This window comes from Ochotona curzoniae, unplaced genomic scaffold (assembly GCF_017591425.1).
Source record: "Ochotona curzoniae isolate NIBS_2020 unplaced genomic scaffold, NIBS_Ocur_1.0 patch426, whole genome shotgun sequence".
Classification (NCBI taxonomy): domain Eukaryota; kingdom Metazoa; phylum Chordata; class Mammalia; order Lagomorpha; family Ochotonidae; genus Ochotona; species Ochotona curzoniae.
The window spans coordinates 346,425-468,320 of record NW_024467002.1 but is presented as its reverse complement, the minus strand read 5'-3'; the positions used below and the strand labels follow the sequence as shown (position 1 = coordinate 468,320).

The 121,896-nt window shown below is 52.1% G+C and overlaps 5 protein-coding genes across 43 annotated transcripts; 3 read left to right on the top strand and 2 right to left on the bottom strand.

Annotated features, from left to right (window-relative positions):
- Nucleotides 1–829: 829 nt before the first annotated feature.
- LOC121167791 (tubulin beta-2B chain) lies at nucleotides 830–3,829 on the top strand. Of its 18 annotated transcripts, none has more exons than XM_040997411.1 (6): nucleotides 935–1,087; nucleotides 1,851–1,959; nucleotides 2,215–2,325; nucleotides 2,599–2,825; nucleotides 2,970–3,296; nucleotides 3,372–3,829. In XM_040997411.1, the coding sequence occupies exons 1-6, from the start codon at nucleotides 1,031–1,033 to the stop codon at nucleotides 3,657–3,659; spliced, it is 1,119 nt and encodes a 372-aa protein (XP_040853345.1). In that variant the 5' UTR covers nucleotides 935–1,030; the 3' UTR covers nucleotides 3,660–3,829. The 18 variants fall into 18 exon arrangements, with proteins under 18 accessions (XP_040853333.1, XP_040853345.1, XP_040853353.1 ...); XM_040997416.1 differs by lacking the exon at nucleotides 2,970–3,296 and having other exon boundaries at nucleotides 940–1,087; nucleotides 2,599–2,689; nucleotide 2,794; nucleotides 3,297–3,829; XM_040997419.1 differs by lacking the exon at nucleotides 2,970–3,296 and having other exon boundaries at nucleotides 2,599–2,678; nucleotides 3,537–3,829.
- Nucleotides 3,830–26,257: 22,428 nt separating this feature from the next.
- On the top strand, nucleotides 26,258–29,522 carry LOC121167786 (tubulin beta-4B chain-like). Its single transcript, XM_040997377.1, has 3 exons — nucleotides 26,258–26,462; nucleotides 28,483–28,665; nucleotides 29,449–29,522. Exons 1-3 carry the CDS (start codon nucleotides 26,258–26,260, stop codon nucleotides 29,520–29,522), a joined length of 462 nt encoding a protein of 153 aa, XP_040853311.1.
- Nucleotides 29,523–37,903: 8,381 nt separating this feature from the next.
- Nucleotides 37,904–41,521, top strand: LOC121167790 (tubulin beta-2A chain). Of its 18 annotated transcripts, none has more exons than XM_040997390.1 (6): nucleotides 37,917–38,051; nucleotides 39,157–39,265; nucleotides 39,596–39,706; nucleotides 40,275–40,501; nucleotides 40,646–40,972; nucleotides 41,048–41,521. In XM_040997390.1, exons 1-6 carry the CDS (start codon nucleotides 37,995–37,997, stop codon nucleotides 41,333–41,335), a joined length of 1,119 nt encoding a protein of 372 aa, XP_040853324.1. In that variant the 5' UTR covers nucleotides 37,917–37,994; the 3' UTR covers nucleotides 41,336–41,521. The 18 variants fall into 18 exon arrangements, with proteins under 18 accessions (XP_040853332.1, XP_040853327.1, XP_040853331.1 ...); XM_040997396.1 differs by lacking the exon at nucleotides 40,646–40,972 and having other exon boundaries at nucleotides 37,928–38,051; nucleotides 40,275–40,365; nucleotide 40,470; nucleotides 40,973–41,521; XM_040997398.1 differs by lacking the exon at nucleotides 40,646–40,972 and having other exon boundaries at nucleotides 37,904–38,051; nucleotides 40,275–40,354; nucleotides 41,213–41,521.
- Nucleotides 41,522–41,945: 424 nt separating this feature from the next.
- On the bottom strand, nucleotides 41,946–68,694 carry LOC121167793 (valacyclovir hydrolase-like). Its single transcript, XM_040997420.1, has 7 exons — nucleotides 68,589–68,694; nucleotides 64,331–64,434; nucleotides 61,837–62,003; nucleotides 60,638–60,791; nucleotides 50,903–51,034; nucleotides 48,453–48,576; nucleotides 41,946–42,202 (listed from the first exon to the last, which is right to left on the bottom strand). Exons 1-7 carry the CDS (start codon nucleotides 68,687–68,689, stop codon nucleotides 42,115–42,117), a joined length of 870 nt encoding a protein of 289 aa, XP_040853354.1. The 5' UTR covers nucleotides 68,690–68,694; the 3' UTR covers nucleotides 41,946–42,114.
- A 2,319-nt stretch (nucleotides 68,695–71,013) lies between these two features.
- On the bottom strand, nucleotides 71,014–108,596 carry LOC121167767 (receptor-interacting serine/threonine-protein kinase 1-like). 5 transcript variants are annotated; one of them, XM_040997347.1, is made up of 11 exons: nucleotides 108,512–108,596; nucleotides 97,584–97,805; nucleotides 96,751–96,907; nucleotides 93,701–93,838; nucleotides 91,101–91,329; nucleotides 89,459–89,608; nucleotides 82,515–82,591; nucleotides 78,587–78,677; nucleotides 76,261–76,836; nucleotides 74,151–74,300; nucleotides 71,014–71,863 (listed from the first exon to the last, which is right to left on the bottom strand). In XM_040997347.1, the coding sequence occupies exons 2-11, from the start codon at nucleotides 97,733–97,735 to the stop codon at nucleotides 71,577–71,579; spliced, it is 2,007 nt and encodes a 668-aa protein (XP_040853281.1). In that variant the 5' UTR covers nucleotides 97,736–97,805; nucleotides 108,512–108,596; the 3' UTR covers nucleotides 71,014–71,576. The 5 variants fall into 5 exon arrangements, with proteins under 5 accessions (XP_040853281.1, XP_040853282.1, XP_040853283.1 ...); XM_040997348.1 differs by lacking the exon at nucleotides 108,512–108,596 and adding an exon at nucleotides 107,789–108,129; XM_040997349.1 differs by lacking the exon at nucleotides 108,512–108,596 and having other exon boundaries at nucleotides 76,261–76,830; nucleotides 97,584–98,392.
- Between the last annotated feature and the right edge of the window lie 13,300 nt (nucleotides 108,597–121,896).

Genomic DNA, 121,896 nt, shown 5'->3' with positions numbered 1-121,896 from the left:
CCCCGAGAAGGGCAGTGCCTGTGATTTGGGGTACACCCACACGCATTTGGGTTCCCTTTGTTCCGCCGGCCTCCCGCCCCGCAGTCCACGCGCGCTTGCGCCCGGCCACACCCACTCCATCACTGGTGAGGAACAAAAGCCAGTGGGCAAGGGCGCGGCTCTGGGTACCCTCAGGCCAGGAATTGCGGACTCCTGGGGAGGGTCCGGCGCGCCTGGCTTTGGAGGTCGCCCTGACCCGGCGGATTGCCGCAACCTGACAAGGAGCCAGTGGCTCGCTACCTGGACACTGCGACACTGCGGAGTGGGGCGCAGGGGTGGGGAGAGAGCAAGCGAGCGGGCCAGGCTAGGGGCGGCGCGGAGGGTGCGCTGGTGCTCTGGGCCGCAGGTGTCCCGGTTCACTTTCGGGACTCCAACGTCCGCGTCATACTCCGCTTCTTCTGGCTCTGACCTGTGGCGGAGGGAGCCGTAGCCCGTAGTGGCAACCGTGGGAGCTCTACCTCAACTTTCACAACTGCCTGCTCCCGGAGCACCTGCCCAAGCCCGCCCCGCCGTGCCGGCCGTCCCATCTCGCTGCCCCGTGCCCTCTTCGCAACCCCCTCTCAGCCGAGCACCCAGCTAGTTCGCTCCCCTCCCCCACCGCCCTGGACAATGCTCACTCCTTCCACCGCCCCCCTTCACCTCCCCACTCCCGGGGGCTCCCACCCGTCTCCAGGTCCGCATGCCCGAGCTGATTGGACGCACGCCGGTAGTCCAGCCCCTAGGCGGTCCCTCGGGCTCGGAGCATTACGTCAGCCTTGCCGGCAGAGCGCCAGAGCGAAGGGGACTGGGGGGGAGCTTTGGCTGGGGGCGCGGCCTGCGCCTGCCGCCCCACCCACCTGGCATAAAAGGCTGAGCCCGCCGGGGCCGGCTCTCTCAGCCAGTCGGTTCCCGAGTGCGATCCTGCTGAACGCGTTGTGGGCGTGGGAGAGGAGGACCGACACTCACCCGCCGGAGACGCAGACCGAGCCAGGAAGGAGCTAGCCAGGAAACCATGCGTGAGATCGTGCACATTCAGGCGGGCCAGTGCGGCAACCAGATCGGCGCCAAGGTCGGGCGCGCGCCGCCCGGGAACGGAGGGGCGGGGACCCGACGGGAACCTGCGGCTTGGGGTGTGGGAGTTGGAGCAGGGAAGGCCGGGAGCTCCCCGGGCGCGCACCCTCCGGGCCTCTTTGTGCGCCCTAGTCCGAGCACAGGCCCGGAGGCGACTTTCTGAGGGCGTGGTAGTGGGGCGGGGGGCCTCGCTCTCCATAATTGTTGCTGAAAGTCTTAAGCAATCGTCGCCACCCACCCTTTTCCTTCCCCCTTGGTCTCCGCCTGCTAGGCGCGCGTGCCTGGAGAAAGCAGCAGGTGTGGCTGGACAGCCATTTGGCCCCTTGGAGGGGCCGGGACGCGGGGAGAATTGATTTGACTCGCTGGAATCGTAGTTGGGCGAGAGGGGAGGGCCGAGCGCAATTGTCTCACCACGGCGGGACGTGCTTTGCCTGTAAAACCACCTCGGGCGGCCCCGGTCCGCTCCTTCGGGCAGGGTCCTTGCTTTCAGCTCCGGTGTGGCGAGCTCCTGCAAGCCCCCATCTCCGCCAGCGTGACGCTCTGTGCCCCGGGCTGTAATCGGTTCATCCCACCCCCACCCCAGGACCGGGACCTTCAGTCACAACAGCTGCGGGTCTGGGGCCACGCCCAGCCTCAGCTTTCTACCCCTACAAAATACAAGCCCTAGCGGGTTCCTCCCGCAGTGGGTGTTCTTGAGGCTTTTTTCATTGTTCGTAGCTGTAGAGCTGCTGCTTGGCTAAACACAACCTCTTTCTGTCTAGTTCTGGGAGGTGATCAGCGATGAGCACGGGATCGACCCCACTGGCAGTTACCATGGAGACAGCGATTTGCAGCTGGAGAGGATCAACGTGTACTACAACGAAGCCACAGGTAATAGCAGGCAACCTCCCCCAAACCCTTCAAGCCCTCCCACCTGTCCTAGCCTTAACCCCGCCGCAGGGGCGTGGCCCAGCCAGTCTAGGCTCTCCAACCTTTCCCTGGCAAGATCCTGTGCCAGCCAAGCCCCTGAAGAACCCAGCAGGTGCCTGTCTTTGTTTAGGGCAATAATGACATTGCCGCAGTGACAGTTTGCACAGAGCGCTTCCCAGCCCACCCTACCTCTAATACGGCTCTGGTTCCCTGCAGGCAACAAGTACGTACCTCGGGCCATCCTGGTGGACCTGGAGCCTGGCACCATGGACTCGGTGAGGTCGGGACCCTTCGGCCAGATCTTCAGGCCCGACAACTTCGTGTTTGGTGAGTGCCTGGTGGGCGTGTCTGCTGGCAGGAAGGAGGCTAGAGGTAGTGGGGTGGGACACGGGCAGCACAGCTGAGCCCACAAAGAGAAGTGCTGACAGCCACGTATGGCCTTCTCTATCTATGACCAAGTATTAGAGCATCTGGTAATTTGGGTGATGACCTGAAATAATTCCTAATCCAAGCACCGATTCACCGATGTCTAGTCCACTAGGGAGGTTAGGAAAGGTTTGTCCATCATCAGTGACTTAGGGCGTTTCCTTTCCTCCCCAGGCCAGAGTGGTGCCGGGAACAACTGGGCCAAAGGCCACTACACAGAGGGGGCCGAGCTGGTGGACTCGGTGCTGGACGTGGTGCGGAAGGAGTCGGAGAGCTGTGACTGTCTCCAGGGCTTCCAGCTGACCCACTCGCTGGGAGGCGGCACCGGCTCAGGCATGGGCACCCTGCTCATCAGCAAGATCCGCGAAGAGTACCCCGACCGCATCATGAACACCTTCAGCGTCATGCCCTCGCCCAAGGTGTCCGACACCGTGGTGGAGCCCTACAACGCCACGCTGTCCGTGCACCAGCTGGTGGAGAACACGGATGAGACCTACTGCATCGACAACGAGGCCCTGTATGACATCTGCTTCCGCACACTCAAGCTGACCACGCCCACCTACGGCGACCTCAACCACCTGGTGTCTGCCACCATGAGCGGGGTCACCACCTGCCTGCGCTTCCCCGGCCAGCTCAACGCCGACCTGCGCAAGCTGGCCGTGAACATGGTGCCCTTCCCGCGCCTGCACTTCTTCATGCCGGGCTTCGCGCCCCTCACCAGCCGGGGCAGCCAGCAGTACCGCGCGCTGACCGTGCCCGAGCTCACCCAGCAGATGTTCGACTCCAAGAACATGATGGCCGCCTGCGACCCGCGCCACGGCCGCTACCTGACCGTGGCTGCCATCTTCCGCGGCCGCATGTCCATGAAGGAGGTGGACGAGCAGATGCTGAACGTGCAGAACAAGAACAGCAGCTACTTCGTGGAGTGGATCCCCAACAACGTCAAGACGGCCGTGTGCGACATCCCGCCGCGGGGGCTCAAGATGTCGGCCACCTTCATCGGCAACAGCACGGCCATCCAGGAGCTGTTCAAGCGCATCTCGGAGCAGTTCACGGCCATGTTCCGGCGCAAGGCCTTCCTGCACTGGTACACGGGCGAGGGCATGGACGAGATGGAGTTCACCGAGGCCGAGAGCAACATGAACGACCTGGTGTCCGAGTACCAGCAGTACCAGGACGCCACGGCGGACGAGCAGGGCGAGTTCGAGGAGGAGGAGGGTGAGGACGAGGCCTAGGTCTGGGTGGCTGCAGGCTGGGCCGCCCTATCTGGATCTCTGGTGCTGTTCACAGTTGCCTGTCACTGTCCCACCCCGCCCCACCCCCTTTTTTTTGTAATATGTAACCTTTGAGCTCTTTGAACTACTGTTCTAGTGACTAAAAATCTCATAAACGTTTTGTGTTCTCATTGTGTCTTCTCTTGTTACTCTTGCTAAACATTGGAGACATTGTGTTCAGTTCTGCTTTTTCAGGAAGTAACAGGCCCAGTGGAGACAGCCACAGCCCTGAAGGATCAGCATTGCCGTGGTACCTACTGGAAAGCTGGATAAGAATTCATAGGTGAATCATGCTATGCCCCGATTTCTTTGTAGTGTAGTGGATTCTCGTAGGGACTGCCTGCACAGAAAGCAACTCTCGCAAGAAAATGGAAAGGTGGTGTTCCTGCTTTCCTGCCGTTTTGCTTCGCAGTTATCCCCCTCTGCAACTTTTCCCAGGGCAGCAAAACTTTTGAGATGCACAGAGCGATGCTCCCACACACCTGCAGGCATGCAGCCGGGGTGCTAATGAGTCCTTGGCTGCTTCAGCCTGGCCTCTGACAATGCAATGGATAATTTCATGCACATGAAGGTGGCTCACCTGTACGTTTCTGTCCAAGGAATTGACTGTCACTTGGTCCATGAACAACTGGTTCATGAAGTCACTTGCACTGAGGTGCAGCCATAGGAGTGGGGATGGTTAACAGGCTCGTGTGGAATGGTCGTACCTGTACCACGCCACAAACTGAGCACTCATAGGAAGTTCCATCTTCTGGAGTGTTAGTGAGTTGGGTAAGCCGCGAGCATTGTCAGCTGGACTTTAACCTAAGCCACACTGGATTTGAGTGCAGCCACTAGAGTAGGTATGGGGTTTCAAGTCAACAAGAAAGTAAGACCCTAAAATCTGACATTTTCTGAGTTTTTCTCAAGTGTTAAAGATGAGTACAGATGAGTTCTGTGTTAAAGAGGTTAAAGATATATTTGAGAAGAGGTTCCAAGGAGAACAAGTTCATTCTCCCACACAGTTCCCATCAATGGAAAAGGGCAGTGTTCACTATAAAAACTGGACCAAAGGCTAGATCCAGACGGGGCCATTGACCGGCACTTGAGTTCCAGTCTGTACTCCACTGTCATCCTGCAGGTGATGTTCCTGCTGGATGGGTGGAAAGCTTCCCACAACCCAGCTGAGGGATGGCACTGGTCTCAAATGCCCTGAGCACTGGGGCAGCTAAGTGCCTGGTTGGCACAGTGGGTACCCAACCTAACAGGCATGTACCTGGGGCCTAATGCAGTCCTGAAAAGTTCGCCAAGGAGATGCACTGACATCACGAGTTTCTATGACATCATCATTACACCACGGGATTCTGCAGTGGGGGCGGTGGCTGTGGGGAGTAGCTGATGGCAGTGGTAGCAGAGGCTGTAGAGGTGAGTTTTATTCCTCTGTGTGGAGGAGAATCCTCCCTTCTGGATGCATTGCAAGACCCACTCAGGTTTCAGGAGTTGGGATTGGAGAGAGGGCTGTGGCAGAGCATCAGTGTGAGGTCATCCTTAGCATCTATAAGGCGCTCTACCCCACCTCCGGCAGGCCCCAAGATGAAACAGTTCTCACTTCATCTCTGCAAGTCTGCAAGCCAGTGATTAGAAATTCTGTCATCCTCAGAGCTGATCTCTGGCTGTGTGAGGGATGAGAGACGCAGCTCGAATCCCACCCCACTCTGCAGAGAGCAGGTGGAGAGCAGGTGGTAGAGGGTCTTTACCAGCACCTCACCCAGGCCCCACGGGACGCAAAGCCGCACGACGGTGTGATGCAGAAAGGAGAAGGGAAATTCATCTGAGCAAGTCTGAAGGTGTGTTCTGGGGGACAGCTGACTTTCCTGGATGGGCTGGTCACAGCACCAGGCCTCGGGCCAGCGGGCGGAGCTGAAGTTCCCCCCCCCCCCCAACGTCCATCAAACATACTGAACATTCCCGTTCTGGACTGCCAGCTTTTGTACACACCCATTTTAGTGATGTCACGTGTACACTGGGCAAAGCCACTGGCTGCTTCCCATGAGCAACCAATGCCCTGTTAGGATGTGTGCCATGGCATGGCACCTTAAGCTTCCACCTGCACTGGCAACATTTCACATGGGCATGTTCAAGTCCTGGCTGCTCCCATTCTAATCTAGCTCCCTGTGAATGTGCCTGGGAAGGTGGTGCAGGTACCTCGGCTAACCCACAAATCACTCCTGCTTTCCCACCAGCCCAGCTCTGGCCGCTGCAGTTACTTGGAGAGTGAGCCAGTGAATGGAAGATCTCTCTTCCCACTCTTCTCTGGCTCTGCCTTTCCAATAAAAAACAAGTCTTTTTAAAAAATGTCCTGTCATGGTGAGGTCATGCATTTATAAATGTGCCTTATAGTCGCTCATTTACTTGACAACGCATTCATTCATGCCTCGGCTCCTGAACCCAGCCCCGCTCAGCCTACTCTTGTTACACCTGCCAGCCCACACATCCCAAGGGAGCTTTCCTCCATGCAGTTTATTCTGTCAGGATGCTTCACTCTTTCTCCTTTTGAATCGGAATACAATTCACACACCACAAAACCCCTCTTACAGAGAAGGCAAGCCAGTGGGCTATAGCCATCAGCACCATAATGTCAGAAGATTTTTCTCAGAAATGTCACCTGCCCAGGGGTGGCCCTATTTCCTGTTCTTCCTGGCAACCACTTCATTGTGACTGTTTTTACTTAGCACAATGCGAATGTCGGGTTGCCTTTTTTTAGTAAGAGCTACAGAGAGGGAGATCTTCCATCTACCAGTTCACTCCCCAGATGGCCGTAGCAGCAAGGGCTGGGTCAGGCCTGCTTTTCCCAGGCCCTTAACAGGGAGCTAGATCAGAAGTGGAGCAGCTGGGACACCAACAGTATCATATGGGATACAGGCGGATTGCATGCCGTGGCACAGTGCCTGACTAACAGTGGTTTTGTTTTTATTTTTATTGGGAAGGCGGATATTCAGAGAGGAGGAGAGATGGAGAGGAAGAACTTCTGTCCAATGGCTCACTCCCCAAGTGGCAGCAATGGCTGTAGCTGAGCCAGTCCAAAGCGAGGAGCCAGGAGCTTCCTCCCTCCCAGTCTCCCATGTGGTCCCAAGGCTTTGGGCCGTCCTCCACTCATTCCAAGGCCACAAGCAGGGAGCTGGATGGGAAACGGGGTTGCTGGAATTAGAACCAATGCCCATATGGGATTCTGGAGCATTCAAGGTGAGGACTTTAGCTGCTAGGCCACGGCGCCAGGCCATCATTTATAACTTTTCAAAACAAAAAGGCATGTATTTATTGATGTGAAAGGCGGAGTGACACACACAGAGGGAGACAAGAGGGATCGTCTGTTTACTGGTTCATTCCCTCAGTGGCCGTCCCATGCCGCTCAGCACTTGGCCAGGCCAAAGTGGGGGGCCCAGAACTCCATCCAGGTCTCCCACGTGGGTGGCAGACACACAAGGTCTTCAGCCAGCACCTGCCGGCTCTCTGGTGCATTCGTAGGAAGCTGGATCATGAGCCCGCAGGATTTGATCCCAGGCCCTCCAGTATGGGATAGGAGTGCCCCTCCCGCCCAGAGCAGCAGCAGCTTAACTCCGTGTACCACCATGGAATTTGAAGTGTGTTAGTTTGTGGGCAAGGAGGTATATGAGAAAACAACGGTCAGGGGGGTTTAAAACCATGGTCCCCACACCACTCCTTCCACACAGTCCAGAATCACCTCTGAAATTGTCTCTTCTGACCAACCTGCTCCTGTTCCACTCTGCTCAAGCACCAGCCAGCACAGCGATTGCCGGGGAGCTGTCCTGTGCGTGGCGCTCATGCACGCACCCCAGCCTTAGAGGAGTTCCTAAGACAATGACAGGCATTAAGCTCCAAGGGGCTGTGGAGCCGGCTGCAAAGCACAGATGTGAGGCCAGCTTGGTCTCATTGGCTTGGGCTCAGGGAGATGTTCCTGCAGGAAACATCTTCTAGATGCCCCTTGCCTGAACTAGAAGTTCTAGTGGGATTTGCCCAGTGATGAGGACCAAGGTTCTTGGAGGCAGCTGGGCAGAACTCTCTGGCAGCCAAGAGGTTTGACTAAAGGAGAACGCAGAGTTGGGGCTGTTCTGCTCTGAAGGGTGCAGGCCACTCCCCAGCAGCATTCCCAGGCACTGGCCGTCTTTCCCTAGCAATGTCGGCCGGTGCTTGGGAGAGGTCAGTGAGGCTGTTCCTGCCTTGGCGCACAGTCTGCCTCTCCTCCCAGCAGGCATGCCAGCTGAAGGCTCTCTCTCCCTGCTGCTGAAGGAGGAGGCTGCAGGGGGCTTGGGATTCTTGCTATGTGACGTCCAACCCCATCCCTTGGCCACCCCATGTCCCTGTGTCGCTCTGTCAAAGGCTGGCTTCCTCACCCGGCAGTTCCCACAGCCAGGCCGCTTTGTCAGGATGCTGCCACCAAAGCCACGGGAGCTGAGTGCTGAAGGAGGCCAGCCACCGTGTGCCCGGCTCCCATCTGCAGCAGCGTTGGCATTGCAGGCACCGCTGCCTGTGTCTGACGTCCACCTGGGAGAGCAGTGGCTTCTCCTCTTGAATCTGTGTTCAGTCACACGAGGCTTCAACCGAAAACTTTGTAAACACGTAGGACACAAGATATGGTCCTGTTGGGCACCTGCAGTAGCATAGGTTTCCCACAGGCTGGAGGCTCAAAAATCTACTTGGGGGCCAGAGCTTTGGTTCCCTTTGCTAATCCCCCCCTCAGGCTGTGGGATCCCCTATGGGCGCCAGTTTGAGTCTTGGCTACTCCACTTCCTATCCAGCTCTCTTCCTGTGGCCTGGGAAAGCAGTCAGGATGGCCGAAAGACTTGGAACCCTGCACCTGTGTGGGAGACCTGGAAGAAGCTCCCGGCTCCTGGCTTTGGATCAGCTCAGCTCTGGCCATTATAACCATTTGAGGAGTCAACTAGCAGATGGAGGATCTTTCTCTCTGTAAATCTGCCTTTCCAATAGAAATAAATAAGCTTTTTTTTAAAAGATTTATTTATTTTTATTACAAAGTCAGATATACAGAGAGGAGGAGAGACAGAGAGGAAGATCTTCCGTCCGATGGTTCACTCCCCAAGTGAGCGCAACGGCCGATGCTATGCCGGTCCAAAGCCAGGAGCCAGAAACTTCTTCCGGGTATCCCACAAGGGTGCAGGGTCCCAAGGCTTTGGGCCGTCCTCAACTGCTTTCCCAGGCCACAAGCAGGAAGCTGGATAGGAAGTGGAGCTGCTGGGATTAGAACCGGTGCCCATATGGGATCCCGTTGCTTTCATGACAAGGACTTTAGCTGCTAGGCCACGCTGCCGGGCCCAGAAATAAATAAGCTCTTAAAAAAAGAAGAAAAAGAAACTTGAGAGGAGGGGGCGGAAGAACAGGGAGGAATTCGGCCCCAGGCTCTCTGCTGTGTCAGCCCCGCCAGGGGCACTTAGCAGGACTGTGCTAGCGGGAGTCAGAGCCTGAAGGTGGTGCGGGAAGAGGAAGAGGAGGAGTTACTGACCGAGGGTAAAGGGTTTAGCCTGCTCCACTACCTCTCGCCCCCGCCTTCTGGCTGCCTGCCCCCTCTTGTCTCCAGCCTAACCGCCTTAGTTTAAGTCCAGGTCTCGCAGATGTGTCTGTGGGAGCAACCACTTCCTTTTTCCTCCCCACCCTGTCCATGCAGAGTCCCTAGCCAGAGAGCCACAGACTGCGGGGGCGAGGGAGGGCGCTGGACCGGCACAGGCTTCCCCCCTCCTCTCGCCCCGTGGGTGTGCATGGCCTTGGACCGGCCCATGGGTTCAGTTTGGCTCCCTGGGCCACAGGTCAGGAGGGCACTTCCTCGTGTACATATTCAACATTGGGCCTTGGGGGTGTATGACTCAGTTTTTGGCTAGTGCAACTAAAATACACAACAGAAGGGACCTGCGCAGTGGAATAGCACGTTAATCCTCCACCTGAGGTAAAGGCATCCCATAGGGGCACAGGTTCTAGTCCCAGCTGCTCCACTTCCCATCCAGCTCTCTGCTTATGGCCTGTGAAAGCAGTGGAGGATAGGCCAAGTGCAGCCTCCTGCACCCACATGGGAACCTAGAAGAAGCTCCTGGCTCCTCACTTCAGACCAGCATGGCCATTTGGGGAATGAGCCAGCAGATGTCTTTGTCTCTTGGTTTCTCTCTCTTACCCACCTCCCCGTTTAGCACCTGGAAAAGCAGTGGAGGATGGCCCTTAGGTCCTTGGAACCCTGCACTCATGTGGCAGACCTGGGAGAATCTTCTGGCTTCTGGCATTAGCTTGGCTTAGCCATGACCTTTGCAGCTGTTTGGTGAGTAATCCAACAGATGGAAGACCCCTCTGTCCGTTTCCCCTTTGTCGCTGTCCTGCAGCGATGGACTTGGTGCACGGAGCCGATAATAACACGCGTGGACCCTGACTGATGGTCAAAGCCAAAGTTTATTAGTGGCATCAGACTTTATACACTGAGGGTCCTATGGGATAAGGGAGGAGGTATTGAGCTCATCAACAAACCCAGTAACAGTTTCTATGTTTTTGTTTGGAACTCCTTTTGTCTTGTATATCCCACCAAGTGTTCTCACACACATACTGTCCACTCAACTGTTCTTATACAAATGATATCCAATCAGGTATACAAAAGGTAGCCATTCGGTTGTTCTCATGCAAATATTATCCAATCAGCTGTAATCCTGTGCTCGCTGACCTTCTAGGGTCACAATGTCCTCCTACACCCCTTCTCTCTGTAAATCTGCCTTTCAAATAATAAAAGTAAAAATATTTTTTAAATGTATAGTTTTTAAAAAGTTTTGTTTAATTGAAACCGAGCGACCAAGCTAGGGATTCTCTGTATGCTGTTTCCCTCCCCACCTGGCTGCAACAACGAGGGTTGGGTCAGGCCAGAGCGCGCAGGGAGCCGAGGACTGCGCGTAGGCCACCAGCACGGGGTTTACGGACCCACGCACGGCAGTCGTCATCTGCAGCTGTACAGGCGTATCAGCAGGAGGGTGGACCAGCAGTCGGGACAGGACCTGGTCTGAAGTGCTCCTATCCGGGAAGTGGCTATCCGTCACAAGGGCTGGTTCCCCCTGCTGCACCACACTGCCTGCCATTTGTTTTTGTTTGTTTGCTTGTGACTTACTGTATGAGGAATTTATTTTATTTTATTTTTAAATACATAACATACAATATATAACATAATATATTATATAATGTGCATATATTTATTTTCAAGGCATTCGCTTTGCTTCTGGATCCTCTGAGTGGTTCCCATTCATTTTTTAGCTCAGTCCATTTTCTGTGACTATAACAAAATGCCTGAGGCTGAGTACTTTGTAAAAAAAATATAAAAGTTTATTTAGCTCAGTTTGCTTAGTTTTAGGGGCTGGAAGTCTGAGATAGGATGGGATAGCCTCACCAGTGTACTATGTGGGCATCGGGATGGTAGTATGAGAGAGACAGAGACAGAGAGACAGAGAGAGAGAGATCACATGACCAGAATCACAGGAGTGACCAGGGACCTGATTTGCTGTTTCTCCCAACGGCCTGCTCTCAAAAGAGCTTCCCCTCCCCTCCTGGCCAGCAATGACCTTGTCCAAGCGGACGCGCTCATGACCTGACTGCTCTCCCAGGTTCCACAGCCGGGGACTAAGCTTCTGAGCACACAAGCATCTCTGCTAAGCCTTTGAACCATAACCAAACCCCGGCACCCAACAACACACAAGAGGAGGAAAGAACTCTTTGGCTAAAGGTTCCGTCCAGTGCTCAGAGCTCACATGACACACCACAGACAGCTCTCCACCTTCACGCTGTGCTGCTTGGGCACGTTGCACAACCTCTCTGGGTTGTCCTTTCTCTGAATCATGGAACGCTCGCCACGTCTGCCTCCTTAGCTTGAACACAGGTGGGCAGCAGGTCTGTAGCGGTGCCTGGCACGGACATCAGCTACTGTCGCAACTGAGCACATGACAGTGCAGGTGGCATGGAAAGATTCCCAGCTCCCTGCTCACCCCTCCACCAGGACCCAGGGCCAAGGGCAGAGGGCAAACAAACAGCAATGCCTTGCACCCCGGGGAATGAGCGATGGGGCATGAGTCACAGCCTTGGGGCTCTCCCCCTGCAACCCCCTCCCCCCAGTGTTAGACTGAATCCCCGGAAACCGATGGGGGATTTGAAGACAAGCCTAGGTTCCTATCAGTGTGGATCTGATTGTAGGCTCAGTCTGCCGAGATCAGGCAGATCGGGGCTTTTCACTTCTCAAGGAAGGCTTTTCTCACTGCCCTCCTGGCCCCTCTCCCTCCTCTCTGCTTGTACACAGTCCCCTTTCTCCCCATTACTCAGCTGCCACCGCCTACTCGGCACCTGGGGATCTCATCAAAATGCAGATTCTGACTCAGAGGGGCTGGGCTGCACCAGGGCTGGACAAGTTAAGCTTCTTCGCTTCCTCGCCAGTGCCAGCTGTGGCCAGCTGCCTGCCACCCCTGACTGTGGCATGAAGCTCCGGGTGGCCCCAGGAGGCATCCTTGCCCTCGTAAACATGAACATGGAGGCGCGTGCAACAAAGCTGGCATGCAGTTTCCCAGGAGGAGAAGTTTCTGAACTGGCACCACTGCAAGCCCATGAACTTTCTATCCCTTTCTTTGCTTTTTCTCACCCATTTCATGACAGATGCCATACATGGAAAAAACAGTTCCAATCTGTGCTTTGTGCTGTAGCCAGGGTGGGGATGGCCCAGTTATCGCTACAGGGAGTGAGAGCAGGGGAGGGTGGTGGAGAGACGTTCTACCCAACTGGCTCACTCTCAGACGCCTGCAATAGCCAGGCTTGGGCAGGCTGAAGCCAGGAGTTTTAACGCATCTGAGGAGGGGCCCCTGGCCACCTCATCGAGCACCTGTCCCCTTCAAGGTGAAGGACACCTCCCTTCCGGGGAGTCTTTTTGGAACCTGGATGGATTTCCTGTGCACCCCCCAACTCTGGCAGTCTGACAATAGGAACCCTGTCTGCTTTGGTCTCCACTGACCTTTAGCTCTCCCAAGCATAGGGCGATGCCACAGCCATTTTTTCCAGCTGGGAGGGCCTTCGGCCTGCTGGTTTTCCCATCTTGCATGCCCGTGGTCTTGACCTGCGTCCAAGCCATTAGCTTTGGCTCGGCAGCAGCTGGCCAAGGGCTGGGTTACGAGATGGCTGAGGAATGATGAGAGTTCCAGGCTGACTGTGTCTCATCTGTGCCATGTGGCATTTTACAGCACAGCTGCTGGGATACAATCCATGCAAACCCCATCAGTGTGCGAGGGGAGGCGACCATGGACACAGCGCATGTGTTGCCAATGCCTGCCAAAACCCTGTCACCCTCACACATGAGGGGCGCCGGGGGACCCTAGACCTGTGTCCAGCTCGGCCAACCCACAGCTGTGGATACAACGCCCTGAAGAGGCAGCCCATGCTCTTCTCACTTCTCAAGCTAGGTTAGGTCTATCTTGCCATTTTCCGTTTTGACACAGTCACGACCCGTTCACTTGTACATCATTGAATCACTCAGAGGCCGTTCCTCGTTATGAGAGAAGGACTTTTGGAAAAAGAGCTGATTTTCTTTTCTTTTTAAGAGCTGTTTTTCTTACTGCACACTCAAGAGCACAAACACCCTTCAAAGGCCACATACACACCAACACCCAGCCACACAGAACAGCCATTGTTCTATGCTGTAAAAATAGAAGCAGCAAAAATGTAACATGAATGCAGCTTTCCAGTACAAACGGGTAGATTTCCGGAAAACTCTCTTATTAGGGTCATGGTTATGAATGTGCGGTGTGACTTCAGTGGCTATGGGTGGACCGACCAAGGCCAGGAGCCAGGAACTCCACCAAGGGCTCCTATGTGGGTGCAGGGCCCCAGGCACATGAGCCATCTTCCACTGCTTGCCCAAGTATGTTAGCAGGGAGCTGGAATAGAAGCAGAGACTCAAACAGGGCCAGCTCAATGGCTCAACTGGTTAATCCTTCACCTTCAAGTATTGGCATCTCATATGGGTGCCACTTCATGTCCAGACAGCTCTGCTTCCCATCCAGCTCCCTGCCTGTGGCCTAGGAAAGCAGTAGAGGATGGCCCAAATCCTTGGAACCCTACACCCGCATAGAAGACCCAGAAGAGGCTCCAGGCTCCTGGCTTCAGATCAGCTCTGGCCATTGTGGTCAGATCTTTTTCTCTGTCTGGCCCAAGTGCTTGGATCCTATGCAAGATCTTGTGGGAGACTCAGAAGAAACTCCTGGCTCCTGGCTTTGAATGGCCCCAGCACCAGCTATTGCAGCCACCTAGGAAATGAATTAAAGAATGGAAGATCTCTCTGTCTCTCTAATCCTGCTTTTCCAATAAATACTCCTTTGGTAAAGAAAAAGAATGACTTGAACGCTACTGGTAGCAATGGAAGGGTGTCCTTCACTGCTTCAGTACACCTGACCGGCGTCTCACCTGCTGGGCCACAGCCGTTCTGCCCCTCTGCTCTCTTTCCCTTCCCCATGCCTCTCCCCCACGCCCTCATCGCAAACACTTTGGCAGTCACGCTATGTGGACAAAAGCCAAGGAAACTGCCAGTGGCTCTGATGTGACCCATTGGGCGGTAGCATGGTTCAAGGCTGCCTTTGGACGCTCGGGGCTGCCACCCCACTGAACAGAGACCTGGGGCGTCTACACACAGGAAACCCACTTTCTGCTGTTCTGAAGGCCAGGCACGCCAGGGTTAGAATGCCCTCGGAAGGCCTGCAGGTGCTCAAGTGGCAGAAGGTCAGTGGAAGACTCCTGGGGACGTCTTTTACAAGGGCACCGATCCCATTCATGAGGGTGCCACCATTGTGACCCAACTGTCCCGCACATACTAACACCTTCACCTATGGAGTCGGATGTCAGCAGGAACAACATCCAGGCTGTAGCACAATGTGGTGGCTTGCCCAGGGTCGTCTGGTGATGAAGGACAGCAGATAAGAAGGGCTGGAGATTGGAGCAAACAGATGAGCCAGTTCAACCGATGTCCCCAGGTTAGCTGTGGATCACGCTGGCAGGCAGCACTTGGCTGGCACAGTCCAGCTGATGCTGCATCCACAGAACATGCCTACCTATGGCTCCCAGGGAGGCCAAGTTCAGCAACAAGTTGAAACCCAAGCCTGAAGCTCAAGGTGGACAGAGCAGTGATTATGCAACATGGAGGAAGAGGCCCAAGGGAGGAGATGGCCACACCACCATCACCCCACAGAGCTGGTCACTGGCAGAGCGGGGGGCCTGACCGCTCGCTCCCTCATGCCTCTGAGGACCACCGGGCCAAAGGCTGCCGCACACTTGAGTCTAAACCATGGGACTGGGCAGAAACTCCAAATGTGATTGGAATAAAAGTCAGATTCCAGGTCAAGTCGACGTGAGGCAGGCTGTGCAGAGGACAGGGCAGCTGGCTGTCTTGGCTGAAGTCTCCAGGTGCCGCAAACACCGGTGAGCTGCTGGCAAGCGGAGGCGTGCACTGTCGACTCCTTCCCCAGCAGTAGCCCTCCTGCTGGCCTGCCAGCGGCTGTGGTGGTCCTGGGGTTGCTGAGGGGTCTGTCAGCTCTTAAAATGTGTTTGAGATCCTGTTTGCAGGACACATGTGCCTCAGCTCTGAGCTTGATTTGCCTGTTCTTCCATTTTCCATGTTTAAATGCACCCTCCTACCCCGGTTCACTGTTTCCAGTGTTCTGTAGGACGTTGTGATTCTCAGGACGACAGCGAACACAGGATAACAGAACAACTGATTGGATACCATTTGTGCAACTGATGGAATGTACGAAACAAAAAGATAGTTTCAAACACTTGACAGGTTCCGTAGGAAGGTTTAGCCTACGTGAGCCTCAGTCTGTAAAAGTCTGATGCTCTTGATAAACTTCAGCTAGCTCACCAACACGGCAGTCCACGCTCCGAGCACCAAGTCCATCATGCAGGACAGTGAGCAGTGTTCATTAAGTCTTTCTGCAGAGAGCTGATTTTCACATCTCCTCAGCCTGAAGAACCTCCCCAAACGTTGTCTGTCACGCTGATGTCTTAGTGACAAACTCACTTGTCTTCATTTCTGAACCTTCATTTTTTGGAGACGACCGGGACGGGGCTTGGGAGTGTAGGTTTGCTCTCCTTCCGAAGCACCAGGCAGCATTCCACAATCTCCTGGTTCCTTCCTTCTTTCATTCCTCTTTCCCTGTGGATCTGTATTCCTGGGATTCGGTTGTGGTTGTGTTTGCGGGGCTCTCTGTGGAGGGTTTGTGTGTGTGGGGGGAGCAATTATGTATTGACATTTTTTTTACTGAAGTTAGAAAATTGTTTGATCATCATGTCTTTCCTACTGTTGTCCTTGCATTCTAATTTATATGTTTGATGTTTCACAGGGAACAGAGGAAATTTTTTAATCTCATGTGTCTGAATCTTTTTATGCTTTTTTTTAAAAAAAGATTTGTTTTTATTTGAAAGGCAGAGTCACATAGAGAGAACACACACACATGAGCGAGAGAAAACAAGAGACAGAGAGATCTACCCACTGCTTCGTTCCCCTAATGGCTGCAGCAGTCAGAGCTGGGCCAGTCTGAAGCCAGGAGCCAGGAGCTTCTTCTGCGTCTTTCCAGGCAAGGTTTTGGGCCATCCTCTGCATTCCTAGGTACGTTAGCAGGCCAAGTGGAGCAGCCAGAATTCAGACCAGAGTTGCGAATGGATACACAAACCACCATACCATGGCACTGCCCCCAACATTTTTATTTCTGAATTTTTCTATTATCATTATTTATTAGAAAGTGCTAGAGAGACATAGGATAAAGAGGAGACAGAGAATATGTTCTATCTACTAGTGTATTTCTACACTGCCTATAACATCTGGGCTGGGCCAGACCAAACCCATAACTCAGAACTCCATCTGGGTCTCCTGCAGGTCCAAGTACACGGCCCAGGTACAGGACCCTTTCCTTCTGTCTCCTTAGTATACAGTAGTAACTAGAGTTGCGTACAGAGCCAGAATAGGAGGCAGGATTGGCTGAGGGCATTCTACATCATTTCTTCTAAGATTTGTTATTTTTATCGGAAAGGCAAATATACAGATATGTGGAATCCTGGCATAGGCAAGGCAAGCACTTTGGCCGCTAGGCTACCGTGCCAGGTCCCACTGTATCTTTCTATTGAGGGTTCTGGTTACTTCCCTGCTTTTCCTGCTTCCCTGCTTGGGTGTGGGACACTTGGAAGATGTCAGTGTTGAGCCTCTGGGTTTTGCCATCCTCTTTCACCGAACGCTGGACTCCATTCTTGCAGAAAAGCTTCGTTAAGGCGAGTCCACAGTAGGAGCCCTTGTCCATGTGCTGCTCTGTGTATATACCAGAAGCCCGTCATCCGTGATTTTAGCTACTCATGGCTTAAAAATGTGAACTGGAAGGTTCCAGAAATAAGCTACTCACAAGTTTTAAAACACATTATACTGCCCTAATTTTGCTTTTCATTATCAGCTGGTACTGAGCCTAATTTAGATATTAAGCTTTCCTATAGAGTCTGTACATATAGGAAAAAACATAGCATTTGGCATTGCCCAGGGATCTTGGGATGTGTTCCTCATGGAGAAGCTACAGAGAGGGGAAGGGAGCTTCTGTGGGCTGGGACATGACCTTCCTGGGATTTCCGTGAATACCCCCGGTCCTCTGAGATATTGGCACTGGACTCAAACATCCGCAGCGGTGTGCCAGCTGTGGTTAAGTGGCGGCTGCCCTTTGCACTGGCAGCCACATGTCACGTGGCCTTGCTGACACTTGTCTACACAGCATAACCAGCCTCCAGCCCAAAGCCTCAGGGCCACCTTGTGTTTCTAAAGAGCTCTTCATTTCCTCATCTCTGAAGATGTGACCCGCATCAGCTGTGAGCCCACTGCCGTGATGTCCTTTCCAGATCGGTGTTCCACAGTAGAGCAGAAACAGCTCTTGGTTGAGAGGTTCCAAAGTGGCCCCATGGAGTCTCCCCGGGTCCCAGAACCCTGCGGGGGAGCTGAGAAAAGTCTGTGTGTACTTTTGTTTGGAAGAGTACAGCAGAAGCTGAGCAAGTACAGGAACAAATCGGGACAACATGGACATCTCACGTGTCAGCACAGACTGGTGAATGCAAACCAGTCTGTCTACACTGCTCTGGTGTCAGGTATTGTCGCTGTCCCGCAGCGATGGACTTGGTGCACGGAGCCGATAATAACACACGTGGACCCTGACTGATGGTCAAAGCCGAAGTTTATTAGTGGCATCAGACTTTATACACTGAGGGTCATATGGGATAAGGGAGGAAGTATTGAGCTCATCAACAAAACCCAGTAACAGTTTCTATTTGGAACTCCTTTTGTCTTGTATATTCCACCAAGTGTTCTCACACACATACTGTCCACTCAACTGTTCTTATACAAATGATATCCAATCAGGTATACAAAAGGTAGCCATTCGGTTGTTCTCATGCAAATATTATCCAATCAACTGTAATCCTGTGCTCACTGACCTTCTAGGGTCACAATGTCCTCCTACAAGGTATGTCTTCCTTCACTGGTGTAGACTCAACCGCAGGGAGATGATTTTAGGCCTCCTGAACTGGGCAAAGATCGACCTGTGTTGACTAAGCTGAGATGCCGTTTCTGCCTAACAGAGACAGAAGGTCAGGCCAGTGTTAGGAAAACAAACAAACAAAAAAACAAACAAAAACGAATACACCTGTGTTAAGGCCAGGGTTGTGATGTAGCTTGTTAAGCTGCCGTCTGAGATGTTGGCATCCCATATGGGCATTGGGTCAAGTCCCAGCTATTTCACTTTTGACCCCGCTTCCTGCTGATATGTCTGGGAAACCAACAGAAGATGGTTGAAGGGCTTGGGCACCTGCACCCACATGGAAGTCCCAGGTGCAGTTTTTAATCTCCTGGTTGTGGCCAGGCCCAAGTCGGTGGTTGTGGCCATTTGGGAAATCAAACAACAGATCGAAAACTTCTCTCTAATTCTGCCTTTCACATAAAACAACTCTTTCAAAAATTAACATACCTGTGTTTATGATTTGAAATTTCATATTCCACAACAAAGGCCATCATCAAATCTGAAAATGCTGTCAACCTGATTTATTTGACTTTTGTTTCTTGATTATCAGTGCCAATGAACTTTGTTGTTCATTTTACGGAGATGTGAATTTTAAGTTCACCGCGGTGTTTTCTGAATTCTGGGCATTGAATGCTTACAGGTTAGGATATGAGTGTCTGTAGACCAACTCAGGTACCAGGACCGAGTCCTGCCAGTTCTATCTGTCAAATGAGTACATTGCAGTTGGTCAAGCATTAAGTAGACCACAAAAGAGGGGGCTCCAAAAAGCCTGTGGGAAAATGGGAGTTAAAGGTGAGTTTATTTTACATCCCCGCACTAAAAATATCTATTCATTTATTCGAAAGGCAGAGTTAGAGAGTGGAAGAGAGAGGAGAGAGCTTAGGCCAAAGCCAGGAACTTGGAACTTCATCTGAGGCTCCTCTGTGGGTAACAGGTGCCCAGGCACTTGGGCTCTTTGTTGGCTTTCCCAGACACATTAGCGGGGATCTGGGTTGTAAGTCAGCTCTCATCTGGGATGCCAGTGTCACCGGTGGCTGTTGAAGCCGTGGGGCCCCGTGTGTGTTAACCAAGCATTCCCCAGCATCAGACATCACTGTGCTATATTTAGTCTACAAACTTCATAAGCAATGGAACAGTGACTGGGCTGTGGCAGAATTCAAATCTGATCTCGTTTCTATTTTCTGCTTGCAGCATTTCTTTTTACCTTACGCATTCACTCATTCATTCAACACATATTCACGGTGTTTAACGGCATTGGGAAAGCAACGACACTCCTCTCACCTCCAAGGGGCTGGAGACAGCATCCGAGTCACATAGGTTATCATCGACCAAGGGTCAAAGCACAGAATGGAGGTTTTCGTACCAATTCTGCACAGCATTCAGACATCGTGTGTGTGTGCGTGTGGTATGTGTATACGGTGTGTGTATCTGTATGTTGTGTGTGTGTGTCTGTGGTCGCTGTTTCCCCAGCTATAGCAGCAGAAGCAGGCACGGATCTGGACGACTCATGATGCTCGTGTCTTGATCTCCGTGCAGCACGTGCCTCCACTTCCGGTCCAGCGTGGGTTATCAGATAAAAACTGTTCTTTTGAAGGAGAAAAACAATCCAGCACTGGAAACATGAGAAAAACAAAGTCCAGGACAAAAGCAGAACACTTGGCCAGCGTGGCAAGGCGTTCTCGCTCGCTGGGGGCTGGACCTGGCGTGTTGATCACACCCGTGCTTGGTGGACTGCAGCGACCTGCGTGCTGAGGATGGCGGCTCAGTGCAGCCAGCCTAGCACCTTCGTTTCTGGTATGGAGCGAATCTGTTTAGGTTCCAGGCCATTTAGAACCCCTTATGGAAAACTTAATAAAAAATGATTTTTACTGAAAAATAAAACTCCTAGATGGAGAGAGGTCCGTCCTTGCAGGCCCTTCCCTGTTGCTAAGGGTTTGTCACATTGCTCTGGGCCTAGTGTCTTCATTTTCATCCCTGGTTCTCGTCTCCACAGAGACAGCCATTCAAAGCAGAGCAGGAAAAATACAGGCCTTTGCGGAGAGCAGGGCTTATTTGTAAGGAGAGAGAACATACATTTGCATGAAAGTGTGGGCCGCCCACAGAGAGAGGTCCTGGGGAACAGAGAGGGGAGGAAACCCCAGGGGGTCCGTGAGCATGGTAGGAGCAAAGGCGGACCCTCCCTCATTAGCTGTCTCTTGGAGGAAGTGGCTGTGCCCCAAGCGTGTAGCCAGTGGAGCAGTGGAGTCCAGCATGCATGCGGTCATGGCCTTCCCGGGGCTCACAGCTACTCCACATCCGGTTTCACACCCAAGTTGCCATACCATGTGTCCCCTCCATCCTGGTTTAGAAAGAGACCCAGGTACATCATGGGACAGTGGCCCTGATATGTGGGGGGATGGGATCAGAGCAGGGCAGGGCTGCAGGAATTCTAGTTCACCCAGGACACAGCCCTTTATTCCCCACGGCTTCAGCATAGCACCCTCAGGGCTGGTGGCCTTATCTTCCCACCCAGAAATGCTCCCAGGGTGCTGGGTAGGGTCACCTATCTGCAGTCACCAGCTCTGCCAGCCTCAGTGTGTGTGCCGGCACCACCTTCCTGCTTGGGCACCAAGTGCTTGCTGTGCCTGCATCCTTGCCCCTCACCTAGCATCCTTGCCCCTCCACACGCTGACTGCTTCCTCTTGGCCTCGTCCCACGGCCCTGTGGTGGCTGACCACTGACCCATAATATGAAGAGCGATGGTGCTGGCAGCAGACATTTCTGCTTTGCTCCTTGTGCTGCAATGGTACCCAGAAAATGGCTATCCCTCCCAGCCGGGATGCCAGCGGGAAGCAGCTCATAAATGCCACATGCCTCGTGGCTTCTCACTCACGGGCTCCGGAAGGCTTCAGAGGGAGACAGATCAGAGGGTGGAAGGTATTGTTCTTGGGCCCCTCTGTCAGCTGCTCTCCCAGCCCATCTCTTACAAGAGATTCTGTCTCAGTGGCCACCTGCAGTGACCACCACAGGGGCGGACCGCCCCCCACCTCTCGCCGCCATGAACTCAGACTCTGCACCGGGAGGAACAGGCCATGTGACCCAGGGTTGTGCCAGGTCTGGCCGCTCCCCCTACCCCCCCCCCCCGCCCGCCTGGGGCATTTGCAGTCCAGGGAGTGCTGAGGCCACCGAGCAGAGCCTGGAGTTTCTCCAAGGGACACACAGTCACACGTGGGAACCAGGGGTGCCCACTACTGCAGGGACAAAAAGAAAAACAAAACAAAACAAAAATGGTTGAAACAGAAAAAATACAGGCCCAATGCTCTCACAGGCAAAACATTCAATGGACTGTGGTCCTTCAGTGCTTTGGGGTGTGGAAATAACTCCTTGGAAACTGGGACCACAGACGAGCTTTCAGGCTGTCTGTTTCGCCAGCCCAATGCCCCCAACAAAGGAGGGTGGTGCTGGCAATGCAGGAAATGAGGGGGCGCAGAGCTGCTGGCTGGCTGCATCCCCCACCGCGGCCTGTTCGTGCAGCTGGTCCTGAAAGCTGGGTGCTGGTTGCCTAGGAAACAGCTTGGATGTGAGATGCCGGGAACTGTGCTGGCGGGCAGGCAGCAGAGATGCAATGGAGGGTTGTTTGCTGGCATCCATGCGATGCCAGGCACCTTCTAGATCCCTCTGAGGCGGTGTCTCCAGACGGTAGGGAAACCGACAGCTGTCACACATGGGGTGTGTGTGGTGTGACAGCTGAGCTGGCGGAAGGACCCGGAAGGCAGCATCCAGCAAGGATTTTACATCCTGCTCTCTTTCGCTCATCTCCTGAGCAGCAAGAAACATCACAGGCGCCGTCAAATGAACAGGATGTAGAAACAGTCTTGCCATTGGATGAGAATCAACCCAGTTTTTAACAATGAGGGTAGTAAAAACACAGTAGGAATATTTAGGAGGCGGTCTCCGGTGACCAGTCCTTGAAAGATCAATGGAGGTGCCCACATTCTGGAATTTATCACTGCTGTAGATCGTGTGTGTATGTGTGTGTGCATAAGACTACATTTTTTTTGTGGGTAAGACTATATTATTTCTACATCGTTTTTTCTTGTATCTGGGGTAAAGGAGAGGATAAAGGGAGCCCCACCCCGTCTCCCACCCACCCAAGTCCCTGATGTGGGGCATGCTCCGAGGGTCTTGCTCAAGTAGTTTTGATAGTTCACCAGTTACGAATCGCTGCCAATCTCACCATTCCAATGATGACCTCCGATGAGGTCGCTGTAGAATCCACTGGCTGACATAGTCCACCTTAGAATCTCCATTTGCCCAGATTTTCACTGCCAACACATGGCTGGGGTAGTTGATTGATTTGTTCTGTCCTCTGTTGTGGTGCCAGGTGTCCTCTGCAGGTTCCGATGGACTGCCATATCCTCCATGTGCACCTGATTATGCTGTCCACTGCTCCATCTGAGCCTCTGAGGAGGCTCGGCTCTGGCACTTGCACTCCATGGCAGACCATGGAACCTGCACTTCTCTTCATGGTTGGGGTTCTGAGTCTGGCAGTTCAGTTGGGGAGATCCCCAAAGAAACTTTGTCTGAGGTGATCCCAGACCAGATTCTTGCGTGTGCTTGCCAGTACAGGGTCCGGCACAGTCCGTCGCCCCCATCAATGGAAGTGCCCACATTCTTGAATTATCACTGCCGCAGATTTAAAAAATCATTTCATTGAATGTTTCAGCTCTATTTGCATAAGCTCAGTTGTACAGTACTGGGCTGAGGACCTCCTAAGAATGCTTTTTCATTTCTGCTCCAGTCCCCACCTCGATGTGAGGGGTACGTGGGGTCCAGCTGCGGTGGTTATCACAAAATGGCAGCATGGTTACTGATAAAATCCACAGCGCTGGCCTATATGGCCACAATGGAGCTTTTCTGGCTGCCCCCTGCAGTTGGAGCGACCACGCCTATGGCACCTAAACCTCTCCCCACCTGAGTCCCCCGGGGTGGCCAGAGTCCCCACCACCCAGCTGGCTGCTCAGCAGGGACAGCCCCATGGGAAGCATGCTGCTCTCCAAGTCAGCCAAACATGCATTTGAGACCTGGAAGGTGTTAAAGCCCCACGGCTCACCCTTCAGTTTGGGGAGTCCTCCTCCTCTGAGCGTGGGGAGCTTCCCAAGGAATAGCCTCACCCTAGGTCACAGCCTGCTCCTGGGCGCCAGCAGGCAAGGGCTGATGCCTAGGCGAGGGGCCAGGGGCCAGGGCAGCCCTGAAGGCGCAGGTCAGCTGCAGAGCAGGTCTGGGAATCAGTTGCTGTTGTTATTGGAACCCCCATTCAGTTTCTGTCTCCCTCAATCTCCCACCTGTCTGGAACACAACTCATGCCCAAATCTCAAACCTGTTTCTTGAGGAATCAACTGGAGACAGTGAATGTTCAAGTACCGTCACTGGGTGTTTAGATTGTAAGAAAGTAATGGATGCCACCATTTGGAATTATAGCTGAGAACCTACACTATGCCATGGTTTTCCTTTTTTTAAAAAGTTGTCTGTTTAATAAGGCAGAGTTACAGGGAGGGAGGAACAGAGAGATTCTGTTAGCTAGTTCACTCCCCAGCTGGCCAGGCACCTGGAACTCTGAGTCTCTCAAATGAGTGGTAGAGGTCTGAGCACTTGGGCACCCTCTGCTGCTCTCCCAGGCACACCAGCAGGCGGCTGGATCAGAAGTGGAGCAGCTGGGACTCGAGGTGGCACCCACACGCAAGGCCAGCGGCCGGGCTGTGCTTAAGCCAGTGGTGTATTTGTGTGACCATGTTCTTTCTTACCTCCGTTCTTCCAGTTCTTCTCCGTGGTGTTCCTGCCCACTGTTCTTGCTTTCTGCCTTCCTTTCTTCTTGCTGTGTCTCTAACAGCCTTGCTTCACGGATGTAGGTTAGCGGGTAGCTAGCAAGGAGGCGCTGAGGTCTTCATCCCCAATCTATCCTGCCCTTCCCCCGCAGCTGAAAACTACGAGGTCACAATAAAGGTCACCATGGAGACATAGCTGGTGACCACATTGGGTATTGTCGGCCAGCACCAGTGCTGTGCCCTGGTTTGGGGGAAGCTGACGTTTTGTTGTAAATTGTTGTTGATGTTATGTTGGGGCTTTTAATTGATCGGGATGATATTCTGCCAGCTCAGCCTTCAGACCAGAGATGGTCTCCCCAAGAAACTGTTGAATTTATCTGGAAAATAAGATGCTGGACTCTATGCTTGGTATATGCTTGCAATGAAAGAATCTTGACTGAATTTGAACTGTAATACTGCAAAAAGATGGAGGAATCCACCATGGGAGGAGGGCACGGGGAGGGGTTGGGGGAATCCCAGAGCCTGTGAAACTGTGTCACATAATGCAATATAATTAATAATTAAAGAAAAGAGGGCCCAGCGCGGTGGCGCAAGAGGTTAAGGTCCTCGCCTTGCACGCCCGGGATCCCATATGGGCACCGGTTCTAATCCCGGCAGCCCCGCTTCCCTTCCAGCTCCCTGCCTGTGGCCCAGGAAAGCAGTGGAGGACGGCCCAAAGCTTTGGGAACCTGCACCTGTGTGGGAGACCCGGAAGAGGCTCCTGGCTTCAGATCGGCATAGCATCGACCGTTGCGCTCACTTGGGGAGTGAATCATCGGATGGAAGATCTTCCTCTCTGTCTCTCCTCTCTGTATATCCGCCTTTCCAATAAAAAATAATAAAAATAAATCTTTAAAAAAAAAAAGAAAAGATTGAGTTGTAGAATAAGAATTGTAGTAGGAACTTCTACTGAGTTTTTAGGTGAAACAAATGGCAGAATTATTCTTGGATACCCTCATTTGACCATGACGTCAAAAATCTATGCCAGAATTTGTGCAGTTTTCTGTATAAAGGGGACAGCTTTCTTGCATTGTCCATTAAGATCATGAAATTGTAGTAGTCCATTTCTTTTCTACCCCTACTCCATGCACCCTGCTCGAGTTCTGCAGCTGGCACCTAATGGCATCTAATGACAACTTTTGTCTGCAGGAGACAACAGTGTCACAGTCAAGGAGTCACAATTCTTAGCTACTACTTTGCTCGCGTGGAGCCACGCTCAACGGCTGAGCCTCAGAACCAGCCTGCTCCAGAGGACAGCCGTGTGACCTTGCCGGCCACCTAGCTCAGTGTGTGCCTAAGTCCCTTCCTTGTTCGCCACTCCCTGTTAGAGAAAAGCTTTTCTCATCTTCAATTCGTGAGCTTGCAAATGACAGACCACAGCTGTCTCCTGCAGGCAAAATCTTGCAGCTTAGTTTCCTATCATCTAACCATGGATTTTTTTTTTCCATTTGAACTGGAAATCACATAGATGAGATCAAATTAACACTCTCAATATGGAGGGTGTTTGAATGTGATAACGCACCAGGCAGTCATCTTGTTCCTGCTGGAGGTTGTAGTGCCTGACCGCAGCACGGAGGCAGCAGTGGGCACACTGCATGGGTGTGGGCTGCAGCCTGCACAAGGACGTGGGCTCTTTCACAACCGCCATCTTTCCCACCCCAGCCTCCCCGCCCCCTCTCCTGCTGCAGATTGACAATGGAGACTGCGCTTTCCCAAGGGCCAGCTCCTTCCCCCACAGCCAGGCACCCTCCCTCTCCCAGCCCTGGTCAGTATACCTGGGGGCCAGGATGTAGGTCAGGGGCATAAAGCTGCACTGCTGGACAGCTGCTTGGGGTCTGTGCCAGGAGCCATCCATCTCTGCAGGGAGCCATGAGATGGCAGGTGCCTGATGCAGGATGCTGCCAGGACACAGCCTGGGTGTCATTCAGCCACCCTGCCTGGGGTACAGAGCCCTCAGCTGCACAGCTTCCCCCAGCAGGAGAGCTGCCGGCAGCCCCCCATGCTCCAGCAGCCCCACCCCCAGCCCTGCAAGCTGTCACGTAGCACAGGTGATGCTCTGCGCATTTCCCAGCGCCTCTGCAGCAGGCAGGTGGGGACTGCAGGCAGGCTGCAGGCCATGGCTGCTGCTCCAAGGACACGGGAGGCAGGAAAGGCCAGCGCCCTTGGAGACCACCAGGAGGCCGTGCCAAGCCGCGATTCTCTGTCATTGCAGTTCTGGGAGGTGATCAGCGATGAGCACGGGATCGACCCCACTGGCAGTTACCATGGAGACAGTGACTTGCAGCTGGAGCGGATCAACGTGTACTACAATGAGGCTGCTGGTGAGTGCTGGCCGGTCTCACCAAGGCCACCTTGCTCTGCAGGCAGAAGCCATGAACTGTGCCAGCAACATGCAAGTGGCCAGCGGGTGCCTCTTGCATTTTCATTTCAATGCCCACCATAACCAACGCGTCTTCCAGCTCCTGATGACTCTGGCACCTTGCCCAGTCTGAACAAACCTCTAGATTGCTTCGCCCAGCACAGGCCTGTCGACTCTTATTTTTTCATGATAGATTTATTTTTTATGACTTTTACACACTTGAGAAGGATGCATGCCCATGTGAGCCACTGATTAGGATGGGAAGGATCAAGGAATGGGGGAAAGTGGATGAGACAACTGCTTCCAATCTTCCTGTTCTTCCCGTTTCAGGGGAAAGAGAGAGAGAGGGGGGCGGGGGGAGAGAGAGACTCCCAGCAGCTAACCACACCAGCAGCAGAGGATGTGGGGCGCCCACTGACATCCTAGGGTCCCCAATGTGGAGCCTGTTCTGAGGAAACTCCTTAAGTGGTTTTGATAGTTCTAAAATGCTGTTGATTTTGTTGCTCCAAGGATGAAGAAATCCCTCCAAAGTCAACCAGCTGACACAGTGCACCTCACAGTCTTAACTCACCCAGATACCTGCTGGCAAGGCTCGGCCAGGGGCGTGGTCCATTTTGTCCTGTCCGCCATGTTATCAGACATCCCCTGCAAGCCTCAGTGATCTGTCGGGTCCTCCATGTGCATCTGGGAATGCCGTCCACAGCACAGGCCCAGGTCTGACACCTGCACTCACGGTCAGGCCACATATCCTGTGATTCTCCCCATGGTTGGAGTTTTGAGTCCAGTGATTCTGTTGGGGGGCTTCCCAAAGAAATCTCACTAGGGATGGGCCCGGTGCGGTGGCGCAGTGATTAAGGTCCTCGCCTTGCACGCCCGGGATCCCATATGGGCACCGGTTCTAATCCTGGCAGCCCCACTTCCCTTCCAGCTCCCTGCCTGTGGCCCGGGAAAGCAGTCGAGGACGGCCCAAGGCTTTGGGACCCTGCACCCGCGTGGGAGACCCGGAAGAGGCTCCTGGCTTCGGATCGACATAGCATTGGCCATTGCACTTACTTGGGGAGTGAATCATCAGACGGAAGATCTTCCTCTCTGTATCTCCTCTCTGTATATCCGCCTTTCCAATAAAAAAATAATAAAAATAAATCTTTTTTTAAAAAAAAGAAATCTCACTAGGGGTGATCCCAGAACTGACTCCTGGGTGTGCCAGCCAGTATGCGGAGTGGCTCAGCCCCTTACCCGTATTAGTCTATGCACACACACTGGTTGTTGCAATTGCCCAGTCAGTTCTGTCTCCATTCCCATCTCTCATGCAGCCCAACCCTGCCCACCACACACTCTCCCCTCAGGCACACCAGCAGGAACTGCAGCCCAGCTGCAGCCTGGCTTGGCCCCTCCTGCCCCCACCCTGGACAGTCCCCAGTTCTGGCCCTAATGTAAATGGGCTGGTCTTGTGGCCCAGCCCAGCCTGCCCCCACACCTGACCTGCACATATGTATGGCAGCAGGCAGACCTGGCCTGGTCTGGGCTGCTCCCAGCCTCAGTTCTTGTGCTCACCTGCAGGGACTGCATTCTGACAGAGGAGTTCTCCTCTGTCAGGTCACCTGCCAGTCGCAGATCACGTGCACACTGGTGGGTCCCTGGCCCAGTCTGACATGGCTTTCCTCCTGTCCTGGCAGGTACAGTGGCCTTGCCAGGCAAACCCACACACTCCAACTCTTATCATTGGGTGCTTCAGCTTACCCCTTCCTGGCCCACCCCCACACCGGCTCTCAAGTGCTTCAGTGGGTGCTGAGACCTAGTTCAGCCTCAGCCAGTGCTTACCCTGGCTTTCATGAGCACCAGTGCCCAGTCCAGCATACACCAGAGCTAGTCCACACTCATGCCGAGGGATGGTGTCCAGCCCAGATCACACACCCTTCTGGCTCTTGTGCTCACCAGTGGAAACCAGCCAGGGCCTAAGTCAGCTCCCGTTCCCCCCACAGGCAACAAGTACGTACCTCGGGCCATCCTGGTGGACCTGGAGCCTGGCACCATGGACTCGGTGAGGTCGGGACCCTTCGGCCAGATCTTCAGGCCCGACAACTTCGTGTTTGGTGAGTGGTCAGGGCAGGGGTGCTGGTGCAGGGTTTGCCCACTCCCAACCACCACACCCACTCCCGGGCTCAGTGCTGGGCCGTGGACAGCCTGGTCTCCTGTGCCTGGCACTCTCCAGCCTGCAGGGGGCTGGGTGGGCCTCCCTGACACAGCAGCCTCTGAAGCAAGGCTAAAGGGCAGACAGCACTTGAGATGGGCTTAATGGGCTGCAGGTCATTGCCAAGGGGCAGGGCCGGAAGGCTAGGACATGGCTTTAGAACTGCTTGGCCCTGCTCTGTCATCATGCTGTGCCTGCCCTCCCGGCTCGCGGTGCCCCATTTGAGTCATTATACTCACAGACATTCTCTGTTCTTAATTGTCTTCTGCCTCAACTTAATCTATAATAAACCCCGTGTTTTGCCAGTTACCAATACTTAGAAAAAAACATTCTTTGAAAGTTAGAGTTAGAGAGATATCTTCCATCTTCTCATTCACTCTCCCAAAATGGCCACAAGAGCCAGGGCTGGGTCAGGCTGAAGCCAGGAGCCTGGAATTCCATCTGGGTCTCCAACATGGGTAGCAGGAGCTCAAGTGCTTGGGCCATCTTCTGTTGCTTTCCCAGGTGCAGTAGTGGAAGTGGAGCAGCAGGGACTCGAACTGATGCTCACTGTGGGATGCCAGCACCACAGACAGTTGCTTAACAGGCTGTGCCACAGGATCCCACTGCTAACAGCAGAGAGGCAGGGAGAGTGGGAGATCTCCCAGCAGCTGCACAGGGACCCAGCCTGGCTTGCTCTGTGTCAGCAGTACCACTGCAGCCTGCAGGGACCATCGCATCGGTCAGGACTCCTGAAGCCAGTGCCTCCGCGGATTAGCAACGAAGCAGAACGTGATCACAGCGTCCCAGGGAGCCCCTGGAAATGCTGAACTAGCGGAGCATGAACTGTGAGGCTGCAGGAAAAGTGCAGGCAGCATGGAGAAGCCAGCTCGGGGACCACAGCAGGAGCAAGGGCTGAAATCCAGCTGCCTGCAGACACTTCCAGCAGACGCCGGTGCCAGCACTGCTCCTGCCCATGTGCCAGCAGGGAAGGGGACCACTCCAGGCTCAGCCCACATGGTCCCACTTGGGAAAGGCCCCTCTTTGGAGGGCCTCGAGGCCAGACTCACTCTCTCTTGCCTCTTAGGTGCAACAACACTGAGTGTTTTGTTTGGCCTCTCTCAGATCCCACTGGGTCCAGCCCGGAACCGCCCACACCAGCCACCTGCTCCTTGCTGTGGCTTCTCAGCTGCTTTTCCAGGCTCTTCACCCAGGACTGCCCTCACCAAGGCCCATTGTGGCACTGTGACGCGGCAAGTAGAGCTGCTACCTGCAATGCCAGCATCCCAGGGGTGTTGGTTTGAGGGCTGGCTGCTCCACCTCAGATCCCGCTTCCTGCTGATGTGCCTGGGAAAGCAGCGGAGGATGGCTCAAGTACACGGGTCCCTGGATCCCTTTGAGTAAACTAGCAGATGGAAGACCTATCTCCCATCCCCACTCCCTTTCTGTCTTTCAAGTAAATAAATCTTTTTAAAAATTTATTATTGCAAAGTCAGATATACAGAGAGGAGGAGAGACAGAGAGGAAGATCTTCCATCTGATGGTTCACTCCCCAAGAAGCCACAACAGCTGGAGCTACACCAATCTGAAGCCAGGAGCCAGGAAACTCTTCTGGGTCTCCCAAGTGGGTGCAGGTTCCCAAGGCTTTGGGCTGTCCTCGACTGCTTTCCCAGGCCACAAGCAGGGAGCTAGATGAGAAGCAGTTCGGCTGGGATCAGAACCGGCGCCCATATGGTATCTTAGCACGTTCAAGGAGAAGATTTAGCCACTAGGCCCTCGCACGGGGCCCCAAATAAATAAATCTTTAAAAGAAAAATAGAAAGAAAGTTCCACTCAGGTTCTTGTCTTTGGCTTTGCCTCTGAAGGATGCAACTTCATGGCTCCTATGACTTTGTGACCATTCACTCAGCAGCTGCAGACACCACCTTAAGCTGGGTACAGTGGGGAAGAAGGGTCCTCTGCCGAGCCACCTGCCCCAGCTTTGAGCTCAGGGGCTTCCCTCGCGGGCTCAGCAGGACTGGGTGCTCACTGTGGCGGCTCTGTGCTTCTTGCTGCCTCTAATCCAGACACTTTACACTGCAGATCTCCTTGTCCATGTACAGGGACCACAGTGGATCCCGGAGGGCAGCAGTGGATCCTAGAGGGCCACAGTGGATCCCGGAGGGCAGCAGCGGATCCCAGAGGGCCACAATGCTCCTGGAGGGCCATGGTGGATCTCAGATGGCTATAGCGGATCCCAGAGGGCTGCGGCAGATCCCACAAGGCTGCAGTGAATCCCAGGTGGCCACAGTTGGAGTGGCACCACTGCTTCCAAACTGAATTTGCCACCTGTCACTTGGAGGGGAAAATCTGAGGCTTCAACAAGGGCTCCTGAGATGAGCTCTCCTCTGGTCAGCTGACTCAGCATCTTTTTTTTTAAAAAAAAAGATTTATTTATTTATTTTTATTGGAAAGTCAGATACATGAGAGGAGGAGAGACAGAGAGGAAGATCTATCCCCAGTGGTTCACTCCCCAAGTGACCGCAATGGCCGGAGCTGAGCCAATCCGAAGGCAGGAGCCAGGAGCTCTTCTGGGTCTCCCACACATGTGCAGGGTCCCAAGGCTCCCGGTCATCCTCAACTGCCTTCCCAGGCCACAAGCAGGGAGCTGGATGGGAAATGGAGCTGCTGGGATTAGAATCAGCCACCATATGGAATCCTGGCCCATGCAAGGCGAGGACTTTAACCACTATGCTATCGTGCTGGGCCCAAGCTGGCTCAGCATCTTAATTACATTTGTAAATCCCACTACAGCTGAACCCGAATGAGGGTTTGATTGACAAGTGTGAACCAGTGTGGTATGCATGGGCCACGGGCGGGGAGGCCTGGGTCCGCAGGGAACTGTGGACCTTGGGGTTGAGGAAATCCAAGGGCTTGGGTGGCAAGAGTCAGCTACTTTCTTTGGACAAGTCCTTCCATCCCCCTCGGGCCTTGGCTTTGTTGTTGAGGATTCACTGAGTTTTCTTTGGAAGGCCCCGTGCCACGGAGGAGGGGAGCTCCCGCTCCCAGGCAGGGCTCTTGTTTGTCCGCCCTGCCCTCCTTCCAGCCCGGGCCTGAGGCTCCTGGCGTCCTGCCCTCGCAGTGGCCATCTGCTGACGGGCTTGCCTCCCGTCTTCTCACCCCCCGCCTAGGCTCTGCCTGCCCTTTTGTGGCTTCCTTTCCCCAGTCCATCGGGCAGCTCAGTGGGATCCTCGGGCTAGACATCTGTGCATCTGCTCCAGCAGGTCAACATACAAGCATTTGGGAATTAACAATCAAACTTCAAAGCCGTGAAACATCCAGGACTCACAAACGCCGAGCTGCAAGGGCCTTCTGCGTCATTCGCCACTGAGCCTGTCCCTTCTCTTCCCCCAGCTCACAGAGCACCAAGCTGTTCTCAGCCAGGGTCACATGGGGCATGACCGAACGAGACCTCAGTAGCTGGGCACACACTCAGTGCTTCAACACTCCAAGCTCTGGGGCCAGCATTGTAAAGCCGTCAGCCTCCAGGGCCATCGGTTCAAGACCCGGCCGCTGCTCCATTTCCGATCCAGCTTCCTGCTGAGGGTCTGGGAAGAGCAACAGAAGTGCTTGGGCCCCTGAACCCATGTGGGAGGCCTGGATGAAACCCCTGGCCTTGGGCTTTAGCCTGGCTCACCCTCGGCCATTGTGCCTATCTGGGAAGCGAACCAGTAACTAGGCAATCTCTGTCTCTGAAACTCTGAGTTAAAAACACACACACAACAACTCACTGCTCCCTGAAATCACTCTTGGATGATGTCTGTCACCATCGCGCACCGTGAACTCACTCCCAGGTGCTGTCTGTCGCCATCCAAATTAACTGCTTTCTTTCTCCCAGTTATTAGAAGAAACTGCTTGTCCTTCTGAAACTACAAGGCAGTGAAGCTTGAACTGGATCCTGTGCAAGAGTTTTGGGGGTCCCAAGTGCTCCGGCTGCTGGAGGAACAGCCCCGCATCAGACCGAGGATGTTCAAGTTTCCATTTGGTAAACTCCTCTCAAGAACTGTCATGGATATGCTGTGATATAAGTGGAGTTTAGGGCCTGGAGCTGTAGCCTAGTGGCTAAAGTCCTCACCTTGAGCACACCGTGATCCCATATGGGTGTTGGTTCTAATCCCAGCATCTCCACTTCCCACCTAGCTCCCTGCTTGTGGCCTGGGAAGGCAGCCGAGGACTGCCCAAAGCCTTGGGACCCTGCACCTGTGCAGGAGACCTAGAAGACGCTGGATTGGCTCAGCATCATCGAAAGCGAGAGAAAGAATGAACCTTTCCTCTGTCAGTTCACTCTCCAAGCAGTTGCAATAGCCAGGACGCGCCAGGCTGGAGCCAGAAACTCCATGTGGTCTCCTATGTGGCCGGCAAGACCTCAAGCACTCGGCTCACCTGCGGCAGCTTTCCCAGGTGCATCAGCAGGCAGCCGGGGCAGAAGCGGAGCGGCACTGGCACATCTGTGTCACAGGCCACAGCTTAACCTGTAGCGCCAACAGTGGCCCCTGCTGAGACACTTTGAAGAAGTAAGAATTCATTAAGGAAACACCATGATACATATTATCATCTCGTTACATTCTCAGAAAAACTCCTGGCAGTGTGCACATCAGCTGCAGCAGGCTGGGGACATCAGATCGCCCCCATTTTTTGGCACGCTCGGGGGCGTGGTTCTGGGGTCACTACGGACACCAAGCTCTGAGAGTCAACACGTTGACACAGAATCCACCTGATGCTGTGCATCTTCAGTCATCTCCACCTAATGCAAGGTACATGACACGTGAGCAGGTATTACACAGAACTGTTTAAAGGATGACAAGGGAGAAGCAAAGCTGTCTGGGAAGCACCGTACACCTGTGCTTTAGAACAGCTTCAACGTCTGCTGAGTCCCTGGCTGTGGGACCCGCAGGTGCAAGAAGGATGGCTGGGGCAGCCGTCCCAACAGGACTCCCACATATGCAAGTGATGCTTGGCACTCTGTGGGTACACTGGATACTACATGACAATGAGGCACAGACAACCTCCATCAACAAGGACATTTCCACACAGTCGAATGCAGCATTTCTCAGGACCTGGCTGGGAAGCAGGAGGAGTGTGTAAGAAGCAGAGCTACGACTTGGATATTAGCTTGGATGCCTCCCCGAAGTCTCCTGCTGATGGCACTAAGAGGGGGAGAACTCTAAGACAATAGGGTATCTGGTGAGAGGTCCTTAGGCGATTGAAGTTGTGCTCCCCCAGGCAAGGGTCGGATACAAACACTGGAGCTGGACGCTGCCTCTCACCTCTCTGGCCTGCCAAGGCCTCATTCCTCCACGTAAGCACCCAGCATTGCCACCCTCCACCTAGGCCTCACAGTGGACCCTGCCTCATCTTGTACTGTGAGCCAGCGTAAACTTCTTTGCTTCATGAGTAGCTTTCGTCTCGGGTGTCTTGTGATAGTGACAACATGCCAGTGCAACCAGGACTGGCTCACCCGGGCCGCGCAATGTAGGGAGCCTGAATGCTCTGGGCTCCATCGAGTACTTTTAACTTTAGAACACTGACTGTCCATTTCAGCCACAAACGAGAGGGGCCTTCATCTTTTGAAGGTGTTTCCTCCTCCATATTCATGTGTTCCACGGTCCTTACTGGTATACCCCCTGCAATGACCGGTATTGAGGAAAGATTCAGACCGGGTTGGCAATGGGCAGGTGGGGCAGCTTCCTAATTGGACGCTGAAATACAGGCAGTGTGGGTGGGTTGCCGATTAGGCCTGGGCTCGCTGGGGTGGGTGGTGACAGAACCCCGAAGCAGACAGGGCAGCGGCCGCTGTGCCAGGTGTACCCCCCGCTCCCTCCACACCTCCACCCACAAGCCTCGGTGAGCAGAGGCAGAATTGTGAAGATGGCACACAGCCCATCCTGCTTCCTCCCCACGGGAGGAATGCTGACGTCACTGTCTCTGTAATTGCTATTTGCCTTGAGCCTGAAACAGAGCAGAGTGTGTGCTCTGGGAACATCTGGGAGCAATAAATGACCGCTGCCCTTGTCTCCTCTTACTTCTCTGGCATCAAGGGACAGGGTCAGACAGTCCCCTACCCCCCAAGTTCCTTATCAATCTAGGCCTTAGGTGGGCGGGGTGGGGGGCAGCAGGGGAGCCTGTTGTTCAGAAAACAGGCAATCAGGGATGCAGGAAGTGACGGGACTGGCCAGGCTCCTGCGCCGCCCTGCAGGTGCTTGGGCCCACACTGGCCCTGCAGTGCACAGGAGGGGGACTGTAGGCGCTTGGATTTGGGAATGGAAGGTTGCTGAAGTTGAATCTCAGAGCCCCACTTAGGGGTCTGCTTGCTGTCTGCTGTGGTGCCCCCTTCCCTGCCCCCCTCATGGGCAGGGAGAAGACTGAGAAAGAGAGGTGTGTGTGCACAGCGGCATGGGGGTGCCAAGCAGGGAGCAGCTGTGTTTTGGCTTACGGAGACAACTTTCCCAAAGAAAGGAAGGAAATGGCAATGCCAGCTGCAAGGCTGCCAGTCACCATGCTCACCACAAGGCAGGGGCTGCAGCGCCACCACAAACCCATCAGTATTTCTACTTCATGGATGAGGCAATGGGAGCCCAGAGAGGTTGGGGAACTGATGTTGTGGTTTACTGTATTAAGTCACCGTTTGCGTTGTCAGCATCCTGTGTGGGCACTGATTCGAGCCCCAGTGGCTCTACTTCTGGTCAATCTCCCTGCTAGAGAAAGCAGACCCTAGTACTTGGGTCCCTGTTACCCATGTAAGAGACCCACATGGAGTTCCTGGCTTTGGCTTGCTCCAGCCCAGGTTGGGGAAGCCACTTGAGGAGTGAACCAGTGGCTAGGAGTTCTCTCTCTGGCCATACCTGTGTCCCATCTCCTGCCAGGCAGACACAGCATCTGCTCCTTTTCTTTCTTTTTTTTTTTTTTAATGAAGGATGACAAACAGATGGGGACCAATGTGATGGCTCAATTGGCTAATTCTCTACCTACAAACGCCAGATCCCATATGGGCATGTTTGTGTCCCAGCTGCTCCACTTCCCATCCAGCTTCCTGCTTGTGGCCTGGGAAAGCACTAGAGAATGACCCAAAAGCTTTGGGAGCCATATGGAAGACATGGAAGAGGTTCCTGGCTCAGCTCTGGCTATTGCAGCCATTTGGGGAATGAACCAGCAGATGGAAGATGTTTCTGTTTTTCCTTTTCTCTGTAAATCCGCTTTTCCAATAAAAATAAATAAAGAAGAAGAAGAAGAAGAAGAAGAAGGAGAGAGTAGGAGAACAGCTTTCCTCCAATGCTCTTAAAGAGCCTAGGCCAGGCCAGGCAGGTGTGTGGCTGTAACTCTTGCTGTGCTCTGCCTTGGTGCAACACAGAACACATGGCTATTTGTGACTGCGTGGTGGGGCTCAGGGCACTCGGTGAGCGAGGGGTGCAGGCACTTGCAGCCCTTGGGGGAGTCAGCTAGGGCAGGGCAGCCTGCCTGAGTCATTCTCAGGTTATACAATGGCTGATCTTGGGGCAGGTGCTGGGCAGGGGACAGGCAGAGCCACCAAGAGCAGGCTGATGGACCGAGGAGGGAGGGCCTGCCCGGAGAGATGCTGGCATGCCTTCATTTGCTGTGCATCCTCCCTGTTCACAACAAGGGCCTCTCATTGCCAACACACCGCAACCCAGATTTCCATTCTTCAGATGTGCTACCAGACTCAGACAGCCGAGAGGATGTGCTGAAGCACGGAGCTGGGATGTCACAGAGGTGTGGACAGGGGTCCCCAGTGCTGGCCCCTTCCAGCACGCTTCCTCTGTCGCTCTGTTCCCCATCTCTGGAAGGTCCTGGAAGGTTCTGGCTGGGTGTGAAGAGCCAGCTTATAGGGGTTGAAGCTAAAGTGGGGGAGGAAGTGAAGGCCAAGCCCTCCAGGGACCAGCATCAGTGGGATAGGCTAGGGATTGGACAAAGTGGGAAGCTCATCTCCAGCCACAGGGGAGCCACCAGGCACCCATCTCGCTGCATGACGGGAGCAGCACCCCCCAAGGGCCAGCCTGCAAAGCTGGGGTGATGAAGATGCCCGGGGAGCCCGAGAACTGACCTTTTTTGTTCCCCTCTGATTCAGAGCAGCGACCAGCATCATGGCAGATGCACTCACGCTTGTAATAACAGCATCACCCGGCTTTTATAGAGGACTGTTTTTCTCCATCTGCTCCACTGCCTTTCATCTGCAGCTGGTCATTTTTCTATTCACAAAGCTGGCTGCAGTGCACCTGTAATTAGCATCGTTTTAGACATAGAGAAGCTGGCCCAGCAAGGAAAGGGTGGCGGCCCCTGTTCTCCCAGGCCCTGGTCGGGATCAGCTTTGATAGTAATTAGGGATGGTTTTGCCCAAGCCTTGCCACTCACCTGGGCCTCCCGCTTGTGTGAAGATCTAGACTCCTTGGCTTTCCAGCTCTGTGGCTAGCCGCATCCTTTGGTTTGTGAGATGGGGGTGGAAAATACTGCCCATTGTACAACACAGCAGGCTCGTGGGGGGATGCAGGCCACAGGGATCATCTCAGATTGTACTAGTAGTCTCCTAGTTCTGAAAAGTTAAAAGATGTGAGATCAGTAGATTAAGCCTCAACCTGCGTTGCCGACATCTCGTTTGGACGCTGGTTCCAGTTCCAGCTGCTCCACTTCCCATCCAGCTCCCTGCTTGTGGCCTGGGAAAGCAGTCGAGGACAGCCCAAAGCCTTGGGACCCTGCACTCACGTGGGAGACCTGGAGGAAACTCCTCCTGGCTCCTGGCTTAGGACACCCTGCTGGAGCTGTGGCAGCCTTTGAAACAGTGGATGGAAGATCTCTCCTCCTCTCTGTATCTATGACTTTCCAATAAAAATAAATAAATCTTTTAAAAAAATATTTGATTAATGGTGTATAAGCCCAAACCTTATCATTTGGATACCTAGTCAACATCGAGAATTAGTTAAGGGCCCACTTCACGTTATGTATTTTTTATCTTGAGTAAGTTGATGGAATCTCGGGTGTATTTCGCAGCTACGAACACATCTGGGCTCAGAGCACCCACATTTCTAGAGCCGAGGCCTGGGACGCCCCTGCACCTCGCACCGCGCCCCGGCTCCCCCTCGCGGTGCCGCAGTCCCGGGTGCGCCGGCGCGCACCGCCCCACATGACGCCACCGAGGCCGGGCGGTGCCCAAGGATAAAAGTCGGAGCGGGCGGGGAGGCGCCCGCTTTCCGCGCTGCCCACCAGCTCGCCAGTCTACGAATCGTGCATACAACTGCAAGGGCCAGAAGCTCCTCCGCTCCCGCAGCCGGCACCATGCGTGAGATCGTGCACATCCAGGCGGGCCAGTGCGGCAACCAGATCGGCGCCAAGGTCGGGGGACGGACGGCGCGGACGGGCGGGCGGGTGCCTGCCGGCTGGGTCGGCGACGAGGGGAAGAAGGCTGGGTGGCCCCGGGCCCTATAGGGGCGCGTCCGGCAGCCAGGTGACCCGGAAAGCCGCGTAACCTGTCCGGCTGCAATTGCGTGTGCCTTTAATGAGGCCTGCCGAAGCCCCGGGCACAGCCCCGCGGGGTGGCGGTTCCCTTGGGTTGGATCCGGGAGCCTGCTGTGAAATGCAGAAATGGTGCATTTCTGTCTGTCCTTTAGTGAAAAACTGCAGTGTCATGGGAGCTGACATATGCACCAGAGGCGTCCCGGGGCCATCTTTGTGACGACCACCTGAGTTTTTAGGAAAACCCTCCTAATAGACGTGGTGACATGTAAAGTGGCAGTCTTGTGTCCGTCTGGGAGCGTCAGGTGATGCACATAGTGGAGGTTGTAGTGCCTGACCGCAGCACGGAGGCAGCAGTGGGCACACTGCATGGGTGTGGGCTGCAGCCTGCACAAGGACGTGGGCTCTTTCACAACCGCCATCTTTCCCACCCCAGCCTCCCCGCCCCTCTCCTGCTGCAGATTGACAATGGAGACTGCGCTTTCCCAAGGGCCAGCTCCTTCCCCCACAGCCAGGCACCCTCCCTCTCCCAGCCCTGGTCAGTATACCTGGGGGCCAGGATGTAGGTCAGGGGCATAAAGCTGCACTGCTGGACAGCTGCTTGGGGTCTGTGCCAGGAGCCATCCATCTCTGCAGGGAGCCATGAGATGGCAGGTGCCTGATGCAGGATGCTGCCAGGACACAGCCTGGGTGTCATTCAGCCACCCTGCCTGGGGTACAGAGCCCTCAGCTGCACAGCTTCCCCCAGCAGGAGAGCTGCCGGCAGCCCCCCATGCTCCAGCAGCCCCACCCCCAGCCCTGCAAGCTGTCACGTAGCACAGGTGATGCTCTGCGCATTTCCCAGCGCCTCTGCAGCAGGCAGGTGGGGACTGCAGGCAGGCTGCAGGCCATGGCTGCTGCTCCAAGGACACGGGAGGCAGGAAAGGCCAGCGTCCTTGGAGACCACCAGGAGGCCGTGCCAAGCCGCGATTCTCTGTCATTGCAGTTCTGGGAGGTGATCAGCGATGAGCACGGGATCGACCCCACTGGCAGTTACCATGGAGACAGTGACTTGCAGCTGGAGCGCATCAACGTGTACTACAATGAGGCTGCTGGTGAGTGCTGGCTGGTCTCACCAAAGCCACCTTGCTCTGCAGGCAGAAGCCATGAACTGTGCCAGCAACATGCAAGTGGCCAGCGGGTGCCTCTTGCATTTTCATTTCAATGCCCACCATAACCAACGCGTCTTCCAGCTCCTGACGACTCTGGCACCTTGCCCAGTCTGAGCATGATCAGTGTCTCCTGCTTCTTAGGAGCCGAAAATCTCCCCTTTTGTCTCAAATGCCAGTTATCTGAGTTCTGCTGGGAAAGCCAGGTGAACAAGCCTCTAGTTCAAGATTGCTTTGTTCAGCACAGGCCTAAGTCAGCTCCCGTTCCCCCCACAGGCAACAAATACGTACCTCGGGCCATCCTGGTGGACCTGGAGCCTGGCACCATGGACTCGGTGAGGTCGGGACCCTTCGGCCAGATCTTCAGGCCCGACAACTTCGTGTTTGGTGAGTGGTCAGGGCAGGGGTGCTGGTGCAGGGTTTGCCCGCTCCCAGCCACCATACCCACTCCTGGGCTCAGTGCTGGGCCGTGGACAGCCTGGTCTCCTGTGCCTGGCACTCTCCAGCCTGCAGGGGGCTGGGTGGGCCTCCCTGACACAGCAGCCTCTGAAGCAAGGCTAAAGGGCAGACAGCACTTGAGATGGGCTTAATGGGCTGCAGGTCATTGCCAAGGGGCAGGGCCGGAAGGCTAGGACATGGCTTTAGAACTGCCTAGCCCTGCTCTGTCATCATGCTGTGCCTGCCCTCCCGGCTCGCGGTGCGCCTTCGTTTGGGCAGTTATAGGAATGTGTAAAATGAACGGATCAGTTGTTAGTCCTGTCTTTTCCAATTCATAGCGTCACTGGGATATAAATATAGATTTTATGTTATTCTGACGTTTTTGATAATTACTAGCATATTTTTGTTTAGGTGTTTAGTGGGCTATGCAAAGAATGTTCTAGGTTAGCCCTCCTCCTCATGAGCATGGCATAACTGAGTGAGCCTTCCGTGTCTGAACTGTCCTTTTCCTCCCCAGGCCAGAGTGGTGCCGGGAACAACTGGGCCAAAGGCCACTACACAGAGGGGGCCGAGCTGGTGGACTCGGTGCTGGACGTGGTGCGGAAGGAGTCGGAGAGCTGTGACTGCCTGCAGGGCTTCCAGCTGACCCACTCGCTGGGCGGCGGCACGGGCTCGGGCATGGGCACCCTGCTCATCAGCAAGATCCGCGAAGAGTACCCCGACCGCATCATGAACACCTTCAGCGTCATGCCCTCGCCCAAGGTGTCCGACACCGTGGTGGAGCCCTACAACGCCACGCTGTCCGTGCACCAGCTGGTGGAGAACACGGATGAGACCTACTCCATTGACAATGAGGCCCTGTATGACATCTGCTTCCGCACGCTCAAGCTGACCACACCCACCTACGGGGACCTCAACCACCTGGTGTCTGCCACCATGAGCGGGGTCACCACCTGCCTGCGCTTCCCCGGCCAGCTCAATGCTGACCTGCGCAAACTGGCCGTGAACATGGTGCCCTTCCCGCGCCTGCACTTCTTCATGCCGGGCTTCGCGCCCCTCACCAGCCGGGGCAGCCAGCAGTACCGCGCGCTGACCGTGCCCGAGCTCACCCAGCAGATGTTCGACTCCAAGAACATGATGGCCGCCTGCGACCCGCGCCACGGCCGCTACCTGACCGTGGCCGCCATCTTCCGCGGCCGCATGTCCATGAAGGAGGTGGACGAGCAGATGCTGAACGTGCAGAACAAGAACAGCAGCTACTTCGTGGAGTGGATCCCCAACAACGTCAAGACGGCCGTGTGCGACATCCCGCCGCGGGGGCTCAAGATGTCGGCCACCTTCATCGGCAACAGCACGGCCATCCAGGAGCTGTTCAAGCGCATCTCGGAGCAGTTCACGGCCATGTTCCGGCGCAAGGCCTTCCTGCACTGGTACACGGGCGAGGGCATGGACGAGATGGAGTTCACCGAGGCCGAGAGCAACATGAACGACCTGGTGTCCGAGTACCAGCAGTACCAGGACGCCACGGCGGACGAGCAGGGCGAGTTCGAGGAGGAGGAGGGTGAGGACGAGGCCTAGGACTCCTCGCAGCTCTCATGCCCGTCAGTGAGCGTTTCTTGTCCTCACGCATGGTCTTTGTATAAAATGGTGCTCAGTTTTGCCTCTGTCACAAATTCACACTGTTGATGTAATGTGCAGTTCCTTTCCAAGTTAATTATTGTCTCCCGAGATCTCTACACTAATAAAGCATGTGTGTTAACCTGTGCGTGCTCTCCCAGCTGAAGGCCTCTGGCTTCTCGGCCGCATCAGCGCAGCCATGCACACTTGTGGGTAGCAAGTTCAGTTAGTACCTTCCTCGCCTTCAGTAGCGACCAATGAAAAGTGAGATGTCTTCATTTTCAGCATCGGAATGTTTTAAATCTCAGAGGTGAGCCAGGAGGGGAAGGATGCTTGAGGAAGCCAACCTTCCCTTACCTGCTGCCATCCCTCACACTCACGTGCGGCTGTAAAATCTAGCCCCGAGGAAGCCATTCTTTTATTTCTCTACCTTGTACAAATGCAATAGGAAAGAAGAGACCCTTGATCTCTCCCCCAAAGGCACAGGATAAATCCAGGCATCCTAAGGCTGTCTGCCGGAAAGGCGACTGCAAAGTGAATTACGGCAAGAAATAAAGAGGAGAGTTAAAAGTTAAAGACCGCTGCTTTCATTTTTTGCAGCCTTGTGATTGAGGGGCTGTCATCTTGGCTTCAGTTTGATCAGAGTCAGGTGGCGGGGAAGGGACAGAAGATGGGTGAGCTGACAGGGACAGCGATGTGCTGTGATGGCGCCACACCCAGGAGCCCGAGGCTCGGGTGAGTCACCGCAGGAAGTCTTCTGCTAACTTGTTAAATTCGGTGGCAAAGCGCAAGTGCAGGTTGTGTTTGCCCTCCGGCATCAGGTGCAGCCTGAAAGGAGACCAGAGAATGTTCAGAGAGAGCCAAGGCGCCAGCTCCTTACCCATCTAAATGTTTCTGAAAAGAAATGAGCAGCTGCCCAACCTTCCCATGTGTCCATTCGGAGTGGGGGGCATGCGATGACGCACACACTTTGCACAAATGTAGACCTGAGAGTGAAAGTCCTGGGGCGTTCTGACAGCTTGGGGAGTGAATGGAAGGCAGTTGCCCTGAGCAGTGTGTCACACACACACACACACACACACACACACACACCATCCGGAATCCCATCAGGCAAGAAGACTCAATGGGAGAGGTAGGTGATTTGGTGCCTCAAATAAATCCATGCTAATGAAGCTGACTTGAGAGAAGGCTGGGAGACAGAATAAACGTGTCCCAGCCAGTGTGTGTCGTGGGAGGGTTTCCCCAGGCTGCTGCCCAGAGTTCCGGGTCAGTCTGCCATCTGGGAACTGAACAAGTGACTCTGGGTGCCGGCAGAGTTGCTGAGGACAGAAGATGGGGTGGGGCAGCCCTATGCCCAGGGAGCCACCTCCACTGCAGCTTGCCTTGGTGGCAACCCTTCCCAAGCTTGCTGCTGGTGATGCGTCATGTTGGAGGTCATGAGTCCCAGGTCTCTGCTTCCAGCAGACCCAGAGGACAGCAGAGGATGGCCGCGAGTGCCCCCGCCCTATGGTCCACGGGGAGCCCGGACCAGGAGCCTGGCTCCTGGCTCACTGGGGAGTGAGCTGCTGAGTAGAAATCCTTCCTTCTTCCCTACCACACACTGCCTTCCAAACAGCTGATTAACTAACACATATATACACACATATCCCAACTCTAGATTCTTACCCAAACAACAACAAAATCAAACACCCGGCCCGGGGAGTGGTTTTCTAACATTCACAGTTCTCTAGGCATGCTGCCCCCCACCCCGACCCCGTCCCACATGGACAGGGTAACCCATGTTCCTGTGTGCGGGGCAGCTTCCTTACGGCAGCTGGCACTTTAGAGACAGGACTGCAGATCTCTTGAGGAACAGGAGTCCATCTGGTCTCAGGACAGCCAGCGGTCCCTGGAGCTCCGCCTGAGCAAGTCCTGCTGGGCTTCTGGGCTCCCACGTGACCCTGGGCGACAGACTGTCAGAGGCCAGGAGCAAGGTGCTGCAGCTTCGTCACTTAGGAATCCCCCACCAGTTTCCAGATTGGAAACCCGGGGAGGCTGCTGGCACCTCTGCCACTGACCCCAGACAGCACTGGGGCCACAGCGCGCCCCTCCCGTGTAAGGTGCCCCTGTTATGCCCCAAACCTGGGGGCCCACAGCAGCAGCCTCCTGTCTCTCATGCTGCTCCCCTTAAAAAGCCCTGAGGAAAGCAGTGAAGGAGGGGGAGCCACAAGCCCCTTCTAGTGCCAAAGCTGGGGAGGGGCACAGCCCTGAACTCTGTCCTGGGCCTGCTCTCAGCCCTGAACCAGCCAGGCCAGGGCCATGGGACGCAGAAGTCATGTCAGGGACAAGTTCCTTTTCTCAAGCAGACGCATGTCTTAGCCCCAAGAGGCTGCTAGGCTGGCGACACAGTAGTCTAGACTGGCCGCCTCCCGGGCAGGCCGGGTCTGCTGGCAGATGCTCTCATGTGGTACATGGACGAAGAGGTCCTTCCCAGGCTGGGCACCAGGACCCGGGCGAGGCCTTCGTCTGCAGCATGAGCTGTCTCCTGTGGCAGCTGGAGAGCCATGGGAGGCGTGTGCACAGGCCTGACGCTGCTCGCACAGAGCCACGCTGAGGGACTGTCACCATCCAGAGCCTCACTCCACGGGAGGAGCTTCTCACAGAATCATGGTGAGGGTGTCACAGGAGGACCCACACAGTGTGCCAGCACACAGTAGGCAGTTAAGAGATGCCGGCAGCTGGCAGGGGGAGGCCCTGGCTGTGGGTGAGTGTGAAGGGAAGGCTCCCACCTCCAGCAGGGCACTGTGCCCAGTGGGGCAGGTGACACTCCCTGGCATGTACTTTGCACACACACAGGTTTGGACTCTGAAAGCTGGCAGGCTCTGTGTGGAGTTGATCCTGTGATGTGGCCAGATGGAGACTCTTGACCGACTCTTTGCCTCCCACGTGGACAGTGAGTGGTTAAAGGAGAGGTCAGGAGTGGCGCCAGGGACAGCAAGGGGTGGGGTGCAGAAAGAGGGGGTATCATCCCCAGGATGGGAGTGGTCTAGAAGCAGAAGCTGGGCACTGCCCCAGCTCTGGTACCTCCCTCCCCAACATCCTGGCGGAACACGAGCTGTGGTTTCCAGCATGAGTCTGTCCCACATTGACCAACTGACTACCCCAGCAGTGGGGAGGTCGGAGCTGCCCTGGAGGCCATCTCGTCACTGCTGGGCAGGTGTGGAGGAGCCACAGGAATGGCAGAAAGAGGCCCTACTCTCCCTTCTGTGACCTAGCCTGTGCACAGCATGGAGCCCACTGCCTGGCGAGCTGGTCATGCCCCTTGCTGCCCCCTGCCCCTCCAGGACCCCTCTCGCCACCCCCCCGCCCCCCACACACACACAGCCAAAACCTCTGCGGAGTGGAGCGATCACCCTTGGGCTGTCCCACACTGCGATGGTTAATGTCATGTGTCAACATGAACGGACCACAGGTGCTCAGGCGTTTGGTCAGACGGTGTTCTGGGTGTACCTAGAGGGTGGCTCTGGATGACACCAACACTGGACTCAGTGCCTGGGGACAGGTGTTTGTCCTCCCTGCTGTGTGCGGGCCTGTCCTGCCATCAGATGGGAGGAGGGAGCGCCCCCTGCCGGATGGCCTTCCAATGGGGGCACTAGTGTTTCCTGCCTTTGGAATCCAGTGCAAAATGGAAAGCCCGGCTCTCCATGGGTCTGGAGCTTGCAGGCTTTTAGAAACTTTGACCTTGGGCTCTAAACTATGAGAAAACACAGATGCTCTTCAACTTACAATGGGGTCCTCTGCACGTTGAAAAACACAGACAAAAAAGCTACTGACCATCAGTCAGCAGTCCATGTGTGTGAAGACCGGCTCTGTGCACCAATTTCCTCACTGCTGGACAGCGAAGAGACCAGTAAGAGCCAGGCAAGTTGCAGGCAGGTTGAGGCCCCACAAGAAAGGCTCACTGAGTACAGGGAGATGGTCAAGCTAATTTTATTTTATTTCATTTTACTTTTACATATTTATTTATTTATTTGGAAAGCAGTGTCACAGACAGAGAAGGAAAGACATGCAGATCTTCCATCTGCTGGTTCACTCCCCAGATGGCTGCAAGGGCTGAGGCTAGGCCAGGCAGAAACTGCGAGATTCTGGGTCTCCCACACGGGCGGTCGGGGACAAAGCGTCTGAACCATCCTCTGCTGCTTTCCAACTATTAACCGGGAGCTGGACTGAGAGTGGGACAGCGGGGACACGAACCAGTACCTAAATGGGATCCTGGCATTACAGGCAGTGGTTTTAACAGCTATGCCACAATGATGCCCTTCTACGTCAATCTTAAATGATCGTTTCCGATTACACTCAACCCACTGCTCATCAACAGTACACTGACATAACTATTATCTCTCCCAGAAGGGAACCTTTCCTCCTATATTGATGCATTCGTTGCTAGGAGATGGGAGTGGAACAGAATGCTGAAACTAAACTTCCTCACGTTTACCGACTCTGCTTTCAGGGACCGTTGCATTCGTTGCACGTGTCCGCAAAAGCCTGTCACTTCTGCGCTGGCAGACAGTTAGCCAGGCCGCCCAGCACTGCCCGTCACGCGCGGAGGCTGCCCTGGCTGGACGTGTACTCCACAGGAGGGAAAAGGCCTTGGACTCGTCATTGAGCAGCTATGCAGCCTTGGCTGACTGTTTAGCACCTTGACGGCCCACCTGTAAATGTGGTTTTCACAAGTTTATTGTGAGACACAGCTAGATATTTACAGAAAATCCCTTTTAAAATATAAAATGCTATTTGAGAGCATCACATCACATATATATGAAAAATTAAAAATTATAAAAGTTGAGACTTTAGAGCACAATTTTGGAAGTCTCAATAATGCCACAACTACAGGGCTGGTGTTGTGGTCTGGGGGCTGGCCACTGCCTATGACGTCAGCATCCGCTCTCAGCACCAGTCAGGTCCTGGCTGCTCCCGACTGATGCTCCCAGGAAGCCACAGTGACGGCCAAGCCCTGGGGCCCCTGACCGCCACATGGGACTTGGACGGAGCAGCAAGCCTTAGCCCAGCCCAGCCCAGTGGCCACTGGGACTGGCCCAGTGATGAACTGTTTCTTTGGCTTCTCCTTCTCTGTAAATCTGCCTTCCAAATAAAACAAGCAAGTCCAAAGGAAGTACGAAAGCACTATTTGAATTCTGCACCATGACCATGACTTACAATTGTATAGAAGTCCAGTTTGATACGTCTCTGCTAACCTGTGCAGCCACCCATAGCAGAACCCTGACCCAACTCCTGTCCTTCTCCCACTCTATTCTGGCCAGGTGGTTATTTTTAATTGATATGTGGCTTTAGTGGTAAAAGAAGCAGAAAATATGTGAAACAGAGATGCCTTTCAAAGTTTTTAAAAATGTTATTCAGACACTAGAATGATAAAGGTTTATAACTGCATGTTACTGCAAGTACCACACCTGTGTATATCTTAAGCTCCCACACAGCCCCCTTGCTAGAATACGCTCAGAAGACCACGGCAAGCAGGCGGGGCCGCTCCTGCCACAGCTCTCCCTGCAGGTGCAGGGGCTGGGTGCAGCCTTGGTCCTCAGTGCCTACACTTCAAAAGGAGGCTGCCTGGGGCAAGTGAGAAGCACCTGCCTTCCGGGAAGGGCTCCGGGCTCCCAGGACGCTCCTTTTGCGAGGGAGTTTGTTTAGAGAAACACTCAGGCTGCTTCTCCCACTTTCTCCCCCTCCCTCCAGGTAGGCATCTACCACATGTAAACAAAGAATTCCTTCAACTGGAAATTTCCACCTTGGTAACAGCTCCAGCACAAACCGGCCAAAGCGTTTACTGCAAGGCGTGTTTCCCACAGAAATGGACGGGAAAGAGTAAGTCCATGCTTGCTGACTTTCTGGGGTGGCCTTTCCTCCCCTTCCTGAGGTGATCACTCCTGCAGCTGAGGCCTGGAGCTCCTGAAACTGTTCCTATGCTCAGCACTGCAGTGTCAGCCCGTGCTCGGAGGGCTAGGGTCAGCACCCAGTGCCAGCCTGTACTCAGAGGGTGTGGGTCGGCACCCAGTGCCAGCCTGTACTCAGAGGGCTAGGATCAGCACCCCAGTGCCAGTCTGTGCTCAGAGGGCGTGGGTCGGCACCCAGTGCCAGCTGTGCTGGGAGAGTGTGGGTCGGCACCCCAGTGCCAGCCTGTGCTTGGAGGGCGTGGCCCAGCTCACAGAGCAACAGGAACACACTGGCCCTCACCAGTGACCCCTAAAGGGCACACACACCAGGCACTGCCACTGGTCACACTCCAGCTGGCCAAGCACTGTGCCCCTCCAACCATGAACGGAAATTGATTGCCTCCCACCCTGGAGGATGCTGGAACCTGAACTTGGGCTGCGTGGCTGCCTGCATCGTGCACTGCAGTCAACACCGCCTCCTCCCGCCACTGCAGTGTCGGGGACTGGCTGGCCAGGTGTGCTGCGAGCGGACCCCGGTTAGGGGGGCTCTAGCAGCTACTCCACACAGTTTGGGGAGTGTTTACAAGTTATGTGATGTCTAAGACTGGCCGGCAGGAAGAAGAGTACAAAGCGCTGGTGACCTGCGCCTGCTGCTTTATCGGCTGTGCTGTGTCTGACGCGGCTTGGTGAGGTCACTCGTGCGGTCTGACTGACAAGTCCTAGTTATAGTAGGCATCCAAGGTGAGTCAACACGCCACACCCACAGCCTAAGTACAGTGAGCTGGACGTGACTGCATCTATGTGCCAAGGCAGTGCCAGTGAGCACAGCCTCCAGCGGGCAGCGAGCCAAGGGGAATCTGTTTCCCTTTTTGGTTTTATGTGTACTTTTTTTTTTTTTTTTTTTTTTTTTACTGCAGGTAGTGACTGACGACCAAAAACCCAACTGCAAGTTTCCAAATGACACATAGTTGTTTCAATGAACAACTGCTTTATCTTTCAACAGTCAGCACTACGCTGGAGCCGCAGCCTTGTGAGCTCCGCTGGCCATCCGAGCACCAAGCAGAGGCCTCCGTCCGCCCTCCACCTCCGGCCTCTTGCCCCATCTGCAGCTCCTCGCACTGACTCCCGGGCTCTGGCGACAGGGGACTCACCGTGACCCTTTGATGTGCTCATGCAGGAAGTCAGCGTGGAAACGTGGGACCAGCGGGTCCTTCTCGCCGTGCACGATCAGGGTGGGGCACTGCACGAGCGGCAGCAGCTGCCGACAGATGCTGCCTGGAACACACGCAACACGAGGAACTGCCTTAGTGTGACTGTGTGGAGGGACACAACTCCTTGCACCCCGCCCCTCGCTGCACCTGCTTCCTTGTCTGTAACTGCAGTGGCCTGGATGTGACTGTGTCTGGGGTCGGAAGTGTCTGTGCATCCTTGTCTATTTCTCTCTCTCTTTTTCCTGCTAAGTTCTAAGCTCTCCTAGCGAACAAGCAGCTTCGCCTGCCCAAAGTTCCCAGTTCATGTAAAACAGCAAGGATAGCAAATACATGCAAGTCGCTCAGATCTCTATACTACTTGGGGCAGCTGCCCCTGCTGCACAAAGCAGTGCCCAGGCAATGTTCCACACCTGCTAAGCTTGTCCCTTTAAGTCACCTCTTACATGGCTGGCAGGGCCCTGGGCAGCCTCCAGTGTGTGCAGGCATGATGAGAGGACAGTGTGCAAGCAGCAAATGGGCTCTCTGCACTGGTGATGCCTCTGCAACTTGCGGAATGTACATGTGAGATGGCCTGGCATTGACCCCGCTTTGTCTGCAACTGTTGTGACACGGCCCCAGTGCTGGTCCTGGTGCTGCCAATCCCTGCCTCCGTGGAGCCCTGGCGCTGACCCCCGTCTGGAGCCCCAGCTCTGGTCCTGCCTCCGTAGAGCCCTGGCACTGACCCCCGTCTGGAGCCCCAGCTCTGGCCCTGCCTCAATGGAGCCCCGACACTGACCCCCGTCTGGAGCCCTGGCACTGACCCCCGTCTGGAGCCCCGGCACGGACCCCCGTCTGGAGCCCCAGCTCTGGCCCTGCCTCAATGGAGCCCCGACACTGACCCCCATCTGGAGCCCCAGCTCTGGCCCTGCCTCCATGGAGCCCCGGCACGGACCCCCATCTGGAGCCCCGGCACTGACCCCCGTTTGGAGCCCCAGCTCTGGCCCCTGCCTCTGTGGAGCCCTGGTAGCTCCTTAACCTCACTGAGTTTCAGGATAAGGACAGGGCTAACCTTGAATTCCCGGAGTTGCCTTGAAGCTTAAGACTCCAGCACTCCCCAGGCGGCCTCCTGCCCTTTCTCCCTGTGACACAGGGAAGCGAGAGTGTCCTGCTTGGCCTGGGAAACGTCCCTCCGGGTCTCTGAAGCTGACCATTCCTGGCCCTGGAGTGACATGCGACTGCTAATTTCATAGCCAAAAGATGATGGTGAAAGCCCGTGCTGCAGAGTACTCACTAGCATGTCTGAGTAAACACAGCAGTTATGTGTTAACTCATTTAATATGTACCATACTGAAGTAAGAACTTTTATAAAATTAGCAGTAACAATCTTTGACCAGGCATGTGTTGTGTCGGAGAGTCAAGCTCATATTAGCTCCTTTGAGCCCCACTCTGGCATCAGCAACGGCCACGTCTCACACAGGAACTGCAGTCTAGAGGAGCTAGCCAGCTGCCCACACACGTCCCTACAGCAAGCTGAGTGGTCCAGGAAGAACTCAGGTCCCAGGCCTGGCTAACTCCACGCCACATGAGTATCCATGCCCCTGTGTGTGCCCATCATCGCCATCTCACACCAGGGAGGTGTGGTGGTCCCACGCACTGCATGACGGGCTCTGAGTGATGGGTGGTCCTGCCTCACAGGGGCAGGACCAGGACAGAGAGAAGGGCCTCCTTGTCTGCCCTAATGACCAAGGACACAGTGGGCAGTATGGCATGGACCCGGCTCTGCCCTGCTTGTTCTGGAACTGGAAAATAGAATGGGGCAGGCTCGGTGGCATGTCAGGTTAGGCTGCCACCTGGGACACATCCCACATCAGTGCTGAATCGGGTTCTGCACCTCTGCTTTGGAACCGGCTTCCTGCCACCATGACCTGACAGGCAGCAGGTGCCAGCTCAGTGCCTGGGGCCCTGACAGCCACAATAGAAACCAGGATTCCGTCCCTGGTGGTGGGTTCTGTGCCTCAACTCTGGCTGCTGGAGGCATGTGGAGAGTCACCAGGGCGTGGAGCTCTTTATGTCACTCTTTCAACTGCATGACAATAAATCAGCAAAATAGAAACTGGGGCTTCTGGAGAATTACTTTGTCATCACACATGCAAAGGAAGGATGCACACAGAAGGAAAAGGATGAGCCTGCTGGGAAGGACACACGAGATGGGCCTTTGTGACACTGTCTGGCCTCCAGCTAAGGCAGACCTGCCATGCAAGGACCAAGCAAGTGCCACGCAACTGCCTGCCGTGATCCATGCCTCTGTTCACACTCTGGCCAGGAAGGTAGCAGGGAATTCAGGAACACGAGTGGGGGACCCAGGCATCCTCTGCTCTGCAAAGGAACCAGTCAGTAGTCCATGAACCTACCCTCTGGGAAGCGTTTGAACTGCAGTATGCCGTCCACCCACTGGTCACAGGTTTTGGCAAGGTAGTCATAGCCGTACAGGGCTTCCAGGGGCTGCCTTACTTTCTCACTCCACTTAGAGACATCCCGGATACCTGGAAAAAAGAGCGAGCAAGGAGGGGTTCAGTTGCACGTGAAGGGGTCCTCTTTAAATGTCCCAGGCCCAGCCACCGCGGAGCCCCGTTCACTGGCACCCACACAGTACAAGCTTCATGTCAGCCAGGTGTCCCAGGGACACCAGGTACCCTCCCTCCAGCCACACTGCTTAGCACTGCTAGCAGCGTTTCCATGACCGCGGCCTCAGTGTCTCCCACAAGACGGCCCCACAATCAACATGGCCCACTTGAGTGAAATTAGACCAGCACTTGATGTTCCCTGTTATAGGTGGGCAAACAAAGGGAACAGTCCTCCAGTTAGGACTGCCTACGTCAGGCTGACACCCCAGCAGCCCTGGAGACCCGCGCTATGTGTGCCGAGGAGGCCCGAAGCCACGCATGCTCAAGTGCTGAAAATGCCTTCAGCGTCTGCACAGGAGCTGCACACACCCTCCCACAGGCTTGCAGTCCCTCTAAGTGACTTACAACGCCATGTGAGCGCTTGTCACACCCTGGGGGTTTAGGAAAAAGTAAGTTTGCACAGGTTCAGGAGAGATGCACTCTCCCCCAAGGCGTCCCAGACATCTCTAATTTGCAATTGCCTGAGCCTGCTCATGCCAACCCCCTGAGCCTGCTCATGCCGACCCCCTGAGCCTGCTCATGCCGACCCCCTGGGTGGGCTTAGAGGGCCTGGGTACCTGTAACAGGAGGCTTTGTTGTTTTTCCCATGAATCTCACTTTTCTGTACACAAGAAAATAAACACAAAGGATTTATTCTAATTTCTGCTACTGAAGGAAAAATAGATGCAAAAGGCTAATTTTAAATTCCATCAGAGATGAATCATTTGTAGCAAAGAATAGTATCTAAAACTTAATTTTTAAATGCACCAACAAATGTAGATACTTGGCCCAGTCTTTTCCTAGTTTTTTTTCTTTTTTTAAAGATTCAGTTACTTATTTAAAACGGGAGAGTTACACAGAGAGAGGAAAAGACAGAGAGAAAGATCTCCTATCTGCTGGTTCACTTTCCAAACGGCAGCGATGGCCGGGCCTGTGCTAGGCCAAAGCCAGGAGCCCACACCCTCCTTGGGGTCTCCCATGTGGGTGCAGGGGGCCAAGCTCTTCGGTCACGTTCCACTGATTTTCCAGGCGCATTGGCAGGCAGCTAGATCATAAGTGGAGCATCCGGGACATGAACCGGCATCCACATTGCAGTGTTGCAGGTAGGGGCTTAACCCCCTGTGCTACAGTGCGGCCCTCGGGATTTCTTTAAGCACTAACGTAAGATTTGAAAGCTCTGACATTCATGATTGCTGAGTGAGCCTGATGTGCAGTGTCTTTGCTAAGCGATCCAGCTGAAAGACCACCCGGCAGTGATGACAGAACACACATCTGTCTACAGTGGGTTCCACACAGTCCAGGCACTTGCATGTACGCTGTGGGCTCGGGGATGGAGCGCCTGCACAGTGAGCTGCTGGTTACAATACAAGCGCTCTCTGGGAGGGGGGATGCCACCGCGGGAGGGGGCCTTGGTGTCTGCAGCTGGCAGGAGGCATTGGGAGGGAAGCCAAGGTGACTGGAGAGGGCGGGACCTCTGTGCCTGAGGGCAGGGGGAGTGTAGACGCAGCATCCCTTTTGAGTGCTGGTTCAAGTCCCCACTGTTCTACTTCTGATCCGGCATCCTGCAAATATACCATGATGGCCCAAGTACTTGTGCCCCCGCCGCCCATGTGGGAGACCCCACCGGAGCCTGCTTCCTTGCTGGGCCTGAGCCAACCCCAGCTGCTGCAGCCATTTGCGGAGTGAACCAAAGATGGAAGATTGCTCCTTCCCTGTCTCACTGTTTCACTCCCTAAACCTGCATTTTTAACAAAAAACATCAACCATTTTAGAAAAAGACAGCATGAAGACAGCCACTGCTAAAGTCCGCTGCCTCAGGAGAGGGCAATGGGACAACCAGATCTTTCATAAAACGTGTTCTTGCTGCACTGTTGGAGCTGCAGCAGTGAATGGCAGCTGGGGGCCGGAGGCGTGTGCAAATGGCTGTAAGGAGAAGAGAGCCAGGAGTTAGAGCAAGGGTGACAGGTGACACCCACGGCTGGGCTGCCTGGGGAGAGCAGGACGAACGAAACGCAGCCTGCGCTCAGACCCAACTCAGAAGCAGATGCCCGAGGTGAAAGGAAGATGTGAGGAAGGGCGGGAGAGCGCCCTGGAGACAGCCCCGCTGCTGGCGGCGGCAGGGGGCTGCAGGGAGGCGGGGCGCTGCCGGCCCCTCTCAACCACCAAGCTGAGACACACACACTGCCGGGGAAGGCTGGGACTGGCCCTAAGGAACTGAGGAGTAACTGCAGGAAGCCAAGAAGCACTGTTGGGAGGAGCGGCTGGGATGGGAGCGCACGGTGAGTGGAGAAGCTGGCACGCGTGACGAGGAATCTGTAAGCCAACTCTCAGCCACTCTGCACGCCAAGGAGAAAACCAGCCCTGGGATGAGAACGTGCAATTCCACATAGGAAGAGCAAGAGCGAGCCACAAGCCAGGGAATGACATCTACAACCAAACTCCTCTCAAAGGGTTATTAATTCTACGATCAAAAACACTCTAAAACAACATGAAATCGTGTGCCAGTAACACTGTGACAGTGCAAGGTCTTTAGCTGTCCATTCCTTTGTTATATTTTCTTCTAGAGACACTGTATTGCATTTATATCGATGCCACACAATGGGGTGATGCCACACAATGGGGTGCGGGTGCCTGGCCTTCAAGGTGCTCCTGGGGAAGCCTGTAGCTCATACTGGAATAACTGGATTCAAGTCCAGCCTCTCTTCCTGCCTTGCACACCCGAGGAGTCAACAAGTCACAGCCCAACCAGGTGGGCCACTGCACTCCTGCGGGGGACCTGGGTTAGGGCTTCGTTTCTGCTTGCCTGCACCGGGGGAAGAGATGTGTGTCTGCCCCTGACACAAATAAAATACACTTCTTGAATGTCACTTAATAACTTCAATAAAGCCATCAACAGGTTTCATGTGGAAGAAACCCAAAGGGTGAATAAACATTTATAAAGATGCTCAATCTTATCAGTAACAAGACAATGCAAATTAAGACCACAAAAGAGAAAACAGCTGGTGCTCGTGTGACAGGCCAGGACCTCAGTGTGCCAACTCCCAGGTCCTGCTGCAGGTGTGAGCTGGAGACCCACACACGCTGCCAGCGTAAGCGTACAGCTCCTGTGCTGGGACAACCTGTTTGTGATGCGGTACCTTCCCTGGCGGGCTTCGCTGCTGCTACACCCAAGGACTCGGCACAGAAATGTTCCGGCAACACGGCAAAGAAGGGGTAAGCAAACCTGCCGTGCCTGCCCAGGGGGACGGCTGCAACAGTGCCAACCAGCGCATAGCAGCTGCCTACGAGTGGCACCGGGTGAATCTTAGCAATGCAGAACACAGAGACTCGCCATGCCCCGAAGTCACACACAGGCTGAACATGTCTGCAGAGCTCAGAAATTCACGAAGCAGCTATGTCTCAGGAATACAAAGGCATCCAACCAGACTGCTTTCAAAAACACACACGGCTGATGTGCAGGCCCAGCCTGGAGTGGAGCCATGGGCTGGGGAGCAGGTGTGCCTCCAGCAAAGGAATAGCAGGGCAGCCTGGCTCCAGGGGGGCACACTGCTGCCACGATTTGGTCTCACAAGGCCTGTTGCACCCCAGGTGTCACACGCCAAGATACTTCCAAATGTTCTTAGAGAACATTTGCACTTAAAAGGTCAACTTATTTTGGTGTGAAAAACATTGGAATCCGGACCCAGCACGGTGGCCTAGCAGCTAAAGTCCTTGCCTTGAACGCACCAAGATCCCATATGGGCACCGGTTCTAATCCCGGCAGCTCCACTTCCCATCCAGCTCCCTGCTTGTGGCCTGGGAAAGCAGTCGAGGAAGGCCCAGGGCCTTGGGTCCCTGCACCTGCGTGGGAGACCTGGAGAAAGTTTCTGGTTCCTGGCTTTAGAACAGCGCAGCACAGGCCACTGCGGTCACCTGGGGAGAGAATCATCAGACAGAAGATATTCTTCTCTGTCTCTCCTCCTCTCTGTATATCTGACTTTACAATAAAAGTAAAATCAATCTTAAAAAAAATGTTGGAATCCATGAAATCTGAAATTCATGGAAAACGTATACCTATGATGAAAAAAATCTACACACACCTATTTCAAAATTGACTGCACCAAAAAATTATTTTAATCCCATTTTCTATGACTTTAAAAAGATATTTATTTTTATTGCAAAGTCAGATATACAGAGAGGAGGAGAGACAGAGGAAGATCTTCCATCCGATGATTCACTCCCCAAGTGACCGCAACAGCCAGTGCTGTGCCAATCCAAAGCCAGGAGCCAGGAGCCAGGAACTTCCTCCAAGTCTCCCACACGGATGCAGGGTCCCAAGCTTTGGGCCATCCTTGACTGCTTTCTCAGGCCACAAGCAGGGAGCTGGATGGGAAGTGGAGCTGCTGGGATTAGAACTGGAGCCCATATGGGATCCTGGCGCATTCAAGGCGAGGACTTTAGCTGCTGGACACCACGCCAGGCCCTTCTATGACTTTCAAATACTCTTCTATTATGTTTTTAGTCATTGGGAAAAAAGGAAGTTCCCTGTGGCATCAAGGGCCGGATCATGTTAGCGCATGTCTGACACGGGGAGTTTCTGAAGACCAAGGCAGGACAGCGGGCGGGCAGAGCTAGAGGGGTTTCTGGGGATGTGCAACATGGAGGCAAGGCTTGAGACTTCGGTGGCAAGAGCACCCAAGTTCAAGGGGCAGGAAGTCCAGCTGCAGCTGGAGGCGGCCAGATGTTCACCTCAGACTCCGTGGGGAAGCAGCAGAGCCGGGCGCCACCTTCTCCTGGGCCCTGCCCCCACTGCGCTGAGGAAGTGGCTAACTTCCATAAACTTGCAGTGTGGGAGCTAGCCTGCCCGGGGCCTGACTGCCCGCAGCCACCTCTCCGAGCTACAGTGTTCTCAGCAAAGACTACAGCAGCACGGACGGAGCAGCAGGCAGCTAACGGACAGCGTGCGCACCACAGCAAGCGCCTAACAGCACCCTCTCTATTCATTCATTCATTCATTCATTCGCTTGCACTACCTGATTTTAAGAGGAAGTTGTTGTTAGCCCAAGGCATAATGACCATTGGAAACTCAGTAGCAAGCATGTTTCACAGTGAAGTTCTGGGACAGGTCACTCGCATCAGTTCGCTGATCCAAAGCCAAAACTGTATTCCCCACCAAAACACACTGGTGTCTCTTTTTCAAAGACTATAGCTGTTATCCATCAGTGGAACCTTCATGAAGAAAGCGTGTCCACTCAGCACTAATTAATGAATTAACCCAGAAAACAGTACTTGCAGCCTTAAATGTGAGGCATGGCAGACACGGGCTCTGCCTTCCACGGGCCTGCGGTCCAGGGAAGACGCCGTTCACAGCAGCTTGGTCAGCACCTCTCCGAACATCTGAACGGGGCATGGCGCCGAGCCTACCCACCCATGCTTTCTCCTGTGCAAACATTCCCGAGACTTAAACTCACAACAGGCACTGGGAGAGACTAAGATAGAGAGCCACTACTGCAGTACAGGAGGTTAGTAACAAGAATAATGCAAGATAACTCTAATATAACGACTTAAAACTTATAATTTGCTTTCAGAATTTTCCACCTAAAATTTTTAGATTTGATTCGCCTCAGGCAACAGGAATTGTAATAAAGGAAATCAGAGATAAGTGGGCACTGTGTATCACTTGTACGCGCGGAGGGTGGGGGGACGGACATCATTGACCAAGATAAGAAATTTTAGAGCAAGAACAGGACTCGAGGAAGATTCATGGGTGTTTTACACACATAGAAGTCAAGGTATGTGCGAGGCAACTCAAAAGAAAATCTAGCGCCAAGCTACCCAGCTGGCATCTGGGAACTGGGTGAAGTGTGCCATAGAGTAACCACTGGGCGAAATGCGAGAGGACCCAGCCACGGAGGCGTCCACGTGGAGAACACGGAGGCCAGCAGTGTAACATGGTACACATGGCTGGAAGACAGCACACACACAATGAGCCTGGAACCACGGGGCAGCCATGTGTCCAGGGCTCCAGAGAACACGCAGCTTCCGCTGCACTGGCAGGTCGGGCTAAGGACGCAGGCAGTGGAGACAGAGGCTGGGAAGGGCAGCAGAGCCGGGGGGAGAACCCACAGGAGCACAACAGAGCCATGGCACGCAGGCGCTTGTCCACACAGCAGTGCCTGAGGCCCACTGAGGCAGTGCCCAGGACGGAGGGCTGCCGTGAAAGCCTGCACCAGGCAGCAGAGGGAGGAGCACCCAGCAGGGATGCCAGCGCGGAGGGTGCTGAGAGCTGGGAGAGGACTGGTTTGCTAAGGAGGCTGTGGCTAGAGTGGAGGCCAGCAGAAGCTGGCATCAGGAGATGTGGCGGCAATGCAGCACAGCAGGCGGGGGCAGGCTGGTGTCAGGAGCGGCAGCTGCAGGGACATGGAACACACATGAACTCTGAGGGCAAAGGGGGACACAGGAAGGCTGGTGGACAAGGCTGGCACGGGCAGCCAGGCATGGGAAGGCTGGTGGGCGAGGCTGGCTCAGGCAGCCAACATAGGAAGGTCAGTGGGCAAGGCTGGAGTGGGCAGCCAGGCATGGAAAGGCTAGTGGGTGAGGCTGGCGCGGACAGCCAACACAGGAAGGCTGGTGGGCAAGGCTGGTGCGGGCAGCCAGGCATGGGAAGGCTGGTGGGCGAGGCTGGTGCAGGCAGCCAGGCATGGGAAAGCTGGTGGGTGAGGCTGGTGGGTGAGGCTGGGGCAGGCAGCCAACACAGGAAGGCTGGTGGGCAAGGCTGGTGCGGGCAGCCAGGCATGGGAAGGCTGGTGGGCGAGGCTGGTGCAGGCAGCCAGGCATGGGAAAGCCGGTGGGTGAGGCTGGGGCAGGCAGCCAACACAGGAAGGCTGGTGGGCAAGGCTGGAACGGGCAGTCAGGCTGCTTGGGCCTTTCTGAAGTTACTGAAGGACTTCAAAATAGGATGAGAATTTTGCTTCAGGAAGAAAATTCTGCTACAGTGGGCACACTACCCCAGGAGGCAAAGGGCCAGGAGAACGGGAGAAGGAAGAGGAGGGAATGGGGGGGGTGGCGTTTGAGCACCGTCACCGTGAGGAGGCCAGGAGGGCCTCGGGCAGCTTTCTGGGCCCTGGTTTCCTGGTGGACAGGGGGCGATTCACTGAGAGAGAAACCTGGGGCAGCACGAGCGAGTGAGGGGCGTGTACAAGGTGAAGGACAGGGTCAAGTGTCAAGTGTTATTTATATCAAAGGTGGAGTGACAGAAGGAGACAGAGAGAGACTGAGATAAACTCATCTTTCATCATCTGGTTCACTTCCCAAATGGCTACAACACCTAGGGCTCGGTCAGGCCTAAGCCAGGGGTCCAGAGCGCCAGCCAGTCTCCTACACGGGCGGAAGGGGCACGAGCAGCAAGGCTACGAGCTGCTGCCTTCCCAGGTGCACTAGCAGGGAGCTGGATGGGAAGCGGAGCAGCCGGGACTCGAACTGGTGCTGATATGGCGGGCATGCTGCAAGCACAGGCTTAACCCACTTTCCCACAACACTGGTTTAGGAAATGTTCAATCTTAGACAAGGCAGAGCGCAGCCTGGGGCTGAGCACAGGCCTTAACACATGAAAAAGAATGGAAATCACATAAAGCCTATTTGCTGAGCTCAAGAGCAGACTCGATGCAGATAACAGAAAAGCACCTGGGAAATCTCCAAACTTGGAAAATGAATATTCTTCTAAACAAGCATGGGTGAAGAGGGAGTCTGGAGAAATGCGAGAAAATCTGTTGACCTGAACAAAAGCGTAAGACATCAGGTCTGCAGGCTGCTGACGCGGCAGCGCTCAGAGGACTGCTAGCATTCGGTGTGGGTCAGCACAAGCTCTGCAGTCAGTGAGCTGTCTGCGAGGAGACCACGGAGGGTGGGGCACATTCACGCTCCCAGTCAGCAGAAGGAAGCACACGGCACAGGGCAGAAGGCGGCAGGGGTAGATCAACAACGCAAAAGCCAGCTTTAAAAACGATCCCTGAACCTGACGGGCCTCTAGCTAAGACGGCCAGGAAAAAACCAGGGATGACAAACGGACCCACTGCGGGTGGAGGCCGGGGAAGGCTCTTAGCATCCCTGACCTCCCAGGCCTTCCAAAGGTTACAACGCCATGAGGAGATGCTCCGGCAGATCAGCTCCAGAGAGTGGGCTGCGGTGGGCTGAGCTGGGCTGAGGTGGGCCGTGGTGGGCTGCGGTGGGCTGAGCTGGGCTGAGGTGGGCCGTGGTGGGCTGCGGTGGGCTGAGGTGGGCCGCGGTGGGCTGCAGTGGGCGACTGGCCAGAAGGGACTGAACACGGCAAGCCCCGATGGCTGTGTCATCAGGGCTGCAGGGAAAACCACAGCATGGCAGGGCATTAACTACAGGTGCAGGATGACGCCTCAGTGCCTTCGCAGTGCTGAGGGCCCTGACATGGCAGCGGGGCAGGAGGACCTGGGCATCCTGTGCTGGGCGGCAGTGGGCAGGGGTCCCCAGCCAAGTAGGATGGGCCGCCGTGCACAAGGCAGCTCCCCTTCATCCCAGCCAGGTATGGCTGCCGGAGGACAGGCAGGCGAACAGGAGGAGCGCTGGACCCCTAGCTCCCTACAAGGGAGAGCCCAGTGGGGTCGAGGTTCTGCAGCAGAGCCCTGCCACTCAGGCTCTGATTAGTCACATGACTTGCCCAACAGCCCAAACCAGGGAGAACCCAGGCGGGAAATGACACCTTCTGTTAAACGCCAGGCAAGGCTCTGAAGGCCAGGGTCTTGTGCAGGAGTCATCCCAGCTGCCCACATTGCAGCCTGGGGTGTGCCACCTGGGGGTGCCTAGAAACAGACTCAGGGCAGAGAGCAGCTGGTCAAGAGAAGGGCCCTGCTGGGTCAGGCTGGTAGGTGGGAGGGAAAGTCCAGATTAGGATCACCTCTGGCCCCAGGGACCTCAGCCCCCGGTCAGCCTTCTTTCCTCCCACGAGCCTGGTTAGCGCAGACCCCACGGGTCACAGCCACCAGCAGGGGCCCTGGGCGGCAACGCTGGGAGCTGAGTGGGCGTGGGGCGGCAGACACCGCAGCCTGGCTTCTGTGAGTCACACTGTCTCAGAGCAGAGCAGGTGGCGGCTGAGCTTGGGCATAAGCAGCCACTGCTGTGCTTCTTCAAATCCCCAGAGCTTCAAGCAGCACCTTGAGCAGTGTAACTGCCACAGAGATTCCTTCATTTTAAATATAAGGCTTCTTGTTTAGACCCAGAGCCGCCGTTGACTCCCTTTATTTTATAGGAGGGCGTCATGACCCCGGGTCTCACCCTGCCCGGCCCTGAAGCCGCGTCAGGAGCAGCAGAGCAAAGCCCTTCTGCAAACAGCAAGCTTTAAAGCCTAGGTTGGCTCCGCCGTGCTGCTCTGCTGAGAACGCATCTTCCTTCCAGAGAGCGCGTGAGGGGTGCAAACACGTGAGCCAAGTGGGAGTGCAGGTGCAGCGAGCGTGACCGCCAGCGGGCCGGACCTACCCTCATATATTCTGGCGTCCTCGTCCGTGACGTAGGCGTTGGCCCCCCAGATCACCATCTTGCGGATGTAGGACGGGTACCTGGCGGCGGCCACCAGGGCGGTTATACCGCCGTCACTCCAGCCCAGCAGGGACACCTTCTTAAACTGCAGCGTCTGTGAGAGACACAACCCAACACATGGCCGGCCATTGCTGTTCTCTGCCGGAAGGACTGGGGCCTCACCAGCAAGCGGCGAGGGTGCAGGTGGGCGGCCTGGATGACCCGTTTTAGCCCCGGAGTCCCAGAAGCCGCCTCTGGCTGGCATGGTGCTTCTCTCCATGAGTGCAAGGCAAATGCAACTGTGGCTGAAACCTGACTCCACAGGATGAGCCGGGACATAAAGGAACTACGGTTTGCAACTGGATAGAATCTTCAGGAACTACGGTCAGCCGCATTGGTGGACACTGGCGGACACTCCGTGGCTGCGTGCGCACGTGGGCGTGCCTGAGCAAGGTGCCCCAAGGAGCGGACCGCTGGATGAGATGAGGCTGGGCAGCCGGCTAGGCCGCACGGGGACGCGGGGCAAAGGGATGACCATGTCCCCGGTGACAGACAGCTCACGCTCTGCTCGGAATGGTGCGCATCTTAACCTGCCAGCTGTTTACTTCTGGAATTTTCCATCTAGTATTCTGTAAGACTGATGTAATGTTTATTTCCTGGAACTACCATCTTGATAAACTGCTTAATGAAAAAAAAAATAGCAAACTGAAAAAAGCAAATTGGAAAAGCACTGGGTGTAGCTCGATGCCATCAGGTCAGCCGGGGACTCAGGCATGTTGTCAAACCGGCCAGAGTCGGGGCCATTTCCGCTGCCTCAGCACACAGGTTACTGGAGTGATTTGGACTTTTCTCAGACTTTGGAATATTTACACATACATATGTAAAGTCTGAACAACATCTAATGTCACATGGACATACGGTACATATGTCTAACATAGAACGGGCACGTTGGTAAGGGACTCAGGAACCATGTCTGTCTTGACTCTGGGACACAGCGATTTTAGAGTTTTGGATGAGGGCAGCTCAGCCTTCACCTATCTGAACTCTTTGAATTATTACAGGATATTACCTTTGTAAAAGAAAAAAGACAACAGAAATGAAGCAAAGTAAACGAAGCCCCGGTCCCCCTCCCACCCGCGGGTCACTTCTCCGAGACCCACCTTCATCAGATCCACGGCATCTCTGGCGTCCCTTTCGAAAAAATCCACTGGGAAATCTCGCTCCGGGGGTCTGGAGTGTCCGTAGCCCCGAGGGTCCCAGGCCACCAGCGTGAACAGCTCCTTGTTGAAGTTCTTCAGCTGGGGGCCGAAGTCACTGTCACCACTTCCTGCAAAGAGCCCTGTGTTACCCTCAGGTGTCCGACTCGGCACGGCGGGGCAGAAGCGAGCATCACCCTACAGCAACGCCCACACCCCACACGGCCATCCCGGGACTCGCTTGGCATTTCCGGATCCCAACACCAGGGTCCTGCCATGTGGACTCTGGGAGGCAGCTCAAGTGGCTGAGTCCCTCATGTATGTTGTGGACTGAGCTGCAGGCTCCTGGCTCAGGCCCAGCTGAGCGGTGAGGTAATGAAACAGCACATGAGAGCTCCGCTTCCCCTCAAAGCACAAAAGCACTGCCGCTGGTCTCCCCCGCCATCGGGAAGCGGTCCTGGCACACTGCGTCCATTCACTGAGCGGCCACTGGCCATTTGGGCGCTCGGCTCCGTCTCCGATCGCCCCCTAGTGGCCATCGAGAGGAGGACAAAGGCGCTGATGGGCTGTTGCATCTCTTCAGCCTCTTTTTCCCTTTCCTTTTTAAAAATAACAAGTGAAATTGCATAGAAGCTAAATTACACATCTATGCTTCTACGTCATTTTTCCTTAAGGAAGTAACCTACAAATCAAAGAAATATTAATTTTATATGCAGTTTTATGAGATCTGGTCCAAGTTAAAGTACAATTCTAAAATTCCAGCTGTCTTTTTGCTAAACTAATGTGGCCTTTCTAAATGTTTTAGTTTGTAGTTATAATTTAAAACCAGAAAATCTGGGCCAGTGTTGTAATGTAGTGGATTAGCGGCCAATGGTACTTGCTTGTCATACACGCACCAATTTAGGCCAGGTCCACCTCCTTGCAGGGGACGGCCCACGTGTGTGGCCCTTCCACCCTCAAGGCAAGCCAGATGAAGCTCCTGGCCTCAGCCCGGCTCAGGGCTGGCCACCGTGGCAATCTTGGGGGGGGCGGGAATCAGTGGATGGATGATCTGTCTCTCTGTAAACTCTTCCAAATAAACAAACACATCTTTTAAAAAACCAGAAAACTAAAGCATCTATCTTGGGAGTGAGGGAGGGGTATGCATGGAGGGAAGATATAAAATTAGTTTGATTAAAACAGTTAAAAAGCAACAGCTATGATAGGCAGCGCCAGTGGCGGAGCCTGGCCTGCCCACGAGGTCAGGCAGCTCGGCGTGTTCACAGGGGCACACAGCATGGAAGGCACGCGCTCGCACAGGGCTTGGTCCAGGGCAGGAGGCGTTTTCTTTGTAAGAACCACTGGCTTCTGAGGCCACTGCGCCTCCAGGTGCCCTGGGAGCCGGCTGTCCCTCCAAGCGGCCCAGGGTGCTGCAGGTGCTCCAGCCTCGCACAGGTGAATCGCTCAGAAAACCGCCCACAGCAACAGCCAACCTCTGGGCTTCCAAGCAGGGGCCTTCTGGGAGCTCCTGGCACAGGAGGAGCACCTGAAGGAGGGGCAGGCAGTGAGAAGCACTTACTGTCGAGGAGAAGTCTGGTTGGATTGTTGGACTAAATCCAAAACGGGAGCAGCCACCCCCCATCCTTCACAGCCACCTGCGGGATGTCCTGTGCTCTCAGCAGATTTCCCTTTAACTTTCCACATCTGCACTGCTGCTCTGGGCTCTGCCGGCAACACAGTAGTACGGCTCCAGAGCTGATTTTCAAAAAGCCTGGCAGGTTTTTCTTAACGTAGCCTCACCAACAGGGGCGCCATTCTCGATTCTCGTACCAGAGGTTCACACGTGGGGAACTGCTGGACCCCAGGCAAGCCAGGTGGGCCACCCCAGCTTCCTTCATCTCCCTCTTCATGTGGGCCCCTCCTGGACCCCGTCACCTCTCCACTGCAGGCGACTGTGGCTTCTCAGTGCACTTAGATGGAAAAACCGGCTAGGAAGGCTCTCTAAGCTGCTCAAGTGCGGCTGCAGCAGACAGGACTTCAAACAGCAAAGCACTACAAGTGGGAATAAACCCGTGGCCCGGGGCCTGGTGATGGTGTCACGGCGACCACACAGCACGCAGGAGCGTCACGGTGACGATACAGCACGCAGAGCGCCGCAGTGACGACACAGAAGACGGGAGCGTCACGGTAACGCAGGAGCATCACAAAGACGACACAGGGGCGTCACAGTGACGACACAGCACGCGAAGCATCACGGTGACGACACAGCACGTATAACGTCACAGTGACGACACAGCACGCAGAGCACCACAGTGACAACACAGCACACAGTGCGTCACGGTGACGACACAGCACGCGGGAGCGTCACGGTAACGCAGTAGCATCACAGTGACGACACAGCACAGCACGCAGAGCGTCACAGTGACGACACAGCACAGCATGCGAGAGCGTCACAGAGGCACCACAGAGCTGTCCTGACCCAGCATCCCTGGGAGCAGCAGAACCGCGTGCTCGCCGTCGCCGGCCCGCTGGTAGTGCAGCTGTACGCCATTCACAGTCACCTTGGCCGCCGTCACTGCGGTGCTGGAAAAAAACACAATGATTAAAAACAAAACAAACTCATCCCAAAAGAAAATGACTCGGCAGTACAAATTCAAGATAATAAACCAGGCCTTTTTGGGCTGGCCTCGTGACAGAGCAGATAAAGCCATCCCCCGCCTCATGGCAGCCCCTATGGGTGTCAGTCCATGTTCCCGGGCGTCACGTCCAATGCTGCGCCCTGCTAATGGGCTGGGAGAGCAGCAGACGCCGCCCAGTGCTCAGGCCCCTGCCACTCCCCATGCAAGAGCCGTAAGAAGCTTTGACCCGGCCCAGTCTTGTTCAGTGCAGTCCTTTGGGGAGTAAACCAGCACGTGGAAGATCTCCAATTCTGCCTTTCAAATAAATAAATAAATAAAGTCCTGAATCAAGGAACCTGGCCTTTTATACACACGAGCCAGCTCCAGTCTGACCTTCAGGCTTCTTGAACTCTCTGTTCCTAAAATGACTTGAGTCTGCGTCTTTTAAGGAATAACTACGTTGTCACGTCTGAATTTTCCTGGGCAGCCAGCCTGGGGCTCCTCTGCAATGCACGGAGAGGCAGGGTGACAGCAAGGGCCACCAGGCCAGCGGTGCCCACGTGCAGCCTGCCAGAGGACAGTGACATGCAAGGCAAGCAGAGGACACCAGCCGGGAGCCATCTGCCTAGACCCAGCACATTCAGATGACAAGACCAGTCAGGGCAAGGCCTTGATGTCAGGCTGTTGGGCAGGTGGAGGGTTCCCTGTGTCGCCTGGCCAGCTGCAGAAGGGCCACAGTCAGGGACAACGCCCTGCAGTGACACGGCAGCCACTTCTAGCCTCATCTCACAAGCCCTTGTCATCATTCAGCATTTGACTGGCCAAGGCCTCCAGGCAGGGCTAACCCCACACGAGGGCCCCCCATCCCCGCACTGGGCTCCAGGGTCCCCCATCCCACTCCCCCATTCCCGCTCAGGGCTCCAGGGTCCCCCCATCCCCACACAAGGTTCCAGGGTCCCCCCATCTCCACATGGGGTTCCAGGGCCCCCCATCCCCGCACGGGGCTCCAGGGTCCCCCCATCTCCACACGGGGCTCCAGGGTCCCCGCCATCCCTGCACCGGGCTCCAGGGCCCCCCATCCCCACACCGGGCTCCAGGGTCCCCCCTGCTGGTTTACCAGGTGGGGAGCCCAGTGGCTCCAGAAAGGGACACTATGGCTGCTGGGCAGGGTCCAGAAGGGGGCGCTCCTGTTGACCTGCTGACAAATTTAAATCAACCAGGAGTTCCTTTTTCTGCATCCAAATGACCAGTGACGAGAAGCAGCCGTGAAGCAGCCTTTTCTTTCCAAAGCCTGATTCTGTTTTCTGTTTTGTTTTCATCTTATTCAACAACTTCAGGTAGTGGGAAATGCAGAAACAAACGGGTGTGATCCAGGTACATCTAATCTAACCTTACTAACATAACTTCTGGAAAAGACAGAATTGTCGTAAAGCCAGAATTATAATCTACAAATATCACAAAGGGGTATTGTTAAAGCTACTAACAGGAACATGCTGACAATGCCGATTACTCATTATTATCCTTTTCCTGGGCCCGGCGTGGTAGCCCAGTGGCTAAAGTCCTGGCTTGCACACACCGGGATCCTCTATGGACCCTGCTTCCCATCTAGCTCCCTGCTTGTGGCCTGGGAAAGCAGTGGAGGACAGTCCAAAGCCTTGGGACCCTGCACGCGTGTGGGAGACTCGAAAGAGCTCCTGGCTTCAGATCGGTCCAGCTCTGGCTATTGCGGCCACTTGGGGAGTGAACCAGTGCACAGATCTTTTTCTGTTCTCTCCCCTCTATACACCTGCCTTTCCATTAAAAATAAATAAATCTTAAAACAAAAACAAAAACAAAACAGAACCTAGCAAAACAACAGGGCAGCCGCACCAGGCGGCCCAGGGCTCAGCACCGTGGGGACTCGATGCCGCGGAGGAAGACTTGGCAGTAACTTGGGGGAGAGCAGGGGGATCAGGATGAGGTATGTGAGGGGAGGGAAAGGGAACAGTGGGAGGAACTTGCAAAGATGGCAAAATTCTGAAAAGCGAATGCGCCAGGGCACCGAGAAGGTGTTTCTAGAAGGAGACACGGCAGGATCCAAGGCCACGGCAGCAGCAGGCCAGTGTCCAGCCTCGCGGGCGTGAGGCTTCCGCAAGGCTGGGGTCCAGCCGCGAAGGGCTTTGCAGCAAGGGTAAGCTGCTCCAACAGCCTGGGGTGACCAGCACTCCGCCGCGGCCCTCACTGTCTGAGCACTCCGCGCAGAGCAGACCCAGGCGGCCGGGAGCCTCGCGATTTCCCCAGGGCGTGGGGCAGGGGAGCGTATGATGCCTGAACAGAAGCAAACCGGTTTCAAAGGTAAGAAAAGGTTTATCTTTCAAGATGACAGGGCTACTGGACGCTGCCAAGTGCCACAGGGACACAAGGAAACCTCCAAGCCTGCTTGTCCGGTTTATTAAGACATTTCTGAGAGGCTGGCCGGGTGCGGTGTTACCAACCACCGCACTGCAAGAGGGGCCAGGCCAATTCTAAAAAAGAGAGCGAGCGAGAGCTTCTAGAAATTAGAGGAACGGAACAAAGCTCCCGCCTCCATGTTCTCTTCTCTGGCACAGGGTTCTTCCGGCAGGTGTGCCCCGCAGAGCGCGGTGGGTGGCCTTTCACGCACTACCCACCCAGGTAAACCCCGGGTGACGGCTGGGACTAGGGCATCGCAGCAGCTGTGCGCGCTCACGCAGCTCGGAAGCAGGGGAGAGAAAAGGACCCGCCAATGGCACCCCGGTGCAGTGTGCCGGCTTTACACAGAGCAGCCGAGGGCAGAGGGCAGAGACCAGGGCACGGGGGAAGGAACCCAGTTACAGTGCCAACGGTGCCACGTCGGGTGCTTTGCGAAGTCAGCAATGCCTAAGGCCGCCCTCCCGGCACAGCCGGTGTGCTGAGCAAGCTCCAGCCGAGGCCACACTCACTGTGTGCACCCGGTCTCTCACAGGACACCCCAAGACTGAACTGGGCAAATACTCGGTTCTGTCCATTATTAATACTGTAACTGCATTAGCCAGTTCCAGGAAACAGTTCCAGGTCCTAGGGACCACGAAACAGGAGGGACAAAGTTCCCAACTTTGCTCCGGGCACACAACTCAGCCGTACACTGGACCCCAGCCAACGGTGTTTACACTGGCCCCGGAGCGACCTGCTTTGGGCTGCGGCCTGCTCACAGGATTAACCCACTCGCTGGGTTTAGAATCAAGGAACTGCATGAGTTACAGCTGGGTTTAGAATCAAGGAACTGCATGAGTTACATCTCGAGGCCTTCTCACAGCCGCGCTCCGTCGGCTAGCTTCAGTCCTTCTGCCATCAGCAAGGTGCCTAAAATCGCCAGTTTTCTCGGCTCGTCTTTATGGTTGGTGCCCCCCCGACATCATTTCTCCTGAAACGCTCTTACTAATTCTGAAATAGCCACAGCACTTCACCGCAAAACCCGAGGATGGCCAATCAAATATGAACATGAATAAGCTTCCCTTCTGATTTCTGAGATCAAGTTCTCCAAGTTGGAGAGGGTGGCCCTATAGCGCCTGGGCCTAATGGCCTGGTTGATAGCGAAGCGCACACCTGCCGTTGCTTCGCCGCGGAACAGTGGATGGAAAGGTTTGTTTTTGGTGCAAAACTTGGGAAATCTATGCATCTTCGGCCAACTTTGCCAGGAGCCCTGGTAAGCTGCCAGATGCATACTTTGGCCTCATTACCTAGAGACTAAGGGGGCAGGTCAGAAACGTGTGTGTCGCGGGGCGCTGTTTTATCCGCCTGTGGGGCTGGGGGGCAGACACCTGCTTCTCCAGGCGGCCAGGCCTGCTTCTCCAGGCGGCCACACCTGCTTCTCCAGGCGGCCAGGCCTGCTTCTCAGGCGGCCAGGCCCGGTGTCCGCCTTCTCACGTGGAAGCCAGGAGACGCCGAGGGCGCCGGGGGCGCTCACCCGTTCCCAGGCTCCGCCCGGGGGTCGTCGGTTCTGGGCCGACCCACCGGCGTTCGAAGAACACTTGGCCCGCCCGGACCCCGCCGGCGCGCTCGCGGGTCCGAGCCCACCTGGGAACCGCCGCCCCCGAAGCGCGCCGACGCGGGACTGCCCCGAGGAGGGGAGCGCGCCATTACCCGAACGCGGCTGCCGACCCGGCTTGGGGAACACGGATCCCAGGCCTCAGCTGTGCGAGGAGCAGCCGCAGCCTCCACGCTCCGCCGAAGCCCAGCGCCATCGCACAGTCCTGGAGGGCTGCGGCAGGGACTGCGCCTGCGCAAGACCCTGGGGCGCCCCGCCCCGTCACGACGCCCCGCCTCGCTCCGCCCCTTCATGACGCCCCGCCTTCGCTCCTCGCTCCGCCCCCCGCCCCGCCCTCTGACGCCACAATGCTCTCGGCCCCTGGACGCCTGTCGCCAGGCCCGGCCCAGGTGGCTCCGCCCCCGCGCGACGCCCCGCCCCCGCCCCGCCCTCTGACGCCACAATGCTCGCGGTCCCTGGACGTCTGTCGCCCGGCCCGGCCCAGGTGGCTCCGCTGGCCTCAGGTCGGCGGCTCTGTTCTCTCAGGGTCCCTCTTTAACCCCTGATCAGACAGTCTCGGGGCCCCGAGTCCACCCTGGCTCCTGTGATGGAAGTCGGCCTCCACCGGTCGCCATGGTGACTGCGACCCTCCTCTCCGAGGCGAGGTCAGAAGGTGGGTGTCCTGGGGGCACCCCCACTGGAGGAGGTGTGGGGAGACCCCGGCCCTGTGGCCCACTGCTAGGGTGGGACGTGCCTTGAGGACGGGACCTACTGGTTAAGAACTAATGGAGATGGTGTTGGTGCGGCTGGGGACCCCAGCGAGCAGGACAGCTATGACTTTCGTAAGCTAAATGCACAATATGTGATCCAGCCATTCCACTTCTAGAAATACACCCAAAAGGAGGAGATATTTGCACAATGATCATAACAGCATTATTAATGTAAAGGCTATGAAAAATTACAGTGCCTGACGCTGATGAAGCAGGGTGCAGTACATCCAGACCACGGAATCGTCTTTAGCCTTAAAACAGAAGGAATTCCTGACATGCCACAACAGGGATGGTCCTTCAGGCCATAGCGTAAAGTCAGCCAGTCACATTTTTAAGGTTTAAAGTGCCATATATATTTTTTTCTTAATAAAAATACAGTTCAGTTTGGGGCAATGAAATATTTCATTTTTGCGACATTTCTTTAGGATACTAAAAAGAACCAAAAGTGCACATAGGATTTTCACTCTGCAGTTGCTCAAACTCGTTCTTTTCCTTCTGAGATTGTTACCTTTTTTGGAATGTGACAGCTGGCTGGTCAGCTTCGTTCTTGCAGTATTTACCTTCACCTGAGCAGGGCTTCGGCTGCTGTGCCAGGCTAGTCTGAAAGCTCCGACAGCAAGTGGGAACATTTATGTCTCACTCACCATAAGGCTCGCATTGGCTTGTTTGGGGTGTTTCCAACACCTGAAATGAGCTGGAATTTGCTAGCAACCGAGGCTCTCTAGTTGATGATCAAAATGGCATGGCCAGCTAGTCTGGCTCCCATCCTGCTTTCTAACTGGACGTAGGCGGAGGATTTGTGCCTGCTAATGTAGGTGTGGCCTGAGTTATCCACCTCAGCTTCACCCCAAATTGCATCGTCCCTTTTCTCCAGAAAGCCTTCCGCTGAACACTCCACACATACAGTACCCTGGAAGGTTCTGTCCCCTGCAGTGCCCTCCCTGGCCCACTGCAGGCTCTTGAGTAGCAAAGGCCCAGGCAGTCTAATTATAGGATATGCAAAAGATGTTGATACCCCACTTTCAACTTAAAAGCCACCCCATCAGTAATGTTGAAACTGACACTGTTACCATTTGGCCTTTAGCAATCTTCAGCAGGGTCAATTTTTTTTTCTAGTGTGGACAGGAAATTCTTGCTAGACATGATGAAGATTAAAACCACGACTGTCTGGAGGAAGTGTGTGTGCGTGTGCACGTTTTTGCTTGTGCGTGCGTGACTCACTGTCACACAGAATCAGACCCAAGGGTATGTGTGTGTAACTGGACGTGTCACACAGACTCAGACCCAACTTGTGTGTGTGTGTGCGTGTGTGTGACTGGGCGTGTCACAGAATCAGACCCAATGTGTGTGTGTGTGTGTGAGACTGGGCGTGTCACAGAATCAGAGCCAGTGTGCCAAGCCCCGGAATCCTTTCTGACAGCTGGCAGACCATCCCCGTTCCCTCCCCTCCTCCACCGTGCCGGAGAGCAAGGTGGGCCGCATGCCTGTGTGTGGACGGCACCGTGCACCTGCTGTCTTCTAGCTCCTCTATTCCCTCTGGGTTTCTAGTGGCTTGGGAAGGCTGAGGGCGGAGGCACAGTGAGCAGCCTCTCAAGCGATCTTATTTCATTTCAGAGCATCTTTTCTGGGGTACCGCAGAGTAAACCCAGGAGGCAGCTCGACGGTGTCTAGCCCTGAAGCCCCAGCCATGCTCCTTAACACCCACTGTCCCTGCAGGGGCCCCGGGCTGTGCAGAAAAACAACCAACAAAAACAGAATGCTAGGAAAGAACTTACCAAATTAATTAAGCATTTTTGTGGCATTCACAATTAGTACTACATGTTTGCAACAATTGCCTAAGAAACTCTGATGGGTTTCCCGACTTCCCCCCACCCCGCCTCCTCAGTATTTCATAAAATACCCTTGGTTAATTTAGCGATTCACAGAATGGCCCGGCGGTCACGTGCACTCCCCGGAGCCTGTAGTGAGCGATTCAGGGTTTGCTCCTGGAGGGCACAGAGCTCCCTGGTGGGCAGCACGGACCCTCGGCATCCCCTGCTGGTCACAGAGGCCTGCGTGGACTGATTTTTTCACTTGTTCCAACGCTAAGAAACGGAATGATTAGTATAATTGAAGCAGTGGCATGAACCGAAGGAGCACGACCCTCCTCCAGCATCCCCCTCTCCGTTTTGGTGGGGCGGCTGCCCCGGCCGGGATGGCTTCTTCCTGTTTTCCTGAATCCCTGTGCTGCGGGAGAGCTCCCGCAGCTCTGGAGGCAGGAAATGACTGCGGAAGTCATGTGGGTGAGAACAGGACTGCCGGCAGCTCTTCCCAGGGGAGCGGAGCCCTGCAGGGTTACTTCTGGCTTAGGTGGACCAGTTTGTTGAGGAGGCCTATCCTGTCACTCTGGTAGAGGGCACGGGCCAGCTTGCCCACAGTGGCACCCTTTGTGCCCTCCCGCATCAGCCACTTTTGGAGCATCTGGTAAACCTTCTCTTTCAGTCCATCCCGCTCATAGTCGTGGTCGATTTCGTCGATCTGAGACTCGGTGAAGCCCAGCTTGCGGGCACAGGTTTTCCATTGCTTCCCCAGGTTGTCCCTGACTGGGCTCAGGTGGGCATCAGTCAGACTGGTGGTATCATCTGCCAAAATGGAAAAGACGAGAAGGGATCAGGCCACGCCCCATGTGTGCCTTCTGGCTGCCAAACAGCTAGGAAAAACTCAGTGAGGTGAGAGATGACTTCTTTTTTTCTTTAAACTAAATTTATTTCATTTTATGACAGTTTCATAGGCTCTGGGATTCCCCCAACCCCTCCAAGAAGCCCTCCCTCTGAGATGACTTTGTTTTCTTCTTTTTTTTTTAGTTTCAAAGCAAGATTTATTAGAAGAAAGGAGAAAAGACACTCCCATCCTAGTAACAGGAGGGGGCTTCCAGAAAGGAGAGACCTCTAGGTGACTTCTTAATTCTATCATTGTTGGAGAAAGTACAGGAGAGAACTTGTTACTGATTCCGTGTGGCACACTGGATGGTACCTGGCGTTGCTGCCTTCCTGTCCTGGTATGAGCAGGGATAAGGCCCCTCCCTCTTGGCAGGTATACCCCTGAAATACCGCTGATGGCTTTGTGGCTAGACCGCCATGGGTTACTAGGCTGGGCATTCCCTTAATCCTAGCCAGAGGCCTTGTTTACATCTGAACTTGAATGTTAAGGAGAGAGCCACCACTTATTTCTTTTTGTACATTCTCTACTTACACCTGGCCAGAGTCAAGGGCACCAAACTCTTGACCTGCTGCCTGCCCACCGCCTCACACAGCTTCCCCGGAGACTGAGGCTAGCAGAACCATGCACACGAGTCATTTGGCTCGAGTGCCTCGTTAGCACCAAGAGATGAGCTGCTAGCCGCCGCCATGCACCCTCAGCCTTCCTTCCAACCGCCGCTCCTTCCCCTGACCCATGACAAAATAACCAATCACCTGAACTCAGTCCGCTGAATTCCCCACTCCCGTTCCTCCTCGCCCACCGTGACGCAGTCCCCGTCACCACCACTGAATGTCAGAGTCCCTCAGAAGCCAGGCACGTCTCTCCGAGACACTTTCAAATATCATTCAACAAACCATGGTCAGTGGGCCAAACCTTACACCTTGTTTTGTTTGTAAATAAACATTTTAAAAACATTTAATTTTATTGTAAAGTCAGATATGTAGAGAGGAGGAGAGACAGACTGGAAGATCTTCCGTCTGTTGGTTCACTCCCCAAGCAGCTGCAATGGCCAGAGCTTTGCCAATCTAAAGCCAGGAGCCTGGAGCCTCTTCTGGGTCTCCCATGCAGGTGCAGGGTCCCAAGGCTTTGGACCATCCTTGACTGCTTTTCCAGGCCACAAGCAGGGAGCTGGATGGGAAGCGGGGATTAAAACTAGTGCCCATATGGGATCTAGGCGTGCCATGCAAGGCGAGAACGTTAGCTACTAGGCTACCACGCTGTGCCCTGTAAGTCAATTTTTATTGGAACTCAGCTATGATCAGTCAAGTACACACGAGGCAGTGCTTGACATCCCTGGCATTGTAAGGACAGAGTAGCTCCAAAGGAGAGCTCAGGGCCCGCAACACCCAGCCTGTTTACCATCTGGCTGTTGGCAGAGAAAAACGTGCTGATCCCAGGTCAACCAAAAAGCTCTGCTCTCGTCCTGGACTCACGCTGCCTTTCCCAGACTGTTTCGGGGCTCATGTTACGGGCCTGCTGAGTTTATTACAGAAGTGCCACTGAGAGCAGAGGGTCTCTCTCTTACAGAACAGGCGAGATGATGATGATGGTGAGGAAAATTCAGCACTTTTGCAGACTTCTGTGTGCTTCATACATCAACTCATTTCAGTTTTAAAACAAAGCCATGAATCTATAACTGTGATTCTTCCCAAATCAAAAATACATACAGGGCCCGGCGCGGTGGTGCAAGTGGTTAAAGGTCCTCGCCTTGCATGCCCGGGATCCCATATGGGCACCGGTTCTAATCCCGGCAGCCCCGCTTCCCTTCCAGCTCCCTGCCTGTGGCCCGGGAAAGCAGTCGAGGACGGCCCAAAAGCTTTGGGAACCTGCACCCATGTGGGAGACCCAGAAGAGGCTCCTGGCTTTGGATCGGCATAGTATCGGCCCGTTGTGCTCACTTGGGGAGTGAATCATCGGACGGAAGATCTTCCTCTCTGTCTCTCCTCTATGTATATCTGCCTTTCCAATGAAAAAATAATAAAAATAAATCTTTAAAAAAATAAATAAATAAAAAAAATACATACAAAGACATGAATCTATGGAAATTTCGCAGAAGATGGGATTAGCTTTCAGGACAATCACCAGGGAAATTTAAAGATTCCACTACTTCCCTCTGAACGAGTAAGAAAGCTCAACAGTGCTGGACACGGTGTGTAAGGGGCCTCTTACCAAAGACGGCCTGGTACTTCGAAGCTGGCTCCTGTGGGTTTGTGTGCAAGCCGTCTGACAGTGATGAGAGCTCCCCGCCAATCTCCATGTAGTTACAGGCTCCGATCTGGATACCACTGCTGTTGTAGATGGTGCATTTTATAGACTCCTCTGAGTAGAGAGAAAGACACGGGTTAAAGATGTTCACATCACTGGTAAGATGTGAACATGGCCTGGTAGAGGAGCAGGGCTTTCTTCTAAAGGTTTAAGCCAATCATGCCAGACCCCTCTTAGGATTTCTTTCTTAAAATGTGACTAATTGGCCTCATACTCATTAGGGTGCTACTTATTTAAAAGAAAAAGAAAAAAAGGGGGAAAAATTACTAAATATTGGCAAGAATCTGCTGAAAACAGAACCCTTGTGCGTGGCTGGTGGGAAGGTACCTGCTCACTGACTGCACAGAACGTGGGGCCGGGGCCTCGAAGCAACTAAAACGGAAAGTACGGTGTGATCCAGCAATTCCACTGCAGGGTATACAGCCCAAAGGACTGAAAGCTGCGTCTTCAAGAAATGTTTCTGCAGCCATGTTCCCAGCAGCATTACTGTGAGCAGCGCAGAGATGGAGACAGTCCACGTTGTCCGTCACCGGGGGAACGGGGAATCACCCGGTGCCGTATCATCTGCACAGGGGAATACTATTTGGCTTTAAAAAGGAAAGAAACTATGATTCACACCACACGGGTGAACCTTGAGGACATTATCCTAGTAAAATTCACGACGTAGAGAGGGGCTGCTGAGGGCTGGAGGCGGTGGCAGGGCAGCACTGGGGAGTGGGGTTTAATGGCAGCAGGCTTTCAGAATGGGAAGAAAGGCCTGGAGTGGATGGCGGTGATGGCTGCAGGGCAGTGGGAGAGCGCGAGAGGGCGCTACACTTGCGAATGGCTCAGATGGCTGCCTCCTGCTATAGCGCCACCTTCATGCCCGCAGATCCTCCTGCTGCTGCCTCAGCCCCCTCTCTAACCCCGCCACTGTGCTCCCTCCAGGCTCCCCAGTGATCCAGTTAGACGATGACCTGGCCCTAGCTCAGGCTGTCCCCACCTGCTCCCTTCCTAGTGCGGTCTGGCCCAGGCCTGTCTGCAAAGCTCCCTCCCCGAGCCTGTCGCACTCTGTCCTTGGCAGCTCCGGATCAGCTCAGGGCTGCCTGCTCCCCGAGTCTGAGTCCTTAGGAGGGGGAATGCCACACTGGCTCCTTTTCACAGTCCTCACACTCCCAGCCTGGGGGGCCTAGGAGAGGGGACACACTCAGGGACATTCAGGTTGAACTTGCCCCATGATACAACTGTCACTCAACAACACTGAACACGTCTTTGTGCGAGAGAGGACCCTGTGAGGAGGCAGGCAGATGAAGCTGAGCTCCAGGCCTGGTTGGATTAGGCGCTGTGATCAGGTTTCAGCACCTTCTCTGATGGAGCCGAGGAACTGGGCCCTTCTCATTGAAAGAAGTTCCAGGTACACATACAGTGATCTGCGTGTCACATTGGGCAGCCCATGAAGCTGCTGCAGCTGAGGTCATCTGAATCCATGCTTGCCAAATGTGTATCCTTGGTGTTAAGGAGCTCCCCAGTTGCAAAGGTTTTTGTCTCCCGAGAGATGTTCTTTATTAACAATGTTAGTAAGAGTGACGCTCCTAGCACTTACCACCTATAGTGTGAACACACTATGCAGGGATTTCAAACTTTCTGTATCAAAAAATTTAAGTCCATTTCCTATGAACTTTGTGAAAATGAACGGTCTTCATTTGTCTTAGAAGACAGCGAGATAGAAAAGTGTACAGGCAGAGCTCTTCCCACTTGCCAGAGACTGGGGGTGACAGGGCCACCACGGGAAGTCGCCTGCAATTGCTAGGCCTGTGTAACAGTACCTGGGGGCAGCTCTGAGGAATCCCAGGCCTGCAGCGCAGGAGGCCATTACCATCCCACGTCGGCAAGGTCTGCTCACCATGGAGCACCTGCAATGAGCTGTCCTTCACTGCCATCCTGTGGACCCCTGTCATACAGCTACTGGCTGTTTACTTTCAGCAATAATAATTTTAAAAAAGGGTAGGATAGGGACCACTAGAGATGTGTTTACCTGCTGGTGTCAAGGAGTTAAATGGAATGGTGGGTGTATTTCCTAGTAAGTTGGTCTCAGGCACTGGAGTTTTATGTTGATTTTGAATTTGGCTTCCAGTAGATCCATACCAAACAGAACCCATTGTCCCTGGGTCCAACGGCCTCGTTCCCAAACCGTACAGATTGTAGAACCCATTGTTCCAGCATGGTGGTGGGGACTGGCTGTTGAGTCTCATCGGCTGGTGGAGCATATTGCATTGATTGGCCGCACCGAGGTAACTCGGCACTTGGAGGCCTGGGTTCTGAATGTTCTTATAAGGTGTCTGCTGTGCAAAAGGATCATGGGAAACCCGCCGTCTCCTCTCCTCCTCCCTGCTGTAAGCCACACTCTGCCGGAGCTGCGGTCTCAGCTGCCTGTCCATGCGGCTGCCGTAAAGATGGTAGTTGGCTTCCTCCTGGAGCTTACTCTGCAGGCTCGGCTGGTTGTCTTCTTGCAGGTGCTCGGGGGAGGCCGAGAACAGGGACGCGAAGGTCATCTCCACAGGCCCCGTCTGGAATCCCTGGGAACTGTGCAGGGAGTGGGGCTGCTCTGTGGCTGCGAAGGAAATCATCAATATATTGGAATGGGTTTCAGAAAACGTGCAGAAGCAAAATGAAAGCTGAACGTGGTCATGAAACTGAAAATAAGTAAGACAAGTGAGAGGCACACAGCTGTGGCACTCTTCCCACAGGTTCTAGAGAGGATCAGGTGCCCCTGCCTGACAGGGCACACAGGAAGTAACAGACAACAGGGAGGCAGTTGTGCAGGGATGGGCACAGGACACGGGACGTGAGTGGAGTTGGCTGTATCCTTAGTGGGGCCAGGCAGAAACTAAGAGCCAAAGCAGGGGCCAACACAGTGGCACAGTAGGCTAGTCTGTCCTCTGGCACTGGCATCCCGTGTGAGCACCAGGTTGTGTCCCTACTCCACTTCCCATCCAGCTCTCTGCTTGTGGCCTAGGAAAGCAGCAGCTCAAGTCCTTGGGATGCTGCTTCCACATAGGAGACCCGGAAGAGGCTCCTGGCTCCTGGCTTTGGCTCAGGTCAGCTGTGGCCATTGCAGCCATTTTGGGTGTGAACCAGCAGACAGAACACCTTTCTCTTTTCTCTCTATGTACAGTCTATCTTTCAAATAAAAGCACATAAATCTTAAAGGCTAACAGCTAACATCCTTGCCTTGCACACACCGGGATCCCATATGGGTGCTGTTTTTTTTTTTTTTAAGATTTATTTTCATTACAAAGATACATAGAGAAGAGGAGAGACAGAGAGGAAGATCTTCTATCCAATGATTCACTCCCCAAGTGACCACAACAGCCAGAGCTGCACCGATCCAAAGCCAGGAGCCAGGAACTTCTTTCAGGTCTCCCACACGGGTGCAGGGTCCCAAGGCACCCATATGGGATCCCAGCACATTCAAGGCCAGGACTTTAGCTGCTAGGCCACGGCGCCAGGCTGGGTGCTGGTTTTAATCCTGGCAACCCCGCTGCCCATCCAGCTCCCTCCTTGGGGCCTGGGTAAGTAGTCAAGGACTGCCCAAAGCCTGGGGACCCTGCACCCACGTGGGAGACCTGGAAAAGGCTCCTGGCTTCGGATTTGCGCAGCTCTGGCTATTGTGGCTGCTTGGGGAGTGAATCATTAGACAGAAGATCTTCCTCTCTGTCTCTCCTTGTATCTGTGTATCTGCCTTTCCAATAAAAATGAAATAAACCTTAAAAAAATAAAAGCTCTAGGAACCCACACAAGCAATTCTGACTTGATGGCTGAGGTATATGCAGGCGGACAGCTCTCGTGTGGCTTCAGCGCCCTACACTCAGCCCTTCTCCCTTCTCTTCTGGAATTACCCTGAAAGTGTGAGTGCAGCCTGCCGGCCACTGCTGTGATCCAATCACTTCTGGGCTTTTGGTCCGTTTTTCTGAACTGCTACTTTCTCTCTGTCAGATTTATAGGGCCCTGTCATGTTTAGGACAGTGTCATTTCAATGAAAACATTGTGACTTCATATTTCAAATATATTTAACTTGACTCCTGACCATACTATAAGTCCATATAAGGCAGAATGTCTTGTGTTTACAACATGAAGGCTCTTCAAAAAGTTTACATAAAATATTAAGATGAAAAGATACTAAATATTTTTTATAATTGAGAAAACAATTACGTATTGATTTCCAACTTTTTGTTCCCCCCGCCAAAACTTATTTTTAAAAATTCCATCCCCATATACCCTTTGTGTTCTTGCACAGTATCTGAGAGCCGGTGAAGGAGCACGTGAGCGGATGGGCGGTCTCTGGGCACGGGGCAGCTTACCGGAGTTGGATCTGCTGGCAGGCGCGGGCACAGAGTCAAGCTGGAGAGACTGCATCCTCTTCACGACCGCATTCACCTCCGGGTAATCCTTCTGTGGTCACAAGCAGAAAGGCAGGACACATTCAGTTCTAGAAATCTACTGCCAGATGAGTGAATCTTCTCAAAAGGAAGAGCTTGCATGTGGATCTTACAACTAGTCTTGTTTTTTTTTTTTTAAATCAATTTTCCCGCTAAAGAGCCAAAAGCTGGAGGAGGACTCATGTCTCCCGATTTCAAAACTTGCCACCAAGCCACGGTCATCACAACGCTGTGGGACAGAAAGGAACAGGGGACCTGCACAGAGCGCCCAGAGGCCAGGCTGCCCCCCTCGGCCAGCTGATCGTCGGCCACAGCGGAAGAACCACCGGCTGGCAGAAACAGACATCTGCATGCGAAGGAATGAACCTGAACCATTACTTTGTCTCATTCAAAAATGAACTAGAAAATGGATCAAATCTATCCACGTAAGCGCTAAAACTACACAACTCTGGGCAGAAAAAGGAAAGGAAACGCACAACACGGTCCTCGGGATGGTTTCCCGGGTCTGACACAGAACGCACAGGCAGGGAAAGCAAAACCAAGCCGCACTACATGGAAGTCAAAGCCTTCCTTGCAGCCAAAGGTACCAGCAACTAAGTGAGGAGACCGCCCAGAGAGAGGGGGATGCAATCATACCCTCCCAGGAAAGGAGAGCTCTCCAAAGAACTCCTACCAGTTAGTAACAACACACAAAAGCAATGAAAAGACTGGCAAAGACCTGGCACCTACTCAAGGATTTATAAATGGCCAGCAGGCACAAGGAAGGAGAGTCAACATTAGTGTTAGTCCTTAAATACAAATAAAACCACCAGGATACACCACCTTGCACTCATTAACGTGGCTATGTTAATACAATAATGTGTATCTAATATATACGTATGTAATATTATATGTAATAAATTACATGTTATAGTGTGTATATAATATAATAATGGCTACAATAAAACCAAACAGTTATAGGTGTTGGTGAGCATGTTGACCATGGAATTCTTTTATGTTGCTGATCGGGATGCTGTACAAAACAGCTTGATGTTTCCTTAAAAGGTTAACATAGGGCCCGCAGCATGGCCTAGCGGCTAAAGTCCTCGCCTTGAATGCGCCTGGATCCCATACGGGTGCAGGTTCTAATCCCGGCAGCTCCACTTCCCATCTAGCTCCCTGCTTGTGGCCTGGGAAAAGCAGTGGAGGATGGCCCAAAGCTTTGGGACCCTGCAGCCATGTGGGATACCCGAAAGAAGTTCCTGGTCCCCGGCTTCAGACTGGCGCAGCACCGACCATTGCAGTCTCTTGGGGAGTGAATCATCGGACAGAAGATCTTCCTCTCTGTCTCTTCTCCTCTCTGTATATCTGACTTTCCAATAAAAATAAATAAGTCTTTAAAAAAAAAAGTTAACATAGAACTGTCATTTAATATAATCATGCCACTCCAAGGGCTAGACTCCAAAGAATTAAAAGCAAGGATTTAAATGGACACCCATCTTCACGACATCATTATACACAGTGTCCAGCCCAAGATCTATCAACTGACAAATGGATAAAATGTGATGTATCAGTACATTAGAATACAAATCAGCTATAAAGGGAAAGGCATTCTGATATGTTACCAAATGTAAAAATCTTGCAAGCATTGAGCTAAGCAAACTACGACCCAAATGGGAAACTATTGCATGATCTTACCCTCATGAGCTTCCTAGAACAGGCAAATACAGAAAACAGAGTATCAATTATCAACAACAGGGGAAAGGAAGCAATGAGTTACTGTTTAAAAGGTATGGACTTTCTTGATCAACTACCCCAGCCAAGTGTTGGCAGTGAAAATCTGGGCAAGTGGAGACGCTAAGGTGGACTGTGTCAGCTGGTGGATTCTGGAGAGATTTCACCGTGCTTGGAATGGCAAGACTGGCAGCAATGCAGAACTGTTGAACTACCGAAACCACTTGAGCAGTACCCATGGAGCATGCCACACATCAGGGGCCCTGGGATGGGGGGCAGGCTGGGAGTGGCTTCTCCCTTTGTCTCCCCTCTTCCCCAGATACTGCAAGGAAAGAAGAGAATGTGGAAACAATGGTTTTACCTACTATCCTGAGGCCCTTGACCCTTTGTGCCCTAATCAACTATGTAAAGATCATCAAAATAAAATAATTAAAAAAAAGGAATGATAGAAACTTAGATTATAAAAATCAAAACAGAACAAATAAGAATTACTAATAAAGAATTCTGTACTTGTACTACAAAAAAAAAAATCTATTGCTATTGTCAATGGTGCCTTTGAAAAGTTCATTTTGTAACTGTCTGTGGTAGATATAATAATTTTTTTCATGTACTAGTTGTATGACCATAAAAATTCTGTTGATTCAAAATATTCTTTTGAATTTGATAAATACATTTATGCCTATCGTTGATCCACAGCAGTCTTATTCTCCTTTTCAGTCCTTTTTCTTTGCTACACTGCAACGGATCCTCTAATACACCAGGCCGACTAGAAATGGCGGTGGGAACCACCTTACCTGGCATCTTCTCTCCGTGAAAAACCACTGATATTCCGCTAATGAGCACAGTGTTTTCTGGGCCTTTTCTCAGAGCCCTCGTTATCAGGCAAGAAACTTCTCCTTTTCCTGAGTTGCTAGGAGTTTTAATCATGAATAACTATTGCATATTAACAAATTGTTTTTATATATTTATTAAAAATAGAAAATTTTCCTCCATTTAGTAAAATAATGTAACTATTTCAGAATTGCATTAGAATGACAAATTTTTCTAAACGAACATGGGTTTCTTAGGATAAGCCCGACTTTGCTTCTGTCCCCTAATGAATTCAATGTCTAGTTTATTTAAGATACTTGTGTCTATACTATTTAGTGTGAGACTGGCCTTGCTCAAACTTAAACCTTCTTCTTCAGGTTTAGTAATCAAGGTTAGGATGCTATCTAATTGCTTTCTAAGGGTTTATTCTCATTGGAAAGGCAGATTCACGAAGAGGAGGAGAGGTGGATGCAGAGATCTTCCAGCTGCTGGTTCACTCCCCAAATAGCCTCAGTGGTTTCCATTCTGAAGCCAGGAGCCAGGAGCTCTTCCGGGTCTTCCACACGGGTGCAGGATCCCAAGGCTTTGGGCCGCACTCGGCTGCTTTCCCAGGCCACAGGCAGGGAGCAGGAAGGGAAGTGGGGCTGTAACGACATGAACCAGCACCCATATGGGATGCCAGTGCCTGGCGGTGGAGGATTAGCCAATGTACTGGCCCCAGACAGAATTCTGCTATTTTTCTGTCTTTCAAAAATTACTCAAAACAACTGCTCCACTCTCTTCCCCACTCTTCTCCAGCAACACTGCACTTTTGTTTTTGTGCTGCTAGACACATTTCATCTCTTATGTCATGAATGTTGTTGGAGGAATGGGTCTAGTGTGCTAACATGACATTTGTATAGAGGAGCTAATTCAGCTCTTTTTTTTTTTATTGGAAAGGCAGAGATACAGAAAGAAGGAGAAAGAGAGAAACATCTGATACTCCCCAAGCAGCAGCCGGAGCTGAGCTGATTCGAAGCCAGGAGCCAGGAGCTTCTTCCGGGATGGCTTTGGGCCATTCTCGACTGCTTTCCCAGACCACACACAGGGAGCTGGATGGGAAGTGGAGCAGCCAGGACACAAACTGGCACCCATATGGGATCCCAGCGCATGCAAGGCAAGGATTTAGCTACTAGGCTACCATACTGGGCCCTAATTCAGTTTTATACATTCACTTAGCTGGCTCTCATCTCAAAATTCTGGTAGCAAATTATGGCACTTTGTTTCTCATGGTTGGTCATGTGTGTGTTGGTATGTTAACGTGTTGGGCTTCTGCTATATTACCTACCTTTAAACTCTTCACATCCTCTTCCACATTTTCTTCCAAATTAGTTGAATAAAAAGGCTTAAAATTTCCTTCAATGTCTGTATGAATAAGAAACAGTACTTTAAAATGACGTTTTGGCTGAAACGTAAGTAAACCACTGTGTCTGGATTGTTTGCCTTAACTGTGGGCAAGAGAGTAAAGTAGCAGTTGAATCTCCACATCACTATGTTAATTAGCAAGACAAGGACCATGCAGACAGACTAAGGGCTAGGGCTCTGGTGGGACCACGGCTTCTAGGGCTCCAGTGGGGCCACACTCTTAGGGCTCTGGTGGGATCACGGCTTCTAGGGCTCCAGTGGGGTCACACTCCTAGGGCTCTGGCGGGGCCACACTCCTAGGGCTCCAGTGGGACCACACTCTTAGGGCTCCAGTGGGGCCATGGCTCCTATGCCTCCATGTGTTTCTCTGGCTGTATCCAGAGCCCTAGCTGATGTGAGTTCAGCTCCAAGCGAACCAGGATGGGTGACCTCCATGTTTCTGTCCCTGTGACAGGATGGGACATGTAAAAGAAGGACACTGTATTGTGTAAAGGGTTCAAGCTGCTAGCTTTACATAGAAGAGACAACTTCCAGGAAGCTGGAGTGTACATACTTTTCCTGATTCCTTCTACTAATTACAGCGAAAAGAAAAATAAAAACAGCTAGCTATTACACATAGCGTCAACATAAACCTGCTACTAACATGTAGACACTGGAAGGACAGGAGGCAGGCCGGCAGGAATCCTGAGATCTGAGGAGACACATGAGGTCACTAGACTTCTTTTTCTTTGCCTCATATATCTTGGCATGGAGCTTAGCAGCTGGAAGGCCAAGCCAGTGCCAGGGTGTAGCAAGCTAAGTCTTTGCCTGCAATGCTAGAATCTCTTATGTACACTGGTTCATGTCCCACCTGCAATACTTCCAATCCAGGTTCTATACTAAATTGTTGGGGTCCGTGCAGTAGGTGTGGATGACATGAAGGTGTGAAGAACACAGCTCCCCTGCTTGGCAGGGCCCGGGGGAGCTTCCAGCTGTTTGGCAGGGCCCAGCGGATTTCTCTCTGACCACCTTGACGCAGTCTCACCCCCTTTTGCATGGACACTCAACCACCCCACTAAGAATTTTTGTAATCTATTGAGGCATTGTTTGCCCCTGTGAGATGGCTTTTACAACCAACATGAGCTTAGGAGTTAATGTTACTGATAATGTCTTGGTGAGTGGGCCTTTAACTACACACAGGAGTACAATTAAGCCCATGCTGTTTCTGGACACCTTATTGTGTGCCTACCCATTGCCCTGAAATCTGGCCCAGACATTTAGCATGCTTTCTGGGAAATGGCTTGATAAGAATTTTACAAACTAATGGAAGTGATGAGAGTATGGGCTGAAACTGCTATGACAAAAAATATAGCTACTGGGACCCTAAAAGCTATCCTGTTACTGGGACCCTAAAGGCCATCCTGCTATGACAAAGAACATAGCTACTGTGACCCTAAAGGCCATCCTGCTATGGCAAAAATATAGTTACTGTGACCTTAGCCTGTCCTTGCAACTCTTTAGAACATAGAAAATGTAGTTGCTTTAGCTGCCTTCATAATTTTTAACTAGAGGAAATATAGGGTGATTTTACTAACATCATAAAGATATACTTTTGATTATTGTTTGATCATTTATGAGGTTGTAGAACCTGCAGTTGTAGAGGGATTTAATGTTGGAAACTTTTTGTCTTAGATCTTTGTTTTTTCTCTTTTGATGTATTTCTCCCATTAAGTGATGGATAAGTTGTAGAATAAGAATTGCAGTAGGAGTGTATTACTGAATAAGATGTGTTGTCTACTGAGAAATTCTTAGCTGCAACATCAGAATGGATAATGCCCTGTCTTAAGGTGAAACAATTTGTAGAATTATCTTTGGAAACATTCACTTGCCCATTGTAGAGTTGAAACTTAAATGGAGTAAACATGGCTCACTGCTAATTGCAATTCTTTCCGCCGTCATAACTCTTGCTTAGTTAAACTGTGTGAGCTTGCAGGCCTAATGGCCTTTGGTGCCAATACCCTAATCCCCATAAACCAAGACCCCAGACTTACTAACCCATACATAATTCAAGGTAGGGGTCTGGTTGTCACAGGTGTGCCAAGGATAGAACCCAGACTTGAGGAGAGCAGGTGGGGGCTGGCAAGCCGAGATAAGCAAGGAATGTGGAATCCTTCCTCACTCACCTCTCAAGCTGTTGTAAATTGTGCCCCCCTTGAAGCTATGTCAAATTGCCCTAAAAGAAAACCGTGTACTGCTTCTGTATAAATAAAGCGGACAGCTTTCTTGCATTGTCCACAATGATCTTGGAATTGTAGTGGTCCGTCTCTCTTCTTTCTACGCCTATTTCATGCACCATTCTCAAGCTCCGAACTCAGCTGGAGCTGGACTCGGCACTGAATTAAAAAAAAAAAAAAAAGTAACAGAGACCAACACCAAAATGACAGAGACGGTAAGATTACCTGCCCAAGACTTTTAACACTGCCATGATGAAAATCATTATGAACCCCACTGAAACAAAAAGAATCTCAACAAAGAAAACAGAGGACATACATTTTAGAGCTGAACAATACAACAATCAAAAGGAGAAGCTCAGGGGCTGGTGCCAGGGTGTATCGGGTTAAGACTGTTTGCAGAGCCAGTAATCCATCTGGGCTCTGGTTCGAGTCCCAGCTGCTCCACTTTCGATTCAGTTCTCTGTTAATGGCCTGGGGAGGTCACATAGGATGACTCAGTGTTGGACTGCTGTACCCCTTGGGAGAAGAAGCTTCTGGCTCTTGACTTCAGACAAGTCCAACTCCAGCCATTGCTGAATTTGGGGGAGTGAACCAGGGAAGACAATCTCTCACTCCTTCTCTGTCACTCTGTCTACCAATAAAAATAAATAAATCTTAAAAAAAAAAAGTGTGTGGGGGTGTGGAAGAAGCCTGCTGGAAAGCAATGGGTGAACACAGCATGCGTGTCTCTACTCCTGGTCAACAGCAGGATTCCCACCAGTACCTACACATAAACCTACACCCTGGATACTGTTTTCTACCATTCTCTATACTTCCCATGCAATGAAACATACATCACGAAGTTACCTCGAAATCAATCCACTGACTGTGCTTTTGTTCTAACTTGGAGACAAAAAGTGGGAGGGAAATATGGGAAGGAAAGGGAGGGAGGTGGGGAGATGACACCCTATGCTGATGAAACTACTGTGCAAAATAATCAACAAACGTAATTTCTAAAATAGCTCAGTAGGTAGGTCCAACAGTAGAAGCCAAGGAAAACAGAAAAATCAGTGGCCTGGAAGAAAGAACAAAAATGATTTAATCTGAAGAAAAAGAAAATTAACTGAAAAAAAAAATATGTAAGTATACATACAGAGAGCCCTAAGGACCACACGTAAGTACAATAACAACGACTGGCAGGATAGAGACCTTATTGGAAACTCATATTTACAGAGAGGAGGAGAGACAGAGAGGAAGAACTTCCATCTGCTGGTTCACGCCCCAAGTGGCCACAACGGCTGGAGCTGAGTTGATCGGAAGCCAGGAGCCAGGAGCTCTTCCAGGTCTCCCACGCAGGGTCCCAAGGCTTTGGGCCATCCTCAACTGCTTTCCCAGACCACACTCAGGGAGCTGGATGGGAAGTGGAGCTGCAAGAACACAAACTGGCACCCATATGGGATGCCAGCTGGATGAGAAGTGGAGCAGCTGGGACTCAAATTGGCATCTCATTGGGATGGCACAGGCATCAGCTAACGCACTGTGCCACCGTGTCTGCCTCTAGGTTACATTCTTGAGATGGAAATGGAGAATAAATCAGTGTTCTCCGGAGGCAAGGATGTGGGAGTAGGAAGGAAATCTACGTGACTACAAAAAAGCAACAGCAGGGGCCATTCTCATGATGGAAATATTCTGTCCCCGCTGGTACGGCAGCAATGCTGAACTGAGGTTTTCTGAGACATCCCCTGGAGGGGATTTTTATTGGAAAGGCAGATTTACGGAGATAAGGAGAGACAAAGATCTTCCATCCACTGGTTCACTCCCCCAGTGGCCACAATGACCAGAGCTGAGCTGATCTGAAGCCAGAAACCAGGAGCTTCTCCAAGGTCTCCCACATGGGAGCAGACAAGACATGAACTGATGCCAAAATGGGATCCCAGTGCATTCCAAGTCAATATTTAACCACTGAACAATCACACCAGACTGTGTTACTTCTTATAACTGCATATAAATTTAGAGTTATTGGGCCTGGCATGGTAGCCTAGTGGCTGAAGTCCTGGCCTTGCATGTGCCAGGATCCCATATGGGCGCTGGTTCTAATCCTGGCAACCCCATTTCCCATCCAGCTCCCTGCTTGTGGCCTGGGAAAGCAGTCAAGGATAGGCCAAAGCCTTGGGACCCTGCACCCACGTGGGAGACCTGGAAGAAGCTCCTGGCTCCTGCTTCATTATCAGCTCATGTCCAGCGTTGGCCGCTTGGGGAGCGATCATCAGATGGAAGGTCTTTCTCTCTGTCTCTCCTCCTCTCTGTATATATAACTTTTTAATAAAAATAAATCTTTTTTAAAAAATTAAAATAAATTTAGAGTTATCTCAAAATAAAAACTCTTTTTCATCATTTGATTAGCAGACATAAAGAGAGATTGTTGACTGGTGGGTTCACTCTCCATTGTCTACAAAGGCCAGGGCTGGGCAGGGAGGAAGCTTGCATCCTGGCACTCCATCCAGGTCCACACATGACTGACAGGGACCCCAGGGCACACGCCCGCACCGTCTGCTGCCTCCCAGGCTGTGATGAGCAGGACCAGGCACTCTGCTGCCACGCTATGTGCTTGACCCAAGGCAGTATCTTACTGCTCCAAATGTCCACTCCTGAACTTTAATTTCAGGAAGTTAAAAAAGGATGAGAGATGAGAAGACACTGAGCCAGGCAAACACTAAGGCTGCTGGGCGCCCTGGAATCCTCGGATGGAAACAGCACAGGGCTTCAGAAACATGGCGGCAAAATGCACTGCTGGCTGCCTGGTCCCCTCCTACCACAGGTGTTTTCCTCATTTGGGTTACGTCTTTCCTTTGCCCCACCTGGCAAGATCCTAGGCAACTCTGCTGAGGGGGAAAGGGTGGCGGTGTTGAGGGTATGGCAAGCACCCAAATCCATTTCCGTCCATTTCAGGCCAAACTAATGACAAAACCATTCACCTAAATACACCAGCTATGCAAGGAGGGTGTCGAGCGGAGTGGAAGCTAGGAAACAAGAGTCAGCCAAAGCAACCCAAGACATACAACTGGGAAAACACAATGTGTACACACGATGGAATGGTGTTCAGCCATGAGAAGAAAGCGAACATTCACACAGGTTCGATGCAGATGAACCGGGGGAAACCGAGCTAAGGGGAAGAAGCCAGATGCCAGACAAACTCCCTACAACAGAGGTGCCTGGAGGAACAGCTGCTTCCTAGGTATGGAGTTCCAGGTTCAGAAAATGAGAAAGCTATGGAGTTGGCCAGTAGTGATGGTTGCACAACAGTGTAAGATGCACTTCATATCTTTGAATTGCACAAGCAGTATTCAAAGGCGGATGGAAAAATACTTCAAAATGCATAGATTTAAAAAATGTGGGGGCACTGTGGCAAGTTAAACAGCTGTTTGTGATGCCAGCATCCCGGAGTTTTGGCTGCTCCAACCCAGCTTCCCATCAATGCACCTGGGGAAGCAGCGGAGCATAATCCAGGTACTTGGGCCCCTGTATCCATGTGAGACTTTCATATGTTATTCTAGGGTCCCGGATCTTGCTTGGCTCAGCCCTGGCCACCGTGCCCATACGGGGAGTGAACCAGCAGACAGAAGATCCTCCTCACGATTTCTCTGTCTCTCCCTCTCTCTGTAACTCTACCTCTTCAATAAAAATAGGTAAATCTTGGGCCTGGCGTGATAGTGCAGTGGTTAAAGTCCTTGCCTTAAATGTGCCGGGATCCCATATGGGCGCCGGTTCTAATCCCAGCAGCTCCACTTCCCATCCAGCTCCCTGCTTGTGGCCTGGGAAAGCAGTCAAGAACGTCCCAAAGCCTTGGGACCCTGCATCCATCCGTGTGGGAGATGCGGAAGAGGCTCCTGGCTTTGGATTGGCTCAGCTCCAGCCGTTGTGGCCACTTGGGGGAGTGAACCATTGGATGGAAGATTTTCCTCTCTGTCTCTCCTCCTCTCTGTACATCTGCCTTTTCAATAAAAATAAATAAAATCTCTCTAAAAAAAAGTAAATCTTTAAAAAGCTTTTTTTTGGTGGGGGGGCAACAAAACAAGCTCCTCTTTGTAAAAAGGCATTATTTAATTTGAGAGACAGAGAGAGAAGTGAGAAATCCCACCTGCTGGTCCACTCCTCAGAAGCCTACACAGCCGGGCTGGACCAGTTCAATGCAGGTCCCCCGTGTCGGTGGCAGGAGTCCAGTCACTCCAGCCGTGGCCTGCTGCTTCCCAGGGTCAACACCAGCAGGAAGCTGGAGCCGGGAGTCAGAGCCACAGCCAGTTGATGGATCTCAGAAGTGAGTTGTGGGTATCTTAACTCTTAGGCTCATGTGCACCCCCAGACTTCAATCGGAATTCCATTTCTCACAAAATTTGTTGAAGCATTCTGATGTAGTTAAAACGGTTAAGACAGTAAATGTTGTGCTACATACATGTTAACACAATAAAGGAAATAGCTAATTACAAAAAGTGAGAGAGAAATAAGGCCTTACAGGCCTTCATGCTTTTGAGGGAAACAGCAGTTTTTCATTGAAGTCAACATCTGAGATTGGGAAAAGCAGTTGGAAATGAGTAGACCTTGGTTTTCTAAACACTCACACGTCAGCTCTTACCAGGAAAACCACCACACGAGGAGGCATGCAGGCGACGGCGCTCACCTGGGAATGTGGGGCGTGCTCTCGGGTCCTCCTTCCAGCACAGCCGCATGAGGGCAATGATCTCCCTCGGGCAGTGCTCGATGATGCAGTCCACGTCGGGCCTGTTGCCGGACTTGATGCACAGTATCAGCTGCTGCTCACAGATGGCATCTGTAAGAGAGGTGAGCTTGGCAGCAGCTTCCAGGCAGATCCTGCTGTTCTCTGCTGCCAACCTGTCTCTGCCTGGGATTGCTTTTGCTGTGGGTGCCTTGCTGTGCAGGAGTGGAACGTGTCGTGACCAAGAGCCGACAGGATCCACTGGTAAGATGTTCAGACAATATTTACATTTTCACAAATGAAGACAGCGTTCAGAACAAAGCTGCCTGCTGGTAGGACAAAGGACTGCATGGTTAAAGCCAGTCCTCTGATTGCAAGTCAGAGGTAAAGATGGCACAGCCCTGGCCTCCACAGAGCTGCGAGACGGCGACGATGACCGTCTTACAAGTAGACACGAGGGGTCCCAGTAACACAACCAGGACTAAGAGGAAAGGTCGGGGTGGCTTTCTGGAGTCCAGAGCAATAAGTAGGTGACGAATGGGGAAAGATGTGGGGAGGAAGATTCCAAGCCAAGGAAATGGGATAGGAACAGATGGAAAGTTAGAAAATTGAGATGTGCCTCAGAAATTGTTAGATCAGAGTGACGGGGAGAGTTAAGGTAAAGAGAGAAGCCAAGACTGTAAAGGGGGCTGCAGTCCACACTGAGGAATTTGAACCTAATCCTGAAGACCCTAGGGAGCCCAGCGGGACCTTAACGGGTGGCGAGGAAGTCCCACCAATCACTTGAGAGCACTACTGCCATTGAATGGTAGTTGCCTGGAAACTGTAGCAGAAAGGAGGATTTGAACTACACAAAGACCCTGGGGTTACAGGAAAGGCTGCCTGGCACTGTGTTTCCATAAGGAAGATTCAAGCTGAGTGGACGGCAGGGAGAACACTCACAAAGCCACGAAGCTGCCTGGGGGATGGCCGCCTCGGGGGTCCCTGGGAAGGTGGAGAGGCTGTATGAAGCCAGGGTATTTTCAGGCACGGGCAGAAGAGACCACAGGAGTTGTGAGAAGAACAGGAGATGTCTAAGAGCTGACACTAGCAAGCTCAAGCATGGCTGAGGTCATGCCCCTCGTGCTGCACACACCATGACTTGCTCAGCCTTAGACCGCGAATGTTGCCCACAGTGGGTCCTGACACAAGGATATTCTTCAGTACGGAAGGGAGTTAAGTGGAGGAGTGAGAGTATAATGTGCATACCATGTGTGGAAGCTTGGCTGTCAGCACGGTGTGGAAGCCAAACTCCCTTAAGCAGGAACAAACAACCCGGCATGCAGCAAGAACCCTGGACCCCTATACAGCACCAACCAAGCACAGACACCTGACCCAGGCTCCTAACCCTCCTGTGACCTCTGGCTCCAGAGTAGGGTTAATCATCCCACCGAAAACCATTTACAGAGGTCCCAGGTGCGACGTAGAGATGCTGAGAAAGCACTAGATGTGGCTCTACCCTCCAGGAACAAAACAGTCTAACGGCTCCAAGTGGCATTCAACAGAAACCTGTGCAGATTTCACTTTGGATTCGCCTCGGAAACCCACTCCTGGACAGGGATCTTACTTTCGTAAGGCTCCTTATTGGCAAAAATCGCCCAGAGCACGATGGCAAAGCTGTACACGTCCGACTTCTCGGTGGGCTTGGCGTTGACGTCGTTCAGGTGCTCGGGGGCCATGTAGTACAGCGTGCCGCCGTTCTTCTTGGAGACGCTGTTGGCCTTCCTCTGCTCGTTGTGCTCCTCTTTAGTCAGTTTGCTCCAGGTCTTAAAGGAGGCCACTCCCAGGTCAGCAATCTGCAAGTGAGGACGCACCCAGGGGATCACTCTAAGACGGCCACGTGCCAGTCAGCTTTCATGGCAAGGTTTTGGAGGTACAGTCAATTTTCCAGAAGTGGTTGTTCTGAGCAGGTTTGAAAACAGCTACTATCTCAACAGACTCAGATACAAACTTTGTGTCCCCAATGCCATGTGGGGAATCTCCCTCAAGCAAAGTTCTTGCAAGTTCAGCTGCTGGGTGCAAAGCTGGAGCTCCACTGGAGCACTGGTTTGAGTCGTGGAGGCTCCAGTTCCCTGCTAATGCAGCTGGGAAAGCAGCAGGAGATGGTGCAAATGCTTGGGTCCCTGCTACCCACATGGGAGATGTCAATGAAATCCCTGGCTCCAGGCTGGGCCTGACCGATTCTGGGTTGTTTTGGCTACCTGGGGAATAAACAGCAACAAATGGAATCTGTGTGTGGATGTTCCTCTGTCTGTAACTCAAATCAAATAAATAAACCTTACAATAAAAAAGGGGGGCATGCTTGTGTGACAGTCTGGCATGATTGCGCAGTGTGAAACTGAGGTTCTTACACAACCAGGGGAAGGGGAGAGAAGAGGAAGATGTTTCTGACATGATTAGCCTGAATTCCGCATCTGCATCTGCTTCGCAATGTTTCTGAGACCAGCGTTTGGAAAGAGGGAAAGGGCATTTTCTTCTTCGCAGATGGCGACCGGGCACCACACCTTCTACGTCCCCACACGGGGTCCAGAGGCCCGTGGAGGCGAGCTTCCAAGGATGCCAAGGACACAGTGTGTGCTGCTGATTTTCAGCTGAACCTGAGCAGATGGGATGGGCAGGAGGAGAAAAAAGATGAAGAGGCAAAGAGAAAAATACCAAGGTCAGAAACACAGCAGAGACACAGGTGGCAGGGCAGCATGACAGTGCAGTGCAGTGAGACCCAGAGCGGAGAATTTTGCCAGAACACATGTGATTGTCTCAAAGTCACTTGCTGGTACTGGCTCAGTGGTGCAGTGGGTTAAGCTGCCACTGCCAGCACCCTATATGGGTGCCAGTTCAAGGCCTGGCTGATCTACTTCTGATCCAGCTCCTGCTGATGCACCCTAGGAAAACAATGCAAGATGGCCCAAGGACTTGGGCCCTTGCTGCCACTGGGGAAGCTAGATGGACTTTCAGAATCCTGGCTTCCACCTGGCCCAACCCATGATGGCCATTTGGGGAGTGGGTCAGCAGCCAGAAAGTCTCTGTCCCTCTAATTCTGCCTTTCAAGTAAACAGATCAATCTTTAAAAAAAAAAATCAATCTGTAAAAATAAGGTAACAGTCACATGTTTGGGGGTGGGCTTTGGCATACCAATTAGGATGCCAACTGGGAAGCCAGTATCTCCTACAGGAATGTTTAGGCTGGAGTTTCAGCTCTGCTTTCCACTCCCATTCTTGTTAAGTGCACCCTGGGAGGCAACAAGTGACGGACCAAGTTTCTGGGTCCCTGTCACCAACTTGGGGGACGCAGGTTGTGTTCCTGACTCCTGGGCTTTCAATTGGCATAGATCCAGCTGTTGTGGCAATTTAGGAATAAGACAGAGAATGAAAAATCTCTGCCTTTCAAATAAATTTAAAAATTATTTTTAAAAATTAAATTTCAGTTTTTTTTAAACTTGGAAATATTAGAAATAACTATTAAAGAGAGAGCTATTATTAAAGAAACAGAAACAAGAATATGCCCAACCTAGAACAAAATGTCAGAAGCAGAACTTTCTGGTGGGGAGGAAGACCTTTAGTTGTAGGCTCAGAGTTCCTGGACTGTCAACTCGGATGCCAAGGCCAATCAGACATGATGCCCCCCTAGCTGTCACCTGCCCTGACTGGCCAAACTCGGGTCCCATGCCCTTGTTTTCTTTACTTACATGGAAAGTTTCCAAAGGATGCTAATTTTTTAAAATGTAGTGGTTATTAAACAAAAGTATAAACCAGCCAGATTTCAAAGCCAAGGGTTTTGATGCCAAACTGGCCTACTTCCTATTGATCTGACTCCTGGGCCAGACCTCAGTTCTGAGGATTTTCCATCGATTCAAGGATTCATATCTCCCCGCCCCTTATGGTTCTAAAACTTCCAAGGTCACCAAGGCAAACCTTCCATGTTCCTACCTAAAAGTCTAACGCAGGAGGAAAACAAATGCTAGGGCAGAGGGCTCCTCCCCAGACTCCTCTCCAAAACACACTAGTCCCATTTTCACAGCTAACTCCCAACCCCATCGCGCCCAGGCCGTCTACCACCACATGGAGACAGCTGGGTCTTCCTTTACCTGCCATTCCTAAAGACAGATTCATGGTAGTGAATTAGCACTAAAGTTCTGAGACCTTCTAGAAGCCTATAGGTTACACCTACCTTAATGTGGAAGTCATTATCAACGAGGATATTTTCGGGCTTCAGGTCCTTGTGTATCACGCCTTCTCCATGCAGGTAGCACATCCCTTCAATGGTCTCTGCAATGATCCTTCCTTTTACAGAAAGCGGGATACTGATCTACAACAGGTGATATTACATCTATGAGATGGAAAGGGAACCAGATAGGTCAAAGCAATTGTGACATTCCAGTGCGGTGCCATCTGAGGTGGGTATTGGGGTTAGCGGAGAAGATGCCCACATGGAGAATGGGAACAACCTGGGCTCCAATCCCACCCAGCTCTCGACTCTAGCTTCTTGTCCTGAGAGGCAAAGGGCTCATGGAAAATGGGAGTAAAATCTACATCTATTTTGTACATAATGCAGACTTAGGTAGGTGGGTCTGTGCCACCCATGTGAGAGACCTGGACTGAGTTCCTGGCTACTGCCTTCTGCCCTGGCCCAGTGCTTGGGTATAAATCAATCAGTGGGAGCTCTACCTATCTGCCCCTCAAATTAAAAAAAAATATATATATATATATACATATATATATATACATATATATATTAAGAAAAAAAAACCACTATTAGAAGCGTCCACACGTCCTCCAGCCTGGATGCTTCTTCTGTAAACACCAGGCTCGGTGTTCCCGCAGCACATGACAAGGGCACTCCAGAAAGTTCATGGAGTGGCAGGCATTTGGAACAAGTGTTGAAATGCTCCTTAGGAGGGCTGCCAACCCTATGGGAATGCCTGGGTTCAAGTCTCAGCCCCATCTCTGATGGCAGCTTCCTGCTCCTGTCACCCTGCAGGGCGGCAGACGACGGCTCAGGCAGCTCATCCTGCCACCCCCATGGGAGACCTAGCCTGCCCCAGTCTTCTGCTGGGGACACTGGGAAACTGAATCAGTGGATGATAGCTCATCTGATCTCTTCCTCACCCACTGCTTTTCAAACAAATAAATACATATAAAACAAAATACTTTCAATGAGTTCATGGAAAATGGAATTAAAATCTACATCTTTTTGTGCATGAACAATTGGAAGCCATTCATTTTAAGTTTGCATCCCCAATGAGTTTTTGGAAGACCTCTCAAATACATGAATTTCACGATGTAAAAAAATATATTTATGTTATTTTTATTCAAAAAAGCATAGCTATTGAGAGAATGAGATACGGGAAGAAAGATCTTTTGTCTGCTGGTTGACTCTCCAAATGGCTACAAAGGCTGGAGCTGAGCTGATCTGACGCCAGGAGCCAGCACTCCTTCCAGGTCTCCCACACGGGTGCAGGGGCTCAAGGACTTGAGCTATGCTCTGCTGCTTTCTCGGGCCACAAGCAGGGAACTGGATGGGAAGTGCAGCAGACAGGATGAAAATCATGACAGCAGGCAGAAGACTAGCTTGCTATACCTCTGTGCCAGCCCTAGGAGTTCACATTTTTTAAAATAAAGATTTATTTTATTTTCATTACAAAGTCAGATATACAGAGAGGAGGAGAGACAAAGAGGAAGATCTTCTGTCCAATGATTCACTCCCCAAGTGAGCGCAATGGCTAGAGCTGCACTGATTTGAAGCCAGGAACCAGGAATTTCTTTCAGGTCTCCCACACGGGTGCAGGGTCCCAAGGCCCTAGACCGTCCTCGACTACCTTCCCAGGCCACAAGCGGGGAGCTGGATGGGAAGCGAGGTGTCCGGGATTAGAACCTGCACCCATATGGGATCCTGGCACAATCAAGGCAAGGATTTTAGCCGCTAGGTCATGGGGCCAGGCCCGGATTTCACTTTTTTGTGTACCAAAATCAACTTGCCTTTGAAATCTGTTTTCCATGAACTTTCATAAGTGTCCTCATATATTTATCAAAATAGTGTCCCCCTTCCTTATTAGGCATTTCTTTATATGCCCCCTTACTTTCTTGCCTGTCTCATCCTGGCTTAGCTTCCCAAGTAACTAGACAAAAAGCCTTGATCTGAAAGATGCATTAACTTGTTAAGAATGCTGGAACGATTATTTGGATACTATAATCCATTTTTATTCTTTTAAATCTTATGCAGGGTTGTTGCTAAGTGTCTATAAAAGTTTCTTGACTAACATCAAAGCGTAATCTTCCATCTCCCTTACAGCCGTGTACATCATCCGTATGTGCCACACTCCTTTGTGCCTTCACTGCCCAGGACACCCGTGACCGCCATATCACACATACATTTACCCATAGCAGATCAGGTGCTTTAGACAGAGCCGCCCTGTGAACTGGGCACACAGAGTGGCTGCTAACAAGCCTGCTAACACGTAGAGGATTCTCCAAGCGAGTGACACAGACGACCGAGGGGGGAGCCCACTCCTGGGGCTGGGCTAGGCAAGGAAACTCCGAACAGGAGTAGGCATGGCGCAGGGGATTAAGCTATAACCTGGCAACAGACAAGCTGGCTTCCAGTTCAAGTCTCAGCAACTCCACTTCCATTCCGGCTCCCTGTTAATGAGCCTGGAAAGGATTCAGAAGATGAACCAAGCGTGAGTCTCTGTCATTCACCTGGGGACCTGAATGGAGCTCTTGGCTTCAGCCTGGACCAGCCTTGGCCATTGTGACCATTTGGGAAGTGGATAAGTATGATGAGTAATTCATATTCTGTCTCTCTCTCTCTCTCATTCCCTCTATTACTCTACCTTTAAAATTAATTAAATAGATCTGGATCTCGACACTAGGATGCTAGATTCTGTACCACTGTCTGTACCTACGATGTCATGATACACTTAAGCAGCAGAATGACGGACTTGTGACTGTTGCTGAAGGACTGTACTATTACAATATGGGGGAAAGCAATGAAGGGGAGAGAGGGAACGGAGAGGGTGGAAAAATCCCTGAGCCTATGTGACTGTATCATGAAAAATAAAAATTAAAAACAATAAATCTTTTATCAGAATCCAAACTTAAGATCATCTCACAAGAAGTTATTTTATACCAGCGAGCTCCAAACCAATATTCCAGGCGTGTCCCTGGCCGGGGCCCGCATCCAGCCCCGGGCACGGAGGGCAGGTGCCCAGCATCCTGTACCTTGGCTTTGAGCACCTGCATCAGGTTGCCCTTCTCCATGTACTCCATCACCAGGGAGTAGTTTCCGTCTTCTATGATGACACCCAGCAGCTCCACCACCCGGCTGTGCTTCAGCCTGTACATCATCTTTCCTTCCTCGAGCAGAGACTCGTTGTAGCTGTGGGCAGGAGAGGTGTGTCGCTCACGGGGACAGACCCAGGCCACCTTCCCCTGCCCCCACCTCCCCCGGGGCCCAAGAATCTTGGCATGTACCTCCAAAGCATCCCATCACCCTGCACTTCCGTTCTCTCCTGGGCACACACCACGAGGGTTAGCAGGCATCCTTATCTTCCACTTTAACAGTGATTGGCAGTGGGTGCTTAAGAAATGCGAGTGAATGAACTGAAAAGTCTGTGAATGGTGGCAGTGTTGCTTTAAAAACAGACTGTGCAAAACATAGCCATTCCAACAAGGAGAGGTGAAACCACTCCCGCAGGACTTGAAAGAGAAAGGACAGTGAAAGCTCTTGTGAATCAACCCCCTTTTTTTTCATCCTGAGCACTGGCTCTTACTAAAAAGTGAAGTATGGACATAAGTTAGTCTTCAGGAATTCTTCCTATTTGCTTCCCACTGTCTTGGCCCTTATTTATCAGCTCTTGGCTTCTAAGTGAGCAGCCCAGGGGTCCCCCTCAGGTACAGCAGTGGAAGAGTCCCCACTATCCCAGCAAAGGGCTCCTGAGCAGACTCCCATTGGGGGTTGCCATGATCCACAAGCACGCTTTTGGCTCGACCCCTGGATCCGCAGCAGTGGCCCAGCAGGCAGTGCAGCCCAGCCCGCCTCTGTCCCAACTCACTCGGTGCGCTTGGGTCCTGTGTACACCTTCTTCAGGATCACCAGTCCATGCAGTCTGTGGAAACACAGAGACACCTTCCCGAAGCCACCGCCGTCCAGGTCCTCCTTCTCCAGCAAGTCGCTGGACTTCATCTTAATGTCATCGAGAGACATGGCTGCTGTGTTCCTGACGCTCACACCACCTCAAACACACCACTGTAGCCCCTGATCTCAGTGATGTGTCCTGTAAACAAAGACATCTCAGAATGGAAAAAAAAAAGAAAGAGTGTGATTCAAAAGACGGATATATTTCCACCGCCTGCCCGGTGGCCCTTTGTTTGGGGGATACAATCTCCAAGTTGAGTTGCTTTTCCCATTTCTATGATTCCAAGAGACTGAGATTGCTAGCTTTCATTTCTACCAACACAGGGCATCAGGAAATGCTCCAGGCTACAAGGAACCCATTCACAAATGTGTTCACCTGCAGGGCTGTGTTCTGTGGAACAGAGAACTCTGGGGCAGAAAAGAGGCAGGCACTGGATAAGGGGCAGAGGACTTAGTGCACTGTCAACCTGGCCATGCAGACATCAGGGCTTAGCCCACCAGGGACAAGAGCTGTGTTCAAGGTTTGCAAGAAGGTCAGAACAGACTGCCACTGGACCAGCAGCCTTCAGTGACAGGGCACACTGTAGTGGCCACGACAAAAAAACATTTGTCATGGCCAACACACATGGACCTTTTTTTAATGGGGCAGTGCCATGGTGTTTCAGCCTAAGCCTCTGCTTGTGGCACGGGCTTCCCACATGGATCCCAGTTTTAGTTCCAGCTGCTCCACTTCTGATGCAGCTCCCTGCTTCTGGCCTGGAAAAGCAGTGGAGGATGGCCCAAAGCCTTCAGTCCCTGCACCCCTGTGGGAGACCTGGAAAAAGCTGCTGGCTCCTGGTTTTAGATTGGCTCAGCTCCCACCATTGCAGCCATGTGAGAATGAACCAGCGGATGGAATATCTCTTTCTCTCTGTAACTCTGTCCTTCAAATAAAAATAAAATAAATCTTAAAGAAAAAGTTTCTATGTGAAATTATCTTGAAATAGACTTGCGCTTATAGATTTAAGAAAATCAAAGGATTCCTCAACCGAGAACCTGTATTAGAAAGTGTTAGATTTGCCAACCACCAGCGAAAGAATAAATCAGCTGAACATATGAAAAGAACTTAGATGGCCTTTATTTCAGGGACCCACGGTCACGGACTTCCCTTCCCCGTGCAGCAGAAAGGAGACGGGAAGATGTGGGCTACAGAGGAAGAAGAGACGGGGAAGGGGCTTTTTAAACTCTCCTTGACATGGAAGCCAAAATGGGGGTCGCCTCAACCCTTATTGGTGAGGGGATATGGGTCTGTGCCCCTCATTGGAGCAACGGTGGTCTCACAGCCTGAGGGGCCTGCCAGAATTCCACCATCCGTTCAGGGTCTGGTTGGAAGCAAACTCTGCCCTCCTCCGGTTACCATGGTAGCCATCAGAAAGCAGTTGTAGGCTGATAACATCTTAAGGTTTATAAAACATAAAGCTGGGTCATTCAGTATTCCCACAAACAAAACCTAATGTAACACGATCTTCCATTGTAAAGTCATAAAGCACACAGGAAAAAAAAAATGTGCTAATTTGCTACGGGCTGACTCAGCTGAGTCAACTGGAAAGCAACTGGAATTCTGACACCCTGCTGGAGGAACGATGAAATCATACACGTGCTGTGGGGAATATCTGGTTGTTTCTTCTAAAACTGAACGCACGCTGATTACGATCGAGCACTTCCAATTCCAAGGAAAGGGACCAAGAGACTGGCACAGTGTTCAGAGGAGTCCCCATCTGGAAAGGCCTGTCTATCAGCAGGACTGTAAATAGCCTGTTCTCTTCACACAGCGTAACAGCGCTCAGCAACAAAGAGGGGCTGGCCTATGGACGCATGGCACAGAGGAGCCACGGTAACAACACTCAGTGGAAGGTGCCTTCTATACAAGAACACCTGCGGGGCCTGGTGGCTAAAGTCCCTGCTTGTGGCCTGGGAAAGCAGTAGAGGATGGCCCAAAGCCTTGGGACCCTGCACCTGCATGGGAGATGCAGAAGAACATCCAGCTTCCTGGCTTCGGATCAGCACAGCTCTGGCCAATGTGGCCACTTGGGGAGTGAATCACTGGATGGAAGATATCCCTTCTCTCTCTCCTTCTCTCTGTATATCTGTCTTTCTAAAAAAAAAAAGAAGTAGGAAAGAAAGAAAAAACTTTGGACAAAGTGCTTCTACTGTATTAAGTTATTAAGCATGGTAAGTAATCTGGAGATGATTTAAAGTACACTGGGAGGATTGCAGGCTAAGGGCCAGCTTTATGCCATTTTACACAGAATGAGCATCTGTGGATTTTGGTGACATGGTGCCCTGGAATCAATGAAGTATAGATACCAAGGGGCAGCTGAGCACTCAGGAACTGCAGTAAAATTAAGAGCCAGAAAAAAAGTCCGGGGGCTGACACTGTGGCATAGCACGTTAAGTAGTCACCTGTAACAACAGCATCCCATGTAGGTGGAATTCAATCCCCACCTGCTCAACTTCTGATCCAGCTCCCTGCTGTGCTTCTGGGAAAGCAGTGGAAGATGGCCCAACTTCCTGGGTCCCCACCAACCACTTGAACACAAAAAAAGAAGCTCCCAGATCTTGGCTTTGGTCTGACCCAGCACTGGCCATTATGACAATTGGGGCAGTGTCTGTCTCTCCCTCTCTCTATAACTCTGCCTTTCAAATAAAGATGAAATATATCTTTAGGTGGAAAAGTCTGTAAATATTTTGAACTCTACTAAGCACGGTGGAGTAATCAGGGGGGTGTTTACTGGTACCTGCCAGCTACTTAGAAAGGTACTGCAAGAGTCAGTGAGAACACACAGGAGACAGACAGCAGTGTGATACACCAAGCAGAAAAAATGATAACCACAGCACCTGTGTGAGTTCACTGTCAAGTATTTTAATTCTACAATTGGTTTAATATTTTTCATAATAAAATGTTGGAAGATACAGTTTTTTTTTTTTAAGAACCTGGGGGAAGAGTTTCTGAAAATGCCCAGGCCACGCACCATCTTGTCCACAGGCCTGCCTGGGGAGGCACAGCAAGCAATCCTTAACCTCTTGCACAAAGGCTGCGGGCAGCCCTGCCCCGCCCCTGGCAAGGCCCACACGTCACACAACGGCCTGGACCCGAGGGTTATCTTCCGTGTGCCACAAGGCAAACATGGGGAAGCACCCTGGAGACATGAGCACATCCTGGGAGGGTGCAGTGGGGCTGGAGCTGACATCAGGAGCCATGGCGTCAGCTCAGAGCCCCTCTGTAATTCCTTAGCCCCGTGACTTTGTGGAAGTTACTGAAGTTTCAATTTCCTCCCCTGCCAAGGGAAATGATAATGACAGCCTCACAGGACTGCCTAAGATTGTGTGAGAGGGGCCAGCATGGTGGTTAGCAGTTAAGCCTCCACCTACGGCACCAGCATCCCGTGCGGGCACAGGTATGTGTTCTGGCTACTCCGCTTTCAATCCAGATCCCTGTTAATGCACCTGGGAAAGCAGTAGAGGATGGCTCAAGACCTTGTGCGGGAGACCTGAAAGAAGCTCCTGGCTCCCAGCCTCGGACCAGCCCAGCTCTGGCCACTGCGGCTGCTGGGAAGTGAATGAACAAGTAGCAAATTCTTATTCTCCCTCTCTATATGACTCTAATTTTCAAGCCAAATAAATCAATCTTTACAAAGATAGAGATTGGGAGGATCCAGATGGTAGAATAGAGTTATGACACGTTTAAACAGAGAAACATTAGCCAGTGTGAAGCAGAGAGGGCACATTCCAGGAAATGGGAGAGGGCAGAATGACAGTAGAGGGGTACCCAGAGACTGACAGACAAGCAGACACAAAGGTGTGGAGTTGCAGTGACCAACACCAAGGCAGCATTCAGCGAGCTGCGATCTGAACTCACTGGCAGCCAGAACTCCAGCAGCAACCGGGTGGGAAAGGGCGTTCATGAGCGGCTCGGGAGGTGAACCCAGGCGAAGAACTGCCTGTCCTATTGGTCTATTTGATTAGAACAGAAGCAGAGACAGAGCGACAGGTCCCAGATGGGTGGTGCGGGAACAGAGTAGATTTCATAGCCCACTTTGTCCTCTAGAGCCAAACTGGGCATCATTTTGTATAGGGAGGCAAAGGCTATGGACAGTACTGTGCATGCACTGAGCTGGGAGTGAACTCATTTCTGGCTCAGTGAACTGCAACAATGTGGCATCCTACAGGTTCCACCCAAGATAGGTCCAGGTAGCCCTCAGACCTAACGGTCAACAGGTTCTGGCAAGATCAGCACCACCAACAACCTAGTTATATAGGACACCTGGTGTCTTCCTAATCCTGGGAACTGCTCTAACAGGAAGTGGGAGAAAGGTTGTACAGACAACAGTGCAGCCTCAGCACAAAACCACAGAAAGTGGAAAGTGGTAACCCAGGAGGCAGGGCTATGGAGATCATGGTGGAAGTATAACGTAAGAACCCAGACCTGGAACTCGCTGGACGGAGTGGCACAAGTGACTGCAAATAGCCATGTACCAACTGCAATAAGTAAAAACAAACTGCAGACCTGTGGGTGACACAGCTTAGAAACCTGCACCAAAAGAGAAGACTCTGCTAACCAGAAGTGCAATGATCAAGAGCAAAAGAGACAAAGGCACAATGAATATTATTGAAGACTTCCCTGCAAAGGAGCAAAACCCTATGCCAACTTCAGAGTTAACTGAGAAAGACATTGAGAAAATGGGCGATACAGAATTCAAAACACTTGTTATAAAACTTCTTATAACATAATACAGGAATTCAAGGAATTTAAGGAATATGTCACACAGGAAATAAATCAAATGAAAGCTGATATATCAGAAATGAAGAATATAGTGGAGCAAATTAAAAGTACAATGGAGAGTCTCCAAAATAGAATGAATGAAGCAGAAGAATCTCAGAATTGAAAGATGTTTCCTGTCACCAGAGAAAACAAACAAAAAGCTGGAAGCAGAGCTGGGTCAAGCTAAAAGAAGGATTCAAGAACTGAATATACTCCTAACAGGCCAAATATAAGAGTTATGGGAGTCTCAGAAGGTGCAGAAAGAGAAGCTGGGATTAAAGGTGTATTTAATGAAATAATAAGGGAAAACTTCCCTAATTAGATAAAGAATTGGGAAATTCTTTCTTAATACTCCCAACAGGGCTGACCAAAACTAATCTTTACCATGACACATATCAAGCTGTTTTCAATCGAACATAAGGAAGAAGATCCTAAATATGCATGTGAAAAAAAAAATCAATGGACATACAGAGGAATGGCAATCAGACTCACAGGAGACCTCTCACAGGAAACTCTACAGGCAAGAAGAGAATGAAGCAACATATTCCAGATTCTAAAAGAAAAAAAATGTTGGCCCAGGATAACATACCCAGTAAAGTTTCCCTTTTTCTGAAAATGAAATAAAATTCTTCCACAGTAAAAAAAAGTTAAAAGAATATGCCTCTTCCAAGCCTGCCCTACAAATGATACTTAAAGATGTTCTCTTGACAAAGAGGAACAGCACCCACCAAATGTGAAGAATATCCCAGTAAAATAACAACAGAAGACATCAATTAACAACCGATTGCTAAAATGACAGGACAAAATTACCACCTATTCATATTAACTGTGAATGTAAATGACTTAAACTCATCAATCAAACATCATAGATGAGTAGACTGGATTAAAAAAACAAAACCCATCTATTTGTTTCCTACAGAAGACATATCTCACCAACAAAGATCAGCAGAAACTATATCTAATGGATTTTGATTTTTTAAATTTAGTTTCATCTCTTCAAAACATTTTCTCCCTCATTAAATTCTTCACTGACTCATAGATCATACACTAGCATCACTTGCTTCAAGAAGGTTCTTGATCTTTTTTTTTCATTTCTTCAGTGACACATTAGTTATTCAGTAGTTTGTTATTTAACTTCATGGACTTTTTAATTTCTTCTTTCTGTTGTTGATTTTGTTTTGTGGCTTTTCATTTAAGGGGATGTACAGTAACTGTGTAATGGAGACTATCATATCCAGATGTGAGGATACAATGCAGCATGCATCTCTACTTCCAGATCAAAGATGGACTTCCAATAAAACTGTTAATTATATCTTGACAATAGGATGCTGGACTCTGCCATTGTCCGTTGTTGCAATGCTGGACATATGACCGTTTATGAAATTATACTATAGTAATAATATAGAGGAACTCGAAGGAGGGGATTTGGAAAGGGGTTAAGGGAAATCCCAAAGCCTATGGAACTGTATCATAAAATGATAATAATTAAAAAATTTAAACATAGAGATTGTGTAAGAACAAATCTGTGAAGTGTGCTTGTTGCCTGCTCCATGGTGACTGGCTTGGCCCACGCACATCTACCCAAGCTGGGTCTGTCCACTGGACTTTAAGAGCACTCTGCCCTGCCGGTTTCTACCCAGCAAGCTTTATGATGGTAAAAGGGGGGAGGGAGGCACACAAACAACCTCCTGTCAGGCCTACTCCTCACCCACTTCAGACCCACACCATCTTCCCCCATCTCATGGGGCAATCTGCTCTGCCCTCCTGTGCCGCCTTTTCCAGACACATTCTTCTCCCAAATTCTTGCCTGGCTGGAAGCTGTCCACTTCTCGGGTTTCAGCAGAATGCCACTCCTGGGGGAGGGGGGAGAAGCCATCCTAAACTTTCTCATTAAATGCTTTCACATGCCCTGTACTTCGCTGAGAGTTCAGATTGCTATCATCTGAGAGTGATTTCTATTGAAGCTCGCAGAAGACAGATAATGTCATAGAGGGCAGGAAGTGTCTTAGACACTATGCCCAGCGCCCACTGAGGAACACACATGGCAGTGGAACGGGAAGTGGGCATTTGTCCTCGTAGCTGAGTGTCTTAGACATTGTGCCTGGCGCCCACCAAGGTACACACATGGCAGTGGAACGGGAAGTGGGCACTTGTCCTCATAGCAGAATGTCTTAGACATTGTGCCCAGCGCTTACTGAGGCACGTACTTGGCAGTGGAACGGGAAATTCTTCAAAATGAGGGCATAGTCAAGAATATTGCATCACCATTCCAAAATACTTTCAGAAAGCTGGCCTATAACAACAGTGTATGTACACACACACACACACACACACACACACACACGAGGGATCTTCAGGAGGCTCATGGAAAGACGTATGGTGCAAAAAGATGCACAGATCTCAAAATGATGGCATCAAAATGAACTTGTATTAACTTTATATGCCAAGTATGAAAAGAACTTCAGCTGAAACTTTAAGAAGGATGCTCTCTACTAGAGCAACATGAATTTTACTATTAAAAACATCAGATCTGAGATGAAGCTTGGGTGAAAGAATCGTGAAATTGTTGGTGCCTCACCAAAAGCTTATGGGGACAATGTCCCAACATGGATAACATGTTTTCAGAATGGACAAGATGATTTTGAACATGAGGCCTGCAGTAGCACACCCTCCTCATCAACTCATAAGGAAAAAGAACTCATCTTATTCACACTCTGAAGATGATCTCTGTAGGATACTGTGACCCTAGAAGGTCAGCGAGCACAGGATTACAGTTGATTGGATAATATTTGTATGATAACAACCAAATGGATACCTTTTGTATAACTGATTGGATATCATTTGTATAAGAACAGTTGAGTGGACAGCATGTGAATGAGAACACTTGGTAGAATATACAAAACAAAAGGAGTTCCAAACAAGAGTATAGAAACAGTTGATGGGTTTTGTTGATGAGCTCAATACTTCCTCCCTTACCCTATATGACCCTCAGTGTATAAAGTCTGATGCCACTAATAAACTTTGGCTTTTGACCATCAGTCAGGGTCCACGCGTGTTATTATCGGCTCCATGCACCAAGTCCATCGCTGTGGGACAGCGACAGATCTCCACTGTAGAAATAGCAGCCAGCATCACAGCCATCTCATTAGCTCAGCTCAACAACAATGACTGAAAATGAAAGTGGAGCAAAGCCTTCCGTTGTGTGGGTGCCCAAACCGTCTGGCCCAGATCAGCTGAGCTTTCAACAGACCTTTACAAGGCGGACTGAGAGCTTGAAGCATTCCTCCCAATATCTGTGACAGGACATGAAACGTGGCTTCACCAAGATGATTCAGAGGCCAAAGCACAGCCAGAAGAGCGGCTACCAAGGGCGGAAGCCGTCAAGGCAACATGAGCAGGCAAGGGTGTCTGTGGATGCTCAAGACTTACTGAACTTCTGCAGGGTAGAACAGGAACATCACACACAAGGAGAGAAACACCAGGGAAAGCCTTAGCAGACAGACCTTCTCCAGCACAACCACCTGCCTGCTCACTCCTCCCACCAAATGAGGGCAGTTTCCTGAAAGCTTCAAGGAAACTTACACCGATTTACTTCAACTCATTTCTTCCTTTGTTTTGAAAGGACACTCATTTCTCTTCAGTTAGCGATGGACAGAAGACAACACTGACTTAGCCACATTCTTAGGTCCCTCAGTTCTTTAGGGATGGACTGCATGGCAGGCATCATCACTTACAAACATTATTTCCAACTTAATGAGAAATAAAGTGTAAGGGAGGCAGTGTATCTGAGCGCTGGTTCTACTCCAAGTCCCTGCCAGTGTGCCTGTGAAGCAGCAGACGACGATCCCAGTGCTCCAGTCCACGAGGGAGCTGTCAGCTTTTGTCTTCCGCTCTGGTTTGGACGGGGCATGTTCCCCAACAGCCCATGTGATAAACACTGGGTCCCCAGGGACTTTAGTTCACAGTATTAAAAGAGCAGAAATTCAAGTCAATTATGGTGTGTAAGGTGGGACCTTCAGAGCTGATTAGCTGGGTTGAGCTGCTGGGATAGAGCTATTCTGTTGATTAAATCCTTACTGCTTCAGAGAACATGTGGACAGAGACCAAATGGCTCCCCCTTGCTCCCTCTATGCCAGCTCCAGGCTTGGCTAGCAAGAACACAATTACCAACAATTAAAAAAAAAAAATGAGGCCTGCCCAATCTTGAATGGTGAACCTACAAAACTACGAGCCAAAAATTACTCCATCTTTGCTCCACAAGCAGCTTGTTGCAGGCACCTCATTGTAGTAACAAAATGCCGACTACCGCATGCCGCTTGTTTCTTGCTAGTGAAATTGTGGTTCCACTCGAAAATCGAATGTGACCACAAGGACTGCTCCAAGGTTCCTCGACTGTAACAGCCTCGTCCTCTGCCCAGATAAACAAGGACTCTGAGCAAGGAAGAGGAGACGAACAAGATTGCAACAGAATCCAATCAAGCATTAGCATTTATATTAGCATAATATAAGTCTGAAACGTTAAGTTTACTATTATCTCAATTTAAAAATGAAGAAACTAAGATTAGGAATTGAATGATTCACTTAAAGGGGCCAGACTCTGGAAACTTCACTTCTGTCCTTTTATTCCAACTTCCAGTGTCAGGCTACTTCCCTAGATACAAATAATCTGTCTACAAAAATCCAGATGCAAGGACCCAATCTTACTGCTTTGCTCACCTATACTGAAAATGCTACAGTCAGAAATACAGGGCATATACAGGTAAAACTTTCAGAATATATGAAAAAATACGGGTCAAAGTCAGTATTCTGGGGCTAGTATTATGGCAAAACACGTTAAGCTGCTAACTGCGTTGCTGTAAGCCCATATCCAGTGCAGGTTTGACTCTTGAATGATCCACTTCTAATCCAACTCTGTTAATATTTTTTGCGAAAGCAGTGGAAGATGGCCCAAGTGCTAGGGTTCTTACTACACATGTCAGAGAACCAGCTGTTATCCCAGGCTCCTGGCTACGACCCGGCCTAGTCCTGGGACACCTGTGTCATTTGGGAAGTAAAGCAATGGAAAAGCAATCTGTCTCTCTCCCTTTCAAATAAATACTTAAAAAATCAATATCCTACACACATATAATATCATCAATCATATCTGACAATATTCAACCGAATCATACAAGGCTAACTGTTTTTCTAACTCCCAAATAATATTTGTGGTATTAACATCTTACGGGATAGCAAGTACCACACAGTAGCTTGCCCAGTTTTGAAGTCGATGTTGACAGTAGACTACAGGAATTTTTTTAACACCTATAATTCTCAACACTTACTATATCCGAGGTTCAAAATATTGAAGACAGAATAATAACGAAGAGTTCTTTATCATTACTAATGATGAAGGTACACGCCAAATTTCACCTTTTCAAGCCTCCCTTTCTTTCTGCCTGGGGAAGAGCTGCAACATCCCACATTTCTAAGTGACCACCATTTCCGCCTTCCTGGTGGGGTACAGAACGCAAAGTTCGCAGCCCGCCCGGACTTCTCCATGACTCAGTGACCGCACAGTCACCAGCGGAGTGTCCCGCTGTGAATCCTGCTGACGGAGGCCGCGTCATCCCTCCTGACCAAGTCAGGGGGACAGGAAGCCACCTCAGCAGGCTTCCTGCAGCACGGCCGCGCTCCAGGCTCCCGCACAGGACCTCGCCGCACTTCCGGGAAGGGCGCGGCCCCGCCCCCAGCCCCGCCCCCGGCCCCGCCCCTCCCGGGAAGCCCCTTCGGCCGCCCTCGGCGCAGAAGCAGCGCGCGGCCATTCGCTTTCGTTTTCGCGGCCCACTTCCCGAGGTCGGGGGGCCGAGGGCAGAAGCGGCGACGGGCGAGCGCCGAGGACGCGCCCGGGCGCCGCGGCCGAGGCGGGCCGAGCCGGGGACGGGCGTCCGGGCCCCGCCGAGCTGTGGGGAAGCGCGGCCGGCGCTCGGCGGGGCGGCGGAGCGGCCGTCCCGCCCGCGGCCCCCGCACAGGCCCCGCGGCCCCGCACAGGCCCCGCGCCCTCTCACCGGCTGCCGGCGGCTCCGCGTCCCCCCGAGTCCGCCCGCGTGCACCGCCGCACGGCTGCCGCACGGCTGCCGCCCGCCGCGCTCCGGGAATCGGCTGTCCGGCGGCCGCCTCGGAGCGAGGGCGGGGACGGCGGGCCGAGCCTCCGCCCCTGCTCCCGCGGCGCGGCCCGCGGTTGGCGGCGCCCTGGCCGGAGGCGGGCCGGCCCGCGCCTCAGCCCGGCCGGGAGTCGGAGGCAGGCGAGCGGGGAGAGGCACGTGGAGTCCGCCCCCTCGCAGCTGGGTGCTCTGACAGCCCCGACGGGGTGCCACCCCGAACGGGCCGAGCTGTTTGTGCTGTGCAAAGCGGTCATGCTCTCAAATGGCAAGGAGCCCGCCGTTAATGGTTAAAAAGCGAGCTGGAGCGGAGAGTGTACGCGACCATATGTTGTCAAGAGATGCATACGTGGAGAGAAGACGGGCGGCGGGGGAGAAAGTGCTCATCAAGGACTTCTACTGAAGAGCTGTTAACCCGAGGTTTACCGACGCAACGGTGAGAAAACGCGCAACCTGATGAAAAGTGGGCGGAAGGTCTGCAGACACCTCACCATTTAGATAAGCACGTGAAAAGGCCTCAAATACTGACTGACAAATGCTAATAATTCCTATTAAGCAACAGGAATTCCTTGTTTAATCCTCTTTGGAATGCACCTCTTTGGAAGACAGTTTGTCAACTTTTTACAAAGTTAGTTTTTCCGTACAGTGCATTCACTTGCCCAAGTGAGTCAGAAGCTGAAGTTCATGTACCTACCTGTACGTGAGTGTTTACAGCAGCTTTGTTTATAGTTGCCAAGGTTGATAAGGTAGTCAAGATATTCAGTACATGAATGTAGGGAAAAAAGGCCAAAGCCCGTAGTACATCCTTATAGTGAAATTCTATTCACTCAGATGAGGAGCTGGCTTTGTGACATAGTAGGTTAGCTGGCACCTGCAATGCCACCCATTTGCGCACCCTTCATGTCCTGGCCAGTCACTTCAGTGCCTTCCTCTGGTCGCTTGGGAAGAGCGCCTGCGACCCATGTGAGAGACCTGGAAGAAGTTCCTGGCCACTGGTTTAGGCCTGGCGCAGACCTGCCTGTGGCCACTGGGGAAATGAACCAGTGGGTGGAGCATTTGTCTCTATTGTTCTCTTCCTGGTGTGACTGATTTGCAAATAGATTTTTTTTAAGAGTTTCAAAACAAAAAGACAGGTCCGCGGCATGGCCTAGCAGCTAAAGTCCTCTCCTTGAATGCGCCAGGATCCCATATGGGCGCCAGTTCTAATCCCGGCAGCTCCACTTCCCATCCACCTCCTTGCTTGTGGCCTGGGAAAGCAGTCCCAAAGCTTTGGGACCCTGCACCCATGTGGGAGACCTGGAATGAAGTTCCTGGATCCTGGCTTTGGATCAGCATAGCACTGGCTGTTGCAGTCACTTGGGGAGTGAATCATCGGATGGAAGATCTTCCTCTCTGTCTCTCCTCCTTTCTGTATATCTGACTTTGTAATAAAAATAAAGAAATCTTAAAAAAAAGACATGGAGGAGTTTGAAATTCATATTTCTAAAGTTCTTTTTAATTGGAAAAGCAGATTTTAAGAGAATGAGAGAGGTCTTCTACTTGCCGATTCACTCCCCAAATGGCTGCAATAGCCAAAGCTGAACCAATCAATCCCAAGCCGGGAGCCAGAAGCTTCTTTTTGGTTTCCCACGTGAGTTCAGGGTCCCAAGCACTTGAGCCGTCCTCTACTGCTTTTCCAGACCATACACAGGGAGCTGTATTGGAAGTGGAATAGCTGGGACATGAAACGGCGCCCGTATTACATCATGTTGTATCAGTCACAGTGCTGGCCGCTGACTTGCATACATCTGAGGAAGAGAAGCCCATCATACTACAGTATGTCCAGTTATAAGACATTTTGAAGGAAGCAAACCTGGAGACAGTAAAAAACATCAGGTCCCTTCAGGGAGAGATGAGCAGTGGGAGCACTGGGGCCCTCTAGGAACTGGATAATACAATAGTCTGTATGTGTTATGACCCATCTGTTAGGATTCTCCAGAGGAACAGAACCAATAGGATTTACACGGAAACACGCGGGCCAGCGCAGTAGCCTTCCATGCACCAGGAACCCCTATGGGCGCCAGTTCATGTCCCAGCTGATCTCTTTCCCATCCAGCTTCCTGCTGTGGCCTGGGAAAGCAGAGGATGGCCCAAGGCTTTGGGGCCCTTCATCCATGTGACAGAGCCAGAAGCTCCGGGCTCCTGGCTTTGGATCGGCTCAGCTCTGGCCATTGCAGCCGCTTGGGGAGTGAACCAGCAGAGGAAGGTCTGCCTCTCTCTCCTTCTCTCTGTAAAATCTGACTGCATTACAGAGGCTGAGAAGTTCCAGGGACAGCCACAAATCGGAGGCCCAAGGGGACTGGTGGTGTAGCTGTCCTAAGGTTTCAGGAGGGAATGTGGTAGTGTAATTTCTATTACAGTTTATTGGTACAGTTCTGTTAATGGCTGTTAATCTACTGTATCTGACTTATAATGGAACATATCATTAATATGTATATACTGTGTAGGAAAAAATATCTATGAACAGAGTTTGGCCTGTCTGAAGTTTCAGGCGTCCCCTGGAGTTGTAGGAGTGCATCCTGTTTGGATAAGGGATAATGACTTTATTGATTATTTGTGTTGTATGTTTTGTCAGTCTTTCTAGAGATTCGTCAGTTTCGTTGGTGTTTTCAGCAAGCCAACGTCGGGTGGTCAGTTTTGTCGATTTGTACTATTTCTACCTTCTTCCTCCTCTTTTGTGCACTTACTTCTTTCACATATGTCCCAAGGTAGAAGCCTAGATTATTGACTCAAGACAATTGTAAGATTTTTTTGGAAAAGATTTATTTTATTTTTATTGAAAAGTCAGATTTTACAGAGAGGAGAAGAGACAAAGAGAAAGATCTTCATCTGTTGATTCACTCCCCAAGTGGCTGCAATGGCTCGAGGACATTTGTAAGATTTTTTTTTTTAAAGATTCATTTATTTTACTTGAAAGAGTTACAGAGACAGAGAGGAAAAGACGGTGAGAGAAATCTTCCATCCACTGATTCACTCTCCACGTGTCTGCAACAGCCAGAGCTGGGCCTGCCCAAGACTGGGAGCTTCTTCCATGTCTTCTGATGCAGGGACCCGAGGTCGTGGGCCATCTTCCATTGCTTTCTCAAGCTGTAGGCAAAGAGCTAAATCGGAAATGGAGTACCTGGGACTCAAACCTGCATCCATACATGCAATGTTTGAACCAGGGGTAGAGCATTAGCTTGCTAAGGCACTGTGCAGGTCACTAAGAATTTTAATGCTGCACAGGCTTCAGCCATTGAGGAGATCCAGTTCTGACATATGTTCTCCATGGTCAGACAGCAGATCCTGTGGTTTTCCCTGTGGTTGGAGTTCTGATTCCAGTGGTCGAGGTGGGAGATTCCCCCAACAAAAACTTACCAGAGGTTACTCCAGAACCGACTCCTGTTTGTGATAGCCAATATGGGATCCGGCTCAGTCCGTCACCTACATCAGCCTATACACGCACTAGTGGTTGCAGCTGTTAAGTCAGTTCTGGCTCCAGCACCATCTCATATGTAAACCCTAGCCATGTGTGCAGCAGACTGCTCTGGTTCATCCCGCATCCCACTCAGCTTTCGCACATACCAATGGGTGTTGGAGCCTAGCTCAGCCCAACCAGTCCCATTCTCCAGCTCACACTAATGCTGGTTAGTGTCACTACCTGTCCAGCCAGGTCCAACCCCAGCCCTGGTTCTCATGCTCAACAGTGGGAGCTGCAAACCAACAGAAGGGTGCCCACAGGTTCCCTACTAGTCCATTCCTAGCTCCAGATCTTGCATTTTCCAGGTGGTTCTGTAATCTAGCTTCACAAGAATTGACCCTATGCAGGCAATGCAGGCCAGTGGGTTTTGAAGTCCTGTGCAGCCTTGTCTGCCCCCAGCCCCAGCTATCAAGCTCACCATTGGGAGCAGTGACCCAGCAGGGGAACTCCCGCAGCCCCCGGTTGGCTCGGTTCCACTCACTGCCACCCAGGTCTTATGTGTGCTCATGGGTGCTGCAGCTCAGTCTATTATGGCTAACCTCACCTCACCCTGGTGGGTGTTGCAGTCTGGTCTGACCCGACCTTCCCCAGTTCCAGCTCATGCTAGAGGGCGCTGCAGCCCAACCCAGTCCAGCCAGCCACCAGACCTGACCCACGCTTATGCCAGCAGGTACTATAACCTGGCCTGGTCTGGGCTGCTCCCAGCCTCAGTTCTTGTGCTCACCTGCAGGGACTGTATCCTGACAGAGGAGTTCCCTAAGCTCCTCTATCAGGTCACCTCCCAGTGGCAGATCTCTGCTACCAGAGGGTCCTTGGCCCAGCCTATATTGGCCTACCTCCTGTCCTGGCAGGTACAGCAGTCCACACCCATTCTGGCTCTTACTGTTGAGTGCTACAGCCCAACCACACCTGGTCCACCCCAGACCCAGCTCTCACATAGTTCAGTGGGTTCTGAGACCTAACCCAACCCGCCTTATACCCTACCCTGGTTGTTGTAAGCACCAATGGATACTGGAGCCTAGCCCAGTCTGGCATACCCCAGACCCAGTCTACATCCATGTCGAGGTATTTTTTTTTTTTTGAAGATTTATTTATTTATTGGAAAGTCAGATATACAGAGAGGAGGAGAGACAGAGAGGAAGATCTTCCATCCGATGATTCACTCCCCAAGTGACAGCAACAGCCAATGCTATGCTGATCCGAAGCCAGGATCCAGGAACTTCTTCCGGGTATCCCACGCAGGTACAGGGTCCCAAGGCCATGGGCCATCCTTGACTGCTTTCCCAGGCCACAAGCAAGGAGGTGGATGGGAAGTGGAGCTGCCGGGATTAGAACCGGTGCCCATATGGGATCCTGGCGCATTCAAGGCGAGGACTTTAGCTGCTAGGCCACGCTGCTGGGCCCATGTCAAGGTATATTGCAGTCATGTCCAGCGCACTTCACTGCTTCCATTCTGGCTCTCGCACTCACTAGTGGAACCACTGTTTGGCTGGGGCATTTCCTTAGCTCTTCAACCAGGCCTACTTCCAGCCACAGGTCTTGCATGTGCCATTGATTGCTCTGACCTAGCCTGGACTAGCAATAGCCCCGACTTTGGTCTTTGCCATTAGATACTGTACCCTAGCTTGACCTGGCCCACACACAGTTCCAACTCTTTCTAGAGTGTTATGGCCTAGCACAGACCAGCCTGCCCCATCCCTGATTTTCATGCAGACTGGTTGGTGTGAAAGCCTAGCCCAGTAAGGCCTACATCTCATCCTGGCTCCTGTATATTCCAATGTACCGTTGTTTGGCCAGGCTCTGCCTGGTCCGCTGCCCCAGAGCAACCCACTCAGCTGCTGACAAGTGGAGCAGCCTTGTCTGGTCTGACCAACACTTAGCCATGATTTAGGTGTTTACCAGCAGGAGCTACAGCCTACCAGGCCTACCCCCAGACCCAGATCTCATGTGTGCCAGTGGATGCTAGGCCCTTACCCAGTGTAGTCTGCCCCCTCTGTCTTGGTCTTTGTGTGTTATGGTGGGTATTTCAGCCTGGCTCACCCCATACCCTGTTTTTGGGTGCAGCTACAGGTGCTGCAGCCTGGACCAGCCTAGACCAGCCTGGGCCAGCCCGCCTTGTTCCCAGCCTCAGTACCCACGAATGTTGGGGGTTCCATGGTCATGCCTAACTCAGCCCATCACCATCCCTACTTCTTGAGCAAACCAGGGGATAGAAAAGCTCCGCAGGGATGAGCCCACATATCCTCCCACAAAATCTAGCCCCAGACCTCGTTTTCTTGTGTGCTGGTTAGTGTCATAACCCAGCCTAACATTATCTGTCCCCTGTCTGACACTCACTGATGGGTACTGTGATCTTGCCCTGCCCAGCCCCAGCTCTAGCTTTAGTGGACACTGGTAGGTGGTGGTTGGCAGTGGTTGATGCTAACTAGTTCAACCTCTCACTTGGGTAGGTGCATCAGCCTGATCCAGAAAGTCCTCCAGTTTCCCTATTCCAAACTGCTCAATCTCAGCCCTTTTGCTTACTTCCAAGTATCGTAGCCTTATGGATGGAAGTCCCCAGAAGCCATTCCTCGCCTGCAACATACTCCCTTAGCAGTCCTTTCTCCCACACATCTGCATACCCCTTCACTGAGCAATCTGTAGCCCCTGTGCCCTGGAGGACATGGGTTCCCCAATCTGGTCTTCCAGTGGGATGGCATGCTGGCTTGGAGCTCTGCCCAACCGCCACAGACCCAAGCTCATAAACAGGTCCCAAACCTGGTCCTCTGGCATGAATGCTGGCCTGGGACCTTTCCCCTTGACCTGTCTGGGATGCCAGCATGTCTGTGAGACCCCAGCCTTGTCTACCAGCACACCACACCAGCATGGAGCCTTCTCTCCCTTCTCCCCATCCACCCTTGGGACTGAGACATGTGGGCAAGTCCCCAAGCCCACTCAAACAGTTCTTGGCGTGAAGCCTCAGACACCAGAGCTTGTGAAAGACAGCGAAGCTCCTAGGGGCCCCATCTCTGCAAGGCGGAAGGAAGCCACCACTGGCTCTTTCCTAACACAGTTTTTTTTTTAATCCAGCCATCTCCATAACACTAATCTTAAAACACACACACACACAGACAAACAAACGAAAAACTAAGGAAGGGCATCCTTTTTTTTTTTTTGGTTAATACTATTGAAAAGACCGCATTGGCGTGGCTAAATTCCTAAGACCATAACTGGCTGGTATCATTGCAAGTGTTTTGTGCTTGATGGAGTTTAGGTAGACAAGTAATTTTTTGTCTTTATCTTTTGATTCTAGTTTTGCATGAGCTTCCTAAGTCTATTCATGTATGAGTAGCTATCACAATCATGACTCAGAACACCTCCACATTCCAAAACTTCCCCTTGATCCCTTGCACTTTCTCTTCTTAGCCCACGCCCCTGAGAAACACAGATCTTCTCAACACATAACCAGGCTGTCTTCCTTTTTGGTGGCTTCTCGGATGTAGCATAATGCTTTTGAGACACAATGAATGTTCTTTGAAGCTCACAATTGTGAACATTTTGCCATGTCTGCCTAATCTTTCTCCTGTATATCTGTTGCTAAACCATTTTCTATACCAGCTTGCATCTCTTTAAAACAAAGATATTTTCTTGGAGAATTTTTACAGTAGTGAGTGTAACATTTTTGTCAGATCATCCCACATCTGTGTCACCTGTTCATGCTTGGTATCTAAGAGTTGAAAGAAACAAAAGAAGGAACAGAACCACCCTAGTCGAAGAAGAACAATAAAGCATCTCTTGATTTTCTTTTTCCCATGCTTATTGAGATTTTCCTGGTTCTGTGAATGCCAAGTAATTTGGGGTTGAATAATGTATATTTGGGGTATTATGAAATACTGAATTGTGAAAATCGATAGGAATATCATTTTACTTTATCAGTGGAAACAGTTGTAAAAAAAAGGCTTTTCTATATCTTCCACAGATAGTACCAAACTGAAAAAAAAAAATCAGGAAATAGTAATCTAAATATCCATTTAGAAATCTGGAAATAATGATCAGAAGAAAGACCTAAATATTAAAGGTAACTGATTTTAGGGCCAATGTTGCAGAGTAGAGCACAGAGCTGCTGTGTGCATGCCAGCACCCTGTATGGGGGCCATTGTGTGTCCTAGCTGCTCCTGGCAATGTGGGACAGGCTGGACTAGTCTGCTGCACATACTGGCAAGCACAGGAACCAGGATAGGGAGCAGGCCTGGTGGGGTTAATGTGGGTCACTCTGACTAGGCTGCAGCTCCCACTGGTTTATGAGAGGGCCGAGTGTGTGTGCTGGGCAGAACCAGGCTGAACTGCAATACCCATTGGTTCCAGTAGAAGACAGGGCTGGAAATAGAACCGATGCAGCAACTGCAACCACCAGCCGATTGTGGTGATGGACTGTGCCGGGCCCATATTTGCAAGCACACACAAGATCCTGGTCTGGGTTCATCTCAGACTAAGTTTCTTTAGGGATTCCCTCAATCGAACTGCCAGATTCAGATCCCTAACCATGAAAAGACAGGACAGAACAAATCAATCAACTACCCAGCCATATGTTGGCAGTGAAAACAAGACAAATGGAGACTCTAAGATGGACTATGTCAACCAGTGGATTCTGCAATGATTTCTTCGTGCTTAGAATGGCGAGATTGGCATCAATTCATGACTGTTGAACTATCAAAACCACTTGAGCAAGAATCTCGGAGCATGCCCCACATCAGGGACTTGGGTGGGTGGGAGACTGGGTGAGGCTTCTTCCTTTACCTCCCCCTTTAGCCCAGATATAGAAAATGATAGTGGAAATTATAGTCTTACCTACTTTCCTGTAGCCCTTGAAATTTTATGTCCTAATTAACTATGTAAAGCTTGTCAAAAATAAAATTTAAAAATGGAAAAAAAACACCCCAGAGTATAGAAAAAAAGACTGCACTCCCCGACTCATTTGGGGGAGGGGTATGTTAATTAAGTCTTACATTAAAATCTGACAAAAAAGGAATTTTTCTGTCAGGCTAATCAATAGCAATGTAAAATTTTCACCTAACTGTTCGCAAACAGATACAGGACGAAATAGAATAACCAAAGGGAGTTTTCCAGGAATACACAGTTAGATGAATTTAACATCATGAAGCAGGAACCAGCACCATGATGCGGCAGGCTAAGCTGAGGCCTCCAGTGCCAGCATCTCGTACAGCTGCCAGTTCAAGTCCTGGGTGCTTCACTTTCGATCCATCTGCCTGTTCATGACCTGAGAGCAGCAGAGGATGGCTCAGGTTGTTGGGCCCTGTACTCGCGTGGGAGACCAAGCTGAAGCTCCAGACTTTGAATTGGCTCAGCTCCCACCATTAGAGCCATATGCAGAGTGAACCAGCAGATGGAAGATCTCTCTGTCTCTGCTTCTCTCTGTAACCTTGACTTCCAAATAAGAAATAAATACTTTTAAAAAATTAGTGAAGCAGTGCTGGTGTCATTGTGTAATAGGTTAAGTCTCCACCTGTAGTGCCAGCATTCATATGGATGCCAGGATGAGTTTTGGCTGTTCTGTTGCCCATCCAGCTCCCTGCTAATGTGCCTGTGAGGAAGGCCCAAGCTCTTGAGTTATCACATACGTGTACACCACTGTACAAGAGGGTTTTTAAAAACTACATATTAGGGGACCTACATTTTGTAGTGCAGCACGTTAAGCCTCTACCTGTGGTGCCGACATCCCACATGGGTGCCAGTTCAAGTCCTGGCTGTTCACTTGTGCTAATGTGTTTGGGAAAGCAGCAGACGATGGCCTCAGTGTTTGGGCCCGTACACCCACATGGGAGACCCAAAAGAAGTACTTGGCTTCGACTGGTCCAGCTCCGGCCATTGTGGCCATCTGGGGAATGAACCAGTAGATGGAAGAGCTCTCTGTAACCATATCTTCCAAATGAATTAATACATCTCTTTAAAAAACACCCACAGAGTAGCCGTACCTAGTGGATCTGCGGGCTCCCAGAGTGGGCCACAGGGACCCTGCGGGAGGGGCTGCAGCTGCCACAAGTAGTACTTGCAGTCCCATGTGCTCCCTGTCGTCTGTAGGAAGGGCTAGGGGATCTGGGAGGCATTTCCAGCAACAGAGGGAAGCAGAATGAAGGATGGAATTCCCTACCTTCATTTTCCTTTTCTTTTTAAAGATTTATTTATTTCTATTGGAAAGTAAATTTATGGAGAGAAAGATCTTCTATTTGCTGGTTTATTCCCCAAGGAGCCACAACAACCAGAGTTGAACTGAGCCCAAGACAGGAGCTTCTTCAATGTTTCCCACATGGGTGCAGGCTCCCAAGGCTTTGGGCCATCCTTGACTGCTTTCCCAGGCCACAAACAGGGATCTGGGTGGGAAGTGGAGCAGTTGGGATATGAACTGGTACCCATATGGAATCCCAGTGCATGCAAGGCAAGGATTTAGCCACTGGGCTATTTGGCCAGGCCCCTGTTATTTTATTTATTTGTTTTTAAACTACTTGATGTTTATATAATTGATCGGAGTGGGAAGGGTCAAGGTCCGGGGGTTGTGGGTGAGGCTGTTGTTTACACATTTTCTCCTTTTTCATCTTCCTGTATATGGGGGAAAGGAAAAGCCACACCCAGCCTCCCAGCTGCCCATTACCCCCGGGTTTGGGGAACTGCCACCCGATGTCATCCCAAGTTCCCCATTGTGGAGCATTTTCTGAGGGTTCTGTTCATGTGTTTTCAGTAGTTCTGAGATGCTGCTGATATTGCCACTTCATGAATGAGGAAATCTTTCCAAGGTCGATTGGATGTTATAGTCTTCCTCTGGATTTCTGTTGGCCCAGAAATTTGCTGTCAAGTTTCACTGGAGTCGTTGATCAATTTGTTCTGCCCTCCATCCTCAGCAAACCAATGGTGCTATGGCCCAGCGCAACCCTGCCCCAAACAGGCTCAGTCCCCTTGCACCACAAGGGGAGCTGCAGCCTAGTTAGAGCGACTCCAAATTACGCCCACTGGACTGGCCCCCTAGGTCTGGTTCCTATGCCTGCCGCATGTGCGGTGGATTGGTCTGGTCTGCCCTCTATCCTGTTGGGATCTTATATTGGGCGTTGAAGCCTAACTGAACCCAACCGACTCCACCCTCTAACTCACACTTATGCCAGTGGGGGCTACTGCCTGTCCAGCAAGGCCCACCCCCAGTCCTGATTCTCATGCTCACCAGGGAGTTGCAGCCCATTAGAGAGGAGCCCACAACCTTCCAATGGGCCCACTCCCTGTCCTGGATCTTCTACTCTCCAGGTGATTTTGCAGTCTAGCTTGACCGGATTTAACCCCAGTCCCAGCACTTGCCAGCTGATACTGTGGCAAAGCCTAGCCCACTTGCCTTTATTCTGGCTCATGCCTGTGCCAGTGGACACAGTCAGCAACCCCAGCCTGGATTCCTCCCTACCCGGTAGGCCAACAGGTGTTGTAGCCCTGCCCAGCCTGGTCTGCCTCCAGCCCAGCTCTCATGCTTGCCAGCATGAGCAGTGGCCCATCATTGGAGTCCCCACTGCTCCCTACGAGGCTCAGCTCCCCAGTTCCAGTCTCATGTGTGCTAATGAGTGCTGCAGCCCAGTCTGGTGTAATCTGTGTCACCTCAGCCTTTGCTGGTGGGTGCTACTACAACCTGGTCTGGTCCATTCTGCTCCCATTCCAGCTCACGCTGGTTGGAGCTACCGCCCAGCCCGGTGCAGTCAGCCCCAAGTCCCAGTCTTAATGTGAACTGGCTGGTGATGCGGCCAGATCCAGCCTGTCCTGTACCCCACTCTGGTTCTCAGATCTGCCAGTGGGTGTTATGAACTGGCCCAACCTGGCCCACCTCCCTACCTGAGTCATACGTGCTCAGGCAGTTACTATAACCTGATCTGCTCTGGGCTGCTCCTTGCTTTGGTTCTTGCGCTCACCTGCAGGGACTGTGACCCAACAAAGGAGCTCCCCAAGCTCCTCTATTGGGTCTCCTCTTAGTGGCAGATCTTGCACACACTGGTGGATCCTTGGCCAAGACTGACTTAGTCCACCTCTTGTCCTGACAGGAACAGTAGCTTTGCCCAACTGGCCCATACCCAATCCAGTTCTTACTGTTGGGTGTTACAGCCCAGCCACACCTAGTCCACACCCTGACACAGCTCTCATGTAGCCCAGTGGGAGTAGAAACCTAGCCCAACCTGTCCTACACCCACTCTAGCTCTCATGAGCACCAGTGGATGCTGGAGTCTAGCCCAGTCAAGCATGTCCAAGAGCTTGTCCACATCTATGCCGAGGGACACTACACCATGTCCAACCCAGACCACCCCCACTCTGGCTTTCATGCTCACCAGTGGGAACACAACCTAACTGGGGTATCCCCTAAGCTCCCCAACCATACCTGTTTCCAGCCTCAGATCTTGCACATACCAGTGGTTGTTCTGACCCAGCTCTGTATAGCCCATCCCCTGTCTTGACCTTTGCCCTTGGATGCTGCAGCCTCGCCTGTCCTGCCCCACACCCGGTCCAACTTTCACTGGCAAGTGCTACAGCCTGATCATGCTCAGTCTGTTGCCATTCATTACTTGTGCAAACCAGCCAGGTGTGAGAGCCTAGCCAGGCAGGCCCCACTTCCCAGCCTGGCTCCTGCACTTACCAGTGAGCTAAGGTTGTACTGTTTTTTAAACAAATTCATTTTATTCTTGATGATGTTCAAATAGTTGAGAAGGAGGCATGCTCATGTAGACCACCGACCATAGTGGGAAGGGTGAAGAATGGGGGAAAGTGAATGACACAACTGCTTCCCTTCATCTTGCGTCTGGAGAAAGTGAGGAGAGGAGAGAGGGCCACACCCAGTATCCAAGAATGCCACCCTGTGTCATTCCGGGGTCCCCAGTGTGGAGCATGCTCTGAGGGTACTGCTCAAGTGGTTTCAAAAATTCTGAGATGCTGTTGATTTCATTGCTCCAGGGATGAGGAAATCCTTCCAAGGTCCACTGGCTGACACATCTACCCTGGAATCTTGATTCGTTCAGGTACTCGCTGTCAAAGCTTGGCCAGGAGAGCTGTCCAATCTGTTCTACCCTCCTCTGTAGCCCTCAATGAACTGGTTGTCATGTCTGCCAAGCGCATCTGGGCATGCTGTCCACTGCACAGGATTCAACAACTGAGAAGGCCCAGTTCTGACACATACACTCCATGTTCAGACCACAGATCCTGCAACCCTTCCTGTGGTAGGAGTTCTGATCCCAGTAGTCCAGTTGAGGTGGGTCCCAAAGAAACCTCACCAGAGCTGACTCCAGAACTGATTTCTGACTGTGCCAGACAGTGCGGGATCCGGCTCAGTCCATCACCCACATCAGCCTACATATACACACTGGTGGTTGCAATTGTTAGGTCAGTTCTGTCTCCAGCACCATCTCCTATGTAAACCAATGGATGCTGTGGCCCAGCCTAACACTGCTCACCACACACTCACCTTCAAGTACACCAACAAGAGTCAACCCAGTTGAAGCAACCCCCAATAACCCACACCAGGCCCACTCCCAGCCATGGTTCATGTGCATGCCTGTATGTGCAGCAGACTGGTCCAGTCTGTCTCACATCCTATTCAGCTCTTGTACACATCAATGAGTGTTGGAGCCTAGCCTAGTCTAACCAACCCCAACAACCAGCTCACACTCATGCCGTTGGGTGCTACCACCTGTCCAGCCAGACCTACCCCTAAGCCATGATTCTCATGCTCACTGATGGGAGCTGCAACTCATCAGAGGAGTGCCCTCAGTTTCCCTAATAGGCC

Coding starts and splice junctions, on each gene's coding strand:
- LOC121167767 (XM_040997347.1), bottom strand. CDS start 97,735: ATGTCTCTCGATGACATTAAGATGAAGTCCAGCGACTTGCTGGAGAAG. Junction 82,592..89,458: donor AGCACGCCCCACATTCCCAG/GTGAGCGCCGTC, acceptor TTATTCATACAG/ACATTGAAGGAAATTTTAAG. Junction 71,864..74,150: donor GAAGTACCAGGCCGTCTTTG/GTAAGAGGCCCC, acceptor CCATTTTGGCAG/ATGATACCACCAGTCTGACT.
- LOC121167790 (XM_040997379.1), top strand. CDS start 37,995: ATGCGTGAGATCGTGCACATCCAGGCGGGCCAGTGCGGCAACCAGATC. Junction 39,270..39,566: donor TACAATGAGGCTGCTGGTGA/GTGCTGGCTGGT, acceptor TGTTCAGCACAG/GCCTAAGTCAGCTCCCGTTC. Junction 39,707..40,274: donor GCCCGACAACTTCGTGTTTG/GTGAGTGGTCAG, acceptor TTTCCTCCCCAG/GCCAGAGTGGTGCCGGGAAC.
- LOC121167791 (XM_040997400.1), top strand. CDS start 1,031: ATGCGTGAGATCGTGCACATTCAGGCGGGCCAGTGCGGCAACCAGATC. Junction 1,088..1,850: donor GCAACCAGATCGGCGCCAAG/GTCGGGCGCGCG, acceptor CTTTCTGTCTAG/TTCTGGGAGGTGATCAGCGA. Junction 2,326..2,598: donor GCCCGACAACTTCGTGTTTG/GTGAGTGCCTGG, acceptor TTTCCTCCCCAG/GCCAGAGTGGTGCCGGGAAC.
- LOC121167793 (XM_040997420.1), bottom strand. CDS start 68,689: ATGGCGCTGGGCTTCGGCGGAGCGTGGAGGCTGCGGCTGCTCCTCGCA. Junction 62,004..64,330: donor GCTGCTCCCAGGGATGCTGG/GTCAGGACAGCT, acceptor GGCTCTTTGCAG/GAAGTGGTGACAGTGACTTC. Junction 60,792..61,836: donor ATGCCGTGGATCTGATGAAG/GTGGGTCTCGGA, acceptor TGTCTCTCACAG/ACGCTGCAGTTTAAGAAGGT.
- LOC121167786 (XM_040997377.1), top strand. CDS start 26,258: ATGGCTGCTGCTCCAAGGACACGGGAGGCAGGAAAGGCCAGCGCCCTT. Junction 26,463..28,482: donor GTACTACAATGAGGCTGCTG/GTGAGTGCTGGC, acceptor TTCCCCCCACAG/GCAACAAGTACGTACCTCGG. Junction 28,666..29,448: donor CACACCCACTCCCGGGCTCA/GTGCTGGGCCGT, acceptor TCCGCGGATTAG/CAACGAAGCAGAACGTGATC.